This window comes from Triplophysa rosa, linkage group LG9 (assembly GCF_024868665.1).
Source record: "Triplophysa rosa linkage group LG9, Trosa_1v2, whole genome shotgun sequence".
Classification (NCBI taxonomy): Eukaryota; Metazoa; Chordata; class Actinopteri; order Cypriniformes; family Nemacheilidae; genus Triplophysa; species Triplophysa rosa.
In genome coordinates this window covers 8,543,730-8,687,908 of record NC_079898.1, presented here as the reverse complement: position 1 = coordinate 8,687,908, position 144,179 = coordinate 8,543,730, and the positions used below count along the sequence as shown (strand labels likewise).

Here is a 144,179-nt window from a genome sequence, read left to right as displayed (position 1 = left end):
CTCATGAATATTTATATTTCATATCAAGATATTGCTTGTAGGCCTATCTTGTATTCCTTATATATTACTTGTCATATTCCATTATTAGTTTTACTCTCGTTTTGGTGAATAAATACACAATGAAAAGTTTGTTTATTAGTTATGTGAGGCAAAAGAAGTTTGAAACATCAAGCGGATCAAACCTAAAATGCTCAGCTCTGTTTCTGTTTGCAAATTGCAGGCTGCTTATTGAATCAATAAAGATAAGTGTAATATTATATGAGTGCACTGCACATTACCGTACCGGGCACTTCAGATTTAATCTTACTACGTCTAAGAACAAATGGTGCAGACAATTAAATACAGATACTGTATAGATTAGTGTTTAATTGTCTATTAGTTGAATGAAAGCCAGACGTTCTGAGCTTCACTATGGACAGCATCACATGTTTGCCTCGTCGAAAAAAGCAACACTAAAATTCACTAGGCCAAGCTTGGTGAAACACATTCATCCAAGATGGCTTTGAGTTAGAAAGTGATAGGATTACGTAAAGTGGTTTATGTCTATATCTGTTTCATATTCATTTCTACTGTACATCAACTAATATGTCCATGTCCTTCAGGCAACCTCTCTGTATATGTGACTGTGTTGTGTAAATAGGTCAGACCAGGACGTCCTTCATCTCCGCACAGATGTACACACATACGTATTTCTGCCTTTAATAATAAGGAATCCTGTGCCAGTCCAATGTGAGATGGCAACATAAAAGCAGACGATTGTACCGACACCACCACAGTGGAACTGATGATGGTACATCAATAATTCAGATCTCCCTCTGTCCCCGACTACAACATCCTCTTGGGTCAAACCCATGTCATATACTGTCCTGCACACCTGCCATATTAGGAACATTAAAGGGACCATGCTGGACATCTATTGATATTCAACAGAACTATTCTGGACTCTTTCTTTATTGACATAGTATACTACTCATTGATAAAGCATTCTATTACTGATTTACTGCACTTGACTGAACTTGAGACATCTGGACAGGGCACGCAGGAAAGAGTTGATGTTTGACAGGTGTCAACACAAAAGTGACAGTCACTTACAGAAGAATGAAGATTTGTTTTGTTTGTGTGTCTACAGGTTTGACTCAACCTTTATAGACGAGTGCCATATTAAATAAAGTGAAACTGTTTTGGTGATCACTGTTTGAAATGCTCATAAATCAAACAAATTAGTCAACATATTTCTTTTAGAATTAGAACAGGGCATCATCACAAGGGATGCATGAAACTGGAAAAAACTGGCATTGCCACACAGTTTTTCGTGTGAGACACTGTTAAAAATATAGGTGCTTCACGATGCCATAGAAGAAACTTTTTTGTAGAAAGATATGGTTCTTCAAAGAACCTTTGACTGAATGGTTCTTTGTGGAACAAAAGAGGTTCTTCTATGGTATCGCAGTGAAGAACCTTTTAAACAAAGGGTACACTCTTAAAAATAAAGGTGCTTAAAAGGTTCTTCACAGCGATGCCGTAGAAGAACCATTTTTGGTTCCACAAAGAACCATCCAGTCAAAGGTTCTTTAATGAACTATCTCTTTCTTACATTTTTATAATCTGAAGAATCTTTTTTCGCCACAAAAAACCTTTCGTTAAACAGAAAAGTTCTTCAGATGTTAAAGGTTCTTTATGGAACCAAAAGTTTCTTCTATGGCATCGCTGTGAAGAACCTTTTAAGCACCTTTATTTTTAAGATCTTCTAACTCTATGCTTCCCCTTTCATCAACTTTCATCATATGATTGCGAGACCTTTTATTGTTAATTAACTGTAGTTTCTTGGTGTCAACATTTGTTTGTATGATTGTTCCCTCTGATTGTTTGGTGTATTATGTTTGCCAATTGCTTGTATTACTTTGTAAAGTGACCTTGGGTTCTTGAAAGGCGCTATAAAAAATAAACATATATTATTATTATTATTATTTTAAAGCACATTTTTTAAGAGTGTATGCCATATGAAAAATACAGAATGACTTCACCAGATAATCAATTTTTGAAAAATGTTTTGTGGGGAACTGCATCCTCATGAACAATAAAAAGCTCAGTTTCAATTTGTGCCTTGCATGTCTTGTACAACTAATAATACTAAACTCTGTGTGCCCAAGAACTCATAAGTCTGAGTAAATTACATCATATAAAACAAATATAATGCTATTTTATCTTTTGAAAATAAAGTTAAATATATATATACTATATTATGTGCGTTCTGTGACTATTGCGGATTGCATTGCAACGTCTATTCTAATAAATACATTGTGCAGCCACAAATCATCACGGTCATATCTTTAACAGTCTAAAAGATTAACCTGATGATTACAACAGCCTTTTTTTACTTCACACTGAACCAGTACATTGTAAACATTGAAACGTGCAGCTGGTACCTTCTAACAGACCTGACTACAAATCAGTTTCATCACTGTAACCTAATATTCCCAAGGACGCATCAGTAATATTGAATAGCATTTGTGATCAGCCAGTTTGGTAATACTCTTTCAGGTTAACCTGACAAAACATGTATACCTTATCTGTCTCACCATGTGGCATCAGGTTATCACATGGTAGCAATAATGACGGCTTTGCAGCTGCAGAAATATTTATGACAGGCAGCAAAAGCTCGTTCGCCGTCTCCATGCAACATGGGTTATCTGAGCATTCATCTGAGGCCTGGCTTTACTGCAGAAATGATGCAGGTGGCATCAGAGCAAGAGGAAAGCAACACACACACACACACCTGCTGCTTGAGCAAGACCCCAGTGATGTCAAGAACACTGAAGGGGAGATGTGTGCTGCTCACACTGCAGTATGTTGTCGTTTCTATAGTGGAGAGTGAATGTGTGCATTTATTGATTAAACATTAGACATGTTTAAAAACAACGAACATTACCCAGTCCTCGAAGTGTTTGCTGACGTTTTGCAGCAATTCCTCGAACTGAATGGTGCAGTTGGCCACGAAGTCGTCGTAGCCAATCGGCGCGTCGTGAAACACCGACAGCTCGATCTTCCGGCCGTCGTGCACCTCCGTCACAAACTCGTCGTGCCAGGCGGGACTGTTCGTCCTCTGTTTGGTCGAGGTCTGACCCACGCGAAAATCGTCCACGTTGAGGGCGATGTACGTGTCCAGCAGAAAGGTCTGCGTCTTGGGTCCGACGGCGTGTCTGAGGGACCAGGCTGTGGGCTTCAGGTCCAGAGCCTCGCAGATCTTAATCTTCAACAGACCGTTAAAAACCACCATGGCGTTACGATGTCAGCCACTTTTCCGACAATATTCCACTGGTTAATACTTCAACTGGTGTATCTCAACGTCCACGACTGGTTTTTGTCCTTATGAAACCACTTTAAATGCCCTTCTTCTAAGCATGCGATGTGTATTTTCTACTAGGAGATCCAAGCCGAAAGGGAGTGGGTGATCTGTGAACACCCTACATGTGATCTCTCCAAACACCCCTGGCGAGATAAGTTGGTCAGATGCAGCATTCCACACCTCAAAATATGCCAGAAATAAAAGCTTGATGTCCTGAGAGCGATCAGCGATCCTCTCTCATGTTCCCTCTTATGGCTGGAGCACGGGATGCGTCTGTCCAGCCAGATCTCCTCCGCGAGGAAAGTTATCCGACTTCACATTCAATCCAGACAGGAGAGCGGCTGTTTTTAAAGGTTCCGCACTCTTTCGCTTCTCACGGGATCCGTCTGTATACTCGGTTCCCTTCGGACCTGCCTCTTTTTCTCCCGACTGTGTGTGTCTGAAGGTTGCTGCAGGAAATGCGCAAAACACGTCAGTGGGTGAGAGCGGAGAGGGCTGAGTGCGCGTGCGGCACGGGAGCGGCACCGTACCCGCTATGTGCTCAAGCATCATCCACAACACGGCTGCTTTTTGCATTAAGCGTGTGTGAATACAAAGCGAGGATCATTACTCCTGGCCCAAATTATGCAATGCAGACGGAGTCGGGTCTATCTTCATGCACAGACAAGGAGCGGATAACTACATGATTTCGTTTCATTTATTATTTTTCATCATATGCACAACTTATTTAACAGATGCGCAAAATGGGGCGTCTTTTTTTTCACTTTTCAAATGTTCTTTTTGTTCATTTTCTACGGATGTTGACAATGCAGTGCCGTGATATGTCATCAGAAAAAAAAGATATTTGACGTTGACCTCATGTGACTCGGGTCTCTGTATTGACAGTGGCGCACCCAAGGGCCGCGGCGCCCCCCCAAAAAGTCACTGGACCCCCATTGCCCCCCAACCAGAATGAGATTTTTAAATAATTTTATTTTTATATTAGAATAGTAGTAGTAATATTTATTAATCATAATACTAGTAAAAACTTCACATGTTCCCAGTAGTATTAATGGCAATGTCAAAACTCTTAACCATTAGATTCAGGCGTAATACATTTTTTGAAATATGTCTCCCAAAGATTTGTACTGGCCCCTTTGTGCCACCCCATAAAAAAAATCCTGGGGCGCCACTATGTATTGAACGACTGCATATAGGAATGTATAATATATTGTTGCCATGTTTAATTACAATATTTAATGTAAACTTGCTGACGGTGCATTTTATATTTTTACATTTTATATAAATGCAAAAGAAATAAAGAAAGGAATAGAAAATATATGAACAAAATAATATAAAACATTGTTAAAATGTATTCATTATAATAATGCATTAACAAAATTATTTGTTAATTTTGTGAAAGTGTTAATGTGTCACATCAGAGGTCTGAAGACAACACAACTCGAGCACGTTGTCGCGCAGGGTCACCTATTATCATTAACCTGACAAAAGCGCCATCCTGTGGATGGAATTTCCATTACAGCCCCTATGATACATCCAGGTTTAGATACTGTAGCTATATTAACAAAAAACGCAAAACGTGCTATAAATTATTGAATGTGTTTTGCGTATTGTTATTTAATGTTTAAATGTTATAAAATATCTTTTGAAAAACCACAAACAATGTATTAAACTTGGTTGCATCCATGTTACACTTTCTATTAGATTGCTTAAGGCAAATGAACATTTGATTTAGGAACCTTTAGGTTTTTTGCTAGGGACAATATAAGAAAACAATTCAAACTTGCATCATAATCATTCAACTGTATCATTCAGCTCTTATTGCAAGCCAGTAGATGGCAGTGTCCAGAAGTCTTTGGCTGACCTCTAACTATTTTTTAGCCTGCCTTATTACAAAAACTTAATTACATCATCATTATAGCCCAACATGTTTTTTTATTGATTCAAATGATTGTATCACGTCACCGTTCAGTTCATGGACGTGCATGTGACTACTTACTATATTTTTATGCCACACTATTTGCTAAATTCACATCACAACACAACAGCTGTCTTCAGTTTTAGGGAATGTAATTATTAATCCATTACTAATTATTGAGCTTCTTTACTGTAACAGAAAAATATTGTATTTATTTATTGGCAAACACACCAAAGCAAAAATGAATTGAAATAAGATGTTGAGTACTTGGTGTATTTAAAATGAGTACAGTCTTTGTAAATATGTAAATGCTAAAGAAAGGCTCTACTTTATTAAATAGAGAAAACTCTCTATTTAATGCATTCAGCACACAGGCTATAATTTATTTGCTCTTTCTGAGCTCTTTGTCCTTTTGTTTCAGCCACAATAATTAGATGAGTGATGTCTGCTACAGGATGAATGGCGATCTTGTTTCGACACTGGGACATTTCCCTGGGGCTCATTCTCAGCCTGCAACGACATTGGTCAAAGATGTTCTAGCTTACACTATATGGCCTCACATGAGTCTATCATGCGGTGTGACTCCAAATGATGACATCACCAGTAGGAGGAAAATGAATGCCCCTTTGAGACATTGATAGTGGATGGTTTATGAGTGTGTAGGCTCAGTGTAGCAAGAATAGAAGTGGCCATTTAGGGCTCTTTGAGGGTCTTGAAGCTTACTTCATTCCACCCCCAAAATGCCAGCATCCATGTTAGTGCAGTGAAATCGGCAAGTTGCAGAAATTTCACGGACAACACTTCTTTGTTTGGACATAAATAGACACATGAAAGGCCACGATGAACAAACTTAAACTCCAGGACAAGAATCATTTGCAGTACATGTGATCTTATGTCACAATCATTTGTGTGGATCAGTTTGTATTTGAAAGTATTTTAAAATACTATCATCACTAAATCAACACATTTGCAAAGATGCATCAAACTACATGTATGAAGTGAACAAATAACGTTGTGTACAGAGCAAAAACAAACATTTAATTACATACTATTACTATTTATATTGAATCTATAATATACATTTTTTCTTCATTTTTCTACATTTTTGCTGTCACACCATATGAGACACATTTACACATCTACCCATATATGGTATAGTCTATACCTGTAAGCCAAGATAATTTCTTTCTTTCTTAATGCTGAGTCAGCAGTATATTTATTATTAGCTTTTATATGCATTTTTAAATGAGTATTTACATATATACATATTTGATATTTATATGGATATATGTATAAATATTTTTTTAATTGTAATTTATGAACGTGTGAACATTATAAATCAAGCTAATATGCTATAAAACATGGTTTGTTGTATGTAATATATACAATTGTGTACAGTATAGTACTGTAAACTAATTGACATTATGGATCACCCTCCTATTGATAAGATAAACACGCGCACGCACGCACGCACACACCGTTAAAGGCAACAGATGGCTACTTTGTTTGATTGAATATAATCATTAATCATTCATCTCTTGGCACTCACGCATTATCTCGAATCTCCACGTTTTCAGGGTGGCAACCGAGGCAACGCTCTCTCAACCTGCGCTCTCATTGGACGAGTACGACGCCCGTCACTCCCCCGATCCGTCGGAAGTGCGTTCTCGTTCTGCGTCTCCATGCACTCCGCCAGTCACAACCCGCCTGCGATTTCGCATTGTCGGCCTCTTCTTCACGCCTTTGAACTGGTGCGCAAAGCGGGCTGTCGAGAAGACGTACGGGTTCGCACGGGAGCGAGGCGGCATATATATATGGCCTTGGATTATGTTGCCGTTCCGAGTGATGTGGGATTCAACTCTGCCTCTGCTTTATAAAAACCAGCCTCAGGAATGAGCCGATATGCTTTCTTACTTGCATTTCATTCGCCGAGACTGAGCGTATGAGGAACAGCTAGTTTAACACCGTTTAAAAGCCATCTTTTGTAGACAAAAGACGGCTGCGAAGTAATAGTCAAAAATTCAAGAGGTGAGTACGCCCGTTTGCCTCGTCCTCTTTACGGGGTGTAATGCGGTTTGCTTTGCATATTTTAACACGCTTTATTTTGTGCCGATTTTACGCGTTTGGGTAAAGCCGCCAGCCCGTGAACTCACGGGATTTAATGTAACGGAACGCGAGCGATGTCACAATGTTTCCCCTCTGCGAACGGTACAATGTAACATTCCAACATCCTCGCTCTCCTCTCCACGCTGCTAAGATCACTCACGCGTTGCGGAAAGTTTAGCCTGCTCGGCCCATAAAATGCTCTTGAAACGTCAATTCATCCAATAACATCAGATATTCAGCTTTGCACGCACGAATGTATGCTTTTGTAATTAGCGTGTAAGCATGTTTTGGACAGTTATGCAATGCATGAGTGTAATTTACTGTCGAGAACTGTTTGCGTGGGCAGCGTGCATTATGTTACATTACATTTGCGAGACGTTGCCGTGCATAATTTGTGCCGATTATTAAATCCACTTCAGAGCAGTCAGATGGTTTGCTTTCTTATGGGCAGCATGTGGTTTGTTGACAGCTGATATCACTCGGGTCCTATATGCTGTCTAGTTTATATACGTCATATATTTACGTTTGCCACATTTTATTTCAGTACGTTTAGAGATGGAAAAGTGCATTTGGGTTTTGCAGTAACACACATTTTTTAAATTGTACATGTGTATTCAATCCGATTTTAAGTATTTGACACTTTCCTTGATGTTGACTGAAAGAAATGGAAAAAGTCAAATGTGTGTCTGCACATGTGTGGCTTTCAGAATCAACTGTACATTATCTCAGTTGTTAGTCGTGTTAGTTACAACTCCCTTACAAAAGATTTAACTATTATACAGCTATAAATTATTTCTTTTTCATATCTCGGCTAAACTCTGAAAGTGAGATTACACAATTAACCTTTCTTTGGTTGATTTTTTTCTTTCGAAAAAGAACACACTTCCGGCCCTAAATGTTGTCCAAAAGCCAGGCCACTCATCTGGACCCCATGAGAATAGGCGTGTCTAACCGAGTGAAACTGCGAAGGATATTTTCGGAGTAATATGGACCTGCTTAGCTGTCGTAGACTAACTTTATAATCCTTTTACAGTTCTTCTCTTTTGTGTGTACCTCTGCGTTTGACAACTCTTTTTATATAATGAGCAGGATTTTTATGAAATATTTCAACATTTGCCGATGGCCTAAATTTCTCATCATTTTTCTATAATCTGGTTTGCATTTCAGGATGTGGACTAAAATAGCTTGAATAAGCCATCTTATAAAATAATTACAGCAGCATTGTCTTTTGGTGTAAACGTATATAACACTAATCAAAATACATTTGGGTTGCGTTCATTTTTACCATCCATTTTAACTGCTCACATCTGTGCCTTTTAGACATCTCTACACCAACCATAAGGGTTTTCCTTTATATGCTCCCCATTTTCTTTAGGTAAATTCTCTCCCTTTATCCTTTTCTCAGTGTTGTGTTCACATACCACGGCTTCACTTTCCACACATTGCTGTCTATTTAACAGTCATGTGTAGCCTATTGAGAAAGAATCTTCATGAATGTATGCATATATAGACATTATCATAAAACGAAATACACATGTTTTTTTATATCCTCAAAAGTGGTAGGGTAATGGCGTGTGTATATTTTACAAGGTAAGCAATCGCTTAAGCATGGATTTTCGGGGCTGTCTGTAAATTCCACATGGCCCTTCCATCCAATCGTCCCTCTCCATTGTGCCTCATGAGGAGACGGTTATATAGAGGACCTTGGTGCTGCTCTTTTTGGACAGTTTCCACCCTCTCTGATGGTCTTGTGGACTGAGCCCAGTTGAGGAGGACATGGGCTGTATGAGTTGACTTATCTTATAACAGTCAATCACGCACATCTCTTAGTCTGACACTTCATTTATGCCCTCTCTACGTGACCCACACCGTTGGTGCCTTTTTGTGAGAGAGCTATAGAGGAGTTTCACATCCCACACTGCTGGTCCGATAATGATGTGCTTAAGCTCTAGCCTGGACTACTCATTGTGGGTAATTCTAGGGAACTCTCATGCCTTTCTGCACTTTATCATCGGCGAGAGAGCAGTTTTTAAGAGATGACAGACTATCACGATGTAACTGTCTAATTAGGAGTTTTTGAGGAGAACTTTCACAAGGCAAACATTCACAAAAAGTTAACCGAGGTAAATCCAGCCATTCTGACCATTCCACATCTTTGCCCTCATTTACTGGCAGAAAAGGAAACTATGTTTTTATGCACTAACTTGTGTTGGCGATATTTTGCTGTCTTGAGTAATTCTTGGGAATCGATCGTGCTTTACCAGTTAAGCTACAGGAAAGCTTTCAGGACAAAAATACTTACTTAAAACATTCTGCTTTACGTAAGGAATGTTCACAGATAAATGCCTCTCATTACATTCTTTCTTGAAATCCAAAGCCGTAGGTTTTTTTGAAAGTGATTTGCATAGTCAAGGAAAAAAATGCCAACTTGCATGGAAAAAAGAGGCTGATGCATCTGATACTGCGGTACATTAGAGATGTGTCTGGAGGCGAGAACGGTGGAGTTCGAAAGAGGAGCGTGAGAAATATAAGTATCCATGTCACATCATATCCAGTGTATATCTGTTATGTGAACAGTGCTGCGAGCACAATTCATGCTATTTTAAGTCCCACGATAACCAGTTTGTAAATGTGTTTGACTGAGATCAACATCTTAGTGCATGAACACTTTAGCTTGCATAGTTGTGGTTGGGGTGAGACTGAATAATTGGATGGCTTAAAACACTTGTGCATGGAGTGCTGGATAGGGTTCAGTCCAAAACCCTATCTCAGTGTGTCAGTGTTTCTTAAGTCTTATGTAACTCACTTCCCAGCATCCCACATGCCTTCCATGACATTTTCAAAGTCATTTAATGCTTCTCGAAAGCTTAACACATACAGAGTAATGAAGATTGGTTAGCTCGAGGACTGCAAGACATTATTTCTGTTAACACAGGCAGGTAAACTTGTAAGATCATTTTTAATTTATGTGCTACTGTATTTCTGGATATACTGTAGGTGTAAGTTTTATGATGGTTTGTGCATTGGCTTTGCTGGTTTGGTCTTTCTTAAAGGGGTCATTTGACACGGCTGAAACGAATATTATTGCACCGATTGACCGGCCAGAGACCGGAATCGGCCGATTTTTAGTGTGACTGGCCGGTCAGTCTCATGTCTTGCCGATTCCAAGCCGATCTTCTGTTGCCCGTGATGCGGGCAAGAACGTCACAGCCGTCAGTACACTCAAAGCAGCAAGTAAACATGTAAACGTGCGCGCGCACAGCCTGTCTTTCACGGCTCGTTTATAGTCGCATGTGGGTCCACCAGACCGCGAGTCTCTGCTGACTGACGCGCATCTCTCATGTCAGCTGACTGCACGCGCGTGCACACGCATCATGTACTGTACAGACTGTAGTTCATCTCTCGCTGCTCCGTCTACATGGGGTGTGTATGCTAACAGTGATGCTAAACTCTGACACATGCTAAACTCATGTTCACTCTGTGTAAAACAAACATAAATTCCACTCAACCTGATTCCTTGTCTTACGTTAAAACTGTGGTTATTTCACTTAGGTAAAATGACATTCAACATGACTTCTACTTGTTTTTAAAAATTGAAAATATAAAAAAATGAATAAATCAACCAATATATGTGATATATATCTGATTGAGTTCTTTACTAACACAAAAAACTGCAAATACATATACATCTTTAGAGTAGAATTCACTCATAAGATTTTAAACTTTTTTATTGAAGTTGCAGCAAAAATCAACCCACTTCTTTTAATCCTACAGACCCAAGATAAAGACTATTTATTTTACATTTCAGAAAAAATGAAATAAAACAATGTTAGTTTCATAAACGGAAACAGACGAGAATAAAGTATTTTTTTATTTTTTATTTTTTATTATTATTTTATTGTTATCTTAGACTTTTGTGAGATGAGTACAAAAATGAAAAGGGTAAATTAAGTGACATGTTTAGTTATATTTTATTATTTGTACTTCTTTTCAGTCACAGAGTTCTTCAATTTAAGAGTTGTTTGGGAAAGAGAAGATTCTGTAATTTAATGCAGCTTGGAGAACTGCATTTAGGGAAATTTGGGGAAATTGTAATGTTCAATCATTTATGTAATGAAAATAAAAAAATGTGCATTGAAGAAAAGTTAATATGGTTTTATATACAGTATACTGTCAATTATAGTTTGTGGATAGAAAATCGGAATCGGCAGGTTTCACTTATAATAAAATCGGAAACCAGAATCGGCAATGAAAATTACATGTAAAACAAACCATAATATTTAGAGATGCACCGATTGCAATGTAATGTGTATACACGATTTAAGGTTAAAAAATTTATTTTCCACATACCGTGCATGTTTTGTATCTCCTCTTTGCCCCGCCTCTCTGAAACCCTCAGACTTTTAACAAAGCTCATGGCTCTGAAAAGCGAGGTGTGCTATGATTGGCCAGTTAACCAGTGCGTAGTGATTGGTGGAATACTGCAAGCGTGTGATGGAAATGTAAAGCCTCTTACCATATTTGGAACATCATGTTCCAAAGCAATTGTACTGACAGGTACGCCCACCTTACTTGCGTATACATTTGGGCGGTCTTAGTCAAATCATACCACGAACTGACTTAGATTTGTGGGGGTGTGGTTACACGAGGCGTTTCAGGCAGGTCTGGGTGAGCATTCGCTTTTAGATAGAATGCATCTTTTGTTCCGACACTTTCATTTGTGCAATTTTACGTGTCTAATACATGCATGGGCAACTTATAACACACCAAAGATACAGAAAAACACGTATTTGCGCCATATGACCCCTTTAAATCATAGAGTAGAGGTATTGTTCCAAGGTTCTTTCTGTTGTAAATGTCAAGTGGCCACACATTTATTTTTCTTTGTTTCCAAACATCTTAATTTATGAGAGATAATAAGAAACATTTAGACATTATTATTGTAATGCATTTTATCATCATGTGGTCATTTTGATCCAATTTAATTAATTTTATCATAAGGTAGTTACAAATGGGTCATCATACAGTAGTGCACAAAAGTCTTAAGGCACATTAGTTGTTTTACCTCAAAAATGTGTTTTTGATGATGTGTTTATTGCCTTAGCGTGCCATTTTTAATATCGATACAGATTTTCATACATGAAAAGAAATTAAACAAATTCTCTGTTAGAACAAGGAATCTTGCAGCAGATGGTATAGCCCACACAGAGATCTGATCCATCACAGAGTCAGTTTGGGATTACATGAAGAGAGAGAATAAACTGAGACAACGTAAATCCATAAGAACTGTAGCAAGATGCTTAGAGAAAACACCTGGAAACTCTGTGCATGCTACAACATATTGAATAACTTTTCATACTGAAATCTCACTTTTTTTTGTTACTAAATAAAATACTGTAGTGCCTGTTCTAACTTCTTTCCACTGATGATCAGTGTAGTGTACTGTGCATATAATTTTGTATTTATAAACACAAAAACATACACATAACATGATTTATTTATATTTACCAATAATTTAGATTTTATATAAATGTTTATTGTTTTTTGTATTATATTTTTCTTAAATATGTGCATGTATAAGTATGTGTTTAAAAATACAAAATTAATATGCTCAGTACACAGACGATCTGTTTAATTTAATTTAATTTTTGTTTTTCTGAGCAAAAATAAATATCCTACATTTTTCCCTGATTTACAGAAGACGCCCACTAAGATGTCATTCAGTTTAACAATCTTGTCAGGCATATTTACAACAAAAATCAATTAATGACATATTAAAGACTAATTACTTTCACCCCAAATGCTAATTAGTTGTAATTTTCCATTTTTTAAAATTTGCCTATTTGTCAATAAGAATTTTTTACTCATTTAAAGCACAATAAAATGTAATATGCTCCCTTATTCTTTTATATATTGTAATATGTACAAGTCTGAATAAGCATGTTGTTTGAATTTGTACATAAATATTGTTACACTGAATGACAGTTATTTCAACCAAATTTTGACATTTTATTCTCCAAAAACTTTTACTTACATTTAACGTGCTTTCTATGGACATAAAATCACTTTTGTAATTTTTTTTTGATAGGGACATCTTAACGTTTTTGACCCATGTACTCAGTTCTTATTATGGCAAGATATGTGCGTGATCTCCTGGTGGCCTCAAATTTGCATAATTTGTGCAGCTCAACCACAGTAAAAAAAGCAAGATCAGCACTTTCTCTAAACGGGAACAGAAAGGGCAAAAAAAACCCTCACAGACAGGCTCCCTCTTTAGGTCTGTCTACACAGTCTGTGTGCACCAACACAACACCCCCCCCATCCCCCCTCCAATCACCTCCACCACACCCACCCACCCCCCGTTCACGATACCGTCTTTTTTGTAACTCTCTGCTATGTGATTTAACATGTGTCTGTGTATGTCTGCTGCCATGACAGTGAAAGTTCTTGGTACAGGCTCAGTAATACAGTACATACCAGTAGATCAGCTGGGAGCAGATCTCTCGGTTCATTTATAGCCATGGCCTTGTGTTCTTGCATGTCTGCCTGGCAACTCTGTGCTAACTGTACCTTGTACTTCAATGTCTACACCTAGGATTCAAAATCAAGCCTAGAAGTAATTTTGTATTTTGAAAATTTGTTAACAAAGAAATTAGCAAATTAGTGATAAACACCACTGTAAAAAAAGCTCGCCTTGCTTTCATTAAAGCACCTAGAATGCTCTTCGGAAGACAAAAACACAAAAGACATACTAAATGCAATGTATTGTTATGCAGATTTTCATTAAACTAACTGTATTCAATTGCAAACATTCTTTTAATATATGTGCAAGTTGTAATATGTGTAACATGTCCATTTTGAGCTTAACATATTCACACACTATATTCCTATCAGAATAGTGTTTTCATTATAATTTACACATCTGCACTGCATTGGAGCTTGTATCCGTGAAATATATTTTAATCACTAATTCTTTGTGTCTGTTTTCCTAACAGGTCTATGGAGAAAGTTGGCAAGATGTGGGGTAACCTCAGGAATCGATGCCAAGCTCTCTTCCACACCGATGGCTCCGAGTCCAATTTGTGTAGCCAGGATGTCAATCGTGTCCTCTGTGTGGTAGACTCAAGAGGAGGAACACGTGCAAGTGAACCCAGTGGAACTAGGTCTTCCACCCCCTCACGAAGCTTGTCACCTCTCCCAGTGGCAACTGGAGGTCGCCGAGGCCATAACTGTGTTGCAGATTTTCCCCAGATAGTTGAAATCTCTATTGACAAAGACAGCGAGGATGCACGGAGGGGCCCTCATGTGCGTAGGGACTCCTACTCTCGTCATGCTCCCTGGGGAGGTAAAAAGAAGCATTCATGCTCAAATAAAACGCAAAGTTCACTTGAGGCTGACAGGCGAACAGGGCGCTCAAGAGGAAGTACGGCCAGGAGGGATCGTCGCTATGGGATTAGCTCCATCCAAGAGAATAATGATTCTGTAGGAGCTGGCAGCAGTGGGCGCAGCCTTAGTGCCCGTTCCTTGCACCAGCGACTTAAAGATACTGTAGGCCTGTGTCTTCCCTTGCCCACACACCACCGCTCTCAATCTGCGAGAGGTCCGGTGTCTTCCAAACGTAAGATCCACCTGACTGAACTGATGTTAGAAACGTGCCCTTTCCCACCTGGTTCTGATTTGGCCAACAAGTGGCACCTTATCAAGCAGCATACGGCACCGGTCAGCCCTCATTCATCAACTGCTCTTTTGGATGCATTTGATTCAGCACATCCCTCCCCGGAGGATGAGGAAGAGAAACTCCGTGAGCGACGCAGGCTTAGCATAGAGGAAGGAGTGGACCCTCCTCCGAATGCGCAAATCCATACACTGGAGGCGACTTCACAGAGCTCTTCTGTCTATAAACTGGGACCAAAGATGGCTCCTGGTGTTGGCGAAGGAATTGTGGAGGGCAGGAGTATGGGAACAGTCTCTTCTATTTCTGGGGGCTTGTCCGGGATTGCCGCACAGGTTGCTGCGAGTATGGCGACGCCAGCCCACTCTGTCGACTGTGATTCCGAGGAGGACTCAACAACCCTCTGCTTACAGACAAGGAGACCCAAACAGAGGCACGCCTCTGGGGATGCTCATTGCTCCAGACAGCAGGGGCCTTGGAAGGTCCACACGCAGATAGACTACATCCATTGTTTGGTGCCTGATCTACAGGCCATAACCGCACTTCCCTGTTATTGGGGAGTGATGGACCGGTACCAAGCAGAAGCGCTGCTGGATGGACGGCCAGAAGGCACTTTCTTGCTGCGTGACTCTGCCCAGGAGGACTACCTGTTTTCTGTCAGTTTTCGACGCTACAATCGTTCGCTGCACGCACGCATTGAACAATGGAATCACAACTTTAGCTTTGATGCGCACGACCCTTGTGTCTTCCACTCTACCACTGTTACAGGCCTACTGGAGCACTACAAAGACCCCAGTGCCTGTATGTTCTTTGAGCCCCTTCTCACGGCTCCCCTACATAGGACCTTCCCCTTTAGCCTTCAGCATCTGGCACGAGCCGCCATCTGCAGACACACCACCTATGATGGCATTGGTGCCCTGCCGCTGCCGCCAACCATGCAAGACTTCCTCAAGGAGTATCACTACAAACAGAAAGTACGGGTGCGCTGGCTGGAAAGAGAGCCACCACTCAAGGTCAAATGAGGTCTGGCTTTGGGCATGACCGAGGCAGATGTAGTGTAGGCAGGATCCCTGCTGCCAGAAAAGTGTGGCTCGTATTATCCATCATACAGCTGGCTTAAGACACGCAGCATTGGAGGATGTTATGAACTCACACCAATATTTTTGTTAATACTACACATGGAATCCATAAGTATGATGCAAAGCAGCAGTACATGTTATCAGGCTAGCTTATGTGCTTAAGTCTTGAGCATTGCTCTTTATGCTCCCTGCTTTTTATTTTCTAGTGTTTTCACTATTTTGAGCAGTATAAAAAAGCATTACATTAAATAGACTCCTGCTTGTTTAGCAAATCTACATAAGCTTAGTCCAGTGTTAAAATATATTCAACTAATTTGTGGAACTCTTCATACCTTGAAATAACGGCTAGTCTGTAAAACCTGATGTTAAATATCTAGATGCATTAACTGTATATTTGCTAAGTCATTGCTAATTTGTCAGCAATACCTTCTCGATACTTCAGCCTCCTGCACGTGTCGGGTTCCCTGAGGCAGCACTTGTTAAGCACTGTGTACATGGACAGGGTCACAGTTAGACACACACCTCCCAGCACGAAGCATGTTTTATTTTTAAAATGGTGGCAGACAGAAGTGAAAGGCATAATTGCATAAAGAGGAGGGAGCAGTTACGCGTAAAAAGCTACCATTTACTCTCACGCAGTAACCACAGAGAGTGGGCACACAGGCGCAGAGTACCATGTGCCATATGATAGAGAGGGTGTTATTTAAAACTAGGACCTCGTGAAGTGTCATATCCCAGCATTACCCTAGTTTTTAACAATCTATTTTACTATTGTCTATTTTTATCGGTGACAGTCGAAAATGGCACTTTAATTGTTGTCTGTATACCGCACAAAGACATATAGACTTAAGTGCATACGTATAAATGGATTATATTGTGTCTATCTTTTTATGGACCTTAAGCATTAGACGTCAGTTTTAACCCCTCGTTCTCCTATATTCTCAGCACGAGTCACCCAAAGTAGATGTCGGTTGGGAAGTATCTCTTACCGAGCCTGCGCATACGGTATGGCTTTATTTAAGCCAACATGGCTACATATGCAACCACCTAAAGTGGACAGAGATAGTAATCTTAAACATGTACAGATTCCCTGATTGTTTTCACTTTAGATATAGTTCAGACACAGACAGATGCCATCGCTGTGTATATATTTAATGTTTGTTGGATTGATGTCCGGTTCTGTCGTTACGTCTGGTTGGTTCCACCTGATGATGTTGCACTTTCAATCATTGTGAAGCAGCTATGCTTTCCTTGTCAAAATTATGTGCACTAATGATTGAGATTCCCTGAACACTGTAAAAAAAACTTTTTTTTAAAACTTTTGTAAATCTTTGGCCTTAATAACAAAACCTTTCGATTGAGGCCAACAAAATCATGCTTGTATAAAATCAGAGGTTTGGCATTGCACTGGTGTGCTCTTGAAGTCCAGTCAGATGTCAGCCAGTGCAGAAAAGTTGCATAATGTGTGTACCATGGGACAGTTTGCAGTATTAGGGTGTTTGGTGATCAGCGACCAAAGGTGTGCATCTTAGGTTATTGTGCATGAATAATCGTCCTCCATGACATTTGGTTATTTGAGCACAATGCCTCATGTATCGTGTCCCGAGTCGCACTTGTTTTTAAAGCCATTTATTTTAGCTGCAATTAAATACGTTTTCAGAACCTGTCTGGGATCTTGCTGAAAGGAAGTCATTTTGTTAGTCTTTGGGCTTTTTTCTCTAATTTTCCATTTGAACAACCTGACTGAAAACTCAACACATCCACCTTTACATTTCTTCCAATGTGTACACTGTACGCTCTGTGTACAGTTTTATATTATGTCAACTTTGAACTGGTACATGTCAGATGATGTCATTTTAAGACTTTAGCAGGAATACTACATTTCTCATTGAGTTTCTAGAAAGCTCGTCACTAAAGCACTTGGTCACAGCTTCAAAGCCTCAAGTCATTTTAAATAAAAAAAATTACAGGGGCCTCAAAAATGGATTGACAACTTAAAAACACGCAGTGTTACTTCCATTGGATTAGATAACAAAATGTCAAAGCAAGTGATCCTTAGCTGGTCACGAGCTGGTTTAATCTGATCCTTAGCTGGTCATGAGTTTAGGACCAGCACATGACCAGCTCAAACCAGCTACCTTGCTTCAAAACATATCTAACCAGCATATGCTGGATTTTCAACAGGGTTTTAAGGGGAACATGAATAACACTACTCAAAAATCATTAACACAGGACTGCAGGCACATTACACCAATATTGAGACATTGACAAAGCTTCCAGGATGCATTTATGAAAGAAAGCGAGCATCATTTTTGAGGTCCGTTAAACGCTTCCTCACCAAACCCATTGCATTTACACTCAAACTGTGTTTTAAAACACCGTGGAAGTCATTTGGGACTCTTTTTGCTACTACACAGTGAGCGCGTCTCTCCTGGCAGAGTTACGCCCTGCCTTACACGCACTAATCACAGGCTAAATTTAATATGTTAGCCTCTAAATTTACCACCTGCTAAAAGGACCACTCTGTGTTTCCTAATGCTGTGAAAATAGTGAAGTGCTCCAGTTTTTCCTCTTCCTCCCCGTTCTGACCACATCCTCATCATCACTCACTTTTCTGGATATGTAGAGCTGAAAGCAGAAAGCCGGTTGTTTGTCTAGTCTGCATGCTACGCTAAAGTTAGCATTAGCATAGGGCTAAAACACACAGTGCTCCATTGAGCAAGATTGAATGCTACAGAAACGGTGCCGTCGTGTATGAAACCGCAGCTGCTATTTAGTTAATAGTTGAGAGAATGTATCGCGAGGGAAATGACACACCAAACTTAATCCAACACAGTGTTCTTCAGTCACTCAGGCAAGGTTTATTGCATTTAAAATAAGGGACATAAAATCGCAACAGTCAGTCTGCAGAAGGCAACAAAGATGCCAGTGAGGAGTCTTATGAGACTTCTGTGAACTGCGTCTTGTGCTTACGGCCGGGGGACGTTTTTTCTTGGCTTTTAATAGTTAACAAGTGGACAATTGTGAAACAGCTTCTCTATACAGAGGAGTCTGGTGTGTTTTGCCCTTTTCCCCATGGGAAATGTCTTATGTCAGCCACTGTAGCACATACTGACCATGTCAAGTAGACCCTGCTTGCAATTTATGCGGTGAAATGTTGCTTGACACATACTCAAATGTACTTGCACGCATACTGAAATGTACCCACAGTTGTTAAATGTCGAATTTGTTGCCCCTATGATTACAAACAGTATTGTCTTGAATTTGACTTTGTGTTTAAGTTAGAGTGAGTTATATAATGCACTATATGCCCCTGAATGGGGCAGGGCAGTAAATGATCTTGAATTTACTAATCCTGTTTAGTACTCTCACAGCTTTCTTTTAGTGCCAATGTGTAAACCTCTGGGGCTTTATTTATGTAATCATCCTTAATGTTAACACAAAATATTCTCTGAAATGTTCCAACAAGCAATTAAGACGTATATGCATGTTTGCGAATCATTAAAAAACCCACAAGCACTCCACTATCTATAAATATATGTAACGGGACAAAATTAAATTCATGTAAATATGGCGAAATTTGTTCGTTGTACATGTAGAAATGATTAGATGTGTGCTTTATAAATAAGGTCCCAGATCTTTCTGACTTTGGTGTCAAAATTTGTGGGGTTGAGTAATATTTTTATGCAAGCAGAGTAGCATTTAACAAGATTATTATTTTTACATAAATCATATCTAATACACAGTGAGTGTGATGTAACCATGGTGGCAATCATACGCCACTTTAATGCTAAACGTGCACGCTTGTAGCAGTAGGTTACTGTATGTGTGTGGTGGCTGTGCTGACAGGGCTTGATGATGACAGGGGCTAATGGTTGTCATTTTGCCTTATACGTTATGACCAATCACAACAGCCTTCCCAGCTGCCACAGGCTAACCCATATCTAATCATACAAGTATCACCAAATATTCTTCTCTGTTCCTTTTCATCATATTGTCTCTTAAAGAACTAATGTCTCGATGGAAGAGTATGTAGAAAACCAAGATGTTCACATTTTAGTTTTGGTGTTTTTGTTTGTCTTGTATGCCTATTTTCTTTGTTTTTCTTCGCATAACCTGTTCATTGTTACAGCCAATGCACTTGTAGTTGTCACTCTTGGTGCTTTGTGAATGCTTCATTGTCTTAATATTATTAATAAAAAAATATTGAGTGTATACCGTGCTGTAAATGGATATCTGTTAGATTTGTTAATGTCACATACAGTATCTCAACTAACAATAAGGTTTTGAGATTTTATTTTGCTGTTTACATTTTGCCAAAACCACACTGTAAAAAACAACTATAGCATTACTTTTTTGTGTAAATTTGCGCATAGTTTGCAAAAAGTTTTTAAAGTAAATTGTACTTATTTTTTGCACACAAATTTGCAAATAAAGTAAATCTACTTTGTTTTTTTACAATGTATTAGGCTATTTACAGAGCTTATCAAATGTCCCACAACTGGTCAACTTGAATTGTATTTTCTGATTGTTATAATTCCATAGTTCAGGAGATTTTTCAGAGTTCTCAAAAGTCTCAGTTGTGTTTCATTCAAGTGACAAATGAAAAGAAAAAAAAATGTTAAAAAAAGTTAAAATACACAAGGAGTATTAAGATTTACAATTATTGTTCTTTATAGAGATAACATATTCAGCATTTGAGTAAATTTGATGAGAAATATTTCAGTTCATAATTACATTTTATTGAAATCCGATCTCAGTTTGTGACAATGATTTATTCATTCAATTTTATTTATATAGCGATTTTCACAATGTGCATTGTTCCAAAGCAGCTTTACAGGAGAAAGTAAGAAAAACAGAAAACCACAGAGAGGGTAAAACACAGCACAGTGCATGGTGTTTATAGAACAAGCAAGATCATTCTAGTAAATAATATCTAATAAATGCAGTCTCCAGGTGAGCAAGCCAACACTGCCCTGTGGCGAGGAACCCAAACTCCAATGATAAATAAATGGAGAAAAAAAAACCTCGGGAGAAACCAGGCTCAGCCGGGAGGGCCAGGTCTCCTCTGACGTGTCACTGAATAAATGTTTATGAAGAATAGGGAGAGCTTATTAGTTGGTAGTTTTGATCGATATCAGACAACAGAGCAATGTTACAAGCAGAGAAATTAGTAATGGCATAATGTAACTGAGTGCAGCTATAACTTCACTGCTGTCATGTGATGTAAATTTAGCATTAAATACTAAGTATTATAAATTTAGCATTAATGTGACAAGTAGTCCGTCTCTGCTCTTGGGTGGTGATGGAATTGCCTGAGATGGAGCTGGGATGGTCAGTCAGTCCGCAGGAGGATGGCACGGGATGTTCAGATGGAGCTGGTGTAATCTCTAGTTAGGGAGAGGCATATGACGTTCATCTGTGCTGGCGTAATCTCTCCCTACCTCGGGATGGGCGTCCTGAGGCGGGGGAGGAGGGCAGAAAGAGAATAATTAGTGTAGCTGCTGTTCATTAATTAATTAATTTATTTATTTAGCATATTTTGCATTAAGTGAATGCTTGGCTGAAAAGATGTGTCTTTAATCTAGATTTAAATCGGGAGAGTGTGTCTGACCCTCGAATAGTATCGGGAAGGCTATTCCAGAGTTTAGGTGCTTACATATGAGGAAGCTCCGCCCCCTTTGGTGGATTTAGTTATTCTAGGTGTTATCAAAAGTCTGGAGTTTTGAGATCTTAGAGAGCGTGATGGGTTGTAGTGTGGTAGAAGCTCTGTTATGTAGGTAGGGGCTAAACTGTTTAAGTCTTTATAAGTGACTAAAAGAACTTTAAAGTCAATACGATGCTTAATGGGTAACCAGTGAAGGGTTAATAACATTGGGGTTATGTGATCATATTTTCTGGACCTGGTTAGAACTCTGGCAGCTGCATTCTGAACTAACTGTAGTTTGTTTATTGATGCTGCAGGACAACCACTAAGCAGTGCATTACAGTAGTCAAGTCTTGAGGTCACAAATGCATGAATAAGCTTCTCTGCGTCAGCAACACATAAAATATTTTGTATTTTGGCAACATTTCTAAGGTGGAAGAAGGCTGTTTTGTGACATTTGAGATGTGATTTTTAAATGACAGGTTGCTGTCTAATATAACGCCTAGGTCTGTAACTGTATTTGTTGGAGTAACAGTGCAGCCCTCAATTTGCAGGTTATAATCCGAAATATTCTGCTCACGTGTCTTTGGTCCGATAAGTAATATTTCTGTTTTATTGGAATTTGAAAGAAGGAAATTACAAGTCATCCAATGTTTTATAGCTTCAATGCACTTATCAATTTGGACAGCTGGAAGGAATCATCTAGTCTTGATGAGATATATAGCTGAGTATCATCTGCATAACAGTGGAAGCTAATTCCATGTTTTCTAATAATGTTTCCAAGGGGCAGCATGTATATGCAGAATAGCAAGGGTCCTAAAACCGATCCCTGAGGTAATCCATAATTTACTTGCGTTAGATTTGATGATTCCCCATTTAAATGGACAAATTGATGTCGGTCTGATAAGTAAGATCTGAACCATTGTAGTGCCTGTCCCTGAATACCGGTATAATTGTGTAAGCGATCTAGAAGTATTTTATGGTCTACAGTATCGAACGCAGCACTAAGGTCAAGCAGGACTAGGAGTAAGATGTTACCTTTATCTGATGCTATAAGCAGGTCGTTTGTCATTTTAACGAGTGCGTTTTCAGTGCTATTATGTGATCTAAAGCCTGACTAAAATATTTCGTGCATGTCATTATTTTGTAAGAAAGAGCACAACTGAGTGGACACTACTTTTTCTAGTATTTTATACAGGTTATAAATGGGCTCAATTGCAACGGGTAATAACTCTTTTAATAATTTAGTTGGTATGGGGTCTAATAAGCAAGTTGTAGGTTTAGATGTTGCAATAAGTTTAATTAAATCTTCCTGTTTTATAGGTGAAAAACACTGTAGCCTTTCTTTTGGGGCGATGGTTGGTACTAATTCATAGGACAGACATGGAGGTTGAGTTTTTATTATTTTGTCTCGTATGTTTTCGATTTTCTTTGTAAAAAAATGAGTGAATTCATTGCTACCAAGGTGCGGCAGAATACCCAGGTCAGGTGATGTCTGTTTATTTCTTAATTTAGCAACTGTACTAAATAAAAGCCTTGGATTGTTTTTGTTAGTTTCTATGAGGTTTCGGAGGTGCTCAGCCTTTGCTGCTATTAGTGCCTTTTTATAACAGTTTGCACTCTCTTTCCAAGCAATTTTAAAGACCTCTAATTGAGTTTGTTTCCATTTACGCTCCAGTTTACATGTTTCTCTTTTAAGGGCGCGAGTGGTGCTATTGTACCATGGTGCTATGTTTTTCTCTAGGTATGGGAGAAAAAATCGATTCACATATGATTATTGCTAGCGATTCGAATCGATTCACAAATTTCAAAAATATTTTTTTTAAACGTTACTAAATATAAAAACCTGACGTCTTTGGTGCAAATAAGGCAGAAGTCAACTGCAAGAGCGGTGCAGCACCCGGACCTTTTACAGAGTGCCCACCTCACGCACAAACACAGCGGAGCATACTGGAGCAGTAGAGAAAGAGAGAAAACCAAATACATTTTCAGCCCTATAGGTCTAAAGTGAGTGAAAGTGAAAGTGACCTATTAGTCAGATATGACCCATAGTCAGATGTGACCCATACCCGAAATGTGACCTCTGCATTTAACCCATCCAGAGAGTAGTGAACACAAGCACAGCAAGTGCATGTGACTAAACTGCAAGATAAACGAAGTACATTTTTAGGATGGTCTTTCTCTGCATCTGCTCTGTACAGTGAGTTAGCGGCAGGGAGAAACAGCGCATTCAATTTACTACACCGCAGCTGACTTGTCAGTAAGTGCAAAATAGAATTGCCCATAACCTGTCACTGTTCAGACTTAAGAACATGAACAAACTTCTGTAAATATGCACCGTTTGTTAGCCAGACGGATGCACTGGGTGCTCTGCACGGGACGGGACTAATACACTAATATTGGTAAAACAACCGCTCCTTCAATGTACGTGTGTATGATGATTTTGTCATACGATGTGGCAGAGTTGAAATTTACTTGTACTTTTAAGCCTTGATTTAGTAAATCATTAGAGTAAACTCAACTTAAAGATTTTAAGTTTATTTCATTCAGTCAGTTTGCTAACGTTAGCAAACGTTAACGTTATACACATTATGGTAACAGAACTCATTAATCTTCAGATAAGGAGCAGGACAATAAAACAAAAAACGTTTTAAAGTGCACTAAATAACGTTTGAAAAAGTGGAAAATCTTATGTGTTAGATTTTAATGTCATTCAATAAGATTCTTGCCCCGTCACTATCATAGCAGAAATTATTGTTTCAGCTCATGCACATGAGCTCCACTGTGATTTGGCCTGGAGGTCAGCCGTATTATTTGTCCTTTTGAAATGAAATATAAATAGCATGCAGGTTATCGGTTACACATCACCCACCCAAAGCTCATGAATAATTGAGCGTATCTTTTGGATACGCAGAACTGAGTGGAAGAAAAGAAGGCATTTATATTTACTTTATTGAAAATTATATAATTCATCGCTCAAGCGATGCTGGACCATCAGTGAAACCCAATCTGGAAAACAACACACTCTCAAATTCTGCTCTTTGTAGCAAGCTGTGTGTACAGATTGAATTCTAACCAGCGCGCTCAGTTTATTCAAATTTTTTCTTTGATGAAAGCAAGCTGGTCAATGGGTGAATGAAAAGCATTCCTGGTTATTCTATTCTAGAGTCTTTCATTAGGTTGCAGAGACATTTCCAACTCTGCTCACGTTTTCCATAGCCGGCGTAGCTCAGGAGCACCAAGCCCTCCCTAAGGAACAGTACTCCCAAAATGAGTTCAGACTTTCTTTTGTGTAATACAAAGGGGGCATGTGGCAGACTTTTTAAAATAATAAAAAGTAAAGGAGGACTGGGAATGTAAAGCTCCAAAATGTAAAAAAACCCCACCATAAATGCAATCAATGCAATATGTATCTTGTATTCAATTTTCATTAACAATCTTCTCAATTTATTGAGCTGCTTCTACGAGCATCAAGCATCTTATTTGTAAATGCACTCAGACTGATTTTGTGAGTTAAATGTATCAAGATGCATTTCAAAAGACTGTTTTGTTCAATTGACCATTGCTACTTTTCTCAAATCTTTGCATGCAAGGAGAACATTTCTGTAAATAATGACTTAACTTTCCAGCTGTTCTGCATAATTCAATTGCATGGTTTTAGTAGACGTGGAATAGTACTGCTGATTTGAAAGAACATGACACATGCACTTTTCTCATACCTCACATCTCCACACATCATCCATAAGCGATGCAGTATGATAGAGAGGCGGAAAAAGCTGCCGTCTGCCACTATGGACAGCCTCCAAGTCTGTGGCGGCAAAGTAAATGATGACCTCTCACTCACCTCTGCCTGCCAAATACACACACACACACATGCACAGGCTCCCATCCATCTTTCATACCCATCCCTAGATAGTATTTTACACCCAGTGTGGATGGCGGCCGTCAAGCGTGCATGAGGGGCCTAAATCGGCCTCCTGTACACCAGGCTGGCAATCACAGCCAAGAAAAACAGCCATCACTATCACACTGTCATCTGGAGAAACCAGCCTTGCCTCTACAGCGGATTAACCACAAGCTCATGAAAACATGATGACTGTACCATGTATCTGCAAGATTAAACCGCCTGATACAGGAGGCGTGTTTAAGTCCTTTTGGCACAATTTGGCTCCCCACTTAAAATGTCAGCTGGCACATTGCCTTTGCCAGTCAACTGTATGTGGGAAAACGTGAAAGAGAGCCACAAATATGCAGCACACAATGTACGGTTAAATAAAAACGATCAAGTAAATTTAACTGACAAATGACAATGTGAACTCATGAAATAGATTTAAGTGGGATTTTGTTTAACCAAAGGCTTTTAGCTATTTGATTTTGTGACACTAGTGACACAGTAACATGTTTTATAATCCAAAATGAAGGTTCATGTATTTTCATGGGCATCTGTATGTTATTCAAATTTCTTCATAATAAGGTCTGAATGTTATAACTTTATTGACCTAATTATAATTCATATATAATATACTTATATACTATATATATATATATATAAGTATACTTTCCATTTCAGGTGATATAACAAATCTTTTTAAACACCCCACCATAAAGAACCTAGCTTCATTCTGCCATGTCGCACCTGCTTTTCACAGGGAGTGTTTCCATAAGTTTGATTAACGTTATCTTAAGGTTCTTTCAAAGTTGTCTTGCAGTAATATCAAATGAACATTTTATTAGCATTTTATGTCATGGCTAAACATTCTACAAACATTACAAAAACACAAATTATTCTTGCATTATAGTAGAAATAACTATTTCAGAACTTTCATGAATGGAAATGTCAGCAAAATGTTTTAAGAACATACGGTACGTGATCCTTTCTGTGAAACCCAGCTACGGTTTCATCAGACGCACACGCCTGGCCCGAAGTTAACTTCCGCTCGATGTTCGGTTATTATATAACAATTTATTTTATATTTAATGTATATTTATATTAATTTGTATTAATATTTGATTGTATATTCATTGTATTAAATTAAAACTTCTCAACAGTTATTAATTCTTTAAGTTTGGGCCACATCATGTTTGTTTATGTTGAACAACGCTGAAACCATCTAAAGTCAGTCAATTTTTTTGTGATTTTCTACATAAAATTATCCTACATAATGTAAAGAACATTATCTGAAAACATAACTTTGATATCACCTACATTGACAGAGTAAGGTAATGCCAAAGATTGAAATCAACCTTTAGCAAACCCTACGTCAGTTAAATGAATTAATTTCATTAATTATATCATAAATGAAAATGTGAGTACAGTATCTGGAAAATCTATTATGGTATCTATCATTTAGATTACTCCTAATCTCAGAGTTTAGAACTTTATACTTTACAGACAGGGTGACATATACAGTATGTTTGATAGCTGGGAATGAATTCTCAATGAAGTCCTGTGAAATAGTCAATTTAATTAATTAATTATTTAATTATTCAATTATGATAGTTGCAAACTTAGTTTTCATGCCTATTTTAGGTTTTGTTCAACTTGACCTTAGAAGACGTTCCTGAATCCATTGCATTCCACTATTTTCCATACCGTTTTCCAACCCAATGTTTTATCTTTTTCCAATTTTTCAACCTTTTGTCATCCCTGCTTACACTCAAACTGGCAACAGAACAATATGCTCTGCCCTCTTTCGTTCCATTATCTCATTCTGCCATAATTCATAGAGGTTATGTCCCACCAAATATCTGTGTTCAATTTACCTCAAGCTGAAATCACGCTAAACTTTCCACAAGCCCAATGTCAGAAAAGCAGATTTGCTTCAGTCTGTTTTATCATTGAGATCAGCATCTGCTTCATGTCATGACAATGTCTCAACGTGTCTCTTCTCTCTCATTGGCCCCTTTCCACCCTTACGTCGCGGTCAGACTTGACTTTGAGCATGCGAAATTCATTCGGACGGTGCTGCGAAAATGGGCGCGAGCGATTCCTCCATCTTTTACATTTCTGCACCGAGAGGTCACGCTGTGACCTTTTGATCTTCTATTGGTCTCACGCACTCACGTGACGCGAATTCGCAGGTCAGAGTTCACCAAACTAGAACTTTTCTATGCAGCGAAATTTGAAATATCTTTGGACAGGCTTGCGTTTCCGGTCCGTATGTATGGAAGTCAATGGAACGAAAAGTAAAGTATGACCGTGGCTTTATTCAGTACTTCTGGTTCCTCACTGTAGTGCATCATTGTTGTTTGGCTGGCCTTACTGTAAACCCCAGGACTGGGGGCTCTGGTCTCTTTCACCTGCCTGCCTGCAAGGCTGAAACCAGCTCTGGAAAGTTTTCCTCAGTCTTAATCCTGGTATAGTTATTCCACTCTATGTACTTGTTTATGAAGTCCTGACAAAATCCTTCCTCTCTCTCTCTCTCCCCATCACTTCCTCTCTTTCCCTGTGGGCCTTGACTAACTGAGATTTAATTTCAGCTCTCCTGCCTAAAGGAGATTCTAGCCTTCAGTAAAGTTAGTAATGGAGTTGTTTTGAGAACCCATTGTGTTTTGCAGGCTTATAAAGTTTAAAGACCCCATGAAATTAAAATGAGTGTTTTTTGCTTTAAGTCCATCAGTCTATTATAGCTTTGAAGCCATCTTATTGCTAGTGTACAATTGTTGTCAAAATTAACTTGGTGATACATTTCAAATGTACAGTCTTTCTTTGTCATGCCACGGGGAAGGCAGAACCCAAATGCAGGCAGTAGGTGAGGGAAAAACTATGATTTGAATAAATAAACACAAAGCAACAACCCAAGAGGGGGTGAAACAACACTGGCAGGGATACAATAGAACACAGACTCAACAGAAACAATACACTGGACTGGACTAAACTAACATAACATAACACTAGAAACATATTGACTAGACTAGACCAGACCAGACTAGACTTGACTTGACTTGACTTAGACTACGAGCAAAAACAAGACGCAACGTCTTGTAACCGGACACAATAGGAAACTCCTTGAAACAAGACACAGTAATAAACTTCTTGAGACAGGAAAAAATAAAGAACAAGCACAGGACAGAAAACACAAGGGCATTAAATGAGGGACCAAATCAAGGAGGGCACAGGTGAAGGGCATGAAACCATTACAAGATAATTCACGAGGTAACGAGAGGGCGGGGACATAGACGAGACCGGAGAGCTCGTAGCATGCCGAACCTAGTGATGCCTACGAGCTTCCACACAGAACACATGGTACTGTCATGATCCTGCCCCAGGACTAGAAAAACCTGACAAGAGGAGGCAGAACCATGACATTCTTTTCTGGGAAAATCATTGATGACACATCTTGCACTGCATAGATTTTCATTCAATGAGAATGTTCCTTCTCGTAATACCACATAAAAAAGTCAGCAATGTTTTCCAAGCTTCTTGTTGAGGAGGGACTTAATAAACTTTTAGATATGTGTTATTCCTGTTGGTGGAGTCTGTTTTATGGTAACAGTACCTTATGGATCCAGTACCTCCTTGCATGAGTATACAGTAATGCAGAAGTCACGTGGCTATCCTGATTTTGCCAAGTGGTTGATGTCCTTAGGGCAACATCATGTTGACCCTGGGACAACATTTAAATCAACCAATCAGATTTCAGAAATAAGTTTACAGTTTATTTTAAGTTTAATCTTACAACCAGGATTAGGTGCTTCTAGACCATTGTTTTTCACTTATCATTTCCCTCTGATTTTAGGGGTAAGTTATGGTTAGGGTTAGGGTTTGGTGTGGGTTTAGGTTTTATTTATAAAAATGTTGTCCTTAGGTCAACATAATATGTTGCCCCGAGGACATCAACACTTTGGCAAAATCAGGTCGAGCGAAGTCACGTGGTGTCTTTGGTAAAGCTTACATTTTATTCAAGCCTGAACATTAGGTTTATGTCTCTTATATGACCGATATAAAATGACCTCAGACATTTCTCTGAAATATATCTTTGAGAAGATCAGTATAGGCTCTGAACGTGTTCGTGCAATACAGTGTAGTCGCTCTTGTGGCAAAAATATGGAGTTGGATTATTATAAACCTTAAAATGGAAGCGTGTGGTTCCTGAGGTGAAGCTCTCACAGCCACATTGTGGACCACAGTTACCCGTGTTGTGGAGATGACTTAACCTTCTGCAGGAAATGTTTATACCCTCATTAGATTTTAGATCCAGACACATACAATCCACCGTGCCAAGTTAAACTGTTGCGAGAGTGAATTTTGATCAAGTGTTACGGCACTGGCCACAGTTGACATAATGTAATTCATAAAACCCTCGCTTGCTCATTTTACTGCCTTCATTAACATGTGCAATCACGCTGTAAATCACAAAGTTATTTGAAAATGTTATGTTTGTATAGCTTTTCATTCCTCTTCTTTGGCTGCCCGGCGTAATATCTGAAGCGAATGGAACAGCTTCACCAGCCACATAGTATTTGATAAAACACTGGATACACGATTAAACCTCAGGAACTTCTGGACAATTTCAGTTTTAAAAGGCAAACATGAGCAACGACACCATGGGCAATTTGATACTCAAGGTTTGGTGCAGACCTTCCCAGAGTTCCTTTCTTTTGGTGTGAATGCGGTTTTCTGAACTTGGGTGTGCACCAATTTCAAAACGAAAAACTGCACTGTTAAAAAAAACAGCATTGCTTTTCACAGGTATATATAGGTTGTATATAAGTTATAGATGTACAGGCTTAAGCAAAAATAAAAAAAACAATGAGTCTAATTCACTAAGCATGCATACGCAAAATTTGTGCGTGTGTACGAACAAATCATGATTCACTAAAACTTTTGTACTAAAATTTATTCTAAATATAAGAAAAAAGATAGGAACAGCTGGAAGCACTTGTACGCAAAAATCACCAGTGTCTCTCTGTCTCTCTCTCTCTAAGACAAAATGACAAAATGTATGTTATAGTTATATACTTTAAAAATATATATATAATTATGCTTGGATGTATATTTAATTTTACAATTATTTCATCATATACAGTGAAAGAGTAAGAAAAACTGCGTTAGACAATAGCTGAGGCGAGGTTTCACGGAATAACAGCACTTTTACAGCCGGCTAACAAGAACTCTGTAAACTGCGTGTCTGTATAAAAGGTGTTTGATTGTGTATGAACTGATTTTGAGGACTGCTCACATGGAATTACTTGCGAGAGCGCGTCTGTAGACAGTGTCACATGGGGTTGCCTGGAGTATCTTTGACTTAAGTGACGACAGGTGCTAAAGGAAAGGTTAGGTGGAAAGTCCTAATATGGAGATGAACTGGTTGTGTTTTATGCAAATGACTAAACTCGTGCACATGGCCGCTCATTTAGAACACTCCAAATTCACTTACTGTACATTAGGACGAGGTTGTCATGATCGGGACAAGGAGAGAACCCAAGCGCAGGCAGCTTTACATGAAAACATTGATTTATTTAAATAAAACACAAAACACAAAACAAAGACCCATGAGAGGGTAAAACAACAAAACAGGGGAATATAATAACAGGGACAAAACAGGAACGTAGACTTACTAACCTAAACTAATAAAACACTTGACAAAACTACACTGACTAAACAATATCTTACAGGACACAATGCAGGAACAGGACAGGAAGCCTTGAACAGACACGGAACAAAACAAACTTGCACAGGACAGAAAACACAAGGGCATAATAAAGGGGACCAAATCAAGAGAGGAACAGGTGCGGGGCATGAAATCACTAACAATCAATAATGAGGAATCGAGAGGGCGGGGACATAGACGAGACCCGAGAGAGCACGTGGTACACCATAGCAAGCAAAACCACATCTCTCTCACACTAAACACGTGGGTTTGTCATGATTCTGCCACAAGACTCAGAAACTATGACCAGAAAAGGCAGAATCATGACAGAGGTTTAGAACAAATTAATGTGCATACGTACATTGTGAAGTAGGTGGAAAGTTTTCATGAGAAGTTCAAATGTGTGTATAAATACGAAAAATCTACGCAATTATTAGTGAATGAGACCCATTGACTGCTTTTGTATTGTAGTAACAAACCTTACTGCTTGGATGTCATAAGACTTATCGACTTAAGTTGTTTGTGTCAAGGCTAAATTTTGCAAGTAACAGCAGGGGAAGCTTTGCTGTCAGATACCGTTCCCCCTGTGTTCCATTAGATAGAAAATTCACATTTGTCTCATTTTAACACTGCTGACTTTGAACACCACAACAAGTAGGTTTCTAGAGTTTCAGCCTTATACTGTATCACTAAAATTGTTTCATGAAGGGGCAGTTGTGGCCTAATGGTTAGAGAGTCGGACTCATGACCAGAAGGTTGCCGGTTCGATTCCCAGGGCTGGCGGGTAACAACTGAGGTGCCCTTGAGCAAGGCACCTTACCCCTACTTGCTCCCCGGGTGCTGCAGTGATAGCTGCCCACTGCTCCGGGGGTACGTGTGTTCACTACTCTCTGGATGGGTTAAATGCAGAGGTCACATTTCGTTGCCTTGTACATGTGCAATGACAATAAATTGAATCTAAATCTAAAAAAAATCTAAAAAAAATAAAAAAATTCTAAAAAATGAAAGCATGAGAACGTATTCTGCCAACTAAGAATGTTGCTGTCAGATAAGGTTCCCCTGTGTTCAATAAGAAAAGAGGAGGACAGGACTCAAACCAATGACTTGCCCATCATAATCCCAAAGCACAATAATTTTGCCATGTTAGAGCAGGGGGAACATTATCTGACGGCTGAGAATTTTGCTGTCAGATACCATTCCCCCTGTGTTCCATAAGAGAGAAAGTTCATACTTGTCTCACATTTATACTTCTGACTTTCAACCCAACAAGAAGTACATTCTCAGAGTTTCAGGCTGATATCACATTTTTCCATCAAAGCAAGAGCACGTATTGTGACAACTAAGAATGTTGCTGTCAGATAAGGTTCCCCTGTTCTATGAGAAACAAAATAAATTGAAGCAAGACTCAATCCAATGACCTGCCCATCAGAAACCCAAAGCACTAACCACTACACCATTGGATGGACCTTCCTGAACCTGAAGGCGTCATGCCCATTCAAACAGATTTTTGAACAGTCAGTTTTGCATGCAACATCCAAATAACGAGTTAGGCATCTATTAATCAGTTGCGCGATTCTATAGAAAGAAACTGTATCAGTTATGTGCTGCACCCTCATCATCTTTTGGACATTTTCGCCACATTTCGCCACTTAACATTTATCAATCCGGATACAGAAGCAACAGTGCTGGCTAATGATGCTAATCAGCATCTGCGCGCGATCAGGAGCTCGGCTCACGGAAACACCCGCATTCCCGAAACCATAACAAGATTTTCAGGCTCGTTCTACGCTAGCATGCGCCGTCGTTTAGGCAAAGCATTTGTCACCCACTTTCATTTAGACCCCGCGACCAAACGCTGGTGCAAGAACTGGACCCATGAAATGGGTTTTTGACTTAAAGCGGCACTGCCCAAACCAATCCGTGTATGTCAGAAACTACTGTGAGAACATGCTGCCTCGTATGCTTTTAAATGGCTCGTTGATTTAGTCGGCACAGTCAAACACACCTCTTGGCAGTTGGCATGCAGGTAGCACTGTTTAAAGTGAATAACTTTTATGTTACAGTATCAACACTTCAATTTCATGGTGCAAAGACTGACAATACTCTTAAAGAAAATACATTTTCCTCTAAATTAACTATCAATAATTTATAAAATCAATAAATAGAGTGGTATATTAGTTAAAATAATATATTAAATAATACATAATACATAAAGAGTTGACACTTTTCATTATGTAATATATTGCATTATATATATTTGTTTCAAGTTGAGTAACAACTTTTTATTACTGAACTCGGACAAAACGGAAGTGTTACTTATTGGACCGAAAACTGCTATAAGTAACAACCAAGAATACTGTTTAACTATTGACGGATGTTCCATAAAACCCTCGTCGTCAGCAAAGAATCTTGGCGTTCTATTCGATAGTAATCTGTCATTTGAGAGCCACGTCGCCAACACCTGTAAAATTGCGTTTTTCCATTTTAAGAATATATCTAAACTACGTCATATGCTGTCAATCTCAGATGCAGAGAAGTTAATTCATGCATTCATGACATCAAGACTAGATTACTGTAATGCACTGTTAGGTGGTTGCCCTGCAGGCTTATTACAAAAACTCCAATTGGTCCAAAACGCGGCAGCTCGAGTTCTTACACGTACAAAAAAGTATGAACATATTAGCCCGGTTCTGTCAACCTTGCACTGGTTACCTATAAAGCATCGCGTTAACTTTAAAATCTTGCTTATTACCTATAAAGCCTTACATGGTTTAGCTCCTCAGTACTTGAATGAACTCCTTTTGTATTACAGTCCTTCACGTGCATTACGCTCTCAGGCGTCCTGTCAGTTGGTAATACCTAGAATTTCAAAATCAAGTGCAGGTGGTAGATCCTTTTCCTATCTAGCGCCTAAACTTTGGAATAGTCTTCCCTGCACTGTCCGGGAGGCAGACACACTCTGTCAGTTTAAATCTAGACTAAAGACGCATCTTTTTAATCTTGCATACACTACTCTTCCATAATATAAATCTTCTGAGGGTTTAGGCTGCATTAGTTAGATCAACCGGAACCAAAAACACAACTGATGTACTTGTTGCATCAAAGAGTACAGAACAGTACTCTACTCTCAGCCAGTCTTGTCTCATTGTTCCAAGGTTACCACAGCGAGCAGGATGCAGTTCATGGCCTGACCTGATGGTAGAGCGGAGAATGGGAAGTGGGGACCTGACAAGAGCTGAGATGATAGAGCTGGATAAAGAAGGACGCGGTCTCTTGACATGTCTTCACCACAAAACTTCAAATGCTATTAGATTATTAATGATAATCTTAAACTATAATTTATTTTATTATTAAGTTTATTTATTTTATTTAGCCTTGTTGTGCAAGCTCTCTGGAGCTTGTGCAGAGGCAGCAGCTTTTGCCAGAGGGGAACTGGAATCCCCTGGTTGGGCCTGGGTTCTCCTGAGGTTTTTTTTCTCGATTAGAGTTTTGGGTTCCTCGCCACCGTTTGCATACTGTTTTTGCACTATCTGCCTGACCGGGGGGGCTGCTTTAGAATTTTAAAGTTTTACTTAATTAATATTGCATATAGGAATTTATTATCTGTTATATTTGACCTGTGCTTCTCTCTCCTTTATCCTAAATGTGTGCTCTCACTGAGCGTGTGTGTGTGTGCGTACTTGTCTGTGTACGTACGTGTGTGTGTTGTGTGTGTGTGTGTGTGCGTGCGTATCCGTGTGTGTGTGTGTGTGTGTCTCTGTGTCTGTGTGTGTTGGTGCTTGTTGTGTGTGTGGAGTGTTTTGTGTGTGGGTGTGTCTGTCTTCTGTGTTTTCAACCTTTTCTTGTTTTTGCAGGTACAACTTTGATTGTTTTGCTTGTAGTCAATGTGTCTCATGTGCAGCTGCTTTGTAACAATGAAAATTGTAAAAGCGCTATATAAATAAAGTTGAGTTGAGTTGAGTTCATAATAGAAGGAATTTTATAATCGACAATAGATTTGAATTAAAGGCAGTTTAACAAAGGGTAACTAATTGATTCATTTTTTTTTTTGCTTTTACTTTTGTGCTCTATGTTCATTTGTATGCAAACAATAACTCTTTTACTACTAGCACAAAATTGCATACAAGATATTTGTTCTCAAAATACACCAGACTTTACCTTAAAATGTACATAATGTTTTTTACAATCAGATGGTTTGTGCGATGTTTTGAATACGCTTAAGAGATGTTCTCAATAACTTTGCTTTAAATGTATGTATTTGTACGTACAGGACATGTTTCTGTGTGTTGTGCACACTGTGCCCCCTTCAAAAAAATAGGTGCATGATGCCCCTGCTGAAGCTCATATTATTCAGGTTGCCGTCTATAAACACACTGACGAAATTTTTGCTTTGAAAGATGCTTGACACCACCATGATAATAGCTGACCCGGTCCTTACACCAACACCAACATTATAAACATGCTTGCCAGAATGCAAATGCATGCTTGCGTAGCTAGAAGCATTTATGTTCATGTGCTCGAGTACACACATTTGTTAGAACTCTTTCTCTCTAAGCAGTCTTGATCGGTGAGATTGTAGCTCTGAAGAAAGAGGAATCCTTCTGTGGCTTTCTCTCCCTCTGCTCTTTCCCAGAAAGATGAATCAGAGAGGGGTGACCGCTGAGTGGCCGAGGATCCTTTCATCCCACTCTTAAATCTTCCTGCGAGCTGAAGGGGGTCCAGGACTGCACCATCTCAGCTCCCCCCGCAGGGGATAGAGCTGTTTAGAGAGTCTTGGCCCTGGATTTAAACACTAGAGAGAAGATCGAATTCACACTGTGATCATACCAGCAACTTATTTACAAGATGGATTAAATGTTCGTGTTTGTTTGAAAATGACAAAAGATTTTTAATTGATTTCATTAGTGTTATAGCCACAGTCCAGCGGTTAGTGCACATTCCTCAACAAATTGTGAGTGACACAAATAAATTGGGCTGGTGACGTTTCCAAAAGGCCAGATTGAAATCTTTGTAACTTAAAAAAAAAACATTGAATACAAAAAAACAATAAGTACCTTTCCCTAAAAAAAGCATTCACTGACTGTTTATCTAACACAATCTCACGGCAAAAGCGTAACTATTATTTCGGCTAATTCGTATGATCTCATTCGAACATTTTAGTACGATTTTGCTTTCGCACCAGTGACGTTAGGGTTATGGGTGGGGCTTCAGTATTGCTTTTTTCTAGTAATCGTACATTTTGATACGATTCACAACGTATGAATTCATACGAATAAGCCACCTCGTAAAATAGAGATCATAGAGATTGGTTTATCTTATACAGTACATCTATCTATAATGTTCAGTAGTGGACGAATGTGATGTTCGGGTGGGCATTGTTATAAAATGTTTGTTTATATTATCCCCTCAGGTTAGAATAAACCATCAAAATATGAGATGGAAAAACAAAGAAATGGACAAAACATTGAGCTTTTTGACAAAAGGCAACCTGTATTACAGGGAATATAGTTTTTTAAATACAGAAAAAAAACATTGACTAGTTTCATCAGCTTTAAACATTTGTTGACCCTCTCGTGGAGTAACAGTTTGTAGTCGTTTTTCTGGACCGTAGACTGTAAAAACTGTTGTGTGACCGAACACATTTCGGTGTCTGGTTAACACATTTTGTGTTACTTTTAACTTAACCTTGTGTTATTTCTTTTATTTACTGAACACAAATTCAACACAAAATGACTTGTTAAAAAAACAAAATTAAATAACACAAAAATGTGTTATTATTCAACACATGCTTTTTAAGAGTGCAAGCCTCCTAAAACTCTTCTCAGTCACAGCTGAGCTTCAGTTTACCCTTGAAGCAAACTATGAAACACGTATTTCCTTTTTGGTACACTGTAAAAAATTGTAATTTCACAGAATTTTTTAAATATGATAAAAATCCACAGAGAAAAAAAGACAGCAAATTTACAAAAGAAACATGTTATTTTACGTGAGAAAACTGTTGTTTTACGATATTTACTTTTTTGTTGTTTTTTTACTGTGTACATCTTTAATAATATATTTAAATACATTTCTAATTTTTAAAGTTGAACATCACTTTTCTAATCACAATCACATTTAACATCTGCATTGGAAGTACATACAGTTTAACATTATTTGCTCTTTAAAAAAATGTCTCATGTAACATTCATATTTGGGTTATTAATTCTTTAATCTCTTAGTCTAATAGATGCATAAATTCTCATTCAAATGAGGTTGAAGTTGTGTTTTTTCTCTTAATCTGCACGGATAGGGAACAGCTTTCTCTGTGAGTTGGGTGGATGGATTCCTGGTAATGATGATTAATACTTTACACTCCATATTACATCCAGATCTGCCTGCAAGACACAAACAGAGAACAGTCCATAACACTGGTCTAACTGTGCCCATACCCTACTGTACTGATACAAATAACAAAAATCACATCAATTTCACCAGCACCATGATAGCGAGGACCGGGATAGCAAACGTCACACGACACCCGCCGCAGGAAATGACCAAACCCTGCGAGCAGCTAAAAATAAAGGCTCGTTGTTCGAGGAGAATAGGACCAGGAAGGCAGCAAAGTACAGCAAATATTATTCCTATTCAACCACTGCTTGACCATAGCACTGATTGAGTGGAAGGAGAAAAAAGAACATGGGATTGAGAAGGGCGAGGAGGACTCGTATAAGAGCTCCAAAACATAGTAAGAGGCGACATAAAGCAAGCAATGCATGGGTTATTTTTTGGGGAGATGTCCCAAATCCTTTTCAACAAGATACATGGATAAAGTGAGAGAAATATTGATTATAAAAAGATTATGAATTCAGTAAATCTAGACAAAATAAATAAAAATGGACTTTTTACCCAATATTTGTGTGCGCATAGCAGTGATTCCAGAAAGGTGCATTCCAGACGAGTCTCTTAGGAAGTTTTATGTTAAAATACACTTTGAAAAGCAGCTGCCTATGTAGGCAGTAGGCAGTGAGGCAGCTCGCCAGGTTTCAGAACAGACCCATAGAGAGCTGGAAACCTGACAAAACAAACTATGAGAAAAAAGAAGGGGGAGTGAGAGGAATAGTTAGGAAGCAAGTGAAATAAAGAAGAGAGAGAGAGAGAGAGAGAGAGAGAGAGAGAGAGAGAGAGAGAGAGAGAGCATGAGCCGCCTCGTTCACGTTGACTTAGCTGAAGAGGCTGTAAGCCCTCAAAACCTGGTGAGCAGCAACACTAATAAAAGTCTTTACTCGGGAGAGCAGTGAAACGTGGCCTCTGGTCTCTGTCAGTTTGTTTTTTCTCTCTCTCTTTGGTCACATTCCCTTTTGTCAGAGAAGAGAACAAAAAACCCGGAGTCGTAATGTTGGCACGGGACCTGCGTCATGGCCCCCTCTCCCCCTCACCTCCCTTCCTCTCTGGCAAGCGCGCGGCAGCCTGGCACGGTGCTGAGCGCGGCCAAGAATGAAGCGCCTCGTCGCCTCACGCGATGTGGTGCGCTGAAATTTCCTCCAGTAAAAGACTGATCGGGAAGACACTCATAAAAAAATGCATGTGCAAAGTGAGAGTGCCAGACCCGCCAGCGGGGGGAAGGGAGGGGCGTACACCGAGGGGAGTCTGAAAAACAAAACCGATGAGTCAAATCAGAATCGACTGGTTGCCGTGTCGTTGCTCTTTCACGTTTCCATTTCTCATTATTCCCTCCCTGCTTTTCTCAAACCCTGTTTTCATTTAAGTTGTGGCAAAGCTCCCTCTCGCTGTATGTGTTTCCCAAACCGAGAGCTATTTCCTGATTCCCTCTCTCTTTTATATTATTAGTCCACAGTCTTGCTTTATTTTTTCGCGGCTTCCTCGGTTCTGGCCGTTCTTATTTTAGAATGTCATGACCCCCATAGGTTCTTTGTGGATTGGCATGGGTCTGCCAAGGGCAAAGTTCAGTGATGATTTGGCAGATGGCGGCAGAGAGAGAGAGAGAGCTGCCAGGGCAGTTCTAGTTCATTGAGAGTCACATACATGCTGGTTATCTTCACAAGTACCCACAATCCTTAAACAACTACTTAGTAACTGTTGCTACTAAAATCTAAACAACAAGAATTGCATCATTTGTTGACTATTTTGATATTAGAAGAGAAGATTGGTCTTTTTGTGGACACGGATATGGATATAAATGTATATCTTGCTGTATAAATGGATACCTGTTTATTGTAGTGTTTTGTGTTCTGGGTCATGGTTGTTAAAAGTCACAATAGGTCCCATTATTATCCATAAGAAAATTATTTTTACATTTATAAATAAACTTTCAGATAAAGTATCAAAACGACATCCCATCAGTTGTGTTGTGAATTCTATACGTGCACGTTTGTGTTTATTGGGTGTCTATGTAAACATGCCATTCAGTGTTATGTAATTGACGTAGGACAGTGCTTTAGTGTATGTGCGCATTTGTGTTTTGGGCTTTAGATACATAGATGTCTGCTAATGTCTGCAGGTTATTATATTAATCTAATCTCAAATCTATTGTACTGACAAACTTCCTAGGTTATGAGGTTAGTTCACTTTGTAACTTATTGTATTGTTGATCACCTGCTATAAAATAAGAGCTGGTCTGTTTTTACACTGCACTTGCTGGAAGACCTGCTGACGGAATACTCCAGAGCTGTTTCATTTTGTTTATATTTTCTGACTGAACGACTGAACAGAAACTACCTCAGATGCACACAAATGTATGTGGTTGTATACTGCAAATTAAAGGCTATGAAACTTCTGATGACTCTACTCTCTGACTGGAGTTCTGTGGCGGTCAATAACATCCAAAACTGGCATTCATTGGGGCAATCCCCAACAAGTTGGCTAATCCATGGGTTCATGTACTATATGTTGTTTTATGTCAGGTTTGGTCTCAGTTTAAAGGTCTTTGCACATAGTCTTTTCGCAAACGTTTTTTCGTATTCGTTATCCTAAAATTAGTCACGCACAGAAACCTTGCACACTGAGCCGTATTGCGTATGAATTAATCTGTTGCGAAAAAAATCGCACAATAATACAGCCTGACCCTGCATTCGCTCTGCCTCTCTCCTTATCTCTCCTGTCATCCCTTGCGTCTCTCCATTGACAGTACCTCACGGCTGTCCTCACTCTCTCTGCCAGCATTTTTCTTGCATCCCTGTCAACACTCTCGTTTTTCACACCCATCTGCCGCCATCCATCCAGTTTTTTATTTCTCCCGAGAAACTCCAGTATTTCAGTTTCTCCCGTGAACACGATCATGAACGGACCAATGGTACCAAGCGGGTCTCCCGGATTTTGGTAATGTTGACCAAATGTTGATGTATGGTCTTCTTGCATTTGGCACCGTGGCTAGAAAATCAGTACATACTATCCTGTTATCAAGCTGTTCAGCAATCATCTGCTCATCTGCCACTTTGTAATCGCACTTTGTTTCTCATACAGTACTTTGTGCTGCGAGACGAAATGGACTCAGACGCCATCCTGGATTTTGTCTCTGAATTGTCAAAACACCTCTCAAAATGTTTGCTACGGATGCGAAAAAGGCAGAAAACTCGACCCAGGTCCGAATTTTTTATGACGGACGAAAATATCGGAGGCAGTGTGTAAATGTGATTGACACGATGTGAGGTCGTATTTATTTTTTAACGTGCGAAAAATTTCGGACTCAACGTGCAATGACCTTTCGTCTGGATGTTCAGAAACCTCAAACTGTCCAGTGTGTCTAAAATTTTTTAAACACTTAATGGAACAGTTCACCCAAAAATAAAAATTCTGTCATCATTTACTCACCCTCGAGTTGTTCCAAATCTGTATACATTTCTTTGTTCTGATGAACACAGAGAAAGATATTTGGAAGAATGCTTAAAACCCAATACTTGACAGACAAATGAAAGAAAAAAACTAACCCTCTCTCTTTCTCTCAACAGGTATTGGTCTGGCTTTTGTTGAAACTAGTAACTTGTATTAGCACCTATTGTATTATTACTCCTGTATGACATTGCTCCCTGATCTCTCTGTAAGTCGCTTTGGATAAAAGCGTCTGCTAAATGACTAAAGGTAAATGTAAATGTTACATTTACATTTACATTTAGTCATTTAGCAGATGCTTTTATCCAATTACAAGTTGGGTAAACAATGGAAGCAATTGGGTCAACATTAGGAAAACAAAAGCATAAGTGCAATAAAACATGTCTCACAAAGCCTACTACAGTGTACAGAGCTAATTTTTTAAATATATATATAGATAGAGTAGAAAAGATATAGAAGTCAGAACTGATCGGTCAGGTGCTGAAGGAAGAGATGTGTTTTCATCTGATTCTTAAAGATGGCCACAGAATCTGCTGGTCTTGTAGCAGCAGACAGATCATTCCACAAATGTGGAACTGATCCAGAGAAGGTTTGTGAGAGCGATTTTTTACCTTTTTGGGATGGCACCACAAGACGTTGTTCGTTTGCAGAGCATAAGGATATGGCGGGTACATAAGTCTGCATTAGTGAATGAAGATAAGGGGGTGTCAAACCAGTGGTGGTCTTGTAGGCCAGGAGCAGAGTCTTGAATTTGATGCAAATGACTATAGGGAGCCAATGTAACTTAATGAAGAGAGGGGTGACGTGTGCTCTCTTCGGTTCATTGAAGACCACTCTTGCCTCTGCATTCTGGATCATCTGTAGAGGTTTTGTTGTGCAAGCAGGAAGTCCAGCTAGAAGCGCATTGCAATAGTCCAGTCTGGACAGAACAAGAGCCTGGACAAGGACCTGCGTAGCATGCTCGGATAGGAAAGGTCTAATTTTCCTGATATTGTAGAGGATGAATCTACAGGACCGAGTGGTGCTGGCAACCTGATCTGTGAAGTTTAGCTGATCATTGATCACCACTCCCAGGTTTCTGGCCGTTCTGGAAGATGTGATGATTGATGAGCCCAGTTGAATGGAGAAGTTGTGATGGAGCTTAGGGTCAGATGGGATTACAAGCGGTTCTGTTTTAGCAAGGTTCAGCTGCAGGTGATGGTCCTTCATCCAGAGCGACATGTCACTCAGGCATGCTGAATGACAGAGCCAAGGGATGTCATGTATACAGAAAAGAGCAACGGCCCAAGCACTGAGCCCTGAGGCACCCCTGTATCGAGATGTTGGGACTCAGAGACCTCACCTCTCCAGGATACTCTAAATGACCTACCTGAGAGGTAAGACTTGAACCATTGTAGCACCATTCCGGAGACGCCCATAGCCTTGAGGGTCGACAGGAGGATGTGGTGGTTAACGGTGTCAAAGGTGGCAGATAGATCCGGTAGGATGAGTACAGATGAGTTCGAGGCGGCTCTTGCCAGTCTCAGGGCTTCAATGACAGAGAGCAGCGCAGTCTCAGTGGAATGACTGCTTTTGAAACCTGACTGGTTGCTGTCCAGGAGTTGTTCTGCGTGAGAAAGGATGAGAGCTGGTTACATACAACACGCTCAAGAGTTTTAGCAATGAAGGGGAGGAGAGATACCGGTCTGTAGTTATCTAACAGTACAGGATTAAGAGTGGGTTTCTTCAGTAGTGGGGTAATACGGGCTTCTTTGAAGACTGCAGGAAATGTACCAGTGGTGAGAGACGAGTTGATAATGTGGGTCAGAGCAGGAACAACCGATGGAGAGATGGCCTGGAGGAGATGAGTGGGGATGGGATCTAGCGGGCAGGTCGTTGGATGGTTCAAAGACATGACCTTGGAAACATCATCTTCAGATAGGAAGGAGAAAGAGCATGTGTCGGGGATTTGGGCGTGATCAAGAGGCGGCGGCGCAGAGAACTGACTGCTGATGGTGGTAGTTTTCTTTCCAAAGAAAAATGCAAAATCATCAGCTGTTAAGTCCGATGCAGGTGAGGGGGAAGGCGGGCAAAAAAGTGTTTTTAAAGAGAGTACGAGAGTCAGGCGAGTTGTTGATTTTAGCATGGTAGTACTGAGTTTTCGCAAAGGAGACATCAGCAGAGAAATAAGAGAGGAGAGACTGATAGAGACCGAGGTCAGCGGGTTCTTTAGATTTGCGCCACTTTCTCTCAGCAGACCTGAGCGTGGCGTGATGCTTGCGGAGAACATCAAATAACCAGGGGGCAGAAGGGGATGCACAAGATGGCCTAGATGTAAGGGGGCATAAGCTGTCTAAGCAGGAGGTAAGTGTGGAGCAAAGAGTGTCGGTGGCGGTGTTAGTATCCAAGAGAGAGAGCTGTTCGGAGGGAGGGAGCATGGCGGAGACCGCAGCGGATAAGCGGGAGGGAGAGAGTGTACGTAGGTTGCGTCAGAATGTGACCAGTGGGGAGGCATGTGTAGTGTCTGGGGAAGTTAGGTCGAGATTGATGATGAAATGATCCGACATGTGCAGCGGGGTGACCTGGGAGTAATGAGTCGAGCAGTGGCATGTGTAGATAAGATCTAGTTGATTACCAGAATTATGGTTTGCTGAAGTGGGAACTCGCTTGAGGTCAAACGACGTAGTCAGTTTGTTGAAGTTGGCAGCCTGTGGTTTTTCAAGGTGGATGTTGAAGTCTCCAAGTACCACCAGAGGAGTACCATCCTCGGGGAAGGATGACAGAAGCTTTCCAATTCCTCCAAGAAGTGTCCAAGCTGACCTGGGGGATGATAGATAACCACAACATGAGTTTTAACAGGGTGGATTACAGTAACAGCATGCGACTCGAATGAGATGTTGTCAAATGAGGGTGCCAGCTGTTTAAATTTCCAGTCATTGGGGATAAGTAGACCGGTTCCTCCACCCCTCCCTGATATGCGTGGGCTGTGGGAGAAATTGTAGTTATTGGAGAGGGCAGCCGGTGTGGCACTGTCCTCTCGCTTGATCCAGGTTTCAGTAAGTGCTAAAAGAGAAAGACCAGAATGTTTAGCAATAGCTGTGATGAAATCTGCTTTGTTTACAGCAGATTGGCAGTTCCATAAACCAATGGGAAATGTAATTGAGGTAGTTGTGGCCGCTGAAAGAGTGCACAGATTATTAACATTGCGTTGCTTTCTACGTGATACAGGAGATTTACGAGTTGTAGTGACAGTGGAAATTTGAAAATCCATGGTCAAAAGCGGAGAAACAAGGAATATACAAAACAAATGACAAGAAGAGAATAAATAAAGTGCAATAGTTGAAGTGCAAAAACGTAATACTCAAGTGTCTTGTCGGTGTCCTTGCTCGGTGGAGTCGCACAGGTAGAGTCGATGGTATTTACGCTCTTCGGTCTTCACGCAGTGAGGGCTGCACGCGACCGCTGCATGCGGTGGTTAATCGCACTTAAATACCCTTTTAATCACGCTATTTAATTCAGCAGGACACGCCTTCAAAATCTCACAATAACAAGCGAAACCAGCACGAGAACAAACGCGTCTTCGACACGTGACACGGCGGTAGTAAACAAAGCAACGACACTGCATTTAAACTCAATAAGACCAAATTAATCAATTACACTTACGTGCTTCTGTTGGCTTCTGCTGCAATATGCTTGGTAAATGTAAATAACCAGACAGTTCTTGGCCACCATTGACTACCATGGTAGGAAAAATTACATTGGTAGTCAAAAGTGCCACAGAACTGTTCGCTTTCCTACATTCTTTAAAATATCTTATTTTGATACAACAGAACAAAGAAATGTATAAAGCAATTTTTCCTACTATGGTATAGTCAATGGTGGCCAAGAACTGTTTGGTTACAAGCATTCTTCCAAATATATTTCTCTGTGTTCATCAGAACAAAGAAATGTATACAGATTTGGAACAGTTTGAGGTTGAGTAAATAAAGACAGATGTTTTCTTTTTGGTTGAACTGTTCCTTTAATACAATTAATGCAGCATTAAGTCGGGTGCCTGGCTTTTTACAGCCATTCAGCTGTTGGATTCAAATCTTCAAATGTATCTAATGTGGTCATGTTCATATCTGTGGTCTATGATTGTGTATAACGTGTCTCTTACCTTCAGTTGATATATGTTTGTGTGGCTAAGTGTGAATGTCCTGCTACTTGCATCAGCCGTGGGGGTGTGGTTGTTGCGGTTTGCATGATGGGAAATCTGCACAACAATGAGACATTTTCCTAATTAATCCTGCAAGCAATAAGTATCCACATCGACACGTTCTCCCTCTCTCTCTCTCTCTCTCACACACACACACACACACACACACGCACACACACACACACACACACACACGCACACACACACAGACACACAGTAAGCGTACACAAACACACTCACTCACCGCAGTGTGGGCTGTGCTGTGTGGCTGCAGTTTAAAATGGCAGACTGTCACGCCATACTCCGCTCCTCTGGGCTGATTTCACTCTTACGTACCGAGGGGTTTTGAGGGTGGATGAAATTATGTCTTATGCTTTTTACGCCAAATGAACTTTCTCTGTGGGGAATGTGTAAAATAAGCCCCGTCTCGCACACACATTAAGCTGCGCATCTGTGCTCGAATGAGCAAATGCGAAACATGCATCCAATGCAGGGTATGATTCGCTCGGCCTGTTTTCATGTACTTGTAATAAAGCAAGCAAGAGATTTACAACAGTGTTTGATAGTGCGTATGTTCATTAATGTGTGTGTATTTTTGTGTGTGTGTGGCCGTGCTTGTTCGTGCTTCGGGCTATGATGTGAGTCATGACAAGAAAATAAAATGTCCAAACAAGCTGGAACAGTGAAACAAACCGGGACGACCCGCAGATCCCACACCAAACAGCACTGCTACTCATTTTTACTAGCTGACCACATGGCTGAAAAAAATTGGTCTACATTTTCAGACTGGTTTATGCTGGTTAGTACTGGTTTGGTGCTGTTCTGGTGTTCTAGGCATGGGCAGGGGTGGGCTGAGCCCACCTAACTAAACGTCTTTCTTGCCCACCCAATAAGAATAAAAAATAACACCAAAAATTGCTGTATTTTCTATTGGCTGAAAGCATCATTACTCTTCACTCACAGAGCGGATTTAGTTTGTAACAGAGAAGCATGCTACATGTTACAGGTGGAAGCAAAGGAATTTTAGGCACACTGCACGTATGTATAATTAAGTGTGCAGTAAAATCAGATTCATTTATTATAACGGGAGTTTTTGCAGACTTATTTTGTGCTATTATTTGCGTGCAATATATAGGCTAGGTTTTAACCTATTGACCGTCACTGATGACTGAAAGTTCCATCTTCCGAAGCTCCAGCTTCAGATATAAATCTGTCTCTCTCCATCTCAAACACCCCAATTCACGCTGCAGGTAGTAGCAAAACACTGTGCAAAAGAGTTAAGTTTAGGCACGCTCATAAAGAGAGAGAGTACATGAGATAAGTCAAAACAAACAATGGCATGCCTCTCTCTACACAAAACATGAGGCTCTGCCATGATCCTGCCACAAGACCAAGAAAGACATGACATGATGAGGCAGAATCATGGCATGTTGTCAGAAGTTCTCCGAAATAAACAAAAACGATCATTTTACCAAAACACATTCTTATCAGAAAAAGGAAAATACTTTTGAAATGTCTCTTAATTTTTTCTGCGGCTATATACTGTATGTGTGGTTGGGGTATATGCCCACCCAGGATATCTGCTAGCCCACCCTTCTGCACCTGGCAGGACCCGTGCCCGGCTACTGGAGAATTCCATGTAAGGGGACCCGCAGTGTATGTAGATAGAAATAGCTCATTCTAAGATATTAAAAACATAACGTTTCATTATGTAAGGGCTTTATACACCTCTGAAGACATAGTTATGTATAATATATTACATTTCTGTCAATAGATCCTGCAAAAAATTACACACTGGACCTTACATGGAAGAAGCTTATGGTTCATAATGGTATTTTAATGTAAGTAAAGTAGTCCAAAGGGTCCATTAAAGAGTCCAAATTCGCTTGAATGAAAAACAAACAAACAGAAAAATCGTTTTAGTGAACTTTTAAGGATTCAAAGTGAAGACCGGAGAGTGTCTGTGTGAAAAATGTAGGGCATAACCAAGCTTTTTGTCGTCTGTTTGGGTCATGATACACAGACATGGAAAAGCCCGGGACTGTTCCATTGCACCAGGTGGGGTTACAGAAGTGACGCAGTATTGAGGTTCTGACATTTACCTTAGTTAGTGGTGCTTGTTAAGCCAAACATCACTATTACTGTTGCTCATTCTTGGTTAAAACTCCCCCTAGCCCTAAGTAACAACATTTGGTGTGTAACTGCTCCACCTTGTTTGTGCTACAGACATAAATAAAACCTCAAATTATGCTGTTTATTGAAAAAAGGGATGGTTCGGTCAAAAAATTTTATTCTGTCATTATTTGCTCTGCCTCATGTCATTCCAAAACTGTATGACTTTCTTCATTCTGTGTGACACAAATTAAGATATCACCTCCTTAAAGTCACCGTGAAATGGAAGTTGCGATTGACTTCTTTTCTGTATCGTGACGTGTATACGAGTGAAACAGCTTCTGAAATTAATTCAATTCAATTTTATTTATATAGCGATTTTCACAATGTGCATTGTTCCAAAGCAGCTTTACAGGAGAAAGTAAGAAAAACAGAAAACCACAGAGAGGGTAAAACACAGCACAGTGCATGGTGTTTATAGAACAAGCAAGATCATTCTAGTAAATAATATCTAATAAATGCAGTCTCCAGGTGAGCAAGCCAACACTGCCCTGTGGCGAGGAAACCAAACTCCAATGATAAATAAATGGAGAAAAAAAAACCTCGGGAGAAACCAGGCTCAGCCGGGAGGGCCAGGTCTCCTCTGACGTGTCACTGAATAAATGTTTATGAAGAATAGGGAGAGCTTATTAGTTGGTAGTTTTGATCGATATCAGACAACAGAGCAATGTTACAAGCAGAGAAATTAGTAATGGCATAATGTAACTGAGTGCAGCTATAACTTCACTGCTGTCATGTGATGTAAGTTTAGCATTAAATACTAAGTATTATAAATTTAGCATTAATGTGACAAGTAGTCCGTCTCTGCTCTTGGGTGGTGATGGAATTGCCTGAGATGGAGCTGGGATGGTCAGTCAGTCCGCAGGAGGATGGCACGGGATGTTCAGATGGAGCTGGTGTAATCTCTAGTTAGGGAGAGGCATATGACGTTCATCTGTGCTGGCGTAATCTCTCCCTACCTCGGGATGGGCGTCCTGAGGCGGGGGAGGAGGGCAGAAAGAGAATAATTAGTGTAGCTGCTGTTCATTAATTAATTAATTTATTTAGCATATTTTGCATTAAGTGAATGCTTGGCTGAAAAGATGTGTCTTTAATCTAGATTTAAATCGGGAGAGTGTGTCTGACCCTCGAATAGTATCGGGAAGGCTATTCCAGAGTTTAGGTGCTACGTATGAGGAAGCTCCGCCCCCTTTGGTGGATTTAGTTATTCTAGGTGTTATCAAAAGTCTGGAGTTTTGAGATCTTAGAGAGCGTGATGGGTTGTAGTGTGGTAGAAGCTCTGTTATGTAGGTAGGGGCTAAACTGTTTAAGTCTTTATAAGTGACTAAAAGAACTTTAAAGTCAATACGATACTTAATGGGTAACCAGTGAAGGGTTGATAACATTGGGGTTATGTGATCGTATTTTCTGGACCTGGTTAGAACTCTGGCAACTGCATTCTGAACTAACTGTAGTTTGTTTATTGATGCTGCAGGACAACCACTAAGCAGTGCATTACAGTAGTCAAGTCTTGATGTCACAAATACATGAATAAGCTTCTCTGCGTCAGCAACACATAAAATATTTTGTAATTTGGCAACATTTCTAAGGTGGAAGAAGGCTGTTTTGTGACATTTGAGATGTGATTTCCAAACGACAGGTTGCTGTCTAATATAACGCCTAGGTCTTTAACTGTATTTGTTGGAGTAACAGTGCAGCCCTCAATTTGCAGGTTATAATCCGAAATATTCTGTTTATGTGCCTTTGGTCGGATAAGTAATATTTCTGAAAAAATTGGAAAAAAATGTAGGGCGGGGCTTTATTTCGCCCTTCCCGTTTTGATTGGTTTGTTGCAAGTTGGGCTTGGAGGGGAGGGCTAAACATGCCTGGCCATTGGACAGTCAGTTTAGTCCATACCTCTTTTTTGTTGCCTACATCATGTGGTGAAGAGTTGTTGTTGTTGAGAGGGGGAGAAGAGCATAATGTTTTTAATTAAAGATTTCAAGTGTAAATGAATAAAAAAAAATAATGGTGATAAATCCTTTATAATAATCACTACAACACTGTGTAAAACACTTTTTTCCTATTTAATTTCATGGTGACTTTAAAACAAGGGTGAGTAAAAATGCAATAATTTTTATTTTGAGGTGACCTATCCCTTTAAGCTTTTCATTTGGCTTACAATAAAACAGGTGTAAAAGATCACATAAACTTTCACTTTAGGAGGAACCCAAGCCACATCAAGGGACGAGAATATCTCTGATACTTGTGGGTGGTCTCTGATGACTCGGACCACTAACCAACCACACAGAAAACCCCTCCAATGTGCTAAAAAACACTCAGAACACATTTTAAACCGCATAGCAACGCCCTGGCAACCACCCAGAACCAAGGCGGGGACTTTGGTAAACACTGTTAACATTTTATGCACAAATGTTAAAACTACTTTACTATCCCTCCCTTTCTCTCCCCCGTTTTATTTCGGAAAATGTCAGAAAACGAGCCCGAGCTGGCGTGGCTTGCGCAAATTGTAGGCAAGTTTGTCTGGCTGGGTAAATTTGCAGAGGTGTTGTCTGAATGCCTGCGAGCGACAGCGCGGTGTCCCATTTCTTGCAGCTCTTTCTGAGATCCACTGAAACCACCTGCGTCTCCCCTCACTCGCCAGACAGACACGGAGATACACTTCAGAGGTCAAGACCACTGGGAAGGGTTAAAATTCCACCGTCCCACTCGCCTTTCACGTCCCAGACACAAGAGTTTGCACATCACTAGCGAAACCTCTGCAGACTATACATCTGCTTTCCCTCTCGCGCCTGGAGAAGTGTATACTGTGTGGGAGGGGGAACGGCAGACAGCTGGATAATTGCCTGGGTTGCTGCACTGGGAGCAGCTTTATAGGCTAATAAAGCCCTCCTTTATAGATATAAACCTGTTTATTATCGCCCCGGTCTCCATTGATAAAACTTTCTCTTTCACCTTTCACACGAGCATGGGTTCTCATACACACACAGTTGGAAACGTCTGGAAAGAAATATACTGCTAAATGCATGTTGACAAGACGCAAATGTGTCTGATGCAGTTTCAACATCTCTGTCTGATCATTGACGTGTTTCATGAAGACCATGCGTGTGAGACTGCACGAAAATGACATTTTTAAGAAACCGCAGAAACAACTGTAATCAGTTAGGGTGAGTCAATCTCTATTGAGTTAACAATGCACTGAATCATTTTTTGTTTAGTTTTTGCTGGCCAATACTGCAGTGGTTTTGGATGTTATATAGTGACACCTATTGGCGTGGATGTGGTGTCACGCAAAGCAAAGGTTTTGGGTTACCAAAGCCACAGCAGTAATTATGTGTATTTGTTGATTGTAAGTAATTCATTCCTCAACAAAATGCGTTGTAATAGTTACAGAGTAGAATTTGACTAGTCATTTCACCTCAACATGAAGGACATTCTTCAATTTAATTTTATTATTTTTATTCAGTTCAAGTATATTTTAAGTATGTATAATAGTATGTACACTGATATCAGTGTGCTAGTTGTATACTTGTAAGTGTACTATTTTAAAGGGGGATTGAACAGTGTTTCATGCATTCTGCCTTCTCATGCTTAACATGGTCAACTTGTCAAAAAACGAGTTGGACGTATGACGTAGTATTTCTGTGCTCGATACACTTCCCCAAGGTTCGTATAGGTTTCGGAAAGTTTTTTTCTGAACATGAAATTCCCTTACATAACAACTTTTCTTAGTCCCTTATTGGGCAATTCTCCTGGGAAAGCACGCCCACGCGTCAACCAGCGAGAGCGGGAGAAAGAGCACGCCACACGTCAACCAGCGAGAGCGGGAGAAAGAGCACGCCCACACGTCAACCAGCGAGAGCGGGAGAAAGAGCACGCCACACGTCAACCAGCGAGAGCGGGAGAAAGAGCACGCCCACACGTCAACCAGCGAGAGCGGGAGAAAGAGCACGCCACACGTCAACCAGCGAGAGCGGGAGAAAGAGCACGCCCACACGTCAACCAGCGAGAGCGGGAGAAAGAGCACGCCACACGTCAACCAGCGAGAGCGGGAGAAAGAGCACGCCCACACGTCAACCAGCGAGAGCGGGAGAAAGAGCACGCCACACGTCAACCAGCGAGAGCGGGAGAAAGAGCACGCCCACACGTCAACCAGCGAGAGCGGGAGAAAGAGCACGCCACACGTCAACCAGCGAGAGCGGGAGAAAGAGCACGCCCACACGTCAACCAGCGAGAGCGGGAGAAAGAGCACGCCACACGTCAACCAGCGAGAGCGGGAGAAAGAGCACGCCCACACGTCAACCAGCGAGAGCGGGAGAAAGAGCACGCCACACGTCAACCAGCGAGAGCGGGAGAAAGAGCACGCCCACACGTCAACCAGCGAGAGCGGGAGAAAGAGCACGCCACACGTCAACCAGCGAGAGCGGGAGAAAGAGCACGCCCACACGTCAACCAGCGAGAGCGGGAGAAAGAGCACGCCCACACGTCTACCAGCGAGAGCGGGAGAAAGAGCACGCCCACACGTCAACCAGCGAGAGCGGGAGAAAGAGCACGCCCACACGTCAACCAGCGAGAGCGGGAGAAAGATCACGCCCACACGTCAACCAGCGAGAACGGGAGAAAGATCACGCCCACACGTGGCAAGTGAAACTGAGTCATATGTTTGTATTTTGTTGGCAATTGTCGCGTGCATGCAAAAAACACAAACTTATAGTGAATCAACAGTTATTCATGGGGTAATGCGATGATGCATTGTGTGCTAGTGCTTTAGTTAGAAATAATCGTACAGCTGTATGTCATGGTTCTGCCCCACCTTGTCTTGCTTTTCTTGACCTAGTGGCAGAACCATGATAGAACCTCTTGTTTTATGTGGAGAGAGTCAGTTTTGGCATTCCATATACTCCCTCTCTCTGGTGTGGCGTCTCTGTTCCCGCCCTTTCGTCTCGTTATTGCTTGTTAATTAGTTCATGTCCCGCACCTGTCCCCTTCTTGATTTAGTCCCCTTTATATAGTCCTCATGTTTCATTGTCCTGTGCTGGTGTATTACGTTGTGTATGGTTTCGTCGAGTGCCTTTCGTCTGCCATGTGCGCTGTGTTCCTGTTGTCTGTGAAAACCCCTGTCAAGTAGAGTTTAGTAAGACTTTAGTTTAGCTTTTGTCCAGTGTTGTTTATTTTAGTATAGTCTTAGTTAGTCTACGTCCTGTCTGCTTCCTGTTATCTTGTTTTCTTGTTTATATCCCCATCGTGGGTGTTTGCTTTGTCTTTTTGTCTTGTGAATAAAGTGTTTTGTTAACCCTGTCTCTGCCTGCCTGCATTTGGGTTCTCGCCACGTATTCCGTGACAGAATACACCAGCCAACGACGGACCCAGCAGACAGAGGGATCTCGGCGGGAGGGGTTGATGCTGCCGGGCTCCCCTCCAGGGTCGAAGCCGCCGGACTCCCTTCCAGGGTCGAGGCTGCCGGACTCCCTTCCAGAGTCGGGACCGCCAGACTCCCTTCCGGGGTCGAGACTGCCGGAACCCCGTCCAGGATCGAGACCGTCGGGCTCCCTTCCAGGGTTGAGGTCGACGGGTTGCCCTCCAGGGTCGAGACTGCCGGTGTCCTGTTCCCGCCACGGATCCCTGCCGGCATCCCAGCTGGTACCCAGGCCTGTTGAAGTCTACCGCTTGTCTTGTCTGTTTCTGTCCTTGTTTGCTGCCCAGCTGCCAGAGAGCACTGCCCAGCTGTCGGAGAACCCTACCCTGCCGCCAGAGAGCGCTGCCCAGCCACCGACTTCCCCCCCCCATCTCGTCGACATCCAGGCCTGCCCAGCCGGTGATAGCCGGCCTCCCAGTCGGCCATCTAGCCGGCGCCATGTCCAGTCCAGCCGGCCGTCCAGTCGGCGCCATGTCCTGTCCAGCCGGCCATCCAGCCGGCGCCATGTATTGTCCAGCCGGCCTTCCAGCCGGCGCCATGTGCTGTCTAGCCGGCCTTCCAGCCGGCGCCATGTCTTTGTTTGGACTTTTTTTTTCTATGTATCACGTTTTTGGTCATGTTTGTATAGTTATATATATATATATACGGAGTTAGCTTTCACTGTTATGCTGATGATACTCAACTTTATATTTCCTCGAAGCCTCATGAAACACAGCAGTTCCATCGAATAATGGAATGCATAGTCGATATAAAAAACTGGATGAGTAACAACTTTTTATTACTGAACTCGGACAAAACGGAAGTGTTACTTATTGGACCGAAAACTGCTATAAGTAACAACCAAGAATACTGTTTAACTATTGACGGATGTTCCATAAAACCCTCGTCGTCAGCAAAGAATCTTGGCGTTCTATTCGATAGTAATCTGTCATTTGAGAGCCACGTCGCCAACACCTGTAAAATTGCGTTTTTCCATCTTAAGAATATATCTAAACTACGTCATATGCTGTCATCTCAGATGCAGAGAAGTTAATTCATGCATTCATGACATCAAGACTAGATTACTGTAATGCACTGTTAGGTGGTTGCCCTGCAGGCTTATTACAAAAACTCCAATTGGTCCAAAACGCGGCAGCTCGAGTTCTTACACGTACAAAAAAGTATGAACATATTAGCCCGGTTCTGTCAACCTTGCACTGGTTACCTATAAAGCATCGCGTTAACTTTAAAATCTTGCTTATTACCTATAAAGCCTTACATGGTTTAGCTCCTCAGTACTTGAATGAACTCCTTTTGTATTACAGTCCTTCACGTGCATTACGCTCTCAGGCGTCCTGTCAGTTGGTAATACCTAGAATTTCAAAATCAAGTGCAGGTGGTAGATCCTTTTCCTATCTAGCGCCTAAACTTTGGAATAGTCTTCCCTGCACTGTCCGGGAGGCAGACACACTCTGTCAGTTTAAATCTAGACTAAAGACGCATCTTTTTAATCTTGCATACACTACTCTTCCATAATATAAATCTTCAGAGGGTTTAGGCTGCATTAGTTAGATCAACCGGAACCAAAAACACAACTGATGTACTTGTTGCATCAAAGAGTACAGAACAGTACTCTACTCTCAGCCAGTCTTGTCTCATTGTTCCAAGGTTACCACAGCGAGCAGGATGCAGTTCATGGCCTGACCTGATGGTAGAGCGGAGAATGGGAAGTGGGGACCTGACAAGAGCTGAGATGATAGAGCTGGATAAAGAAGGACGCGGTCTCTTGACATGTCTTCACCACAAAACTTCAAATGCTATTAGATTATTAATGATAATCTTAAACTATAATTTATTTTATTATTAAGTTTATTTATTTTATTTAGCCTTGTTGTGCAAGTTCTCTGGAGCTTGTGCAGAGGCAGCAGCTTTTGCCAGAGGGGAACTGGAATCCCCTGGTTGGGCCTGGGTTCTCCTGAGGTTTTTTTTCTCGATTAGAGTTTTGGGTTCCTCGCCACCGTTTGCATACTGTTTTTGCACTATCTGCCTGACCGGGGGGGCTGCTTTAGAATTTTAAAGTTTTACTTAATTAATATTGCATATAGGAATTTATTATCTGTTATATTTGACCTGTGCTTCTCTCTCCTTTATCCTAAATGTGTGCTCTCACTGAGCGTGTGTGTGTGTGCGTACTTGTCTGTGTCGTACGTGTGTGTGTGTGTGTGTGTGTGTGTGCGTGCGCATCCGTGTGTGTGTGTGTGTCTCTGTGTCTGTGTGTGTTGGTGCGTGTGCTGTTGTGTGTGTGGAGTGTTTTGTGTGTGGGTTGTCTGTCTTCTGTGTTTTCAACCTTTTCTTGTTTTTGCAGGTACAACTTTGATTGTTTTGCTTGTAGTCAATGTGTCTCATGTACAGCTGCTTTGTAACAATGAAAATTGTAAAAGCGCTATATAAATAAAGTTGAGTTGAGTTGAGTTGCATACGGTGTAAACGAGGGGTAAGGCTTCGGTTGAAAACGGCAGGTGTTAGGCATGCAGAGGAATTTTAAATTTGAGTGAGCGTGGAGTGATTTCACCGGAGCAGGATGAAATTGTAGGTGAGCGCGGAGCGGTCTTGTGCGATTTTGAGCGGTGGAGCGAACACCCACGTGGTTCTCACTGCTCAGCTCCGCTCACATGCTCTGACTGCCACACAAGTCAATAAAGAGACAAAAAACAATCACCTCGTTTTTTCAAAAAACAAAAAATTTAAGTATCCAATGCCTGTTGACTTTTCCCAGATGTGGCAGATCAGTTTTGTTATTTATTTGTATAGCTATTCTTGCACTTTAGCAAACACAGCAAAATGTGGAGAGCATGACTATTAGGTGAGTGGACAGAGGCAAATAGCGAATTAACACATGTACTCTGTGTCATGGTTCTGCCCCACCTTGTCTTGCTTTTCTTGACCTAGTGGCAGAACCATGATAGAACCTCTTGTTTTATGTGGAGAGTGACGTTTTGTCCCTGTTGGTCTTCCACTCTCCGGTGTGGCGTCTCTGTTCCCGCCCTTTCGTCTCCTCGTTATTGTTTGTTAATTAGTTCATGCCCCGCACCTGCTTCCTCTTGATTTGTCCCCTTTATAAGGTCCCTGTGTTTTCTGTCCTGTGCTGGATCATTGTTCTGTTGCGTTGTGTTTGTGTCATGTGGGTGAGTTACTGTTCTGTAGTTAGCTTATTGTGGTTATAGCAAGTGTTGTTATTATTTCTAGTCTAGTTAGTCCCTGTCCTTGTTGCTATGTTTTGTTATGTTCCCCCACGTGGGTCTTTGTTTTGTATTTTTAGATATAATTAAAGTCTGTCTTGTTAACCCCTTACCCGTTGTCTGCACTTGGGTCCTCTGTCCATGTATCCTTGTCTCCGTGTCTCACAATCGTGACATACTGCATGTATACTTCTACATTTTCTTTAAGTGAACTTATTCATACTTTAGTTTACTTTTTAGATATAATTTATATATTCCACTGTATAAAAACTTGTTTATGAGGCAGTTATTAAAACTGTGATAAAAGTATTAAATATTCTCTCAATCAAACGAGTAAACACAAGCCAAGTGTTAATACTTCATTATGCTTTTAAATATTAAACAGATGAGTTCAAATATATTTAGATATTTCTGTCAGTATAATTCAAGTACACAAGCATTATTTTAAGCATATTTTAGTTTAAAGAAATATACGAATAGTAATTAACTTTTTTTGAAAAGGCTGTCTTGCATAATGTTGGGTAAACTGCTTTTTCTAACCCATAGATATGACTGATATGAGTCATCGTCTCATGACAGTGTAACTTATTTTGAATATATATTTTTAAAGTACTGCTTTAAACCTTAAACTGCCTTTTCAACAGTTTTTCTTGTATATAACATGTTTTCTGAAATAAGAGGAACTGCATTGTGCTAGCAGCCAAGATCATGGGTTCAACTTTTGTGCATTCACTTTGGATAAAACCAATCTGCCAAACAAGTAAAAATGATTGCTTCAAATCAATAAATTGTGATTTATATAAATGTATATTTAAATATAGTTCACAATTACATTATGCATAAAAATACATATACTGTATATTACTCATATTTCCAAAATATGTACATGTGTGTTTGTGTAAATAAATATGCACAGACACCACACACGCATATCACACTACATAACACATATAAACACAAAAAATGTATTTTGAAATCAATGAATCACGAATAATCAGTTTGACAACACAAAAAAGTAAAAATGCATGAAAAAATGTAGTGACAACTTGATTTTATCTATAAGAAATTAATTTGATCATGAAAAGTGAACATTACAGTCATTATTTAGCCAGGGGGTTGCATGAAAAAGAATTCAATTATGAGTTGAAAGGAAAGTTGTTCAGATGAGAATTCATATTATAATATAATAAAAGGTATTCGCAATTGCATAGATAAACAGTACTCATTAAGAAAATAATTAGGGTTGATGTGGGAAAAATAGTGAGAAGCCATAGCTGTTACCTTACTAAAGGGAAAATAGATCAATCTTTGTTCCCATCACATTATTGTATGTGTGTGTGCGCACACATGCAGGCATATGCAGGCCACCAAGCAGGACAGAGTGTTGGGTTACATTCCTTCCATATGGGCGGAGGTCTGACCAGGCAGGTCACTCCTGGTTCAATCCCAGCAAACCGGGAGGTCCTACCATCTTCAATAGATGCAATTTAGTGTGTACATGCATTCTGGTATGTTTGTGAATGTGAACAACTCTATGAATGTGAGTCTACAGTCTATAGTTGCAGTTAAATTGAGAACCTCCTCCCTGTTCTGTATTGGGTTTAGTCTGCGTCAGAATTCCTCAAACTTTTGGAAATTCCGAAAGGTCTTGGGGGGCAGGCTAGCCGCAGCGTTCCGGGTCTACGCAGAGTTTGGCTGGTCCCCTTGATTCTTCAGTGCTGGGAACGGGCCCTCGGGCTGACCCTGCCTACTCATACACACCCATCTGCTTCCTTTCTGTCGGAGACTGAAGCACTCGAAAACACTCACAGACGTCAGCCATTACTAAAGTCATTCTGCAGTAATTGTAAAGTGCTCATGAATATAACCCAGCTAACAGGGCATATTCTCAGACTAACGTTCGCTCAAAGTTGACAAAAAACCCATTGTTGCATTGCTAACATCTTAGAAAAATGTTGTTTTTCTTACATTGTTAGTGGAATGTTTAAAAACGTTCAGAAGTAACGTTTTCATAACGAATTGGAAATGTTTTCAAAACATTCTTCGAACATTAGCTTAAAAGGCAATTTGGAAATATCTACAATGCATTTGAGTTTCACAACAAACCAGTACAGTGAGTTTCATAAAAATAAGGGCTGTGTCGAATTTTGGTGTTCACATTAAACTTGAACAAACTTCTCCGTCGGCTTATAGATTTAGATAGATGGATTATAACGTTTTATGCTTGGCACAAATGAAGCGGAGAACATAACCTGATGAGCTCCATTCAGCTGTGATCTATGGTGTTGGCAGCAGCAACTGTTCGATGTTGGTCATTAATTCACAGGGAATCGGCTGGAAGCAGATGCTGGAATGAGTTACTCGAGAAGAATCTGCTGGTTTTGTGCAGGCCAGGTCACACACATTCATTATACTTTGAATGACCTCAAGTACAAATCAAAAAGATAAGAGTGGCTAAAGAATAAGATGAGTGAATAGCATGTGAACCAAACTTTTCTTTTCCCCAAATTGACTAAATAATTTTAACCGCAGGATAGAATAGGCAGATCCTGGCAGCCCGGGTCTCATTGACTGTAGAGTCTCTTAAGCCCACTAAAGTCACCCACTGGCAAACATGACAGTTGTGCTTTCCATATAGCTCTATAGACCTTCTCTATGGTGATGCAGAACATATAAGAGTCATTAAAATGACAGGAACATTAAAGGGGTAGTTCACCCAAAAATGAACATTCTGTCATTATTTACTCAAGTTTTTCCAAACTTGTATAAATTTCTTGTTTGGTTGAACACAAAGAAAGAGATTTGGAAGAACGTTAGCAATTGAGATTTCTGGGGCAGCGCTGACTACCATAGTAGAACGGATGATTCTTTTTGTAGAACGCATTTAGAAGAATTTAGGAAAACAAACAGTTCTGGGGCACCTTTGACAACCATTTTAATGGAAGTCAGTGGTGCCCCATAAATCTCAGTTGCTAACATTCTTTCAAGTATCTTTCTTTGTGTTCAGCCGAACAAAGAAATGTACACAGGTTTGGAACAACTTGAGGTTGAGTAATTCATAACAGACCAACTTTTCTGTGTGGGTTATCTCTTTGTCAGTGAGGGTTTCCTCTGGGTTTCTCCCACAGTCCATAGACATGCAGATGAGTTGGAGTCTACGAAACCATTTGGTGTGTGAATATGTCTGTGGGTGCCCTGTGATGGACTGGTCATCTATCGAGGGTGTACCCTGTCTATGGCCCAAGATGCTGGGATAGGCTCCAAGAGAGTTTGGAGGATGGATTGATGTTCTGTAAGTGTGGTCAGACTTTATCCTCTTGTGTTTTCTTCTTCTGTTTTCACTCCCCCTGGTGTTAAAAGCAGCCTATTACATTTTTTCTTGCAATTCCAAGCTACATCATTTTACAAAATGTTACTTGTTAAGATGCAAAGGAACATTTTTACAGCATTATGTCAACAGAACTATATGTGACCCTGGATCACAAAACCAGTCTTAAGTAGCACGGGAACATTTTTAGTAAAAGACAAAAATACATTGTGTGGGTCAAAATGATCAATTTTTCTTTTATGCCAAAAATCATTAGGATATTAAGTAAAGATCATGTTCCATGAAGATATTTTGTAAATTTCCTACCTTAAATATATAAAAACTTTATTTTTGTGAGTGGATGGTCTGCCACAGTGCCCCTGATAAAGAACTTCAAAGGCGATTTTCTCAATATTTAGATTTTTTTGCACTCTCAGATTCCTGAGATTTAAATGGTTGTATCTGAGCCAGATATTGTCCTATTCTGACAACTCATATATCTATAGAAAGTTTATTTATTCAGCTTTCAGAATATGTAAAAATCTCAATTTTGAAAAATTGACCCATAAGACTGGTTTTGTTGTCCAGGGTCACATATACTAAATACTTTTTTCATTGCACTAAGGTAGCACGTAGATGTTTTGTTGGGCTTCAGCATCACTGCGAATGGCGAGAGGTGTGACTTCCCTGTGATGTCACACAGCATAAATGTGAAAAAGCAAAGCTCAGTCAGGACGGAGGTCAAACCTGAAACCCGTCTGAAGCCCGGAGAGAGTTTGCGATGGACACTGCCAAACCTCAGCCACAGTTTACTGAAACTTACTCTGAAGTCACAGTCAGTTCAAGCGCAGGTAAGATTTTTATATTTCCGAGGCCTATCGAAATATTGCTTTTACACCTGTTCTTATTCATTATGTTGATAATACCTAAAAATAAAAAAATATGTCATCATTTATGCACCCTAATGTTATTCAAAACCTTTATTTCTTCTGCAAAACACAAAAGAAGATATTTTGATAAATGTCTCAGTGGTTTTGAATCTGTTCAATGGAAGTCAATGGGGGCCAAATGCTGTTTGTTACCAACATTCTTCAAAATATTTTCATTTGTGTTCTTCAGAAGTCAAACAGGTTTGAAATGACATGAGGGTGAATGAATGATGAAAACCTTTCGTTTTTGGGTGAACAATCCCTAGCGATGTCCTAAAATTGAGAAAACAATAAACATATCAAACATGAATTTATTTGCTTTTTCTTTTTTTTTACCAATTTGTATTTAGTATTTTGTAGAATGTGTGAATAAATGCTGATAGTCTCTCACAAATGTTGCATTTTAAAGTCTGAATTATACAATTAACAAAGCGAAAACGTTGTTAAAGGGATACTTTACCCAAAAATGAAAATTCTGTCATCATTTACTCACCTTCGAGTTGTTCCAAATCTGTATAAATTTCTTAGTTCTGAAGAACACAGAGAAAGATATTTGGAATAATGCTTATAACCAAACAGATTTCACCCCCCATTGACTTTATCATTTTTTGTTTGTTTGTTCTGTTGAACACAAAAGAAGACATTTTGAAGAATGTTGGACAGCAAACTGTTCTGGGGCACTTTTGACCACCATTGCATTTTTTCCTACTATAGTCAATGGTGAGCAAAATCTGTCTGATTGTAAACATTCTTCCAAATATCTTTCTCTGTGTTCATCGGAACAAAGACATTTACAGTATACAGATTAGGAACAACTCAAAGGTGAGTAAACGATGACAGAATTTTCATTTTTGGGTGAAGTATCCCTTTAAGGTGACATATTTTAGTTTTCGTTAGACATGACAAAAGCTCATTTCAGGTAAGGATCATAAGCTTCCTCTCTTCACCCCCCACACTAACATTGTGAATAGCTCCTGAAACCAAGTCCCACAATTTGACAAATTAGTCACTTTTTTAGCCATTGTCTGTCCAAAGCTCAACATAATCCTTAGGGTCTTGGCATGTCTCTCTCTCACGATATTAAGTTTAGGCGGCAAAGCCTTCTGTCTTTTGAGTTCCTGGACCATTGTTTGGAAGCATTGAGTCTCTTAATTCCTTCGTCTTTAGCGAACATCATTCGAAAGATGTGAACTTAGTCACCATCTCAGAGGTGTCAATGGATGATGTAACTCGCGCTGTCAATAGGAAATGACTTGTAACCAGAGAGACCTTGTTTATAAAACTCTTTCAGTGAGGAACATCTAGGAATGACAAAGAGGTCTATTCAGAATGAATTTACAATTTTACTTCATTGGAAGCAGATGTTCAGAATCGTCCAAGGAAAGATTCAGGGACATCGGAGAACGACAGGGGTGGAGGTGGACGAGCAAGAACATACCCCTCGCCGTCCCGTAGACGACACAGAACGACCTTCAGCAGTGAACAACTGGAACAGCTGGAATTAGTTTTCAGACAGAACCACTATCCTGATATCTACTACAGAGAAGAGCTGGCAAGAGCAACCAAACTCAATGAGGCTCGCATTCAGGTAACAAGGACTCGTAATGAATTTTGAAATCTCAATGACAGATCATTTTATTTTAAGAACCCTCCAGACACCGGTAAAAACAAATTACAACAATAAAATATTTACATGATTTATTTCATAAGACTACACACCTACTTTTAAATGCTTGCTAACGGAAAAAAAAGATGCTTTTTAGATCCAGATGGTGGGGTTATTTCATCTACCAGCGGGGGATAAATGACCAGACTAACCAGCCAAACCTTGACCCCCTTCTTAGATCCCTTTTGCTGACTCAAGGCTAGTGCAACCTGCCAGCTTTTCTCTCCCTGCAGGTCTGGTTCCAGAACCGCCGTGCCAAGCAGCGGAAGCAGGATCGAATCACCCAGAAAGCACTGCCAGTTGGCATGGTGCCGGGACGCAGGCCTCTCTTTGGCAGCGTCTGCGTGTCTTCCTCTGCCGTGGGACGGCAGTACCAGTGCCCTCATTCCCTGCCACACATACCTCGATTCTCCTCAGTGCTGCCCCCTGGAGGATATCCAACATATCCATCTGCCAACACTCATTTCTCCTGTTCTCCTGGCCCTGCTCCACAGGCCAGCAGACAGCCTGATGACTGGTTCAACCAACTGCGTAACATAGGACCATCCACCGGTCTGCCTCCCGCTTCAATGCTTTCTCTGGCTTCTGTATCTGGACTGGAAACGACTAGTCACTGGAACTAAAGAGAGTAGAGAGAAGAAAAAGAAAACAGCAGCGGAAAAAATGAAGAGACCATTTCAAAGACCATTTTCATATTTTCTGAAGCCACTATATAGGTATGTGTCTAGGTAAAATTATTATTTGTGTTTTCATTTGTGAAATTCTCCCAATTTTTAAATGAAAATATTGTTTTTATTTGCATTTATGTGCACAAAATGAAAACTGGAGAAACAGGTCAAAATAACAGAAAATACGTTCTGTACTTTTTCCAACCTCAAATGCTGTTCATATTCACTTAAGCAATACAACAGTAATATTTGTACATGTATTTAGGAAAAAGTAAAAAAAAAATTTTACGTGACAACCTGGATTTTTATCCATTTTCATATGTATTGTCATGCTGTCAGTCTTTCACATTGCTGATGGATGACTTTATGTCACTCCTGAGGTTTGATTTGGTTGAAATTCAACAGACACTGGACTGAAATAACTACAATACATCTAGAAATGCTGATTAAACTAACATTTGGAAAGCTCTCTTCATTTATTTCCGCAGCTGTATGTCTGGCGCTTTTGTGAGATTCTGACTATTCCGCAGGAGAACATTTTTGTATATTCCGTTTTGTACTAGAAGCTACAGAAGAGTAAAAAAAGTTTCAATTTTGTAAGATTGACATTTTCTTTATTATAGCTACAAACACACACATTGTTTTTCAGTTATTGCTGTATTGACCTGGACAAAATAATAAAATTTATATAGATTTCCCTTCTAAATCAAAAAGCATTGCATCTCTTCAGTACATTGAGCAACTCATTCACACAGTGCTTTAAGGACAATTGCAAACACCAAAACCAATGTACAATGGAGCATGTGTACAGCCTCAATTACATTTCTGTTCAAAGTCATCATCAAGTCACAACTTTGGTAGAAATAAATGAACAATTGTGTATGTTAAAGAAAAGATGTAGATATTTTACGACACAGTATGATTTTATGATACAGTATGACACAAATAGTCACAATGTTTACATTCAGTCTCTATAAGAAAAACTATTCTTGTCTTTACAAAGACATTCTTATTTCTGCATTAGAAATTGTTATAGCAACTTATCAATGAACCTAAATAGATAATTAAAACATTGCAATGGGCATTGATTACAATAATAATTCTGTCCTTTTGTACGTCTAAAATCAAGCAAAGTAACATTTAGGGATGCTCCGATACCATTTTTTAAAGACCAAGGAATTACAAGTAACAATATTTATTTCTGGTACTCGCCGATACCGATGCCTGTATTTTTTTGTAAGGTGCCAATTTTCCAAGCACAACACACTGAAACTAATAACTCTGCCTCAAAACTCATTATGAAAAAAAGACAATTTTATGTGCTTGTCACAAACTTTCAAAGCACACATTTCAGTCAGTTCGGTGAGGTATCGGTCTTTGGTATCGGTGTATCTATACGAGTACGAGAACATGAGCTTGGTATCGGTGCATCCCTAGTAACATTCAGATCACAAAAATAGTTAATGTGCTTTGGACTGACAGTACAAACAGGCACTCGGCAAAGTTATTGGTAAAACTGGTAGATGTTATAAACTCTCCATGTAAAGTGCTCTTATTAAGCATTTTATTCTATCATTATGTGTGTTAAATCCCATTTTCTGCTCAAAACAAGGAAAGCTGTTGGAAAAGTGAAAGGAAAGTTGATGGTTTCTTTTTCCATACACTGAAGGTGAATGATAGCTTTCTGTTTAACACCTCTTGTGAAAGTAATGTGGGTTTAAACCTTTAACAAAAATCCCAGCTCATTTTAAATTGAAGTCAGTTTTCTAATCCCAGTAAAACTGATTTTCAGAAAAAAACAAGCTGTCAATCATCTCCCACTTTTGCTTTATATAGCCATCTGCTGTCACTGCAAAGCATTTATTCAGTAACAACAGTAACAACATCATATACGGTTGTTTACAGTGGATTAATTTGGCAGTTTATGCATCACATTCTGACAAGAGATGTACAGATGGGTGGGTGCAACACTAAAAATATTGTACGGATTGCAAAAACCCACACATCTCATGCCACATGACCCTCACCATTTAATTCTACACATTTTATACTTGTTATTAACGGAACATGAATATACTGTTCCTGTGAAATGGCACACACATGGATGGATGTGCATCTGTACATCAGAGGTATTCTGCATTCACAGTGTGGCAGTGCATTCCGTCTTCATTTATTCCAAAGACCTCGCGAACTCTGCATAGTCAATGTAGCCATCATTGTTTTTGTCATCATCTCTGAGGACATCATCAATGAGGTTGATGAGATCCTCTTCCTTCATTGGCTGGCCATCCTCTCCTCTTTCCTATAAAAGTATAAAAAATACAAATGATAGTGAAAAATGTTAAATCTGTTGTCACAGCTGTGATGATTTTATTAGTAATAAGAATGAATAGGTGGGTCCAAATGTGTCCGTTTGTGTACAAAGCATAAAGTCCACTCAGAGGTGATTAAAACAACACACCTCCTTATGCACATGGGTAATGGCAGTAGCTAGCTCAAGTCCGTCCAACAGATTGTTGCCATCATAGTCATGCATCTTAAAGTAGTGAAGCTGCAGTTCTTGAGGTGTCATGTCAGACTCTGGCTTTTCAATCACTCCTTCTAAGTGCTCCATGATGTGACTGGAATGAAAAAGAATTAGCGATAGACTGATATATTGGCCAAGCTTGTTAATCTTACAACATTTATCCAATTTGAGATTATCAGTATTGACCGATAACTGACCACATTGACTTTGAAGGATATTACACAAATTGTCTATTCTTAAACATTTTGGTCAATTTTGAGTTCGTTACATGTATACTATACATTGTACATGAAAGTTGTGCATCGTAGTGAATATAGAAAATGACTGACTCTTTATCCTGAACCATGTTCCTGTCCAGTCGGGTAATTGGTGGGTGCACTTGGTTGGATCCAGCTGGTTCTGCATGTTGTCCACCATGCGTCCAAACAGACAACATGAAGCTGGACCAGAGCAGGAACCAGCCCCATAATCTCAGATGTCTTCCCTGAAATCTCATTACACTGAAATTACAGTTAAACATGAACAATAGAATGACTGACAGATCCCATTCAGTATAGCATATGGTTGGTTTTATATGGACAAGCCTATACGTACCATACGCTGTAAGAATCATAACCAAATATAAAACAATGAATGTATATAATGAAAAAGTCCACATCTGTGGATATACAGACAACATGAATATAATCTGGTGTTATTGATGATTGGGCTAATGCCTGACATCTGGATGAACTTGAACAAACATGCAGACGTCAAAAGACATCGAAAAGAGGAACAATGACAAAACTGTTGGCATAAAAGGTGAAATATAACCACGGTTTAAAGCTGTAAGTTATATGAATATTTATGAATATTATACCATTACTGTCGGTTCAGTTAGACGTTTAGAGCAAAGATACCCAAACCCAAGCTAGATAAGTAAGTTAACGTTAAGTTTGAGTAATACGAATGAAAAACACACATTCTGCAACAATAAAACAACATCGTGCAAAATTGCTCACCAGCTATGAAACAAAATTGATGGGTCAATAGTCGTACTGTTTGCTCAGACACAGTTCAGTTATGATGAACTCCTGCTGGTGTTTACTCAGCGCCGCTGTTTCTGACCGCGTTCGCTTGCCGTAGCTGCCTTTCACCTCATGGACACGACAGCTAAATCCTGATTGGACGCCACAGTTTTCATTGGAGCTGCCGTTGTTTGCCTTATTAAAATTGTATGTATTTTATTTTGATATATTTAATGAAAACATACACAACGCAGCTATACGTTATAAAAGTACACAAATATGAAATAAATCAAAATCACAATGAATTTTGAGATATTCTGCAACAACAACCGTGTCCACGTAAGATTATTTAACGTAAACACAAAAGCACCAGAAGGGTATCAGCGCATAGAAATGTACATTTTAACGCATGAAATAAAAAGGCTGGACACGACAGCTGAATGCTGATTGGATTTGTGTAATGCGTCAGAGTCTAGTGCACTAATCCACACGTGCAGTCTACAGCATGAATGAGCGCAGTTTCAGTGATGAAGATGATGGTTTCATGTCGTCCAGTTAATACTTCGCCGAGATCAGCTGCATGGAAAACCTCTGCAGAGACGATGACAGGGCCAACTCTTTTTTTCGACGGCTGGAGGTTCAGTTTACAGTGTTTTGCGCTGTGAATGTCATAGAAATGTGAGGATAGCAAGTAGATTTGCTCGTGATGCTTCCTAGTAACTATAGCATTTAGTAGCGTATGTACAGTAGTTTAGTAAAGTATATTAGGAATGGGAGGATCATTTTTGTGTGTATTTCGACTATGAATGCCATTATTTATTCTATTATTCGTTGTTTTATATATTACCCCCTAAATTCTTACTTTAAACAATATATCCCAGAATTTAGCAAAACGACACTTTACCTACTTCATCTTTTTTTCGTGTTTCTCGGGCTCTACGTAAGTCGTCCACTAGATGGCACTATTATCTCATCAGGTTATCCAGCACAGGTTGTTCGAAGCTCATTTTAATGTCATTTGCATTCTGTGTCAGATGTTTGCATGGATTTAGTCTGTATTTTACTAGTTTTACATAAACAGACTCAAGAATAGGCCTCATCCCTGACTCTATGTCGGCAGTGCACGGCATGATCTAGTTATTTAATTAAATAAAGCCCTTCCAATAGTTAACCAGATTTAATTGGTTAAATAAATTAGTGGAAGGATTTCAGGGTAATAAGACATAAGGGTCAAGGGCAGTGCGTTACTTCAGAATAAAGCATTTGTGCTGAATTTAAGCACATTACTAGCGACCCACATGTGTTGCAACCAAAATAAATGTTTGTCATGCACAAAGACCATCCAACTTTTATAATAATTCGTTTTTAAATCAGAATCAGAATCAGAATCAGAAGAGCTTTATTGCCAAGTGTGCTTGCACACACAAGGAATTTTCTTTGGTGTTGGAAGCTTCTAGTACAGACATTTAACACAATGACAATACAATATAATACGATTTACAGTCTAAAAGATTCTAAATTGTGCATATATAAAATAAAGACTATTTTACAGAAAATGGGGGATAATAACATATAAGAGACATCATTATCATTATGTCTGTTTGGAATTAATTCCACACAGACATTCTGTGTTTTACAAAATACCGACCATGCTAACACCACAACACATAGGCTATATACAAAGACCACTGTCATTACTAGAATGCAAAAACGTACAAGATCCTGAACACGTACGACATTGTTTAAAGAAGATCCCATGTTAATGTGTTACAGCTGTGACAGTGATTATAGTTTTTTCTTTTTGGTATTTTGGGAGAAACTTTGGACACTGGTTGTAGTCATTTTTTCCACCTTTGAAGTACTTTTGAAGTAACAAAGGAAATACAGTACTGTGGCACATATGTGATAATCATTCAGCATGGTATACATCAAGGTATCATGATAATATTGTCGACACCATCAGAACCATTGCATTATGTATTTGAAAGCCCACAGCTTTTTAAGGGCTTGACAGTCATTTAATGGGCACCAAACAACCTAATGAGAAAAAACACAGTGCTCCATTATGTTATGGAAAACGTGGAAAAGTCAGGGAATAATAGGCTATAAATTAGGGTTTATAGCATGTCTGTAAATGAAAACGAATAACTGCTCAAATCTAACCCTAAAGTCTCAAAAATGTCTATCGTGTTTTCATCATGGTGAAAATAAAAGTCTTTATTTTACCGTATGATCCACCATGAACTCCTTGAAAAGTCATGCACATTCTTCTGTCAAAAGATGTGGGATCTCTGAGTGCACTGATATGCTACATTCCTAAAAGTTGTGTAATTGAATGAATCACAATGAAAGAAAACACTGAAGGTGAAAGGTAATTATTAACAGGAATTATCGATATTTGTCGAGACAAAGCCTCCCAATGTTTTACCGCGTGTGTGTAATATAACTTTGCACATGCTCAGTGAGTTTTCCGTTGACAGTCGGCAGTCACTCCTCTGGTGTCGGTGGAGCGCGGGCACGGGCACGGGCACGGGCACAGGCACAGGGACGCGGCCGGGATGACAGCGCGCCTCTCGTTCTCTCAGTACCGCATTGAGGCGGAGGTCGAGCGCTGCCGTGCGGAGTGTCAGTGGGATAAAATACCGGCTTTAGTGGAGCAGCTCACTGTTGCGCGGGTGCACGAGGATGGTAAGTGAGAAGAGACCCAGCACTGATGAGCGTGTGTCTGTTCCGCGTGAACTTTGCACCTTTCTGTTAAACTTACAGTAGCTCATGTTTTTGAGTGCGAACTGATACTGGTCAAAAACCTCACGTGCACTTTTCAAACGTCACTTTTTGTTATAGATTGATTTGATAGGGCACTCTTTGATTTATAAGAGAGTACGTTTGAATCACTTTAGTAAGCTGTAGAACAGTGTGTGTAAACTTCGTTACTCATGTGGATCAGATGGGAATGCACACACACCCTTAAGATAATACAGGTAGACGCTTCTACTTAAAGGGATAGAGTCATTATTTACTCTCATGACTGTATTTCATTTTACAGTGACAGTGATTTGCAGCAACACAGTGTTAGAAAATATGTCATTTTTCATAGCAGAGTTGAGCTTTATGCAAATGCACTGCAACGCAGTGTGGGATTGCAGACAGTGAACTCATGTGATACACCTGTTAAAATTTGTTAGACTCCGCGCTTTCATTGCTGCCAATGTCAAAGCTGAAAAAGTGCCATAAAGTAGTTTATTTTATTTGTGTGCTACATTCTTTCTCTTGAAGCCACGTGATAAATTTAGGTTGCTATTCAATAAAAAAACGTTTCTTCCACCCATCTGGTGGGATAATGCAGGAAACTACACACAGACTTTTGTTTTTTTGTTCAACGTATTGAAATAAGTGTCCATGTAAAATGGATTTTCAATGAATATTGACTTTTATATTGAAATTTTAAACTGGAAATATTAAAAAAATTCAGTCTGTTCCTCACACAACACATCAAATGGCCTTAAAAGACTTATAGACCACTTTTATACTTCTTTTTGTCTCCATCGTATGTTTTAGTGGTATGGACAAAAGAAGCTTGGAGATGAATGATGGCAGAATTTTTTTATCTCTTTAACACCTGACTGATTCCTCTCTCCTTACCACTATTCTCGCGTAATAGTGAACTTAACGCCCGCCCAAGAAGCCATATGACTGACAGGTAAAGCAACCAATCACGTTTCGTTTTGTGCCGCGTCATGTTTAGAGGCGTGGAAATGTCCCCTCAGTAACAGGCCGGTGTACATTCACCAACGTGTCAGAAGTTAACAAAATTATTACAAGTTTTTTCCGTGAACCTCGCATACTTTTAAGAATTAAGCGTTTAGTCAATCGTGATGAATTCTTATAGCAACTGTTGTAAACACGACTGCTTACTCCTTCGATCAGACGGCTTTGTGTTGTTTCCAGGCAGACCGTTAAAGAACGCTACACGCACGTCTCCCGGAAATCCTGTGAAATTCAACCAATCAGATGACGACTTTAAACGTGCTGAAGTGTTTCCAGAAAAGTGTGCCTTATGCATCAGATTATTTTTTTATTATTATTATTAAACATTAACATGTCACCTTATGCATCAGACGTTTAGCCAACGGTGCTTGAGAGTGACGTCTGAGGCTGAGACTACATTACCACCAACAGTGTCAACATGGTTAAGGTGACGCACGGCGTAATCTGTCCCATTCCTGTTGTTATAACAAAAACTCAATCTAGGACATTAGGATCTAGGATCTAACACATGGCACTCCCAGGGAGTGTGTCCACCTCTGTCCAAATCAGATGTCTGACCGAGCAAGTCTGGTTTCGCCACCGTAAACGGACACTAATTTCCCCATGGGAAACAAATATTACTCATTACGATGGCCAACGAACTTTGCATTCTGTTTGTTTCACAATTGCCTTTTGTTGGACTTTTAAATGATACACTGCAGCGAAATTTTGTCTTTTATATGGATTCATAGCAAAACACATGCCTGGATTCAGTGGGGAGTGAGAGGTCAGACCAAACAGGAAACACCTCATCCAAAGTGTTTGTACAAAATATGCATGAGGCGAATAGCATGACTTAACAACCTTCTTGTCGGACCGTACATTTGAGCCAAGACAAACACCACAACCAGATCAAATGCTGTTGTATATCAGCATGCAATCTCAGCTCAAGCCATTCCGTCGTGATAAAGTCCAAAATATTCCCAACAACACACTGTTCCAGATATGATTCTGGTCTTCTGGCTTCTTATTATTATAAAGGAGCACAGTGATGATACACTGTCATAATCTTTGCAGATTCTCTACTCTTTCTTCAAATTTAACCCACATTGTCTCTTGTCACATTGTCTGTCTGTAGATGATTACAGGACACTGCTGTTGGCAGAAGCTCTGCTGGAGGAGTGTCTGCTGGAGAACGTGACCCTGCTGAAGAATTCTACTCCTCTGACAGAACATTCACAGCCCAAGCTAGCTCAAGCCAAAGCTCACCTCGACAGCATCCTCTGCAAGGGACGTCTGGAGGTCTGGGACCGTTTCTACATCTAGCCTATGTTTCTAAGGCTCAGCGCAGCGTTTTGGGAATTTAATTGAATGTTGTCAGCAACTGAAAATCCATTTTATAGAATAATGCAATTGGTCGTTCTCTGAGCCCCGCCTTAAAGGGATACTTCACCCAAAAATGAAAATTCTGTCATCATTTACTCACCTTCGAGTTGTTCCAAATATGTATAAATGTCTTTGTTCTGAACACAGAGAAAGATATTTGGAAGAATGCTTATAACCAAACAGATCTTGCCCCCCATGACTGAAGGATGCTTAAGTCGTTTTTTGTGACTTACGGTTTTCTACATAAAATCTTGCTACATAACGTAAAGAACAGTCTGTAAAAAAGAGAATCTTGATCTTTGATATCGAGGCCATGTCGAAGAAATGTGGAATTAATGATTAAAATCAAACTTTGATTTATTTCACAGACGATGTCTAACTATTGTTAGAGAAATACCGGATGTTTTTTCTTAAACAGCATTCATATAAGCATAAGCATTCACTGTATTTTTTTTTCACTGGTCCCCTATAGCCGAGATACCTGAACGAAGCTCTGCTCCTGTTGGCTAAGGTGCACTATGTGCAGGGCAGCTACAGGGATGCCCAGGGCATGTGTGCCAGAGCGGGAGTTGATGATTTCACCCGACAGGAGCAGCCTCTCTATAAGCTGCGAATGCTTGCAGAGGCGTTTGTCATCAAAGGTATGAAACGTTCAGAAATCAATAATGTCTCATTAATCCTGCAATGCATGTAACATTTAATATGGCTTTTATCTTGTGTCATTTGTTTCTCACTGTGCTCGTTGTAGCGCAGCATGAAGGATATTAAATTACTACAATGACAATTAGTCTTGTGTTCAAATTTTGCTATTGCTAAATTGCTTTGTATTCAAAGTTATATTTGAGTTTAAAGAAAATGTTCTTATATGGTAAGAGTCTATGTGTTTACAGTGTGACATCATTTCCATCACTCCATTCCATTCAGTCTTGCCTCAGGCTTGTTTATATTGGATTCAACACCAAGCTACAAGTGGACAGGTTTTGAAAGAACTTGTAGCTATAGTATGAATAACTTACTATTCATATGTACATCCACTGAGAAGTGTGTGTGGGCAGGCGTGTGTTTATATATATCAGATCATGGAACAGACTGTAACCAGAAAGTTTTGCGTCATTGTCTACAGGAAGCTTCTATATACAGTATATCTGTAGTTATAATTTAAGAGAATGTTTCACTTATTGTGTGCCGATGCTTTTTCATTCTTTTCTATAACCAAGATTGTTTTTAGACCCCAGACTCTCTCTTGTATGTATCCCCCATCAAATGTTCAGATACACTGGAAATAAATAATAATATCTTTCGGCTAATATTAGGATACAGGGCCCACATGTCAGTCCCAAGAGACACTTGCCAGGCAGAGCTTGTGGCAGATGTTCTGTTCTTACAGACATTTCATAAGTCATGAGAACAGATTACAGTGCCTCATGCAGGAATGACTGGTCACCACTACAAGACCCAAACCAAATATCTGTCTGTCTGTCTGTCCATCTGATTTCTCGGACATGCGGAAATTGCACAGAAACATTTATTTATTTTGATTTAAATTTGTTTTGATGGCTTTTTGCAGGGAATATTGCATATTATATCCCACTGACTCACTGAATCCAGTTTCAACCTGTTCATTTTTATAAATGTAGAAAGGTGGAAGCTGTGTGGTTCCCATTTCTCTGTTTAGTTCCTTAAATTTGTATAGAACTAGTGAATTCTGGGTAAATCTATTGCTGCCTTGACGTGCTCTCGGCCATTTGATAATTCCCACTTCTGATGTCATGATTCCGAGCTGGTTGTGTACAGGTGCTTTGTTGTCCTTCCTGTTAGCCATTACAAATAATAAATATAATTTCTTTATATTACTATTTTCTGGCCAAAGCAGAACTCCTTATTCCAGACAAAGTATACATGGAAAGTCCCTTCTAATGTCCCAATTAATCCCATTTTATCTGTATGATGTCTGTTTAACACTCATTTGCGGTTTCAGATCTCAATACATTTGCCTAAGCAGTTGTACTGTCAGAATAGCATTGTTTTATGTGTTCTGCCTGTCTTGTCTCATTGTTACTGATGCTTAAATGGTTTACAATCAAAAGAAACTGTGACATTCAACTAAACACATTGAACTCTGTTATGTCCAGGTTTGTCTTTGGACCATCAGCGTGTGTCCGGTGCTTCCCGTATTAGACTGTCTGGGAGAGATGAGGAATGCCTGACCTGTTACCTCATGGCCTGCGATGCGGCGCTGTTGTACCTGCAAGAGCTGGACAAGGTGTGTGATTATTATTATAAAACACCATTTACAGAATGTTATAAAATGGCTTGTTTTGTTCCTGGATGCTGATTGATCAATAGTGGTCCAGACATACTACAGTATATTATAGTACAAGCTTAAAATGTTTACCTAGATACTGTATATATCAGTCTTAGGTGTTTGTTGGTCAGAGACTATATCTTATATATTTTTAAAGGTACTTATAATATTTGTTGTTAATATATAATGCTATATAGTGAGTACCGTATTTATGATGTAGTATACGCCTCTTAAACCATATTACTCACTTCATAGTTCTTGTTCATGTGCTGTTCCTGGTCACAAAACATCATACTGTGTGTTTACTGTGTTAGACTGTAACCACGCCCAGCTCCAAAACAACTAAAAGCGGCTCATCGGTCCCTCCCTTGGATGTGGACCCAGGCTTCTTCCTTCAAGCAGCCCTTCAGAGTGCATACTTGTCACTGCTGAGCAAAGGGTAAATAAATAGATCAGACTCTATACCCACAATCCTCTGCGCTTCTGTGCTTTTATTGTATCAACCATATACAGTAGGCTACACATAAATACGGCATTTGTCAAACAGCTACAGGTAATCTATATATTGATTTGTGGTGAATAAATGACCCCTTGCGTAAACACACAGCTGGTTATCTTGTGTCAACCTAATGTGTGTGAGTTTGTGTGTGTGTGTGTGCTAATAATGTCCAGCAGGTGTCAGCGTTTCAATATAGGTGAGGTGATGAGGTCTTGCGTTCTTAGGATATCAGTGTTATACTTAATACAGAAATCAAGGAGTGCTAGTTGTTATCATTCAGATATTTGACATTGACTGTGTTCAGAACAGCTTGCATATTTTCTGTGGTCAATTTACAGTTCTGTTCTGTTAATCCATTCATCATATTTTTCTTTTGTTGTCCCACGATCATTTCTCATCGCACAATCACTTCTGCTTGTGTGTTTGTGTGTTAAGACACTTGGCTCAGGGAACACATCAGCTCCGGAGGGTCATGAGGGTTGTGGAGAGTCGGGGGTCTCAAAGTTTTAGGAAGGTGAGACCTTCTAAAGTCACATGGAAAGACAGCCTCTTTTTTCTACTCTTTTTTTTATTGGTACCTGATTTATGATACCTTATAGTGAAGAGACTAAGAGATGTCTTAGTTGTTATTCTTTTATTTTTTCTCTGTAGGTGTATTTGTATTGTCAACATTTTCTACCAGAAACAGTCATGACCATTTCCATTCTTTCTTTTCCTTTCTTTCTTAACTCTTGTTTATACTCGCGCACCACGAATCTCCGATGACAGCACACGTGTCTCCCAAACCTGACTTTGTGTTTATACTTGATGCACTCGCCATTGTGCTATTTTGTGAAATGACAGAGGACGACCCAGAGTTAATAAAGCCTAATCAACTAGCTGTCTGGTATTTGTAGTAAAACCAAGTAACCAAAAATGTACTATTGTCTCAGTACAGAAATCATATTTTAACCATGATGTTTATTGTAAAACTATGGTAATGCAAATGACAATCCACCTAAAAACAGAGAAATATATTTGGAAGAATATCTTTCTCTGTGTTCAAGCAAACAAAGACATTTATACAGATTTGAAACAACTAGAGAGTGAGTAATTCATGACAGAATTTTTCATTTTTGGGTGAAGTATCCCTTTAAACAGGCAGTTTTTTGCTGCTGTGCCTTTAAGACGTTTGTGTAAACACTCTATTCAAATGAGCAACAGTGCTTTTCTGTGTGTTTGCTTTCAGATCTCGTATAGTTTTAACTGCCCTGTCCTTTAATACCAACTTCTCTCATTGCAAAACCACAATATATAGTATATTGTAAACATGTCTTTCAGACTGTTAATGTGTGTCTGAAATGACCAAGGACCTTGTTAATGATAAATTTCAGTAAGTCTTATGTAGAATTATTCATAGCGTTATGCAAAGCAGCAGTCGCTTGCTCAGGAGAAGCACAAATCTGTCATACACCAACTGGAGAAAAACTATCCAACCTGCTTCCTGCAAATTGCCTCGGTCACTGGGCATGTGTTGTCCCAGATTTATAATGTCAAGATTTCAATAGAGTAATTTACTGTATGTTTTCATTCACGTGTATTTTGAAACACACAGAAGTTTGTCTGTTGTGTTGTTCAGACAGTAGCACGCAGACTTGCAGAAGTGTTGTTGACTTCGATGAGTGAAGATGCTTGCTGGGATCCGCTGACGCCCCCACCACCCGCCTGGCTGGACAGAGAGGGAGCCACACACCCTAAAGATGCCATGTACCCCTCCTCCAGACCTCCACAGACCTACAGCACTGAGGGGTCAGGCTCTGTCATCTCTGTCTGTACATTCTCCGTCTCGTTCTCTCTGCTGATAAAAACATCAATGTTTCTGGTGATCAGAAATGAAGATTTGTCTCGATTAGAATTAAGTTAATAATGATATTATAATATTGACGTTTAAGATGATAAGATTTTGGTAATGCCACCAGCAATTTAAAACCCCAAATTAGCCGAGCACTGAGAGAGAGAAACGGAGACAAAGAGCAATAAACAAGAAGGCCTGGTTTAATATTCAGGACACGCTGGAACACTGCGCTGTGAATAAAACATACTGTAACTGTACCTGTGTGTCTGCAGATGCCCAGCAGAGAGGAAAAATACAAGAGAAGAATAGAGATAGAGCGATTTGAATGTGACACTGAATCAATCTGCAGAACACACATGATAATGGATGGAGCCAACATCCCAGATGGATGGAGCGGTTCCAGTACAGCTCGGTACCAAACTGTATCTGGATTGTAAATGATGACAAACGTTAGAATAATGATGGATAAAGAGAGACCAAATAGAAATAAAATACTAATAAAAGCTTTCGTCGAAATAGAAAACAAACAAAGTCCATTGAGCTCGGTTACAGAGTGACGTGTAACAAGAGACTGTCACACACACACAAACCTGTGACATGTTTCCTGTTTCTGTGTTCACCGTGCAGAAGTTTCTGTCCACAGGACGTGGTTGAAGAGGCGGTACTTCTGCTTCTCATCACAGAATCTATGGTGAGAATCTGCTGCATGTTCCTCACATTCACGCTTTAGGTTTAACTACGCTGTGTTGTTTAATGTGACATCTCTCCTTTGTAGATGCTGAGTAAAAACGGTTAAACAATTGTATATAAAAGAGCAGTTCTGCTATCTGCTCAATGTACATTCTGTCATTATTCCCTCAGCATTGTGTCAAACCTGTACGCGCTAGTGCTAAGGTCATTGCCTTTGCTGATCAATCGTGTAGCCTGAATGCACTGTAAGTTGCTTTGGATGAAAAGTGTGTTTGTTTTGTGGTTTGCAAAAGGAGGAATTTGAAATAATGTGTGCGAACCGATCTCCAAAGTTCATTTTAGTTCCTCGAATCCTAAAGTGCTCTCTTTCGCCCCCTAAAGGCCAGTGGTGAGGCAGTGATCAGTCTCACACCAGAGCATCAGGAGGAGAGACTGAGCAGCATACAGGATGCCACCTCTGTGTATGACCTGCTGAGCATCGGTATGGCCAGAAGGGGGCAGTACGCCATGCTGTCGCAGGTGAGATGCTGTCTCGACCGTCTTTCTTTCGTTCTCTTAAACCCGTGCCCCTCTTGTCCCCATCCTCAAGGGTATTTCGGTAGTAAAGGATTTGCGTGCCGGTGAGCATTTTAAAGATCATCTGAATCCAGTCTGCTGGTTTACAATCTCTACTTATTTCTACTGAATGTGTGTGATTTCACTGACAGCCCACATAACACAACCTGCAGCGCCCGGTGTACTGCTATCAACACATGCTTGCGTGCGTGCTGCAGGAACTTCTGTTCTGTGAACACAGTGACAATGTTCAATTCGTCAATTTATTTGGTGTCAAATTTAGACCCAATTTCCCACGCATTTACCATGATACGATGTGTAAAGAATATACACGATCCCCTATTTATGCTGAAAATAACAAGGCCTTTCCATGAAAATTTCTAGTTGTGCCAAGTAATGTCATCTATTTATTACAGTGTGTGTCCGTTGTTTTGTTGAAGGTCGATTCATTTACTCGAAAACACAAAATGATGTGTGTGAGTGATTGTTTGTTATCAGTGTTTGGAGCGGGCCATGAAGTTCTCCTATAATGAGTTTCATCTTTGGTACCAGCTCGGCTTGTCTTTGATGGCAAGTGGGAAGGTGAGTCACCTGTACTGTTGTCACAAAGTTACACATCCATTTGACACTTGTTATATTGATTGTATTTTAGTGTTATATTGAAGACGCAGAGGGGTTTGTCCCAATGAATTTTGTGTTTGATGGTTAAAAGACATTTGTAACATCTTCTGGGCTCTCATTGGCCAGTTGGGCCATAGATGTGCGTATATGAATTTGTAGCCTATCTGGTTTTATTGAATTTACTGGATAAAGACATATCAAAATATTGCCGTGTTTGTGCAATGTTGGTTTGTGGCATATGTGCTTGTATATATGAAAAGCTTATTGATGATACGTGTTTTAAACAGAATGAAGGGGCTGTGTCTGTGCTTAAAGAGTGCGCTTCAATGAGACCAGAGGACCCCACACCACCTCTGTTAGCGGCTAAAGTGTGCATCAATCATCTGCATTGGGTGAGCCAAAGATCCAGACATGCAGCAAATATAATCCACTTTTCTTTCCAGACAAAAATGTCAATGCAATGTTATATATCAAAGATAATCTATTAACATTCCAAGAGGTCCCGTCTGTCTAAATTTCCTTCCCAGCCAACATCTGACCAATCATAAGTTACGCCGTTTCATAAGCTATAAAATAAAATAAGCAACGTACATTGCAAGAATACATATTGTAAATTGTCAAGTAATGAATTCTGAATAGAGATTGCTCAGGGATTGCTGCGTTGTATGTGCCCAAATAACTAAAAAAAGTTGCCATAAGTCACGATTTGACAAGCAGAAATTTGTGACATTTAAACCAAAGGCACCTTGTTTATAATTTTACATGCAAAATTGTAAAATTCTAGTATCATTATTATCTAATTACATTAAATTAAAGGGGTCATATGACACGGCTAAAACGAAAATTATGGTTTGTTTTAGATGTAACACAATGTGTATACACGATTTAAGGTTCAAAAACGCTGTATTTTACACATACCGTGCATGTTTGTATCACCTCTTTGCTCCGCCTCTCTGAAACGCGCAGATTTTTTACAAAGCTCATCGCTCTGAAAAGTGAGGTGTGCTATGATTGGCCAGTTAACCAGTGCGTAGTGATTGGTCGAATACTGCAAGCGTGTGAGGGAAATGTAACGCCTCTTAACATATTTGGAACATCAGGTTCCAAAGCAATTGTACTGACAGGTACGCCCACCTTACTTGTGTATACATTTGGGCGGTCTTAGTCAAATCATACCATGAACTGACGTTGATTTGTGGGGGTGTGGTTACACGAGGCGTTTCAGCAGGTCTGGGTGAGCATTTGCTTTTAGATAGAATGCATCTTTTGTTCCCACACTTTCATTTTTGCAATTTTACGTGTCTAATACATGCATGGGCAACTTATAACACAGCAAAGACACAGAAAAACACCTATTCGCGCCATATGACCCCTTTAAAATGTTGTTTATTTTTTTCTGGGAACTGGATGGAATCAGTTTTGGTGACCTTACTAACATTCCCAGCTTATTCAGTACTGATGACACATAATGTAATGTCAATAGCAATCAAACATGTCATGTATCAGGTTTCACACACACACTGCAGCGCTGTCGTGTTTGAAGTTGACCGAGATTAAGGCACATTTGTTGACAGAGCAGTGCTGAATACAGACAGCACACAGTAAGAGGCTTATAGCACAATAGAGGCCTATAGCCACAGAAACCTAAAGTGCAGACTGCATTAATGCCAGACATCCCATCATCCCGCTGTGACACTGCAAACCTGCTCCTTATATTAGAACGGGTCATGTGAGGACTTGACCTTGATGCTAATTCACGTCAGCATGTTCGGCATTTCCCTTGTTGAATTTTCAGAAAACAGAAGTCAGTTTTGGTCCTACATACGAACCAAATGTAATGCAGTGTTTGTATGGAAAAGATTTGTTGCAATTAAGTTTTAACCTTACTTTTGCAACCTTAAGTTTTCAAACCAGATAAGTAAAGGAAAAGCTCATCCAAAAATGTGAAATTCTGTCATTATTTACTCATTTCAAACCTGTGTGACTTTATTACTTACATAGAAGACAAAACTAAGATGTTTATACATGAAGAATATAATGCTCTAAAATTGATTTAATAGTGTAAATATGTGTGTGTATGTCAGCTGGAGGATGCCGTGTCTCTGGCAGGACGTGTGGTTGCTTTAGGAGAGCGTGCTGGTGAATCTCTTCCTCGAGCTCATCTCACCATAGGCCTGTGTCGCAGTCTGCAGACCTCCGATGGTAGGCTCAGCCTCACTGGTGTTTAAAGGGATACTCCACCCAAAAAAGAAAAATCTGTCATCGATTACTCACCCTCAAGTTGTTCAAAATCTGTATAAATTTCTTTGTTCTGTTGAACACAAAGAAAGATATTTGGAAAAATTGCCATTTCTGGGACATCATTGACTACCATAGTAGGAAAAATTAAAATGGTAGTCAGAGGTGCCCCAAAACCGTTTGCTTTCCTAAATTCTTCAAAATATCTCATTTTGTGTTAAACAGAAGAAAAAAGATTACAATTATTGTTTCTACTATGGTAGTCAGTGGTGCCCCAGAAATCTCAGTTGCTAACATTCTTCCAAATATCTTTCTTTGCGTTCAACCGAACAGGCTTGGAACAACTTGAGGGTGAGTAAATGGTGACAGAATTTTGGGTGAACTATCCCTTAAGACCACTATCATCCTTAGAAGTGAGAATATTATAAAAGCCCTCCAGCTGTCCTTTATGCGAGAGATGAATCTGTTTTAATTGTATGTTTACAGCCACGCTGAAAGCCGATCGGGACGAATTTAACAGAAGAGCACTGCAGTCACTACGAAAGTACGTTCGTTGTTAACCTCATTCATTGGTGTACCCACATTTCACTTTTTTAAGGATTTTAATTGACCCTTTATTTAGCTCCACCTAAAATATAATATTGACCAATCCTACTATAGCAATGATTGCCATTTGCTAATAGCCTTAAAGGGATACTTCACCCAAAAATGAAAATTCTGTCATCATTTACTCACCTTCGAGTTCTTCCAAATCTATAAATTACTTTGTTCTGATGAACACGGAGAAAGATATTTGGAAGAATGCTTATCTTCAGATCCTGATTGTGTTTTTGACTGCAGAGCGCATGCGCTGGATCCTCAGGACCCACAGATTTCCTTCTACCTCGCTCTGCAGCTCGCTCTGGTCCGACAGGTCAGCAGAATAACACACACTCACTCACTCCCTACAGTCAAGAGATCAGATCTGTCTGTACAGTCAGCGTGGCAACTTTTCTAATTACATAAATATATCAATTTAATAAAATACAAAAATAGAAATTGTGCAGAATCTTTTCATTTTACGTCATACGGTTTTTCTAAACTTTTTATTTCCAGGTGTAAATGGGATGTCTCTGTCTGATCTCTATTGTTGTGAGCTCTCTCTCTTTGTGTCTGTGGCAGGTTTCAGAGGCGATGGAGCCATTGCAGTCCGCTCTGAATGTACACAGTGATGATCTTCACTCTCTACACCTGCTGACTTTACTACTCAGTGCCCAGAAACACTACCAACACGCCTTGGACACACTTAAACTCGCCCTTAACCAACACCCGGACAACTTTAAGTATGCATCTTTAAGTGTTAATGTGTGTGTCTGCACATCTCAAAATAAGTGCTTAAATCAAGAGTGCAAGGCGACCCTTATATATTTATTTAATCCTGATATGGTATCTAGATAGAGGTTGCCTGATACTGTGTATTAGGATGTATACAACTGAAATGAACATTTAATTTAGACGGCATTAAAGGGATACTTCACCCAAAAATTCTGTCATCATTTACTCACCTTCGAGTTGTTCCAAATCTGTATGAATTTCTTTGTTCTGATGAACATAGAGAAAGATATTTGGAAGAATGCTTATAACCAGACAGATCTTGCCCCCTTTGACTACCATAGTAGGAAAAAATGCAATGGTAGTGTCCCAGAACAAAAAAAATGATAGTCATTTTTTCTACTATGGGAGTCAATGGGGGGCAAAATCTGTCTGGTCAAGAGCATTCTTCCAAATATCTTTCTCTGTGTTCATCAGAACAAAGAAATTCATACAGATTTGGAACAACTCGAAGGTGAGTAAATGATGACAGAATTTTCATTTTTGAGTGAAGTATCCCTTTAACACATGACTCATCACCGTGTGGGGTCAGTATTGCACCATAGTATTGAATTGAAAGGACGAGAGAAGGAGAGAAAGATCATGTCTCAAAGTGACACACAGGAGCATGTCAAGGGCTCAGCCTCTCACACACAAACACACTGTACACACACTTAATCTCGCCGAAACACCATACTTCATTCCAAGAATCACACCCTTGAAGAATCACAACTGTTTGTTATCATACATGGCAAGCGTAAGAAAACAGGAGTATAAATAGTGTGTCGCTGTAGCTTCGCTCTGCTTGTGTTGTTTACACACACACCCACACATACCTTCACATTCATCTGGCATCACCTCAACACCATCCAGCACACACAGATGTCCACCCACTCAGTAAATCTTTAGAGAGGGACGCATTAGCAAAAAATGTCCCCAGACATGTAGCCACATGTCAAACGGCCAGATGGAGAAATAGGGTTGCATACCAGCAGCCGACCGATATGGGTTTGTCAAGAGAGGAGATATCAGCAAACTGTGTTACAGTATAGCCAATGTAACATTATATAGCCAATGTTTTTGTAGCTCAATTGATCGAGCATTAGTATGCCATTCAGGGGCGTCACTAGACCCCTTTTACTGGGGGTAACTTTTACCCCTTTTTATTAATAGCCCCTGTAGATGGACATCCGAATTTGTTTGTGCAAAGCAGGGAAATGGAAGCAGAAAGGACATGATGAATTCGAGGGAGGTAAACAAACTACTGTACATCCCCAGCCAGTCAGGTCTCAGACATTAGAGGAAAATGTCTCAGGAAAACCTTTATCAAGTCTTTAAAATTGCATTTTTGCTCTAGTTTAGGACATTACATAAAAGTTGGCAGTAACTATGGCTGAGATAACTATGTGCTGTTATAGGCAGTAAAGTTTAATGCAGTACAGTTGGTTCAAAAAATGAACCAGCTTTGTTTAGACTTTAGAAAATATTGTTTTTTAAAGATAATATATGTTCTTTATATTAGTTGGAGTCACATTTCCCAGTAATGTTGCACTGTAGGAATCGTGGTTTAAGCAAGGGAAGTTTGTATAGTGCATTGTGTTGCACATTTCTTGCACACAGCAGGTTTTTAAGAAAAAAGGTGATAGAAAAAGTAATGGGGGCCTGTGCCCCAGTAGAGCTTTAGGTCTAGCAACGCCCCTGATTCCAATCCCAGGAAACATACTCACATACACATAAAATGTATCGTTTCAATGCCTTGGAAGTCACTTTGGCTAAAAATGCAAGCCAAATGTTAATGTTGATCATTTACTTTATAATCGGCCATTATAATATAAATGATACTGTATAACACTGTACTGTATAATATACAATAGAAGAAAGTTGGTAACCAAACAACGGTGGTACCCATTCACTTCTATTGTATGGACACAAATCCAATGCAAGTGGAAGGGGGCCAGGTAACAACATTCTTCAAAATATCTTCTTTTGTGTTCTGCAGAAGAAAGTCATACAGATTTGAAATGACAAGAGGATGAGTAAATGATGACGGATTTTTTTATTTTTGAGTGAACTATCACTTTAAGGTATAATCAGTATGTGTGCACCCTTGGAATCACATTGCTTGAAAATCACAAACAGCCTACAGTTAAACCTATGAGCCATATTAGTGTAAGATTTGTTTATAAGCTTTGTGTCACTTTAACACACAGCCTCTTGTGTTTTATTACTTTTTATTATATACTGTTGGTTATTGCATGTTTTGATATGTTGGCTTGGCAAGTTGGCGGTTTCACAACAAAATACCTTGTAGACACACTATCCGTTTCTGTGGACAGTTTATTAATAACTGGTGTGTCTCTTTGTGTTTAGTCTGCTTTTTACTAAAGTGAAGCTGGAAGAGGCTTTATTCGGCCCGGCAGTTGCTTTACAGACCTGCGCGGAGATGCTGGAGCTGTGGCAGAGCCGCTATGACTTCACTCGACTCAGGTGATGCTTTCTGTATGTGAGGGGCTGTTTTTATGAGTTTCAGGTATGTGTGTCTGTCTCCTAGATGTTGTGATTTAATGTGCTTTGTTGTCCGTTCCAGTGAAGAAGATGACAACAGCAGTATACCCCCAGATCCGGGCCCTTTGAGCAGGAAACCCAGCGGCCTCCACCTCACGCTTCCAGACTTCCAGGAGACAGAAACCGGTGTGTATCAGCGTGTGGTGTGAGTGTGTGCGATTGCATGTGATTGTGTAACTGAGACGTGTGTCATGTGACGTCAGGGTCTCAGAGCGCTCCTTCTCTGGCTGTGTCCCGTCTGGAGAAGGCCATGTCTGAGGTGTCAATCCATAGCTCCACCCACAGGCAGGGCCCCGCCTACATTTGGAACACTCTGGAGCGCATCTGGCTGCAAGCAGGTACGCTTGAATTTCCTGAGCCAATCACAGCACAGGTTTGAGCTTGTTAAGAGATAAAGTTGCAATACAAGAGTAATTTGCTGTTGTATTTGATATTATAAGAAAAAAAAATGTATCACAATACATAGCTCCATATATTGTGCAGTAGCATCAACATAAACCAGCATTTTACAACCCAGATTTTACTTTTGTAACTTGACATATTTCAAAGTGAAATATCAGGTTATTATATTTTAATGAAAGATTACAAAGATTTTCTATGTGGAATAACACAAACATGCACAGTCAGACCAGGAATGTGAATTTAGAAAAAAAATGGGGTCAATTTTGATTCAAGTAATACATACGGGACGTTGTTAAAGCACTGTGCAGATGTTTTTTTTTAGCGTTATTTATACGCTGCTCCGCATGAAGTGCGTTTCCCAGGGATCTTATAGTGGGTGTTTGTGCCCTCTTGTTCCCATTCCCAGCATTCCTCTGGCATGGGCTCATTTCCTGTCTAAAATGGGACACATCCTGGTTCTGGACAAATGAGAGAATGTGAGAACACAGGCAGATCTGTCCATTGACATAAGATTATGGCTGTGTAACACTTTTGTTTTTGCCCCCATTTTTCATGAGCTGAACTCAAAGATCTAAGACTTTTTCTATGTACACAAAAGGCCTATTTCTCTCAAATATTGTTCACAAATCTGTCGAAATGTGTGTTAGTGAGCACTTTTCCTTTGCCGAGCTGATTAGACAGCATGATTATTGCACAGGTGTGCCTTAGGCTGGCCACAATAAAAGGCCACTCTAAAATGTGCAGTTTTACTGTATTGGGGTGTTCGCGGGGGTCCGAAAACCAGTCAGTATCTGGTGTGAACACCATTTACCTCACGCAGTGCAACACATCTCCTTCGCACAGAGTTGATGAGGTTGTTGATTGTGGCCTGTGGAATGTTGGTCCACTCCTCTTCAATGGCTGTGCAGATATTGGCAGGAACTGGAACACGCTGTCGTATACGCCGATTCAGAGCATCCCAAAAATGCTCAATGGGTGACATGTCCGGTGAGTATGCTGGCCATGCAAGAACTGGGATGTTTTCAGCTTCCAAGAATTGTGTACAGATCCTTGCAACATGGGGATGTGCATTATCATGCTGCAACATGAGGTGATGGTCGTGGATGAATAACACAGCAATGGGCCTCAGGATCTCCTCACGGTAACTCTGTGCATTCAAAATGCCATCAATAAAATGCACCTGTGTTCGTTGTCCATAACATACGCCTGCCCATACCATAACCGACGACGAGCATGCAGATGAGCTTCCCTGAGACGGTTTCTGACAGTTTGTGCAGAAATTCTTTGGTTATGCAAACCGATTGTTGCAGCAGCTGTCTGGGTGGCTAGTCTCAGACGATCTTGGAGGTGAAGATGCTGGATGTGGAGGTCCTGGGCTGGTGTGGTTACACGTGGTATGCGGTTGTGAGGCCGGTTGGATGTACTGCCAAATTCTCTGAAACGCCTTTGGAGACGGCTTATGGTAGAGAAATGAACATTCAATTCACGGGCAACAGCTCTGGTGGACATTCCTGCAGTCAGCATGCCAATTGCACACTTCCTCAAAAGTTGCGACATCTGTGGCATTGTGCTGTGTGATAAAACTTTTATTGTGGCCAGCCTAAGGCACACCTGTGCAATAATCATGCTGTCTAATCAGCATCTTGATATGCCACACCTGTGAGGTGGATGGATTATCTCGGCAAAGGAGAAGTGCTCACTAACACAGATTTAGACAGATTTGTGAACAATATTTGAGAGAAATAGGCCTTTTGTATACATAGAAAAAGTCATAGATCTTTGAGTTCAGCTCATGAAAAATGGGGGCAATAACAAAAGTGTTGCGTTATAATTTTGGTCAGTGTAGTAAGCAGTGTTCGAATTGTGTCAAGGCTCTTGGGGGGTCCCCTAACCAGCCCCCCCCCCCAAAAAAAACGGTGGGGCTGCCAATACAAGCATCAATCACATGATAGTTTGGATCACAGTAATTTGACCACATTACATGCATAAATGTCCTTAAAATGTTGATAATCCAATAAAGGAGATCCACACGAGAGAGAGATTGAAAGATACATTTCATGTTTTTTTTGCAGTGACCATGCTATCGATCTTGCTGTTGTTTTTTTTATTTTGCATTGTACAATTTTTATTCACAAAAACAAATTTCTTAAGGTTTTGCCTAGGTTTGATGTCTTTCTTGCTGAGATTTTGCTCATTGTAAAATCTCTTAAACTTATTGATAGCAATAAGAATAAACAGTTTTTCCAAATTTATGATAACATTTTTCTTACTAATTGAGATTTTCCTTTCCTTTTATTTTCCTTTATTTATTAATTTATTTTCTTGTCCTTTGATTCTTGTTCTTTATATTATTGTCATGAAGTGCTGTTCCCTTTTTTTGGAATATTATTAAAAAAATCCTAGGATGCGTCAAAAGTCAATAGTGGCTGTCTGTACAGTGCCAAACCAGCCAGTCACTGTATGCAGAAGCGTAAAGGCGTTTTAAACGTGATTCATCTCCTGGTAATGTAGAACAAGTATATAAAAACAATCCATATGAACCAATGCAGAATACGAAAAACTAAAGCAGAAGCATCGTCAAAGTCGGAGCTCATGTTTGCAGAATCTCTGGGGAATGCGAAAGAGGGAAAGAGAAGTTCTTTGGGAAAAGCATGCGTTTTGCAGAAGTAGGCGTTGTTCTTCGGGAGAGCAAAAGGTTTAAAATATTTTCGCTCCCTTTCCTATTTTTCCACCACCAGTATGTCCCTTTAGTGGCTCAGTACTGCGTCGCATCTGTTTTAACAATGTGACATAACATCGTACTTAAAGAAAGACTTGCATATCAAAATTATAGTAACGGTTAAGTTTTAAGATAAACGCTTTGAATATGGGAGGATCCGCACGATGCCAGTGTCACCAGCGCGACATCTCTGACTGTCTTCATTGAACACTGTGTGGCGTGGTTGAGCATGCATGGATTTTTCAGATAAAAATAAAATTTTAATTTGCGTCTTATGAACTTTGGACAAATAACAGACACTAGTGTTTTGTTTTAGCCGTAATAATCTGACAAAAAAAATCTAGTTTTAATGAAAAACCAGGGGACCCCCAAGTTCATTATTTTAGACTTTATAAGGGGTCCCTTAAGGCTTATGAGGGGACCGGGACCGCCCCGGGCCCCCCCTCAGTTCAAACCCTGATAGTAAGGGCCTAGTGACAGCAGACCAACATCCTTAAAATGTATTTTTTACATCATCTGTCATTTTGTTTAGTTGACAGATGTGATTTGTTAAACAAACATCTATAATGGGTAGTTTGTATTTCTGCAGTGCAAACCAGCAACACCAACATCATAGATTTTATTTTCAGGAAATGTGTGAACTGATAAATATACACTGTAAGTCAATTTGGATTGAAGCGTACTACAAACGAATAAAAGCACATTTAAATGCGTAATTAAAGAATTACAGTTGAATTTCCAGAAAGAAGTACCAGCACATGAAAGACACAACATCACAGCTTGACTGGGAGATTTATAAACTAAAATCTTAAATGAATAATATAAGGTTTATAAAATCTTAACATTTGTAATACACATAAGGATAATACACTTTTACTAGTGTAATAGCTGACTAAATTGTCCTACAACACACAGCAGGCAGAAGTTAATGGGATGTCATTTTTTGGGCTGTGTTGGGTCCTAAATGCCAGAGTTGAGGACCTGAGCGTACACAGCGCTCCACACATGGCCTTATTTAGCCATGACGATGAATATCCCTCTGTGTGTGAGAGAGATTTTAAAGGGAGGGGAGACACTGTGTGTTTGCGATCACAGTTTTGTCATTTTATAAAACGCGCACAGAAGAAAATACCTTATTTTCCTGATTCTCCAGGTTGGTGCATAGTTTGCCTAAAATGATGTAACGTGTTTATATTCACCCCTTTACTCAAAGAGAGTATAAATGACGTGGCAATGAATACGTCATTGTGAGTGTTGATGTTGCAGATGGCTGTCACAGGCGTGATGTCGAGACGTTTTATAAAGATGAATCGTCACACACGAATGATACCAATATCACAGAAAGAAGATATTAAACAAAGACTGTTGTAACTGCAGTACTAGATTTTGTTTTGTGATGTCACAAAAAAATAGTCATAACGTCAGAATTAGGTTTGTGATGTCACAAAAAGCAGACGTTATTTCTGATGTTACTGTGACATCACAGAAACGATTCTGATATCAGAATCACGATCGCCAAAGTAACAGCCAAACATTGTCTGTGATGTTTTTTTGATGCTTTTAAGATGTCACAGTGATGTCAACATCAAAATGGTTTGATTGTGTGATGTCACAAAAAATAGTCATCACATCAGAATTAGGTTTGTGATGTCACAAAAAGCGGACGTTATTTCTGATGTTACTGTGACATCACAGAAACGACTCTGACATCAGCATCATGATCGCCAATCGTTGTCTGTGATGTTTTTGTGATGTTTGTAAGACGTCACAGTGATGGTTTGTAACTGACGCAACTGAATGTGCTTTGTGATGTCATGGGGCACACAGGGGAGTTGTTCATCGCAGACGGCAGGAGGAAAGAAGATCAGTTCTGTGTGCAGGAGGCAGGAACTCTCTTCCCCACCTCACATTCAGTTCTGTTGCTGAAGGGCCATCTGGCTGAGCTCAGAGGCAACGACACAGAGGCCAAGACCCTGTACGATGAAGCAATCGCCATCAACCCTAGAGGACATCGCATACTGCTGCATCTAGTGAGTGACACACACATTCACAGACATACCTACATCAGAATGTAGTTGCAGGAAAACGGCATCAACCATGCTTAATTCTACATGCAGGCCAATGCAAAACACTGTCCATTCATTTGTTCCATTTCCTCTAGCACCGTCTGACTTTAAATACACATTTTTTTCTAAAATACTGTTATTTGAATAAAATTAACCCACACATGTTCATTCTAATACAAAAGTATATTGAATACACAAATAAAATAAATGAAACCAGAAGCAAATCATGCAATAAATAGGACAGTGTTTCCTTAAACATTTAAAATGCGCATTGCCCCATCAGTCCAAAAAAAGAAAATGTATTTTCAGCAAGCAAGAAACTAAATATTCTAAAATATTAAATATATCTTTACTGGACACAGCTCACACAATGAGAGACTCGACCACAGACTGTCCATCACAACCACACACCTTTTAACGTTTTTGTACTATACATACTCAACAATTTGTACAAGGGACATCTAAAATACAGCATAAAAATGTGATGTATTTGTCACCGGCGGTTGGTTTAATGATGCTTGAGCCGTGGCATATGCACATACATGTGTGTGTGTAGAAAGGCAGAGTAGTGTGTGAGCTAACATTAGATCTGCCTCCACTCTCTTCTTTCATTGTGACTGCATAATGTCAGGCCCTTCATTACTCATCTTCACTGGAGTAAGTGGAGTGAAGCTAGGCCATTTTCTCCCTATATTTGGCCAATCAGAGAACGGTTGCCTGCTATTTTCGGACAAAAGACGTACACTATCAATTCCCAGAGCTGATGAGAACTAATTCTGAGCTGAGATGGTGATGCCCTGCATAGTCCACACACTTCATGAGGACATCACAACACGCTGTCACTACGTCCTTAGTCACCGTGAGATCAAAACTAAAAAACTGCATGGTTTACTTTATTATAAATAATTGATCTGTATGGGCTTATGCGCCCTCATAATCTTTAATCGAAAACATTAACCTCTCCTTCCCCTTCAAACAATATGTCTTCTCTGCTTGACATATGTCTCGTCAATGGGGTGGGATTATGTTGACTGTCCAATGGTCAGGCTTCCAATTTACACAATAAAAAAGAATGAAGCCAGAAGCCATTTTACTCAGATATACATCCCAATATTGAAAGAAACACTGCTGGCATGTTTTGGCATGATGTTAGCATGTTTTAGCATTAGCATGATGCTAGCATTAGCATGTTTTCGTGTGATGTTAACATGATTATAGCATATTTTTACATTATGCTAGCATGATTTAGCATGATGCTCTATGGTCTGTAAGCTGTTTACTGTGTATTGCTAACCTGTTCTAGCTTGTTACTAGGGTATTTTGGCTAGTTGCTAGGCGTTTTTAACAGTTGTAACTTAAAATAAGGATTTGAGGAGTTACAAGTTACATCTTTGAAATGTCAGTTTGACATAAGGTAGCCTGCAATTTTATGTTTCAAACAGAGATGGAGATAGAGACGCAACAAATATGGAATATAGCTTTAATTGTGATGCTGATCAGATTCTTATTACTGCAATACAGCATTTAGTCAAACCTGGCACAAGACGTCATGTTCCTTTTTTGGTGATCTGTTTCTTTAAATGAGGAGACCTACAGTATTGTGGTAGTGTACAGTAGTGTTCAAAGCAGCTGGATGGGTATTTCTGTTTTGGGGATCTCAGCCGAGTCGCATCCGACTCAGTGTAAGTTTCTGATATTGCATCAAGTGGGTTGAGTCATCACACTCACTCACACACACACACACACACACACACACGCACACACGCACACACACGCACACACACACACACACACACACACGTGATTTGCCTGTACGTGGTTTTTTCATATCTCTAATTCTCTTCTGTGTTTCTATGGCACTCTTTTTTGCTCTCTACCATTGGCCTGTTGGTTGATTAGATAATGCAAATACATTATTTATAACACTTCACTCCTTCTCAGGGGTTTATGGGATGCCTAGCAACCAGTCAACTGTATGAGAGAGCTGATAATGGCAAACAGAATGAGTGCTAGGGCCTTTTCATGCAGGACGCTGCAAGCGTTTCCTCATAAGGCAAGTCATGAATGTGTTAGGACATGTTTCGCTTTATATTTTAGTAAACCACCTAAGCCGTTTCATTCGGCCGCGATGGGGGCCGTACTCATCCTCATCCTCAACATATTATTCCCATTAAAATCAATACATTTTTAGCATTAACTCTATAGTGAAGCCATGTCTTTATGCATCTAATCGGAAATGAACTAAACACAAGAGCCACTGGAGAAAGCAAAGGGAAGAAAATAAATAAAATGAGTCTATCCCTGTGCGATATTTAATTTGTGTATAAATGAATAATGTAGTCAGCCATGTTTGCTCAATGTGAGTATTCTGTATCTAGTAGCCGGCACTTTCTCATGTAAACTAAGCTGATCCCACATGGATCAGATGAGTATGCCATTGGATTAGCAGGGTTCAGGTAGAGGTCTGCGCCGGGTCATGACCCCACACCAAGACTTCATTTGGCACCTCTGCCACCATCAGCAGCTATCAGTACAGTACGTGCCATTGAGCCGTTTAATCCTCCCGTTTCCTAGACTGCAATAGAGTCCATTTACATTTTACAAATCTGTGTTTGTGTTTTCTTTTCTGCTCTTAAGCCTTCCAGGTATTAGGCTCCTGTCAGGGTTTTCAGCAGCTGTGTTTCAAATGCTGCGCTCACTCGTAGATCTCATTTCCCTTCTTACTTTTCTCTCTCCCCAGTGAAATCATTGAAGTGTCTGAATATTAAACAGACAAGTGCCGCTCACTGTTTGTGTGTGTGTGTGTGTGTGTGCGTGTGCGTGTGCGTGTGCGCGCGCATGCGTGTGTGCGTGTGTGTGTGTGTGTGTGTGTGTGCTGATAGAGGAGACCATGAAATGTAAATGAAATGTGATACCTTTACAATACATAAAACAAATTAAATTATTTCAAAGATTAATATTAAAAACATGTTTGGTCTATATTCTAGATAGTGAAAGACTGCCATTTTATACGTACTGTATATAACTGATCAATTCTAATGTAATAATTTGATTAAATAGTAATTTCGTCCATTTTAGGCAAGGTAGCTCGAAGCTAATAGACAGAGCTTCACTGTTTTAAATCTGACCGGGAAAATGTTTTGTTTCTTTAAATATTAAAGAGAGTGAGAAAAGCAGAAAATAAAGGTAGAAGAATTAGATTGGATCAGAGATGGTAATTCATACAGAATGTAGTATAGGTAATAATGGTTTATAAGTAAAGAGAGAGAGAAGCCAGCATTGCTCACTATATTTCAGCCCACTTTAAATAAACAGACAACACAAGACACACCTGCCTGATTCAACTCAGCCTACAACAGCCTTTTGATTATATTCAGTATCTGTTTTCAATATTTATGTATACAGTATTTGCTCTGGGTTTTAGGGGTTGTTTCTATTACTTAGAGGACATTTTATTTAAACAAACAAACGTGTCACCTAAGTGGATTTAAAATATTTTAATGTAAATGTTTAAAATAATGTAAAAGTTAAAAATATAGAGTAAGTACATACATTAGTATATATTTTTACAAAAATATTTTAAAATGTGAAAATGCCACATGGAGATGAAAATTCAATAAAACATTGTTTAACTGAACTGAACTGAACAAAGAACTGATTCAGAGAATTAACCTAAAATTTGTAATGCTTTTTTAATGAAGTTTAAATTAGAGATGCTTTTAAAGGTCCAGTGTATGAAATTTAGCAGTATCTAGTGGTCGGATTTGCAAATTGCAAATCCGACCGGGAGGGCTGGGGAGTAACAAAATACATGTAACTTGGTTACGTATTTAAAATACAAAATTTGAGTAACTGCATTTCATTACAGTTACTTTTAAGTGGGTGGTAATCAAATTACAGTTACATCCGAAAAGTATTTTAGATTACTTGGAATTTTAATGTCATTTATTTCATTTAAACATTAATATAAACTGAAAGAGGCAATTAATGTAAACAGCAATGTGTGATTCTCTAACTCTGACAATCTGCAAAAGAATTATAAAAAGCAGTTATGCTCATAAGTTTCATACTCCTTGCGAATATGCAAAATTTGAATCATTTTAACAAAATAAGAGGGATCTGGGTTCATAGAAATTGCATGTCCTGAATATGTGTGATAGTTGTTTGTGAGTTTCTTGTTTAAGTCGTTTTTAGGTAATTGCGACTTTTTATCTCACAATTCTGACTTTTTCTCACAATTGTGAGTTTATAACTCATAATTCTGACTTTTTTTCTTAGAATTGTGGACTATGATGTCTAATAAGGGAAAACTGTAAAACTGATATTGTTTGAAATAATAAGCAGAGGAATGCCAAGTCCTCTGTTTGATGATCCCTTTGTTTTATGCACCTTATTAGTATTCTAAAATGTGACGAGGGAGGCGTGACGAGAGCCGTGGGAGATACGAGGCCGGTGGCGCCCAGCTGACGCTCATTATCAATCGCATCACCGGCCTCGCTTGCTCCTCCCACGGCTCTCGTCACGCCTCCCTCGTCACGTAAAGTATTTAGATTAAGTTACAAAACTGGTGTAATCTAACGAAATACGTTACAGATTACTTTTTAAAGCATGTATTTTGTAATCTGTAGTGAAAAGGAACCTCCCAGCCCTGCCAACCGCTCACTCCACCCCTCTCTTTCAAAGCACTACGGTGACTGACACAGGACTAAGATGTCGTCACGTATTTATACGATAACGTATTTATGAAACGCGCTCTGTAGAGCAGTTTGTCCGTTTAGGGCTACTGTAGAAACAACATGGTGAATTCCATGCAAGGGGACCCGCGGTGTATGTAGATAGAAATAGCTAATTCTAAGACAATAAAAACATAACGCTTCATTATGTAAGGTCTTTTTGTAGTTATGTATATTATATTGCATTTCTGTCAATAGATCCTCCAAAATATTACACACAGCACCTTTAAATGCATAATGTTTTTAAATCAGTTACATCTCTGAAAAAAGTTTTTTGGACTAAAAATAGAAAGAAGAAATGTCATTTCAAGTTGATTCACTTTACACATACAAGCACGCTTGATTTGCCCTGCAAACATTTGTGGTTCAAAAAAGAAGAGTTTGTTTGAAATACACACTAATTTAGAACACACATACTTAATTTCTCTCCCTCACATCATGTCTACAGGGGAAGTTGTTGGTGCGTACGGGCCGGGTGGGTCTCGGGGAGAAGGTTCTGAGGGATGCCATACAGGTCCAGAACATGGCACACGAGGCCTGGAGCAGCCTGGGGGAGGCACTGCAGAGCAGAGGCAGTTCACAAGCTCCAGACTGCTTCCTTACAGCACTAGAGCTGGAGTCCAGCTGCCCCATTCGACCCTTCACTATCATCCCACGAGAACTCTGACATCACATCATATACACAATCACTTCATGTTTCGTGTTGTTTCTAACACACATTGCACCCAAAAAGTGCCTCTCTTGTGATCAAAACACATGAACACTTCAAATTATGCTGATGCAAAGACTGAACACATTTTCTTATAACTTCCTTGCAAGATGTAATTTTGTTGTTATGCTGCATTCTCTTGTTTCTCAGGGACAACATTCTGTAATATTCCAGTGACTAGCTTGAATCTTTCTTTGACTATTTATGTACCCAGCGATCGACTGCACTATGCTGGTTAAAGATGGTTCTTTTAACAATGATTGTGAAATCGTCTCCGTGTCATTGTTTTCTTTTGCATTCCGTATCAGTACCGGCCCTGTAGCTCAGATGTTTGAAGATCTTATGTAATATTTCCAGTGCTGTTGGTCTTCTTTCTCTGGGGCGGCTGTGGTTGCCTAGCAGCCGGGCCATGTTTGAGTTTCTGGGGAGGCTGTTGGATCTTCAGCATGTGGGTCTAAAGCCTCATGGAAAACAGCGCTGTGCTATTTTAGCCGGTTTGTGTGAGATGCTGGGATCAAGATGTTAATTAGGGATAGCAGAGCATTGAGCTGCTTTATGTAAGTGTTATACAGTAAGTGGGATTCTTGTTTACTTGCACTATACATGCCCACATGTTCTCCTGGCACAAAGGAACACGTTTCTCTCTGGCGTCTTACAATTATATTGTTTCCAACAGGTCTTTCTGCTCGATCTCCATTACTTCAGCTGATTTGCTGCCATATTATATGATGAAATATGGGATGAAAATGACTGATAACAGGTGTATGTTGTGAGTGTTGAAAGAAAAGCTTACACAAAATGTGTTGTCTTTAACTAGACACAGAGATGTGTCTGTTATATGTTAAAGGAACAGTTTACCCAAAGATAAAAATTCTGTATTTACTCACCTTCGAGTTGTTCCTAATCTGTATAAAAGTCTTTAATAAACACAGAAAGATATTTGGACTTGTAACCAAACAGTTCTAGGCCACCATTGACAACCATTGGAAAAGTTGCTTTACAAATGTGTTTGTTCTGTTGGTAACACTTTACATTAAGGTACCATTTATAAAGCATTTATAAATGTGTTCATTAATGATTAATAAGTCGTTTACAAATGCATTATGAAGCAGTTATAACTGCATGAATGAAAAGAGGGATTCTAACAAAATACCTGCCAAATAGTGAGCCATTTATAAAGAGCTCACATGTTATAAATGCTTAATAAATGTATTTATTGATTATTTATTTTACTCGAATGCAGATTCATGTTGATCTTGATGTTGTTTGCAATATAGGCTGTCGGACTGGACACTATAGGGTGTTGTTTATTTTTCTTATACCTGCTCACTATTTGGCAGGTATTTCGTTAGAATCCCCCTTTATATTCATGCAGTTATAACTGCTTTATAATGCATTCGTAAATGACTTATTAATCATTAATGAACACATTTATAAATGCTTCATAAAGGGTACCTTAATGTAAAGTGTTACCTTTCTGTTAAACATAAAAGAAAACATTTTGAAGAATGTAAAGCAAACCGTTCTGGGGCACTTTTGACTACCATTGTCATTTTTCCTACTATGGTAGTCAATGGTGGCCAAGAACTGTTTGGTTACAAGCATTCGTCCAAAAACAACTAGAGAATAAGTAATTCATGACAGAATTTTCCTATTTGGGTGAACTATCCCTTTAAGGTCAGATTGTGTTGTTTAGACCGCATGCAGGTCATTACTTAAGTGTTTGTTGTGTTCATTTGTTTATTCATATGAATGGATTATGTACTGAAACAAAGCAATCTCCATTCTGAGAGTTCTCATGTTTCTCTCTGTTGTGTACCTGACTGTGTGTTAGTGTGATCCAGGCCTCGGGGTGGCTCTCTGATTACTCACAGGTGGCAGATCAGCCCCTCTGCTCTCCATCAGACCGAGGCAGAAACCAGGAGTCGTGGGAGGTCAGGTGTCCTGACTGAGTTACAGCTCTGACAGCTGGCTGCCCAGCGATTTATAGACGTGTTTGTTTTTTGATGAGAACCGTGGAAAGATATGATGCGAGCAAATTACACAAAAATGCTTGGTGTGTACAGAAAAACAAAAATGCAGCCTGAAGCAAACCCAATGACATTGATGTGCGTATGTTGTTGATGTTCTATGACCTTGAATGCATTGAAAGTCACTGTTAAAGATAAATTCTCTCATAATTTACCTGCCTTCATGCCATGTGTATGACTTTCTTGAGCTAAACACAAACTAATAATTGAATATTCAAAATATTTGGGGAAAAAAGAAAATACGTCAATATTGTCCAGTATTAACCTGTATGTAACCTTGAATCAACCCGCATCAGAACAGAAAAAGCGCCTCCATTGCCTCTGGTGGACACTTTAACAGAATTAAAACAATAGTTTGGCACAGAAACAAAATGATGACATGACCCCTTTAAATACCTCAAATTTAGTTTATTGGTGAATACCTACTCTTACACGAGTTGCAAGGTGACCTTCACAATTGGCGTGCTAGACCATTTGTTGTTCTCAATCGAACAAAAATAAGCCAAATCACAACTGGCGCTGTTCATATTTCACAAACAATAGTTCATCTCAAACTGGCCTCATCCCAGCCCATCCTCTTTAAAGCATTATGAGTCATATAATAGACCTGTGATGTAGTACCAACACCTGTCCATTGCAATGTAAAATGATACCAGGCCTCCAGCCCCTTTTGTCTTCACTGATATTAAGTCTGAACATGACCCCGTTAAAAACGACTCGCGTGATTGGTCGAAGCTCTAAATCAGTCACCTGACTGCACACTAATGCACACATGCTATTTTGGGAAGAATGAAAATTTTAAGAATGGATTTTAGCTGTGTAAAAACACTTCCGTACTGATCTTGGGTAAGCGCGTACTCGTTATGTATTGACTTTGTGCTGTTGACAATGATTTTGATTCTCTTTTAAAGGGTTACTTCACCCAAAAAAGTCATTTTTTACTCACCCACATGAAGTTCTACACTTTTCAAGACCTTCCAGTGTCTTCGGAACTCAAATTAAGATATTTTTGATAACATCCAAGAGATTCCAAGCCTCCTCATAGACATCTTAGTTTCACTGTCAAGGTCCAAAAAAGTAGTAAAGACATGGAAACTAAAATGGCTAATTCACATAATTTTGGTTAATAAATCGTTTTAAATATGATCTGTTTTTTTCCAGAAATTCAGTTGTTTGATGTCCTGCCTATTATTTATTATGATTTTATATACATTGGGTATAGAAAATATTGGGTTATTTCAACCCAGCATTGGGTCGAAAATGGACAAACCCAACTGTTGGGTTACATTAACCCAGAATATGGTTATATTTGACCCAGCAATGGGTTAATAAAACAACCTAGCATACGTTCATTTATAACCCAAAGGATGGGTTTGTCCATTTTTGACCGAATGCATGGGTTGAAGTAACCCAACAATGAAAATTTGCTGAACCATGAAAGGCAACCCAACGTGTTAATAAATCAATTTTAATCATATATTTTTAATAATACATTTATTACAATAAATTTATTTAACATTAAGTTATTTTCGACCTATTCCATTATAAACATAGAAACAATTAACCTGCTAATTCTCAATATGATTAACTTCTGCAAATTCTGTGATGACCTCTGAAAGGGGTCAAGCTGGTTGTTGTGTGGGTGTGACATTGACCTCTTTGTTCAGACTGAATGAGTTATGTGAGAGTCATCAGAAAGCTTTGTTCACTATATGGGCGGCCATGCTGCAGCAAGCTCATGACATGCCAGAGATACCATACCTGTGACATCTAGTCACAAGATTGAAGCTGAGCTCAGAAATTCAGTAGAAATGTCTTATCTTTAAAAGTTATTAGTTACTCGGAGGATCTGGATTGCAAACTGATTGTGACCTGCAGATATTCATGCAATAATAAGGAAATAAACATTAATCTGTAAATCAGATTTTTGTAATGCATACTTACTATTTTTATTGGGAAACAATGTGTATATGAATATGAAATCTATTTATTTAGGCAAATATTAATATAGGCCATTCATTTTAATACATTTAATAAATCAGATTATGTAAATGTTAATTTTTATTCAATTGACAGCCCAGCAGGACTACATACAGGTGAATCGTTTTAATGGTAAAGTTCATGGTATGTTGCGATAGAGGAGGTCATGGTCCCAGTGCACTTTGACCCCAAAGGTCAGCCGTTGACCCTTGTGCCACGTCGGCTCATATACACCAGGTCCTGGAGTTCCCTTTGACAAACAAACAAACAAACACCATTTTAGACAAAACAATGACTGAAACTATAAATGTAAAGTGTTTATTTTAGATCGGTTTATATCACTCACAGTGTGTGCACTGTACAGTCGGGGAAGTGTTGATCTGAAGCAGGAAGTGACTGCAGTGCCTGTGCTTGGTCTCGGGTTGTATTGTCCCGGCGCAGGACCCTCCTTCTGCATCCATCAATGCCAATGAAATCAAAATGCCATATTATTTTCTCTTACCAGAATGAAAGGTAAACTATTCCTTTAAGATCTGACTAAAGGATAGGATTTCTCCAATCACTCAGCACCCCCTATAAAAAATAGACCATCAATCTACAAACATAGATATATTTGTATGCCTTCGAAAACACGGTTGAGATGAAGACCTTCACTGCTCAACACATGAGAAGCTGTCTGCTACCATTACATGCTATTTGATTCCACCGGCGAGCTCACTGGATCCAGCTGGTTGAACTGTGCTAACTGTGGTCACGGGGAACCTGCTTCCAGATGAGGTCAACTTCCGATGGGTTTCAGAGGCATCAGGCCACTGCGTCTCTACAGCCAGCTCAACATTCCCCCGGATAAAAGCAGATAGCTGTGCCATACTACACGTGTCTGTAGAGGCACTGAGCTGTTATTTCATTAAGGGTGTCAATCCAGATTCAACAGCCCTCAAACCAGAATAAATCACAAATCTTTTTGCACTATTTTATATTTTTCATTTGTATAATAAAATGAAATGAAGAGTATAGAGTAAGACATGAAGAGTTTGTTTGCAGCAGATGATTTCTTTTTTTTATGTTTTTTTTTGGGCATTCCAAGTAATGTCAATTAAACTGCAGTGGGGTTGTTTTAATTAAGTAATAATAACACAAAAATACAGCTAACTAACACAATAAAACACTATAAAAACATGTTATATGTTTTTGCAAAAAAACCCTCTTCATATGTATCTGTATCCTATATACATTTTATTTTCAAGAATAAAACAATTAAGAGACCACTCCAAAAAAAACTATTTATAGGTGCATGTTCAAGTGAAATAATATGTTTTGTTTTATTCAACTAGTTACAAAATTTCTTCCAAATTCCAAATGAAAATATTGTTTTTATTTCCATTTACTTAATTTAATTTAAATGGGACAGTTGCATTGATTTTTTTCACTTCAATGCATCTTTGCATTTTTTTCATGTCATTTCTACTCATAATCATCTATGGCCAAAACAAATTTGTGAGGCAATCGGGTATTATTACTGTGGCTATGCTTATAGCGACAGGTGCGAGTTTAAATGGTAGTAGGTTCTGTTTACACTCAGTGAAAATAGCAGCTTTTTCTTAGCAATATGCTATTTACACTAACCAGAAATAGCTTTATTTTCTTTGGATTAGGTAGAAATAGTAGTTAGATGCTATTTACTTATAAATAGTGGCAGATAACGTTACTATTTGCACCTCAGTATTGTTGTGCATTAAACAGTGTAAATCGTTATATTTATTAAAATGATTAAAATGATGGCAACTTATTGAAGTATTAAAGCCCTACACCCCTAACCTACCCTAAACCTAAACTTTATGAATAAAAATGAATTTTAAGTCTTAAATCAATTTTATTGAAAACAAATGCCTTTATGATCTGTAAGGTAATAGAAAAAGGTAAAAGAGCATTTAGCGAGAGGTGGATTAAAGCCCCGGTCTCCTGTGCCAAGCCACACAGACTCTACACCTTACGCCACTGGACTCGCTGTTTGAAACAGTGTCGTTCTTACACTTTCTCTATTCCAATCACAAATTGGTGGGCGGAGCTAGTGCAAATAGTCTCTGCCAACAAGGTGAGCTATTTGTACTCAGTGTAAATAGACACTCCGTATTACTATTATCCTCTTAAAAACACATCCGAGACATCTCCGTCGAGTCTCCTGGAGTATGAAAGATCAACCCCTGAGCAATAAAAGTTGCCCATCTGCTGTTGATCTGTCATCTTCGGATTAAGCTTGAGGTTTCCTCGCTACTTAACCTCTGACACAACGCTTGTCTTACACGAGACGACACGCACTCAAAACCGCACAAGGCCCTAACGTTCATCCTAATGAGACCCAGAGGATGCTTTATCATCCTCAGTGTTCTGTCAACAGCAGACAGCTGCCAGCAGAGCTCAGATAACCAGCCAGCACCAGCATGCTCGCACCACGACTCACGAGGTGTAAAACCAGTGATGCGCATGAACGTCGCTCTCAGGAGCTTAAACGCTTTACCAAACATTCTCAAGCATTAGCAAAAGCTACTGTTATGTACACATAGAGAGAGGCTTTTTCACATTGTAAGAGGACACTCACAGGGAGAAAACTGACTCTCTGGACCACTGAACGGAACATCACATGTCTGCAATAAGAGATGAGTGACATTAGAGAAGTGAATATAATGCACAGAACAGAGAGTCAACATGAGGGCTTATACAGAGTACAACAATAAAGACTTTTCTGTTGGTCCAGTCCAGCTGGTTTAGATTGCTTAAATAATGAAATGACACTTTTTAAAATGTAATTTTGTCTTTGGAAAAAAAGAAAAGGTGACTATTAAAACACGGAAAGAAGTGCCCTGAAATGTGCCACTGTACCTATAAAACCTAACAATCTTTTAAGCAATATTATCAGTTCTTCTTTATTATTACGGGTATGCATTTAGCAGATTTTACCAAAATTCAACCAAAATGCACAATATTCGGCTGGTAGGACAAGTGACAATCCTATAACACTGGTCCCGGGGCCTCATTTATAAAATGTGCGTATGCACAGATTTGCGTACGCAAAAATCCACAGCAGCATTCATATTTATAAAAAAGGTCTTTGACGTGGAAAAGTGCTTAGCGTCAGGGTCTGAGCAGACGTGCACACTTTTGCTTGTCGCTGCAGGTTTTGGAAATATAAGTCATGCTTGCTGCTTGTATAGGATTTGGACGTTGACAGGTGCTCTATCATTGACATTAATTAGACATCAATAAAAGGCAGAGATCTGAAACTGTTCAGCTGCGCGCAATTTCACGATCATTTACGATTTATACGCCTTTTCTCAATTCCAAGAACGCAAACAACGGACTTGTGTTCTTGTGGAGACCGGTCTTGCGAGGCAGCCTCGGAAGAACGAACTTGGATGGACGCGCCGCAGTGACTTCTGGGACTTCAACTGGATTCCGTAGGCGGGCAAGGCTGCATAAGATGCATCCTTAATATCGAGAAAACATCTGGGCACTTTCATGCGTTCTCTGTTCTTGAGCATTGGATCCGGACTTGGATCGGAAGAGCGAGAACACGAGGACACAAGACCGCTGAAGAACGCATATTGAGAAACGGCCTACAGATTTCACATCTGATAGAGAGGCCTCTGTGCGTAGGCAACGTTCGTTCTATGACTCACACGTACGCACTTCGAGAAATGATCGTAAAATCTAATTTAGGATGCTTTTTTATAAATGAGGCCCCTGGACCCAGTTAAGTTTTAACAACTAGTCTCGAAGACTGTTAGGACTAGTCTTACTTTTCATATTTCAATTAGCCCAATCTACCATTTTATTTAACTGATTTAAAGAAGTTATGAGCAGTCTTGAAGAGAAAATATGAGATGACTAACTACTAAGACTAGTCTAAGCAGTCTATGCAACTGGCCCCTGGTGTCTTTCAAGTCCTGCACTAAAGTAAATGACTGAGAGCAATTCTTTGAAGTTGTGAAGCGAGAATGATAAATCATCACAGATAGCAGTGTGCCATGTTCTCAGAGCAGCGTGTGAAAGCGTGCTGAGGCTGGACACTCACTCACTTGCATGGGGATTTGGTGACGGGCTTCTCAGTAACATCATAATGACCAGGTGAAAGCCGAATATCCTGCATTAAATCAATGGTCATTTAAAACAATTAAGAATTTACATTTTGTTTTCTAATGCAGTGATATACATTCTGAAGTTTGATTTGAGCATCCGAATTGAGTTTGAAACAAAGGTTTGGGAGGAGCACATGACGCATATACTCTGTTAAGTGCCTGATTAAAATGTTTCATTCTTAATAGCTTTGGATCGGGCATTTTAAATGGCTTCCCCATTTGTTAGATTGACCTCATGATGCTGGTGTTCTCCAGTTGGGGAAGTTATAGCTAAACTCAATAAACTCAGGATTTGCGCAGCTTGTGTGATGGCATATTGGACAGACTTACTTTGTCCCTGATCCCCAAAGTGTAGTTATCAGGTCTGGGGCAGTTTTTGAAAGAGTAAGTGGCCTGGTGCCGGAGAGCCTCATTGGTCGAGTCGGTGAAGTTATACGCCCCAGGCAATAACACATCCCCTCTACGCACACACATCATGAGGGTATCCCTCCGCCCGGTGCTTTTGAAACCATACGTATTAGTCACAGGGTTGAGACCCATTTCCTCAATGAAGTCTCGGATGTGGTAAGTGCCAGGAATGGGAGAGTTCTGATGGGAGATAAGGAGACCAAAGCTTCTCATTACACCAAAATGATCTTGTTCTTGTGTGAACTCTTGATGTGTTTGCCATAAATGGTGACTATTTTAATTGTTGCATTAAAAAAATCCCCTTGGCTGAAATATCTCATACCTTAATAGTGTTTCTCCACCAACCACTTCTAACAGCATACACATCTTTGTCATGATTCTGAAAAACAATGTATGGCGTTTGTATTACTCACTGCAAGGCGTTCTTTGTCTTCATTAATGTGCAAATGATAAATGACTAGTAAAATAACAAATCACAATTAATAATCATTTTTAAATAAAAATGCATGTGGCACATTTTTAGAAATCGTATCGTGTAACGTATAATAAAAGCACAATTTGTATAACAAATTCCTAAAATTATTCTTAAAGTTTAACAGGAAAATAATATTCTTTCATCATTTGCACGTCATTCCAAACCTGTTTAACTTTCTTTCTTTTGAACAAATCAAAAGATTATACTTGGAAGAATGTTGGTAACCAAAAACCGTTGACCCCAATGACTTTCGTTGTACGGACACAAAACTACTGAGACATTTCTCAAAATATCTTCTTTTGTGTTCTACTGAAGAAGGAGTAACGTACAGGTTTTGAACAACATGAGGGTGAATAAAGGATGATCGAATTTTCAATTTTGGGTAAACTATCCCTTTAAAGCATACATGTAATCATGAGGACATAAAAAAAGAGTTGTGTCATTTTCGTTATGCATTAAATGTCACAATTGTCACAAAGCTTTTTGCATGGAGTTTTTTAATGTACAACCCTTTTAGAGCAGTAAATGTGGAAAAACTCACCCTGTCTACACCCTTTCCTTTAGGTAATGTTTTCTCTCTTCCTGTGGTCATAGTTCTGTTGTTCACCTGTTTGACTCCTGTAACAGACACCTCAACGACAGGACGCGTTGCTTAGATACTAATACTGTTTAACTATTAATCAAGAGCACTGGATAAATGTGTTTACCCTCTTGTTTGCTCTCTTAAATTTGGTCTCCGGCTATTAAATGATACAAAAACAGCAGATTGTGAGTTTTATCATAATGTCATGACACAACATAGATACAAGCGTACAATAAATTTACACATGACATTGTTATAACCTCAAAAAAGAAAAATGACAAGATGTTTTTAATAGTTTCTCAACATAGAGCAAATTGAACATTTTCTTAAAGGATTAGTTCGCCCAAAAATAAAAATGATCTCATCATTTATTCACTCTCATCTCATTCCAAACCTGTATATCGCTGCTGTCCTTCTGAAACCTCTCCATATTTTGTGATTTTTCTTTTTTACAAAACATTATTAGTCACCCTTCATGTTTGTCACTGGGTTTTGCAAATCTAACCAATAAAAAAGTATTAAAAGTGCTCGTTCTCTTTGACAGAACGGTATTTAATCATTTAAAAAGTACAGTGTTTTATCCATTTCCTGAAAAACAGCGACGCTATGACTCTTCTACAGAACACAAAAGGGGTCAATCGGGGCCAATATTGTTTCTAATGTTCTTCAGAATACCATGTTTCAGAACACCAGAGTCATACAGGCTTGGAATAACATGTAAATAAACTTTTAGTCTGAATTACATGCTTCCCGTGAGAAAGACCATACGTGTGCACTTAAATATCTTTTTTTTTTTAATGAAGACTTTCTAATGAAATTCTTCAGATAAACCTATAAAGTCTGTTGTTTTGTATCGTTTATATCTACTTGATTTCTTTTACAAAGAAAGTCAGAAAGGTCTCATGAGCTTTGTGGGGTGCTGAAACAATAAAAACAGTTATAACTTGTGTTTCCTGTATGTAAAAACAGATAAAGACTCGCTCAGTTGTGTCCGTTTTGGGTCATTGAGCAGAGCAGCATCTCTCTGTGGGAGTTTAGAGTAGAATGATCTGCTCTGTTGCTAGGTTACAGGAACACATGCTTCTAACAAGCACCTGAAGGGCCCAGTGTTTACTGCTTGTTAAACCTGCTGTGCACCGGTGCGCTTGAAAACTGAGAATAACCCAGCCGTGCTTCATTGTTTTTTCTGCTCATTGTAAAACTCTCTTGGAAAAGCTTGCCTCAATTTGAAGTGGGCCTTTAAATGAGCCCTGTATTAATTAAAGCTTTTTTCCTCTAACATAGAATAATCCACGTATTACATCACAGCCAACTAATCTGGTACATCGCTATAACACATCTACGATATGAAAAAGGATGATGTTTACAACTGTTGTCATTCAGGAGTACTTTAATGAGCTTTTTAGACATGGATGCCTTGGCCAATCCTATCCCGTGAACACACATAGTAATTTGACCAGTTGACGAACAGTATAGTGATTTATACATGAATAATTTCAATTATTATAATAAATATTGTAAACATCTTGGTTAACAAAAATAGTGCACTGAAAATCAAAATTAGTGCACTGAAAATCAGCTTTGGTATGGATAATGAATACCATAACAGCTTTTAAAAATGTATGGGGCTGACACATATTTTTCAAACAAAGAAACTTTTCATTATGGGTAAATAGTAAATTTTATTTGAAAACAAATATACAACTTGGAATGGACTATCTGAGGCATGACAATGCCATTAAGTGGCTTAAAAAAAAGAAAAGTAAAAAGAAAACTACCGTGAATAAGTGAATAAAACATTAAAAAGCATTGTAAGATTCAAACAAGTTCTTGGTATAGAACAGCAGATACAAAAGAGTTTATGTACGAGTATCTTGAAGATACACCAGTGTCTTTTCTTTTTTTTGCAGTAGTGCAATGCTGAGAAATTTCATATATATATATACACATTTCTATATATATATTATATACTTTGTCCATAGTCCATGCAGAGTTACGCCTCTACATTGTTGCCATGCCAACGTCGGTGCCAAGAGACAACCAGCTGGCAGGGATCCACTCTTGCGACGCACGAGGGGGTCTGACAGACGTGACGTGTGCATTTGTACACGCCACAGCCCCCTCTTCGCGGCAACAAGCACCTGATCGTGTAACCGTACCGCCACCTCAAAAACACGATGACAGCAAAAGAAAGGGACATGAGGACTGAAGATCCTATGCAGTTTACATGCAGTTCCTTTGGACAGCCGGGAGGAGGGAGGGGAGGGGACTTAACATTTTACAGATTCAATTAAACAGAAAAAAAAGGCAAATTATTTATAGAAGAGAGAGGATCTGTACAAGGCCTTCATTTCGCCGTCATCATCTGTACAAATTCTGTAACGAAAGAGAACGTATTAGTCCATTTTTGAACGTCTGCAGCTCATTTGATTTACGAGAGGATAATACAGCAGAACACAGTCCTAACTAGACACAATTCAATGCAAACGGAAACTTGAGTCCCAACCTATCCGTGACAATGAATTCTCAAATCTAATTGGTCCAAAAATCCCACTTCACTTCTGTATTTTTACACACCAGATTCATTCGGATTGGTTTCGATTTCATCAGTTCCACTGGTTAGCCCCGCCCACTGTAAAATCTTGGCCAAAACCAACCCCCCCCCATAACTGCACATTTGACGTCAAACATGTACTGACGGGTTGTAATAGTCATGTCACCACATTTTTCACTTCAATCTTCAAACCCAAAATACTTGTGGGTGGAAGAGTTGACGTTGCAGGATTTTTCTTCAGAAGAATTCTAAATCCAATTTTCAGCAACACGGAAACAAAAACAATGGGCTCACCTTCGTAGTTAACTTGACCGTCTCCATCAATGTCAGCTTCTCTGATCATCTCATCGACCTCCTCGTCGGTCAACTTCTCTCCGAGGTTTGTCATAACGTGACGCAATTCGGCTGCACTGATGTATCCGTTGCCATCCTAAAGCACAAGATGTCCCGTGTCAGAGGCCGCACAAGACATTATGTCTGGAACTAGTTTGTCATTCTGGAACCGCACTACTTCACCTTATCAAAGACACGGAATGCTTCTCTGATCTCCTCCTCGCTGTCGGTGTCTTTCATCTTTCTTGCCATCATGGTCAGAAACTCTGGAAAGTCTATCGTGCCATTACCTACAGACAGACAAAGTGTTAACGGATGCTCAGCTTCTCGGATCACTTTGTTATGTACATATGCAAGCATTCTTACCATCAGCATCCACCTCGTTGATCATGTCTTGCAGCTCAGCCTCTGTTGGATTCTGTCCGAGCGAGCGCATGACAGTGCCCAACTCTTTGGTTGTGATGGTGCCATCACCGTCCTTGTCAAAGAGTGAGAAAGCCTCTTTGAATTCTGCATAGAAGGACAAATGAAAAAGGACATTGTGTTAGTGGAAACTCACGAAAGAAAAAAATAAATAAGGGAACACAAAAACCAGTGGGGTGAGTTCCAAGGAAAAGCCGAATGTACTTTTGTCGAATTTCGCTTTGACAACAGACAAATACAGAAAACATTTTTACATATTCAAATATAAACCCAAAAGATCAAGAACAAATCAACATTTCAAGTGATTACTGAGTGGACCCCATTTACATTCCAAATGGATATAAAAGCTTTTATAATCTTATCTTTATTTTTAATTTGATTAAAAAAAATGTAATTAGTTTTTACGCCTCTATGCTACTTTCCTCTGCAGCTAATGTCTCAAATGGCTTTCACTTTCTACAATCCCATCAATTGCAGATCAATAAAATCATATTGACTTGAATGAATGAAGCAGACACCCTCCCCATCCTTCCAAAACACATTTAACAAAAAATGACAGCAAAGATGAAAGGCGATCACACTGAATACCAAACAAAAACAAACTCAAAAGGCTATGAAAACAAACCCTTTCCAAGATAAACGAGACCTCCTTTTTTATGCAAAATCAACGCTTACTACAACGCCTTTTCCCCCCCTCACACGGATGAAACCTTACACTACTCGTATGCAAACCGTCAACTCCGAGACACCGTCTCTATGGAGATCCTGCCCTGTGACCTCATTTGGTTCCTATGGAGACAGGCCACCGGGACCTAGTGAGCCATATAGAGATCCGCTGCCTGACCCCATTGAGCCGATATAGAATCTAGCCTCCATAACACGGAAACATTGCCGTGACCTCACACGATCTCCAGGGAAACACTCTTCGTCTCGCTGGATAAACCGCCGTGACCTCACTGTCACTACGGATACAGACCACAATAACCTATATGGTTTCATTGATGTTTTGTTTGAGGCCCTTTCGTGTAAATTATGGAAGCATTATGATAGACATTAGTCAAAAACTAGGAATAAGGAGGCGAGGTTTAAACAAACCACCCTTACGAAGTCTTATAAAAATGATGAAACGGCAAAAATCAAGAAGTGTTGGACGCAAAACTAACACTCCTGCAGGCCACATAAGTTGAATATATTAAAAGCAACTACACGCATCTATTGTTTACATGTATTTATAAAACTAAAAATGAAAACATTCTTATTTTAGTAAACCAACACATGTGTGTTTATTTAAGCAAGTGTATGAGGTTATCGCGGCAGTGAAACAACCATATTACGACTCCGAGCCAGAACATCCCGTCCACAAATGAACAAAAATAAAAGCTCTTTATTTTTCATGTCATAAATAGGGTTGGGTATCGTTTGAATTTTATCGATTTCGATTCTTCGATCGATTCCCAGTCTCGATTCCACAGTTGAAGGAAAACATTTAGATATCAACATGTATGGTCATTTAGCCGGCTTATTGACTGGTTTGCAAAAAATATTTATTTATGAGCATCGTTTTGTGTATATATGCATAGCAACCATGTTTTGTCTGATTTATTAAAATTTGTATAACCATAGTTTAACTACACCATGGTGAAACTCTATGGTACTCTATGGTTTATTGGTGTGCTTTACTGCAAATACTATAGTTAAACTATGCTTACTGTAGTAAAAATATGGTTAATTTTCATAAGGGCCTTTATTGAGATATCAAGTTAACATGTACATTTCTGAAAATATGCACACAGGAATTGATAAGAGAAATTTAAATGTAAAGTATTCGATTCCGATCCGTTTACTAACCTTTCGATTCCGAATTGGAATTGATTTTCGATTCCCAACCCTAGTCATAAATGACAACCATGGTGGGTTGAGGTGAATGATGGAGATGTTTAGTCTAACAGGGGACACACCCTTGTCCCTCTGCCTGCAGTTACTAACTCCGTCCAACAAGGACGGGTGTGTTCACTGAAACTACACCTAGACTCACAAATTAGTCATCGTCCTGCCCAGTTTTGCTCGCTTTTCCCCACCACAACCGGTCCATTCATTCGGGGAACGCGTCCCAACCCTGTCTCACGGCTCGCCATAAATGGAAATAATATAAATCCACAGAGAGAGAGAGAGAGGGAGGCGGAGAACAGGGAAAAACTACGGGAATCCACACCACCGGCCACGTGCCAATGAACAGGAGAGGTAGAAAAGTCTTACCGGCGATCTGCTCTTCTGTCAGCTGGTCAGCCTGCGGAGGAGAAAGAAAACGCATTTTAAACAGAGATGTAACCACATTACAGGAATGAGGGGAGGGGCCTATATGGGCACCACTGAAAACCTCGTATCATCGTGTCCCCCATAATGTCTATGGTGTATTTAAACCCCGAGTATCGTAAGGAATATGATGAGCTCCGGGTAACAGTAGACAAGAAGCGAATACGGCAGCTTAACGTTAAATGTACAAGGTGGCGCAGTCCACTCATAAAAATCGTTGTGCTACTTTATTTCAAAATATTAAATGAATGCAATTATACTGCGGACGTCAAATGCTTTCCGAACCAGAGCCGGCGCATATGCAGTAATGCGTCATAGTTGCATGCGAATTATATTTGCAATGATTTTACTGCAACGCGATTTTTTATATGTTGCACTGCATATGATTACTGTCAGAACACAACACATCTTCTATGAATTCACATTTTCATATATGTAATTACAGACCATGCATGTATAAACAAGCTGCGCATTCAAAGAGAAAAGACGCATGATCTTAAATTCAGTCAATGCATATGAATGAACTGTAACGTTACGCCGACTGTAATGCGCATCACTTAGTATGTCATAGTTATAATAAGTGCGCACTACGTAAAATACTTGCCGTTTATACAAGATAGTAAAAACTCACCATGGCGCGGTTCTAGCAGATGTAACGTATGTCCACACGGTAACTACAGTCCGCAGCTGGCAAACAAACAGGATGCGATCATACACGGCTTGACGCGCCTTTAATGGTCGCCAACAAACTCCGCCCCCCGCTCGCTGTCCATCCGCCAACGCGCTTCCTTCCCTATCAGAAACGATCGTCAAATATCACACTACCGAAGGGTGTGAGCGCACAATACAGCGCGCCGAATCTAGTTTACGACAGCGATTTATTTAAATCGCGAATATGTGCGAGATTCACAAAAGTGGGTAGTTTTGCGGTGGAACTAGTTCACTCGCGGAGTCATACATTCTGCTAAAGTGTAATCCGCCTTTCGCAGCGCTGTACGTTACGGGCAGGAGCGGCGGCTCGTGATTGGTCCGTTTGTAGCCGCAATGCGTCACTCGCTGAGATCCGAACAGACCTGCATTCCGGTCAGACTCACTGGCTCACTCACTTCAATTGAGGAGTGCGTTTCGTCAGAAGAACATCTGAGACTTCCGTTTGAGATTTGTATGAAATGTAGTGATGATTATGCCTCTAAAGTAATGAAACTGAATAAATGATGGGTTTCATTACGTCCATGTTGAGTGGCAAGCAATGGTGGACAGGTGTGCACGAGCGTTATCTGTAATATAATGCCGCGAGTCAATCAAATCAAACCAATGGCAGTCCCAACATTGCTCTGTTAAAAGGATTTGGACGTTAGTTATGGAGCGCAGTCCACTTAATTTCTCCATCAGATTGATTTGGCAAGCCCGGCCTGCTGCAAGCTTAGCACAAAGTCCCTCTGCAACGTTACGCATCCTCAGCAGACACTCAACAGCAAGAATAATGTCTTTTAAGCATAGGCAATTAAAAACCCCTCTGACAATTCAGGTCCGTACGATACTGTACATGAATCAAAATTCTACTTTGATGCAGTGTACCGTACGATTATGGAGACATCAGGCATCCCACCCACTGTATTGACTGGGCAATGCCATATTTAATGTGATGTGAAGGGAAGTATCAATCTAAACATGTTTACTGAAGTCAACTAGACGGATCCATAGCTTCTCGTAACATGTTCCGGGCATATGACTGACAGTCGTGTGTGTGTGTGCTCCCGGCCTGTCATGTGCTGAGACAGGCTCATCCAGGGATATCTCAGATGTGACATAAGGAGCAGCCGGCTTGTGGGCACACACACAGTTCATCCTCAGGCCTGCTTGTCCTCACTGAATGCATGGGAGTATCTAATGGCCTGTTTCTCTATGCTTGGCTGCTTGGCTCTCTTTTTTTCTTTTTCCCACTGGCCACCTGTCTATACTGGACTTGCAGGTGGGAGCGAGTGGAAACTGTGTGGGTATCGGTTTGGTTTGTTATGAACGCAATTTCCTAACCAGATCGCCACCAACACGTGCTCATTGTGAAAAGGCTCCCACATGTGTATATTTGCTCTGCGTCAGAGATTAGACATTGATTTTAACAGGGATGGTGCGTCGGAAGGACAGAAAGGTCAAAGGTTTGGGAATGTTTCGTCATGTGAAGAGAACATGTCAAATTTCACTGACCAATAAAAATGTCAAGAGAGGCCAGTTGCAAATCCGGTTTGTTGACCACACCTATCCATTTGTGTTCTCTCTAGCGTTTAAGCGCTCCGAAACTCTGTGTACAGAAATGGATGCGCACATTCATACACAAACAAGAGGCGTATAAACCACACCCATCCATACGTGCAAACATATAGCCGCATGCACTGAATGCTTCCCAGTCCTGACGTGTCCGTACCAGTAACTGTTTCAGTGTCCGCTTGGCATTCAGCATCACCTGCTGACCTAATCCTTAACACAGTGGCGTCTATTCATTCAAATCAGCTTTTCCACACTGGGGTGGCAATTCATGGAAGATTATGCAACTCAAGAAACATGATAAAGGTTCTCTCTATGTTAATCACATGAGGGAGATAAGCTTGATTCAGTGCATGAATGGATGGTCTTGAAGAGTGAACAAACATGTTTGTGACGACGGCTACGTGGTAACACCTTCTGTATATGGTGAAGATGTTCTTGTTGAATGTAAAGATCTTCTCTATTAGTAACAATAAAAATAGTTTCCCCCTGTAAATGACACACCAGGATCTTGTTTCAGGCCAGAGATGGCCATGAAGTAGAGTTTAAAGAGAAAATGACCAAGTGGAACATGTCTGTAATGTAATTTGAATCGTTTATTGCTATAGCAGAGGGCTCTTTGTCTTCAGCCAACCGGATCTCTCACTGGAATTCGTAACTATTTTACGAGGTGATTTTTTTAGTATGAACTTGTATGTAGTGAATCGTACAAAAATGTACGATTATTAGAAAAAATCAATACCCCTAACCCCACCCCAAAGCCTAACGTCACTGGCACGAAAGCAAATCCTACGGAAATGTACCAATAAGATCGTACAAATACAATCGGATTAGCCACATCGTAAAATAGTTAGGTTTTTGCAGTGAGCTTGTGTTGCTACAGCCTACGTAAGCAGCTAGCTAAAGAGAGAATAGAGAACCTCATGTGTGCCAGAGTCCAGTATATAAAAAAACAGTAATATTCCGGCAACTGGGGCGCCAGGAAAAACATCTTTTGTCAAGTACATTTTTATGTTATTTTACGCCAAAACTTGTAAACTCATTTCTGTAATTTAACATTTCGAATTCTGTAAAATAACACATTAAAAGTTTTTACAGTGTACAATCACCCAGTTTTTTATGTTAGCATGTTGCTAAGCTAATCATTCGGTAAACATAAAAATACATACTACACTAGGTAATACTGGATAAAATGTTTCATTAGACCAAGCTTTTTTAATCAATACTTTTCATTATTAAATTAGATGTATTTATTTATTTATTATTGTCAAAATACCAGTTTACAAAACTGTGCCATTTATTAATCTTTGTTCACGTTGCCTTATGACTATTATAAATGGTTTTATTACAGTCAATTTGTAATATTTTTATTGATATTGATTAACATTTGTATAATTATGGTTTTACTACGAATATCGTTGCTGAAAAAAAACTATAGAACCCAGCCCAAAACACAATAGAAAATGTATTGGATTTAATGGTTATAATGGGAATGTCAGGATATGGCAGAAGAACCCAAGCGCAGGCAGGCAGTGAAGGGGTTAACAGATACTTTTATTAAATGATAGACAAAACAGAAACAAAAACACCCACAATGGGGGAAACGAAACTGATATACATATATAAAACAAGAGACTTCCCACGAGGGGGCAAAATGAAAACAAGACAAATAAACTAAACACAAAGACACGGCCAAACGTCTTAAATCATACGAGGCACAAAACTCACAAAACACGAACAGGAACAGGAACACGGGCAAGAGCACGACCACGATACAGGAACACACAGTACAGGCACCAAACACATACAATGCACGAGCACAAGACAAAGAAACAAGAGGGTATTTATAGGAAACACAAACGAGGGATAACGACATGGGGCAGGTGTGAGACATTAAACACTCAGGGAAAGATTACGAGGAAACGAGAGGAATGGGACCAATGACAAGACACTGGAGAGAACGTATATTATTGTCAAACGGACAACAATATGTTTCTCTCCACACATAACCTAAGGACTCTGCCCCGATCCCACCACACGACTAGAATTTCATAAACAAGACGGTGGGACCGTGACAGAGCCCCCCCCCTTAATGAACACCCCCAGGTGTTCACCAAGGGGTGACAACGACAGACAGATGGGAGACAGACAGGACAAGGCAAAACAAAGAAAACAAAATCAAGGGCAACATGACAAGACAACAACAGGACTGGGTGGGACATCAAAATAACAAACATGGGAGGGGGGGGGGGACCAAACAAGGGCCCATAGGGGGCAGTCCATGGGGTGGGGAGAAGTACTCCAGTCCCCGGCTGCGCTCGAGGGCGGTCGGAGTCCTGGGGGTAGACAGTCTTGGCCCTGGGAGTTTCCCAGGGGCGGCTTGGCTGCCGGACTAGGGACCGGCTGGAAGGCCGGCTGGCAGGACTTGACGCCGGCTGGGAGGCCGGCTGGACAGGGCTTGAGCCGGCTGGAAGGCCGGCTGGACAGGGCTTGACGCCGGCTGGAAGGCCGGCTGGACAGGGCTTGACGCCGGCTGGAAGGCCGGCTGGACAGGGCTTGACGCCGGCTGGAAGGCCGGCTGGACAGGGCTTGACGCCGGCTGGAAGGCCGGCTGGACAGGGCTTGACGCCGGCTGGAAGGCCGGCTGGACAGGGCTTGACGCCGGCTGGAAGGCCGGCTGGACAGGGCTTGACGCCGGCTGGAAGGCCGGCTGGACAGGGCTTGACGCCGGCTGGAAGGCCGGCTGGACAGGGCTTGACGCCGGCTGGAAGGCCGGCTGGACAGGGCTTGACGCCGGCTGGAAGGCCGGCTGGACAGGGCTTGACCCGGCTGGAAGGCCGGCTGGATCACCGGACTGGACGCCGGCTGGAAGCCGGCTGGATCACCGGACTGGACGCCGGCTGGATCACCGGACTGGACGCCGGCTGGATCACCGGACTGGACGCCGGCTGGATCACCGGACTGGACGCCGGCTGGATCACCGGACTGGACGCCGGCTGGATCACCGGACTGGACGCCGGCTGGATCACCGGACTGGACGCGGCTGACACCGGACTGGACGCCGGCTGGCACCGACTGGAAGCCGGCTGGACAGGCTGACGCCGGCTGGATCACCGGACTGGACGCCGGCTGGATCACCGGACTGGACGCCGGCTGGATCACCGGACTGGACGCCGGCTGGATCACCGGACTGGACGCCGGCTGGATCACCGGACTGGACGCCGGCTGGATCACCGGACTGGACGCCGGCTGGATCACCGGACGGACCGGGCTGGACCACTGCGCTGGACCGGCTGGACGCCGGCTGGATCACCGGACTGGACGCCGGCTGGACCGGACTGGACGCCGGCTGGATCACCGGACTGGACGCCGGCTGGATCACCGGACTGGACGCCGGCTGGATCACCGGACTGGACACAGGGCTGGACACAAGACTGGACACAAGGACTGGACACACAGACTAGACAAAAGACTGGACACAAGACTAGACACAGGACTGGACACAAGACTGACACAGGGACTGGACACAAGACTGGACGCCGGCTGCACCGGACTGGATGCCGGCTGCACCGGACTGGACGCTCCTCCGCTGCCCTCTCCCTCCTCCTCCGGTCAATCGGGCCCGTGGCCGACTTAGCCGGGCCCGTGGGGACCGGAGGGAGTTCCGCATCGGAGGAGACCGCAGACGTCATCCCCGGGTCACACCTCCCCCACTCGCCACAGGCACCGCCAGGAGAACCGGGGACCGTGGAGCTCCAGCCGAAGGGTACTGAGTCCCCCCGGGCAGCGGCAGCCAGGACGAGGCCCTCCGGAGTAGTCGACCGTGGGGCGAGGGCTCCGAGTGGAACCTCACCCTCGGGACCGTCCCGGTTGGCCACGAACCTCACCATGTCCGCGAACCCAAGGGGAGCCAGCAGCCTCTTCTCCGACGGGGCGAGGCGCTGAGTGAGGCAGCAGTTGAAGATCGCCTTCAACTCTGCCTCGCCAAACACAGACGCCCTCGCCACCGTCGAGAATGCCCCGGCGAACTCCCGGTTCCCGTAACTCCCCTGACGGAACCCCAGCAGCAAGTGGGCTTGGGCGGCCCGCGAGGACGACGCCGTGCCGTCCATATTCCTGCCCGCTGGGTTCTGTGTGGGCTCGTGCATTCTGTCACGGATGTGGCAGGAAGAACCCAAGCGCAGGCAGGCGGTGAAGGGGTTAACACAAGACTTTATTTTACTAACAAAAAACAGAACCAAAAACACCCACAATGGGGAAAAACTAAACTAAGAAAATATATATATAGATAAAACAAAAACTTCCCACGAGGGGGCACGACAAAACAAGGTCAAAAAATGATAAGAATAACATAATAACAAAATACAAACACTAGACGGGGAACAGGATCAGGAACAAGACACGAGACTGGGTAAGCAACATACGTACGAGGCACAAGGCATACATGGAACGAACACAGTACACAATACACGAGCACAGGACAAAGAAACAAGAGGGTATTTATAGGAAACACAAAAGAGGGATAACGACATGGGGCAGGTGTGAGACATTAAACACTCAGGGAAAGATTACGAGGAAACGAGAGGAATGGGACCAATGACAAGACACTGGAGAGAACGTATATTATTGTCAAACGGACAACAATATGTTTCTCTCCACACATAACCTAAGGACTCTGCCCCGATCCCACCACACGACTAGAATTTCATAAACAAGACGGTGGGACCGTGACAGGGAATTGTATTGGTTTTAATGGAAACTACAATGGTGTCTACTGTCATGTGATGGATTCTTTTGGTGGGATGTTATACATTTATTGGAATAATGCCTAAAACACATTACAAAAATAACTTTTGTAATGGCTTGAATGGAAAACGCTAACGGTAATGGTATTTTAATGGAAACCATTAGAATTTCTGTGATGGCTTCTATTGGGGTTTTATTGTTTTTTTTTCAGCAGGTAAGGTTAAACTATGATTACTGTGGGAAACCCATGGTTTAACTAGCTTAACTTGCTTTTGTTTCTAGTAAAACCATGGTTCATTTTTGTAAGGGACTGTAAAAGGATAGAAGATCATGATCTTGTGGAAGTAAAATTAGACAATGCTTCACTGTGAATATAGTCACGGCTGAGTGGTTGGCAGGTAATCCACGGTTTGTTGCATTTATCAACACATCTTCCTTGACTATTCAATATACAGAGCTTGCCAACGTGTCCAAAGTCCAAGAAAGTGATGATGAATGAAAAAAGTTATTTGGTTTGTATAGCTCTAAAGCACAATTGTCATGAAAGAGCCAATTGTGGGCGTTAAGAATTCCAATCGCATGCTATTTTCAGTTATTGAGGCGATATGCGATGAGCATGTTTGATCGTAAACCTGCATGACGTGTTTTGCCCTACAATAGTAATGGGTGCATGAGCAATGGTATGATATGTGGGCTGAAGTGTGAAAGCAAAGCGTTTGTGTATACTGTATGTTTCTCCAAATGTGATCTTTTCCTGAAATGACTCACTGTTCCTTGCGTTTCAAGTGGATTTTTCAGCTCACTGCTTGGCTTTTTAAGGAAAGGTGACCTTATCTACAACCATGCATTCCAGATCTGAATGTGCAACAAAAGAATCCTTCTCTCATACCTGGAGAGTTTCAAGTCAAGTCAACGCAAGCCTTTACAGGGTCGAGCATTCAGAAGCCATTTTTACAGGAAAATATTTCTGCAGGACGATTTTTCCTGCATCTTAGTTTCATACGCTGTTGGAGTCCTTATCAAAGAGCTTATGGGTGTGGATACTCTCAGGCCAAAGCAGGTGTCTGGGTGTAGATGTCCTCCTGTGTAACTAGAGGTTGTGTCATCTTTAATTTATAAAGTCTAACAATGCTGGAGGGGGTAGAGTTGGTTTTCAGGCCTGTGTTAAGGTTCACCTTCAAAATGAAAATTCTGTCATCATTTACATGCCCTCTTGTCATTTCAATGAGTTTTCTTTCTTCTGCACAACACAAAAGAAGATATTTTGAAAAATGTTGGTAACAGAACAGCCCAGCCCCCCATTCACTTCCATTGTAAGCAATGCAAATAAATGGGGGGGGGTTAACAACATTCTTCAAAATACCTTCTTTTGTGTTGTGTGGAAACGACAAGAGGGAGTGTAAATGATGACAGAATTTTCATTTTGAATGTGAACTATTCCTTAAACTCTTTGGAGTCAAACAGTGATAGAACCGTAAAAGTACCACCAGTAAAGATTTACAGCCAGATGTTGTTGTAATTATACGGTTTCCTAACTGCTCTGGTACATTTAGAAGGAAAAGCTGGACTCAGCATTACTCCAAGTCGAACTCTGGATTAAACTGTTTGCAAAAAAGCAAGTGAAGGCTTTGCAGAAATGACGTAATAGGGGAGATAAGGCCTTTGCAGAATAGAAATAGGGGAGATAAGGCCGGAGCATGATAGTGCCTCACATCCTAAACTTTATAGTTTTATAACTGGGAGATAAATTTCAGAGTGCAGAGTCCAATGGCACAAGAGAATCCAATGGCCCTTTCTGCTTTACTATTAGGACAGAAGCTCTTAATATTATCACTTTTGGTATTTAGATGATATGACCTGATACCTGTAAATGATGTCAATACTGAGGTAAAAAAGTGTAGACAAGACATTTTTTCAATACAAAAAGTGAAAGAAGCCAGTTGTTGTGGAAAATACCTTGTTGAGGCAGGTGTGTTCTTGTGTATTGTTGATTTTGCATTACACTTCTGAGGACAATGCAACACAAATACACATTTGCATGTGAAAGACCATCCCACATCATGAATATAAAAAAAGCTTTAAAGGGGTCATATGACACGGCTAAAACGAACATTATGGTTTGTTTTAGATGTAACACAATGTGTATACACGATTTAAGGTTCAAAAACGCTGTATTTTCCACATACCGTGCATGTTTGTATCGCCTCTTTGCCCCGCGTCTCTGAAACACGCAGATTTTTAACAAAGCTCATGGCTCTGAAAAGTGAGGTGTGCTATGATTGGCCAGTTAACCAGTGCGTAGTGATTGGTGGAATACTGCAAGCGTGTGGGGGAAATGTAACGCTTCTTACCATATTTGGAACATCAGGTTCCAAAGCAATTGTGCTGACAGGTACGCCCACCTTACTTGTGTATACATTTGTGCAGTCTTAGTCAAATCATACCACGAACTGAGGTAGATTTGTGGGGGTGTGGTTACACGAGGCGTTTCAGGCAGGTCTGGGTGAGCATTCGCTTTTAGATAGAATGCATCTTTTGTTCCCACACTTTCATTTTTGCAATTTTACGTTTCTAATACATGCATGGGCAACTTACTGTATAACTCACCACAGAAAAACATTCGTGCCATATGACCCCTTTAAAGCTGAAGCCTCTAGAGTTAAATACATGGTTTAATATGCTTTAAACAGATAGTTTAGAGAAAAGAAGATATTTGGAGAAATATCTCAGTAGCTTTGTCAATACAGTGGAAGTCAATGAGGGCCAGTGTTGTTTGGTTACCAACAGTCTTCAAAATATCTTCTTTTGTGTTCTGCAGAAGAAAGAAAGTCAAACAAGTTTGGAATGACAAGAGGGTGCATAAATGATGAAAGAATTTTCATTTTTGGGTGAACTATCCCTTTAAAGACTGTATATAGTGCAGATGGATTTTCCCAGAAAAGTGCACTGTAGAGCAATCAAATTATTGCTGAAGCTCTTTAAGCTGTTTGTTTGGGCATCCCGACTAACATGATTTAGCACTGACTCAACAAATGGAGGACATTCTGGCAAATCTGTTTTAAAACAATGGCTAAATTCAAAAACAGAAGTAAGAGTCCCTGTGCCCTACTCACTTCGAAGGATAGATCCCTTGAACTGGGAACTTGGAACACACTTGAAAAAGGAAGTAAGACAAACAATGTCACTTTCTCTTTATCTGAAACAACTCTTTGTGTGGCGTACCCCATCTCGCAGGGCCATGCAAGCCCAAAGAATTGTTTTGGATTTTGCCTACTAAGTTTTGCCAGACATGTAAAAAAAGTGAAAGGCATGACTTAAAATAGTATAAATAAAAGTGAATAATAGGGGCTGATAGGACAAAAATAATGAAAAGGTTTATGAGCACAATTAGTGCAGGACAGGTTAGGAGGAGAGAGTGATCGGGATGTTAGAGAGAAGTGAGGCAGGATGGGGTGGGGTAAACAGAACATGGAGCCACTGGCCTGCCCTTGACCCCCTCTCCCTGTGTGGGCCTTCCTCTGCAATGCACAACTCTGATGATCTCATCTTGCAGGGGCCATCACACACACAGACACGCACACACTTCATCCTGTACTGAGAGGTGCAGGTGTCTTCCTGTTGCCCCTAATGATTGACTGCCCCACGACACAACAGCACACTGCTGCCACCTAGTGGTGAAATACACATCCTACAACTTCACTAACCGATCACATCCTCGACCATTTCGAGGACCAATGAGATTTCTCTCATTTAAAACATAGAACAAGTTCTAAATTAAGTTTTGGATTGTAAAACTTATTGAATTGTCTGTTTAACTTAAAGTAATAGTGTAAATAAATGGCAAAACGCCTTGCATTAAGTTAAAAAAGAATTCAATGTAAACTATCACTAAGGCTGTAAGACTTTTGACTTTTGACACACTGACTCATACCTTAAAAATGTTGACCCAATTTAGAAGACATTTTGGTTTACAAACAGCTTCCATTTTGGGTCCTGATGTCTCTAACTGCTTATTTCCACCATCTTACATGGACTCTGCTTTTTGTATTTGGGAGGAGAGGGGCATTAGGCTTCTAAAAGATTTATATTATTTGGATAATACTTTATGCTCTTGAAGAGCTTGAATGACTTTTCGATTTACCTAGATCTCAATTTTTTAGATTCTTACAGATTAGGAGCTTCATCAAGAAGGTTTTTGTCTCCTTTCCAGAAATACCCCACACCTCTCCAATTGAGTATGTTTTTTATTTGAACCCTCATAACAGTGGACTCATTTCAAGAATATATATCATAACATCTATTGATCCACAAAACCTGGATCATATTCGTAAAGCCTGGCAAAATGATTTGGGCAGGGAATGTACTGAGGGAGAAAGGGAAGATGCTTTAAATCAGGTTCATTCTTCCTCGCCTTGTGCGAGGCATGGCTTAATTCAATTTAAGGTCCTTAGGCTTCATTGGCTAGACCAAACTAGCCAAGATTTACCCAAATGTCAGTCCTATATGATAAGTGCTCAGTAAAGAACTCAGTAAAGATGCTCATTCTGTTATTGCATTCACTACACTCATAGCAAGGCGTTTAATATTGTTTCACTGGAAAAGGGCAGAACCTCCAACACAAGGAAGCAACGTCTTACATTCAGTTGGAAAAGATTAAATACAATACTCGAGGTTCGAAACGCAAGTTTCAAGACATATGGTCGCCTTTTATTAAATATTTTTAAGAGCTCCATTGCCTTTAAGATGTGATAATCGAACTCAACCTCTTCGTCTTTCCATATCTAACTACTAAAACTACTAATTGTAGTTCCTTTATTATGTTATCTTTATCGGTAATCTGAAAGTATGTGCCTGGGACTTTTCCTATTATTTCATTCATACATATACTCCTTTGTTTTCTTTTCGCCTATAATTAAGGGTATACCTCTGGAACCTCCTTACTTTTGTTTATTGCCATACTCAGCTGTTGTCAAGTCTCTCACGTTAATGTCAATTTATGGACTGAACAAACATGGGACACTGGATTCCTGCACTTTTCAAATTCTACAATTTCTATTATGTGTACATATATAGAACCTGTTTATGTAATTAATTTTTTATTAATTTTTATTTTTCCTTGATGCCGTGTTTTTTTTGGGTCGTTTATTACAGTTTATACCATGGTCTTTTTGAATACTGGATTCTGATTGGCTGGAAGGTGTGCATTAAAACCCTTTAATGGGTACGGGCACGGGTAGCTCCAGTAAGTTTGATTACATTTGAAATTTAACTGACAAAATCACTGTAATTTTCACCTGTTTCACATCAATAAGAGATTTAACTTGGCAGATGACCATAGTATAAGCGGGATAATCCACAGCTAGCCGTGCGTTAAAGGATTTTAATGCACTTCGCTTCGCGTCAGGTGTCTTGGCCTCCACGTCGTGCATTAAAACCCTTTAACGCACGGCTAGCTGTGAAATATCCCTTACTTAAATGTGAAAACCTAATAAAGAAAATATTTAAGAAAGGGGCTGTCTAATATATAAAAAACATACTTTATTAGAGGAAAGCATGACTGGGTGTAAAAACATGATAATCATTATAAACATTCATCAATGTTTAAAGAGATGATCCACCTATATACCTTTCTTTATCCTACAAAACAAAAAATAAGATATTTTGAAAAATGCTGGTAACCAAATAATTTTGGTAAGCTACCCATTGACTTGCATTGGTTTTGTGGCCATACAATAGAAGTGAACGGGTGCCACCGTTAGGTTACCAACATTCTTCAAAATATCTTCCTTTGTGTTCTGCAGAAGAAAGAAAGTCATACAGGTTTGAAATGATATGAGGGTGAGTAAATGATGACATAATTTTCATTTTGGAGTGAACTATCGCTTAAGGTCTTTTGAAGGGTTGATGATGCACTTATATATGATGTTAGTTACAGCTGACAATCATTTCCAAGTTACAATATTCCCAGAGTTTTTCATAAAAAAGGAAGCCTGTTTTGTAACAATAACTTATAAATATAATAACATATTATTCCTCATTCCTCATATATTATAATTCAAGCAAAACGCAATCATTTAGCAGGGCTCAGTCAATCTCTGTTTAACATAAATAATATATCATTCATTATGTCATGTTCTAATTTTTAAAACACATTATAATATACAACTGCACTGATGCTAGGTGAACCAGACAGCTGGATGGCAAATGTTATCGGTAGTGACGCATGTGTTGGATAGTGAGGTTGTCAAGTATACGCGGGCTGCAGTGGGTGAAGTATTGCAGGGCGGGGTCATCGAAGTTAAATGGAGGGTGGAACTTCTCCTGAACGTACTCGGGCAGCAGGTGAGGAATACTTGAATAAGAAAGAGATTTGCATGTATCAATCCTTCACTTTAAAACCGTATACGTGTAGTTGAGATGAATAGCACACTTACTCCCCAGTGACAGTTTTCTTGCGTGAGCAGCAGAAGCAGGCGAGAGCGGCCAGAAGCAGCAGCAGCAGGAGCGGGATGCCAATGCCCAGAACCAGTCCCAAAATTAAAGACTTCTTATCCTCCACAGACTGAGCGTTTGTTAGGTCTGTACGGTTAATACCGCTCCAATCTCAATGTGAGGAGAACACAACAACGTGCATGGTTTAATGTGGTTTCAAAACTGGGATCTCTGTGTGACACTTTTGACCGTGTCTTACCTAATATACACGACTGTATTTCCTTCAGATCTGTGCCATTGCACACACACCTGTAGCCGCCGTAGGTGTTGACACACTGGGCAGGTTTGGAACACACAGCCTCATTTGTCTTGCATTCGTCAAGGTCTGAAATAAAAATAAAAACAAGAGAAGACGCAGAGATATGGTTATGAAAGAGGCTCTGACAAATATTAAAAACACTTAACTCAAATATGACATTTCTGTCATTTACTCTCATCTTCCTAAATAAGATTTGAAGATCAGTCTTTGTCATAGCTTAGTATGTTGTTGGTTACATAAAACTTAGTGAATTTATAGATTTTTTTCCTTTTGAGAAACTTGTCAAGTCATGGGAATTGTTTAGTGTACAGTGCACTACTTTTTCACAAAACATGCTATCAAATGTAAAAAACAAAGCAAACATATAGTTTTCTTACCCTCCACATAGGCTGAACGGATGCCGTAGTACTGACTGACTCTGGTAAGATAGTCCATGACATACCAGTGTGGAGTGTCACTAGACACATTAATCCTGTACTCATTCAGACCGCCTGCTGTTACTGGATCAGGAGATGAAACTCTGGCATTGTAGAACTTGTTCTGGAAGCCCATAGACAGCATTTCTTCGAGCTGTTCAGATGCAGAGTTGAAGCTTATCTCAGGTCATGGCATCAATGAAATGACGTTTTGTGTCAGAAACACACGCACACACTGACCTGATTCAGTCCCTGTTCAGACTTTTGATCTTTCCAGCCCATAGACACATTAAACACATTCCAGCCTAAAGAAAGACACAGCTTGTGGTCTCTTCTGAGATTTTAAGTATTAGGTATTATTAAAAACACTTAAATAATCAGTCTTACCTGTGGGATTAGCAGACTCTCCTAAAAAGGTTCAAAACATAGTTATAGAATATAGTAAATATACAGAAACTACACTGTCAAACTTTTTTTTGCCAGTAACGCACTGTAGATTTACGTTATACCTTATCTAGTTCTCATAATTTCTTTCATAAAACAAGACTAAATATCTTAGGTCACTTTTCTTGTTATGTAAATGTACAGTATCGTAATTTAAGAAGTTTTAAATAGTTTTACTAGAAAACAAGACAAAAATGTGTAGGAAGAATGTCATTTTTAGATGTGTTGCTGTGCTAATGTCAGTAATGAGACCAGTCTCTTCTTGCTCATTTTGAAGTGTTTTAATTGTAATTAAAGTAAAGTTTAATTCAAATTGAAAACAGTACTATAGGAAAGTATTAATGAAATCTACAGTAAATTACTGGGATACCTGCTGCAAAAATACAGCAAAGTTTTACAGTGTAGATTACTACAGTGTAGTGTACAACTTAAATAACAAACAAACAAAAAATAATTTAGCCTAATAGATCAATCAAAGATTGCAAAGAATTTTTTATAAAATAGTCAGATCTGGCCCTTGATTCTGATTGGTTGAGCCGAGTTCTAAGCCTGGGTACCCCAGGGCTCAGTTCTTGGACCGCTGCTCTTCTCCATATACACAACGTCCCTAGGCTCTGTCATACGGAAATATGGCTTTTCCTATCACTGCTATGCAGATGACACACAGCTCGGCACCCCCATATCTTCACTCGCTAATTCAGACTTATGTACCTACCCGATCCCTGCGCTCTGCAATCGAACAATGTCTTGTGGTGCCGTCCCACAAAGGGAAAAAGTCACTCTCACGCACTTTCTCCGGATGTGTTCCACGACTCTGGAACGATCTCCCTCTTGACACAAGATCAGCGGATTCTGTAGCGGTCTTTAAGAATCGGCTAAAAACACATCTCTTCCATCAACATCTGACCCATTAGTACAGTCTTCTACTTCTTTTCTACTTTCCAACCCAAAAAAAATTCTTAGCTTCGTATACTGTGATAGGATGACTGAGACCAGTTGTACTGCAACTATGCATTGTTGTCCTTTTGTTGCACAAATTGCTTCTACTGTTTTTCCCCTACTTTGTACGTAGCTTTGGATAAAAGCGTCTGCTAAATGACTAAATGTAAATGTTATAAAATACCAGGATTTATAACAGCTGACCGCATTACATAGCCCAAATATCATTTTATTTACTTCATTTTATGAAACCTTATTGTTGTTGTTTTTTAAATATCTTGGTCATTGGTGGCTAAGGAAAACATACAGTGAAACATACATATGACCAGAGAAAATCTGCTGAATTTCTTAATTTCATAAGGAAGGTTTTAAACATAGTAAAATGTGTCTACATGTACGAACACATATCAAAAAAGAAAAAGTGTGTACTCAGAGGAAAATTCAAAGGGTTTAAGGCATGTCACTCACCGCAGCCATCAGAGTCTCTGGTTTTCTGATAGCGGCACGAGCAGCGCACTGATCCCGGTGTGTTCATACATTCATACTTGGCGTTGGGACATGCCGAGGGGTCCAAACACTCATTTATATCTGCATGTAAAAGGATGTGTGAGTGCTTGATCACACGTGCGACCCAGAGAGTGTGTGTGTGTGTGTGTAGTGCACATCTTTGGGTCATACCTGTGCACTCTTTACCGCTTCCTGTGTAGCCAGGCTTGCATTTGCATGTGTAGTTGTAGCCGGTGCTGGTGCAATCTGCCATCTCATGACAGGGGAAGGGAAATGGAGGAAGGCAGAAGTCTGCGGGATGGTGTTTGACACAAAACTTTGATTAAAGAAGAACTGCTGCAGATCTCAAATTTGAGCCATTGTAAAACACACACATACTAAAGAAAAGATTTATTGACGTGTAAAAAAAAGCAAGTACTGACCATTTTCAAAGCACTTGTATCCTGGTTTGTCCTGATAGACGGTTGGAAAAGGACACTGGCCACATGTGAAACTGTCCGGTTCCTTCTGTCTAAAGCACTCAACTCCAGGAAAACAGGGTTTGCCTTTACACACATCTGTTTTATCGCCACAGTACTTGCCACTGAAACCTTCAGGACACAGACATCCTACAACCTACAAATACAGAACAAACATTATGTCAACTGTATCTGTTGATGTAAAAAAAAAACTTTGGTTAGCTCTATAATCCAAATGATACAGTTACAGATGCGGTATACCTGAAACTTGCCCTGTAGATAGTTCTCCACCACACTGTTATATTGACAACTTCCTCCATTCAAACAGTTACAGAGCTGAAGGACGGGGCTGATCATAGTGCTCGATGTCTGATCGCTCACTTGAATGGTCAGATTTACTGGCTGTATACTCTGAGGGGTCCATACCAGAACTCCATCACCTTCAGGAGAGAAAGAAACCATCATGCTTTTACTCAGGAATAACGGAAGACAATCTGTAGGTAGGGTTTTATAACAGTAGTGTGCATATAGTGTGATATAGAAGTGTGAGTAAATCTCACCGCTGCCTATGGTGGCTCGTGGAGGACGTGGTAAGGCCAAAGAGAAGGTGATCTGGTCTCTGTTTGGATCCTGGGCCTTAACCTGCACTCTGACCGTAGTATCGATCTTACACTTGATCACAGTTGGCTCTGTCACAATGGGCGGCATATTCCCTGTAGAGTAACAGTAGGGGAAAGCAACCACTGAAATAAAAGATTTTTGTGTGGTTGTTCTCTAATAGCTCAAAGGACCTAATGGTGCCCTTAACTCCTTAACTGGTGCAGCCCTTTTTGAGCCTGCACACTAAAATGGCTGTAACTCATGAATTCTTTGGAATATAGACCTACGGTTGGTCTCCTTTGAAAGAAGATAATTAGCAGATTATTGCTGGAAAAAGAAATCACAAAAAAATGTAAATTATTTTGTTATGTTTATTGTAATAAAAAAAACACTTGGGTCCAGATCCTTTAGTTATGCCGCTCTACACCTTTGGAACTCATTACCCCAAGACGTTCGGGAAAGTGAAAATCTTTCCACTTTTAGATCTCGTCTTAAAACTTACCTGTTTAGGCAGGCTTTTCGATGATTATATCACTTGTTTAGGGTTATTTATGGTCTTAATGGTTATGTTTTGTTTTATTTATTTAAATGTTTACTTTTGTAAGCTTGTTTATGATTACTTTGATTTATGTCGGTTAGATCATATGTTGTATTAATGGTTTTATGGATTGTTGTTCTATTCATTGTACGGTGTCCTTGAGTGTCTAGTAAGAAATAAAATAATAATAAATAAAATAATAATAAATAAAAGGTTTATGTTTTTCTTTTATAAAAAAAATACGGATTAACCCCAAAATTTTCATTAGTTAAAGTCCCAAGGGTCACCACGTTTTGTATCAAGTTTGGTCTTGATACACCCAATTTTGATGTGTCTGTGAGTTTTTTTAGCTGATCTACCACCAAACTCCACTAGGGGCCCCATAGGCTTCCATTGGTTTTAACACTAAACCTGAAATTTGATCACAGATGCTTTTTTCACTTTTTTTACTTTTCCAATTACCAGACACAATGAAAAAATACAAAAGCACAAGAACATGTAAACAAAACAGGAAATTTGTATGAAACTATATTTTTGATGCACACTCATTTATGAATCAATTATCATTAATGAATCAATTACTCTTCCTACATAAATTATTCTATAAAACACTGATCAAATGTGTTTTCTAGAGTTTTAGACCTTTCCAATGATATAATGTTTGTCATGATAAGATAAGAATTCACCTGCAAAGTATTGAAGTAAATGTAAGCGTTACGTTGACAGTACTTATTTTTAATACACACTCTTGTCATTTATGAATCAATTACACTTCCTACATACTTATTTTATAAAACACTGATGAAAAATGTATTCTAGAGTCTCAGACCTTTCGAACAATATACTGTATAGTTAGTCATGATTAGATCAGAATTCCCACCAAAATTTGGATGCAAATGTGGGTGTCCCGTATATGACACTGTGACGATTGAAAGGACATAAAAAAGTAAGCACGCTCTTTAAAAAAAAGAAACAATCACTCTTCCTACATACATTATTCTATAAAACTGTGAAGAAATATGTTTTCTAGAGACTTAAACCTTTCCAACGATATAAGGTTTGTCACAATAAGATAAGAATTCGCTTGCCAAATCTTAAAGTAAATCAGCTGTCCAGTATACGGGATGGCGCAAGTTTTTAAGCATCAACTTTGTCTCAGATTAAAATGAGACAATTGTTATTGAGACAGTACAGTAAGATTGGATAACTATACTATACAATTATGGTTGATGGCATAGTATGGGTAATCTTTCCTATGGATTAAAGGTACTGTACATTTTTTGAAGTGATAGATTACCTCAAAATGATTTTTTTTCATCATTCACCCACCCTCATGTCATTCTAAACCTACATGACTTACAGGACACAAAAGACGATATTTTGAAGAATGTTGGTAACCAAACATCACTGGACCCCACTGACTTTGCTGGACAAACAGAGTCCTTAAAGGGACAGTGCACCCAAAAATGTATTCACCCTCATGTCTTTTGAAGAATGTTGTAAACCAAACAATAATGGCCCCCATTGACTTCCATTGAACGGACACAAAACCACTGAGACATTTCTCAAAATATCTTCTTTTGCATTCCACAGAAGAAAGAGTCATATAGGTTTTAAACAACACAAGGGTGAATAAATGAGGACATCAATTTCATTTTTGGGTGAACTGTGACTTTAAAGAAATAGTTGTGTACTGAATGAATGTCAGGTGGTGTGGCAAGTATGTAATAACAGTTACAGTCTAACCGTAAATCTGTGTCCTGGTGCGAAGGTGCTGCTGGTCCTCCAGAGCCTCCTGGCCGAGCTTTGTGTTGCCTGTGGCCAGGATGTCATGCACACACTGAATGCTGCTCTGGCAGGTCTGACTGTGTCTGGCCAGCACGTCTGGACTCACTGAGGACAGCAGCTCTTCTGTTGTGATGGGATTGAATGGGATCACCGGAGGCTGTGAGAACAGAAGGCTCTCTGGAGCAGGTACAGCCCCTGTGGCACAAACAAGAAAACAACCAATAAACACCATGTAGTAAAAAGCAAATAATATGTTCTAATGGTTACATCACAGAATAGAGATTGACTCACATGACTGTCCAAATGGAATCAGGCTCTGTTCAGAAGGAGTAGTGTTATTCACAGAGGGCAGCAGACGTCCATTGGAAAGCAGAAAGTCATCTGTCCTGTTGGAGCTCCAGTGGGCCAGCAAACCCAGTGTACGGTTGTAGAAGCGTTGAGGGACCTCCACCAGAGCGGCCAGCCTGCCTGCGTCATCCCTCCACACGGCCACGTTCAGACCCTCGGTGTACACCACCGCACATCGACTCTTAGTGATACAGCGCACTGCAAAGCCCTGCTCGCCTACATGCACTACTCCTGTCCAAACAGCAGAGGGTGCCAGGTTAAAACTAACAAATTAGGTTTTATCAATTGTTTTACTGTTTATAAGCTCTATGAAAGGGGTGACAACTTTGAAGAAGCTAAAATGTAAGATTCTTACCTACAAACACAGGTACGACCACATCATTGACAAGGATCTTAAGCCCATCTCCAGACTCAGCACAACGCCACTCCACCTTTTGCAGAAATCATTACCTTTATGACATGATGATTTATGCACAAAATGTCTGTTTGAAATGTCAGACTTACCTTTCCAACACCCTGATAGAAGGCAGCTAATCTCACTAGAGCAGGCACTCGCTTGGGCTGCCCACCGGTCACCAGAGGAGCCGTCTCTCCCTGCAGGGTGAAGATATTTGACCCTGTGCTGGAGGACAGACGCACTATGACAAACTCCCCTAAACCTTTGAAGGTATATTCACTGCCGTCAAAAGTGACGAAGTGAAGACTTCCGTATGCCAAACCTGTGCGAAAGAAGAAAGTACAAGATGGACTTTTCCAAAGCTGGCTTTTTGTCAACGTAATTCATACAAAACAAAGACAAAATCATTTAAAAAATTGTTGTTTCTTATACACTCACTGTAAAAAAAATTCTGTAAAAAAATGAAATTTTCTGTAAAATATATGCTGTATATATTTTCTGTAAAATTGTAGGATATAAGGATATATATTCAATTGTTTTCCCAATTTTTCTTGTAAATGTGTTGTCTTGTTCTGTATTTTTATAGTTTTTGACTGTATTTCAAAAATAAACTATAAAAAAGAAATCTTGTTTAAAAAAACTGAAATAAACTGTAAAATTGATTTACCCAGTTTTTCTTGTAAATTTGCGGTCTTTTTCTGTAATTTTGTAGTTCTTGACTCTATTTAAAAAAATACATTTAAAAATCCGTTTTTTTTATATTTACGTGGAAAACCTGTAAAATGACAGATTTTTACAGTGCTGTAAAAGTCAACTAGTAAGATTTACTGAATTTTTTAATTTGCGCAAAATCTGCACACAGTTTTTTAAAGTAAATTTTACTTTAAAAAACTGTGTGCAAAAACGGTGTAAAAAAACTAAGTTAATCCTATAGTTGTTTTTTTACAGTGTATAGTGGTCGTATTTGAATGGTTAAGCCATGAGAACGTTTGTTATGAGTTATTCTTGCTATAACTTAAAGTGTTCAAATGTCATTATTTATGGATGCATGAAGTTTAGTGCTTGTGAACCCCTTTAATTTTTGGTGAATTAAAATGAGTAAAAAATAGTAATCAAAAAACGATATAACAAAACAAACAACCAAAATGACAGCAAGACAAACAGAGACCAAGAGTTCTCACCCATGCCCGGCGCTCCTCTGCTCCCAGGTATGTTACTGTCAAAGCTGCTCCAGCTGTACCCTTGGCACCTATCTAGTGGTCTCTTTTCCAAGTATAGACTGCACAGAGGAGATTGAACACAGCACCACTGGAAGGGTGAGAGATCCTTTTCTGAAAACAAAATGAAACCACGAAATTCTTCAACATTTTAGCACTACTTACAGAGTATAAGTGATTACAAAATATCATAAATGAATGATGTAACGTTTTGCTTTACCTATATATTGTTGTGTTCTGTCTTCAGTGAAGTACCGTTCACTGTATCCTGCCAGCAGGGGGCCCTCCGCATCATACACGCATCTCTTTCCAGCCCTTTGTCTGTTGAAGAGAACGGACTGAAAGACACGGCCCCTCCTGCCACCCCATCTAAGATCCCTCAGCTCCCTCACCAACGCCATCTGTTGTGACGGAAGAGTGTCTGGGCCAAAGGCCAAGTCCTCCTGAGCCTGAGAACGGGTACAGGGACACGGTGCCAATCCTAACGCCCACTCTTCAGGATCTGGCTCACTGAAGGCCCAAAGCTGGCACTTTCTCTGAGGATCAGAGCTGGAGTCTGTCGAACCTGTCAGGTCATACACCAGTTGCCCCAGAACGCCCGTGTTACCCGTAACAGTCTGGGGACGATAGCGCCCTCCGGGGCCAAACAGGTTATTTGGTGGCTTTGGAATCTCGTTATGGAAGTTGTCCTTGCCATCAGTGTAGCCTATGAGAGCATCATGATTGGTCCTCTGTCCCGGGCCCCAGTTCATGTCGCTGTAGCGGAGCAAAGCGAAAGATCGCTGACCATCCGTGGTTAGAATACACTGGAAGGTGTTGCTCTGTGGGAACATTGGCATGGCACTATGATGAGCCTGTAGTCGTTGCAAACACATTTCTTATGACTTGTCTAACGATGCCAAACTAGGGCATAGGGTGGAGGGATTGGGTGCTGAGGTGACAGCAACAGTACACCCAGTTCACCATTTTATGGAGTCTGAGGTGTTTGGTTTTCAAGTTTTGTAAGCTGAGAGCAAACCTTTCATCACTGTAACATCCTGACTGAAATAACTTTTCATGTTTATGTTCTCTACTGAAGTGTATCATGTGTCACGTAACTTCACGTTCTCATGGTTTATTTGAAATATGACGTAAGCATGTAAATGTATTCATATTAATTTTGGTTGTGAGCTTGAGATTGCATGTGGTTACATTTCTATTTGTGAAAGTGCATTCAACATTTTGTCAATACAGCATTTAACATTTTTAGACAGACAAATTTTCCAACAACCTCTCCACAAGAAGTTGCATAAGGTATGATTGTTTGTATAATTAAGCACGGCAAGTTCACGCCAAATATTGTATTTTGTTTTAGAGGGTTATAGTAACAATTATCATCTGCTATGAACCTCATCTCTACAGTTTGTCTAACACTCACCTCAGACAGATTGATCTTTTGATGGAAGACAGGTAGAACGTGATCCCATGTGATTTTTACTATCCAGGAGGGAGTGAAGGATGCTTTGCCATTTTGAGCCTCAAATTTGGTAACATCTTGTGCAGTGCGGTTGAATATTATTTCAGCGTAAATGTCAGATAAATCTAACTGATTGTATTCCTGTTGGAGAGAAAGAATGTTATAAATGTATTTATAAGGTGATCACAATACGGTAAATATATGGGTATTATAAACGTGAAAGCATAAAGTAGATGTTTTTCATTTAATTGCAATTGCCAGACACTTTTATTTAAAGCAACTTACATACATTCACTAGAAATCAAACCCAGTTAAATAAAAGCTCAATTGATTGTATAACATCAAAACTAACGATAACATTTTTTTATTTTAATAGTATAATGCAGAGACAACTAAGTTGCCTGATCATCCAAATAAATAAAAAAACAAGATTTTTGAATGACTTTTCAATTTGTATTTCCCTAAGCACTTTGATCAAAGCACTTTTACAAAAATCTGTAGTTTTCATGAAGTTGTTTATTTTATTATTTTACATGTTTATTGCAACATTTACCTGGTATGACAGCTTTCCATCCCCGAGTGCGAGGTCAGCATCATCCCAAAACACTGCCAGCATGGCCAGGTTCTCATTACCTCTGAAACCTCCTGGAAATGGTGCAGGCAGCAACAGTTTCTCATTCTCACTGACTGACTGGAACTGCACCAAGCCATTATCTGAAAACTACAAATGTACTGTGACATCAAGCCTCTATCAACCTTAACTAAATTAAATCGGTGCATTTGAATTGTTAAATCTGCATGCTTACAAACAGACGGTCATATAACATGCCCATAAATGGAAATCCTGTAGGAGGAGTTATATAAGGAGAGTTTCCATCCGGCACTGTCAAGAGCAACACAGCATCACCAGCTTCCTCTCCAAATGGATACAGGTCACTTTCTGTAAAAACATATACAAAATGCACCCTATAATCACATCATCTGCTTTTTCTAAACTACATTAATTTATCTTTTAATTCATTAGTTTCTAAATACATATGTTTCTGAACAAACACTGAACAAGTACTGAATACAATAATAAGTTATAAAATATTATATGAACTTTTAAAGCATCTTCCTACATCTTTTTTACTCTTTCTTTACCTTTCTGTAATGTAACATTGACTGGTGTGTATAAAACAAGAATAAGAAAAAAATGAATGCATGACTATAATACAATGCCCCACCCATCTGTGTCAGCTGTATACAGTGGGTGTCGTCAGCAGGACAATCACAGCTGTAAGACCCTACGAAGTTGGTGCATGTTCTGTTGATATTACACGCATCAGGTGAAAGGCACTCATTCCGGTCTGTGCATCCACTTATTCCACGTCCATTTTCTGCTGCAACATTCCATCCATTACCACATTGGCATTGAAACCCACCAACGGAGTTGTAGCACATGGCAGCAGGGTGGCATCCACCCCTATTGGCCTGACACTCATCTAGATCCACACAAAAAGCCCCTAGTGCAACAAGACCTGCTGCGCACACACATACATAAGACCCAGCGGTGTTGATGCATTGGCTTGACTTGTGGCAACGCGAAGGCAGTAATGAACACTCGTCAATGTCCTTACAGTACGTCCCATTTCCAGAGTAGCCCAAGCGACAGTTGCAAGAGGAAGAGCCAACTGTGTTCCAACATCTTGCCATGGGATGACAAACAGTGTTATTTGCACATTCGTTGATATCAATGCAGATACCATTCTCTTCACGGTGTCCCACAGGACAGGAGCACTGGTATGACCCAGGTTTATTGATGCACACCTGATCGGGACGGCAACTGTTGTTCACCAGGCATTCATTGATATCAGTACACAGTGGGTCTTGAGCCTCAAATCCATACGCACAAGGACACCGGAAAGACCCAACGGAGTTTATACATACAGCGTTGGCAGTGCAGGGTTTCTCCTTTGCCTGACATTCATCAATATCAAGACACTCTGTTCCTTCTGGACGAAAACCCAAGTTACAGTGACATTTATAAGACCCTGGATTGTTGACACATGTAGAGTTAAGTTGGCATATGGATTTATTATTTGATCCTGAACACTCATCTATGTCAAGACACTGGTTGTCATTGCTCCAAAATCCACTGTCACACACACAGTGGAATGAGCCAATTGTGTTAATGCAAGTACCGTTACTGCAAAGTGTCCCTAACTGTGTAGATGAGCACTCATCTATGTCCTCGCATTGGGTACTACTGTTTCCTTTAGGTGAGAATCCAACATCACAAAGGCACTGAAATGCACCAATGATGTTGATACAAACACTGTGGTCTGAACACCAAGAACTGTTCAGGCACTCGTCAACATCTTCACAAGCTGTCTGATTGCCTGTATACCCATCCCAGCATTCACAAAAATACTCTCCAAGTGTATTTTGGCAATTTGAAAAATTGGGACACTGTGCTTTTCCTGCGGCACATTCATCAACATCTAAACACAAAGAGTTATTTGAGTAAAAGAAACCACTGTTACATGGACAATCATACCCTCCCTCTTTGTTATAGCAGGTGCTATAGCTAGGGCAGGTAAAGTTTCCTATACTACACTCATTTATGTCCTCACAGTGTGTACCGTTGTATTGGTACCCCTCCCAGCACTCACAACGAAAAGACCCTTGTGTGTTGAAACAGTGGGAGAACTTTGGGCAAGCGTCTGTTTGCTCACATTCATCTACATCAGAGCAATTTCTCCCATTCCCACGAAACCCATCAATGCAGGAACAATAGTTAGACCCACTGATGTTTTTGCACTCAGCGTGGGTGTTGCAAGCCTTGGTGACATTCTTACAGTCCTCCTCTTTTATACAAGTTCCCACACTGTAGACCAGACCGAGGGTACATGTGCAGGTATATGTTCCAGGCCAGTTCTGGCAGGTCATGTTCTTCTCACATAGTGAAGGTGGCAAACACTCATCCACATCCTCACATGTAATCCCATCACCCTGGTATCCCTTCAAGCATTGACAGTTATAGGAGCCCTCTGTGTTGTTGCACATGGCGAGAACACTGCAGTTATTTGGCAAAGCTGAGTTCTCGTTACATTCATCCACATCTTGGCAGTGAGATCCAGACCCGGTCATGCCAAAAGGACAGGTACACTTGTAGGAGCCAGGGGTGTTCGTGCAGCGGGCAGCTGGGTGGCATCCTCCATTTTGGGATTGGCACTCATTAGTGTCTATAAGTCATCCAAAATGGGACAGGGTCAGGAAAACAACCCTAAAAAACTGAGAAGAGAGTCCTCGAGCAAGCAAATACATGCACAGAGGAAACCTGAATTAAGAAAGGGGCTTACCAGAGCAGTTTTTTCCATCCCCAGAGAAGCCGTTGAGACAGATACACTGGTGACTCCCTATGGTGTTGATACACTGTGCAAACGTGCTACAGTCATTATCTCCAGACTCACATTCATCCAGATCTAAAACAGGGCAAAACGAGTAACAGATGAGAAAGATAAAGGTAAACAATATAATATACAAACTATAAACAGAAAAATGTTAATAGAAAAACTCACTAGCAAAAAAGTACTAAAAGTACCATTGTACCATGATAATACCATGTTTTTGCATGTACCTGTACATTCTGTTCCATTAAGTGCATAACCAACTCTGCATTTGCAGGAATAAGATCCCGGGTTGTTCACACATTCTGTCTCTTTCCTAGGGCAAACATTCTCCTCACACTCATCGATGTCCGAGCAAGTGACTCCATCCCCCTGGAAACCCACATCACACACACACTGAAACCCTGCAGATGAAGCATGACACAGTCCATGCGGGTGGCAGGTAGGATCACACTCAGGACTAGGGGTAACACAAGTGTCGTTGTATGCTATTGTGCCATTTAGACAAGAGCAGACATAGGCTCCAGGGGAGTTGACACACAGAGAGATATCCGGGCAAGTATAATTCGAGAGGACACATTCATCTAAGTCTGTACAGGTGAAGCCATCTCCTGTAAAGCCTTGATTGCATGAGCATGAAAAGTCACCGGGATAGTTGTAACAAAAAGCATGTAGATGGCAAGAACCCTCGATGGCACATTCATTGACATCCTCACACATGACACCGTTTCCCGTGAAGCCCCGTTTGCAGGTACATGTGAACGAGCCTAATGAATTCAAGCATGTGGCATTGTGGTGACAAGGCTGTGTCCTTCCACATTCGTCAATATCGGAGCATTCTGAAACCTCGGTGATCCGACTGAAGCCTGCTTTACACTGGCATGTGTAAGACCCTTCTGTATTTAAACACTGCTCATTGGTGCCACAAGCCTGTTCCGTTATCTGGCATTCATCTATGTCCTGGCAAGTGGTACGATTGACTAGCCGAAACCCTGGGGGGCAGTTGCAGGAGAAAGACCCCACACTGTTAACACACGTTGCTCTGTTTCTGCAGCCCCCATTATCCACAAGACACTCGTTCACATCGGAGCACTGCAACCGACCATCCCCGATGTATCCCACCATACAGCTGCAATTGAAGGTCCCCGGAACATTAATGCAGAGTGCATTTGAGTGGCACTGCCTTCCGAAAGCGCACTCATCCACATCCTTGCAAAAGATACCGTCGCCTTCGAAACCAGTCAGACATGTGCAGCTAAACAAGCCAGGTAAGTTTTCACATGATGCGTGAGGGCTGCAGTGTCCAATTGCACATTCGTCCACATCGAAACACTGGTTTTGACTGTAGTTGTATCCTGGGCCACAGTCACAGAAGAAGGAACCGGGCGTGTTGACGCAGACAGAGTTGGCTGTGCAAATGTTTCCTGTGGCACATTCGTTAACGTCAGTGCACTTCCGTCCATCTCCCAGAAACCCAGATCGACAGGAACATTCGTAGCTTCCGAGCAAATTGATACATACAGCATTGCGGTCACAGTTGTTTTGTCTGTCGCACTCATTGATATCCACACATGCCAAGCCATTTCCCACAAAGCCCTCTGGACAAGTGCAACGATATGAGCCTGGTGTGTTGATACAATTAGCAAATAAGCTGCAGATGTTGGTTTCACATTCGTTGATATCCTCGCATGTCTGTCCGTTGCTTTGGTAGCCGATGTTGCAGATGCAGCTGTAGGTTCCTGGCAAGTTCCGGCAGCCTTTGTATCCGCTGAAAGTGGAGCATACACCAGGACTCTCCGAACACTCATCTATGTCTAGGCAGAGATAATTTCCATTGCCCTTGTAGCCCATGTTGCATGTGCACATGTAAGAGCCAGGGCTGTTGATGCAGGTGGCATTCCAGTGGCAGATTCCCAGCCGAGTGCATTCGTTATTATCAGTGCACTGATAGCCATTTCCGCTGAAGCCCGGTTTGCAAGTGCATTCTCTTCCTCCTTCTCCGTTACTGCAAAATGCGTTGACATGACAACCGCCATTATTAGTGACACACTCGTTAATATCTTGGCATTGGAAACCATCGCCTGAATAACCGCTTTGACAGGAGCAACTATAACTGCCCAGTGTATTAATGCAGCTTGCTTTACTGTGGCAGCTGTGGAAAACCATAGTGCATTCATCAATGTCCTGGCACTGCACACCATTTCCCCTGTACCCCATTAGGCATATGCAGACAAAATTATCATCACGTGTTTTGAGGCATTCTGCATTGGTGTGGCAAATGCTCCCAGAAGCTGCACAGTCATTGAGATCTGCAGCTGTATAGGCAGAATGGAACAGAGATGAGTATAAGGCAGTACTGTATGTGACTTTATTCTGTATTGTTAGACGATAAATCATGCAAGACCGTTCCAGGTTTAACTTACCTGCATTTGTGTACCTGAGCACAGTACAGAAGCACAGCAGGTACAGCAGCAGGCTCCTGCACAAGAGCGACAGAAATTTAGAAACAATGAATTTTGCCAGTAAGTACCCAATACGAAAAAAATTAGAATGTAACCAAATAGTTCTTGGCCACCATTGACTGCTATAGTAGAAAAAAGACAATGGGTGTCAAAAGTGCCCCAGAACTGTTTGCTCTCATACATTCTTCAAGATATCTTCTTTTGTGTTCAACAGAACAAATACATTTTTCCTACTATGGTAGTCAATGGTGGCCAAGAACTGTTTGGTTACAAGCATTCTTCAAAATATCTTTCTCTGTGTTCATCGGACAAAACATTTGATACAGATTTGGAACAACCTGAGGTTGAGAAAATGAGACAGAATTTTCATTTTTGGGTGAACTGTTCCTTTATGTATGAGAAACTAGTTTCACTGTCCATCAATAAAGTTTTATACTGGTTCACCAAGTGTTTGGCTCTATGACATAATTTTCTAGGACTGTTGTTTGGCATCAATTATTTAAAAAACTGTAATTTTACAGAATTTTACAGGTTTATTTTACAGATATTTCGTAAAATACAGTCAAAAAATATTAAATTACAGAAAAAGGATGAAAATTTACAGGGAAAACTGTTATTTTAAGGTTTATTTCTGGCGAACCTGCTGCCAGAAAATTTCTGCATTTTTTTACAGTGTACACATACAGTTGGTAAGTATGAGAACATCATCCTTTATGCTGTTACGACAAGCCATTTTACCCATAACAAAAGCAGAGGGATTATCATTACTGCCCATACTCCATTTCATCAGACAGAACAGTGGGAATGGCTGTGATACAGTATGTCCTACATATATGTTAGTATCTCCAAAACTCTAATAATAAAACCTGGTTAATTGTTCCAAATGAGCGGCAATTGATTTTACGGTAACACCTTTCAATAAGGTTGTATTTGTTAACAAATACAACCTTACAGTAAGTGTCACGGTTTTACTTTATGAAACCATTTTATGTTTTCTTTTATGCCGGCTTAGAGTTCAAAGTTTATTTTCATAGTGTGATGTTGCTTACAGCACAACTTGTGTTGTGTAAATTGTATTGATAAATTGAATTGATGCTCTTCAAGTTCCAGTTAACTGGTATCATAAATTGATAGTGATGCCAAATGAGCCAGGGGCTTCACAAGTTTGGTAACTGAAATCATGGATGCTCTGAATGAAGACAATGATCCCTGATTGGGTTACATGTTACATATAGAATGTGTAAGCCAGATTCATCTATTGTCTGTCTGAAGGAATCTATAGAAAACTGTGAGGTATTGTGCATCTGAATCAAATTACGTGAAAACATCATTAACGACTAACAGGAAAGAACACACTTCCTAACTTTTTAAGGTTGAACATCACCTCCTGATTAAGAATCATGTCTACAGATCCAACTTTACAGTTCCATGATTGTGAATTGATAGTAAATTAAATAAGGTTATGAAATTATGAAGAGTTATTAAGAAAAGGTTTTTAAATAATTCTTATTATTGTTCTTAAAAACCTTCTCCCAATATCAGTATATCAAATCAAATTTTGTCAAAACAATATTCAGACTTAAACATTCAACAGTTTTAAATTGAGGATGTAAATATGGACTTCACAGTATGATTATAGTAAAATGTCTTCAGTTCACATGAAGATGTAAATATGAAGATAAAATATTTAACTATAAATCTAAGTAGATCTTGCTTACAACTTGAAGGCCTGTATGTACAGAATCAACCATTTTGTTGCTGTAGAGCAATAAATAAGAAATTTAATTCCAACCTAAAAAAATAAAGATAATGAATGTAACACTGTACTTACTGCATATCTCACAGACAGCTGGTGAACCTACAAGGATGACATTAGGTCATAGAGAGTGTGTCCCTCTCAGATTTTCCTTCTCTACTAAATTCCAGCTTACCAGCCCGAGTTATAACATTGTCCTTCCTGGTACAAATGATAATGACCCATCTCAGGACCTGAGACATCCAAAACCAGCAGAATAGGGAACACCCATATACATGTATGGTTATGTTTCACTCTTCTAGTAACTGTACTATTCCCTTTGGGCTCCAGGGTGCAATAAAGGCTGAAACAACAAAGAGCCTCATTCAATAGACTGTGTTCTTTCTAAAAGTACCTTTACCCATAAACTTTAGTTTTGTGACGTCTTTAAGAAGACTGGTAAAAAACAGCAACAAAACCAATGTGCGCACGAGTGTTTAAATTATCTGCAAAGTATCTGTAAATCTTATAGTCATCAACAATTCTTCTTGGTAGAATACTATATAAATAGACAAAAAAAACATGTCACATGAGGATAAAGAAATTTGTTCTGACATCACTAATTTTGCTTTTTTTGACATTACTCGGGTAGGGAAATATTCTATAAAACTTTTATAATATGCTTTCAATAGATCACCAAATAGATCAAATCTTTATTTGACTTTATTTTATTTGAATCTTTATTACATTTATGACCGTGTGCTCTTTTGAAAATGTACAGCCGATCTCGAGTTTTTTGATCGCGTTTAACCTGCATTTCACCAGCAGATGTCCTGGAAACACTAAATGGATTTGTGAAGCAGTTGGTTGAGTCAAGCCTTAGAAAGTAAACTAATAAATGAAGAGTTTGGTTCCAAAATAAGATAACTCCGTTTTTTAAATGTTTCAAAAATCATGTTTTTTTATTGTGCATTCCAATTAATATCGATCAATCTGCAATAGATTTGTTTTTATTTGAGCAATAAGAACTCAAAAAACACAACTAACTAACACAATAAAACATGATAACATAATAAAAACATGACTTTTGAATTTTTTTTAAAACGGAGTTATCTCATTTTGGTAACAAACTCTTCAAATGTTTACCAGAAACGACAACCACAAAGTACCACTTATCTGTCTGTAAAATCTGAACTTTAACATGCATGCAATGTTGCCACATGCTCAAGCAAACATGTTAACATTTGAACGTTTCTTGTGCCTTAATGATATGCTGTTCTTTAAGAATTTAGTAAAAACATTTTTCTTCCAAACAACAGTTTTTTACATGGCAGACATCAGAAGGCTGTGAGGAAATTATTGCAAAGAAAGAAATGGCGAGAAACAGTAATATTTAAACCTGATCTTAAAAAAGGAACAAAAGTGGCTCTTGTGTGCCAACGGTATTATTGCAGTTTTTCTCGATTTCTTGAAATTATTCCTCCTTTTCTCGAAACTCTAAACACAAATCCAAAACTTCTCACCCAATTCCCCCAACATCCTATTTTCAGGTCAAAATGAATCATTCAAATGCTGAAAAAGCAAACTTTTCCCCCCCACACACAAGCCCTCAGAAACACTAACACTACAAAATAGTCTTAGACACTGGTGAGATCAATTCAAAACACTGTTACTAAAACCTCTTATTGGGATTCAAGAATAATTTGACAGCTCAGTGTTAATTACAATATACAACATAAAAGAGTGCAGATAGAGCAAAATGCAACAATTTGCTTCAGGGAAAATATTTTCATTACACTACTGTAAACTAATGTTAGATGAAAGTAGATGATCTTTCAAGACAAGAAAAGTAAAAAAAAACATAGAACATTATGAACTGGGTATGCAACACAATACAGTGTACAACTGCATAAATAAATAAATATGGCATCCTCCGCACCTTTGGTCCAATCTAGTAAAAGTATACTATAGCAGTTTCTTGGTTTTCTACAAAAAATTCTCTTTACTGTGAGTAGTGTTCTACAAAAATACAGAACATGTGAAAAAGGCTACAAATACAAATTTGTAAATTTTGCAATCACAAATTTGAGGGTGTACATGTGCTACAGTTTACTGCATACAGAAAAGTGGCATTTTTCTCATATAAAGTTCTGTTAGTGTGTATGTTTACAGTAAGTAGTATAAAGCCCTGTAAACGATTCTAGGATGCAATTTCTAAAGCACTATCACCTGTTCCCTTTCTGTCGGTCTCTCGACGTTGTGTCGAACCGACAGATGGGGTTCGTCCCTGAGAACCAATCGCTTCAGACTACTTAGAAAAGGCCAATGAAAATTGGTGAATGAAATTTGCATGCCGGACTCCGCCCCCGGAAATCTGGGTATAAAAGGGAGACGGCGTGCTTCATTCATTCACCTTTTGTTCTTCGGAGCCTTCGCTTGTGAAGATCAACTCTCGCTACTACTTAGCAACTCCAGATTGCCGGTTCTACGACGTGGTGCAGCAGACGGTCCCTTCCTGAGGTGACTTCCCCTGGGCGTCTAGGCGGTTCCAGAGGTGTTCGAGCTAGCAGATGGTGCCACACCGTCTGCATTCTAAAAGAGCAAATTTCTCCAATGTGGCATGTCCCGCTGTTCTCATGGGTGCAACACACTCATCGAGGAGGGGGACGGACACGAGGTCTGCTTCCAGTACGCTAGGGCAGCCCTTGTGGATACGTCCTGCCCGCACTGCGGGAGGTTGACGATTCAGACGTTGCGTCACGGGTGGCTGTGTACCCACAGGGCTCAGCCACCACATCGTCTGCTTCCCGTTCCGTGACGGCAGGACTAAGGCCCTGCCGCCCGCTACGGCGAGCAGCGAGGGTGATATGAGGATTACTGTGAGCGCTAATCCGTCAGCCACTGGCTCGCGGACCTTTCGCACCTCGTCTTGCTCGTCTGACCATTCCCCATGAGACGGTCTGCCGTCTTATTCCTCAATACGTGATGATGAGATGTCTGTTGCAGCATCGGAGGGTGACTTACTGGCATCAGACTCCGACGATTCCTTGAAGCTCCCACCCTAGGGGGGTCGAGATCAGGAAGAAGCGGACGTTGAAATGTCAGCCATGCTTTCCCGGGCCGCCGGCGTTGGGTTGCAGTGCAGCACTGCCTCTCACAATGCTCGCGGCTGGATACATGGTACCTCGGGTTTGAGAGCGGCTCCATGCCGTACTCGCCCCAGTGCCGTGTGTCCCCGGAAGTGCATGAGGAACTTAGTATGACCTGGAACGCCCCCTTTGGCGCGTGCACGTCAACTAGTTCCATCACCCTTTCTTCCCTCGATGGTGGGGCAGCTAGAGGATACGTCGAGTACCCCTTGGGCTCAACCTAGACTCCCGTCCAAAGCACGTAGGCTTTTCAGCATCCAGGATGTCGAGAGCTTACTCTGCTGCGGGCCAAGCTGTAGCCTCTCTCCCCGCTATGGCCATCCTGAGGCCAAGGCGTTCAGAGAGCTCCACGAGGGTAAGACCGACCCAGCGCTTATGCAGGAACTCCGAGCCGTCACCGACCTCGCTCTACGGGCGACCAACGTGACCGCGCGGGGCCTGGGTCGGGCGATGTCCACACATGTGGTCCAGGAGAGACACCTCTGGCCAAACCCTGCACAGATGGGTTACGAGAAAGTCCGCTTTCTCGACGCACCCATCTCGCAAGGGGGGGCTGTTTGGTGATACTGCCGAGCCACAGTTCTCGACAGGAAAAGGAGCAGACAGAGGATATCAAGCATATCCTCCCCCGGCCCGCCCCCGGCGAG

General features: G+C 40.1%; 8 protein-coding genes across 9 annotated transcripts in view; 3 read left to right on the top strand and 5 right to left on the bottom strand.

Annotated features, from left to right (window-relative positions):
* Nucleotides 1–4,242, bottom strand: part of prkceb (protein kinase C, epsilon b) — an 81,774-nt gene extending 77,532 nt beyond the window's left edge. The window contains exon 1 of the mRNA XM_057341996.1: nt 2,930–4,242. Coding sequence (XP_057197979.1) covers nt 2,930–3,277 — 348 coding nt within the window. The 5' untranslated portion in view covers nt 3,278–4,242. The remainder of the gene's footprint in view (nt 1–2,929) is intronic.
* A 2,607-nt stretch (nt 4,243–6,849) lies between these two features.
* socs5b (suppressor of cytokine signaling 5b) lies at nt 6,850–26,196 on the top strand. The gene is made up of 2 exons (XM_057341997.1): nt 6,850–7,292; nt 14,366–26,196. Exon 2 carries the CDS (start codon nt 14,370–14,372, stop codon nt 16,062–16,064), a length of 1,695 nt encoding a protein of 564 aa, XP_057197980.1. The 5' UTR covers nt 6,850–7,292; nt 14,366–14,369; the 3' UTR covers nt 16,065–26,196.
* Nucleotides 26,197–60,257: 34,061 nt separating this feature from the next.
* prop1 (PROP paired-like homeobox 1) lies at nt 60,258–62,748 on the top strand. Its single transcript, XM_057342890.1, has 3 exons — nt 60,258–60,327; nt 61,767–61,993; nt 62,305–62,748. Exons 1-3 carry the CDS (start codon nt 60,258–60,260, stop codon nt 62,692–62,694), a joined length of 687 nt encoding a protein of 228 aa, XP_057198873.1. The 3' UTR covers nt 62,695–62,748.
* Nucleotides 62,749–63,337: 589 nt separating this feature from the next.
* mcfd2 (multiple coagulation factor deficiency 2, ER cargo receptor complex subunit) lies at nt 63,338–66,401 on the bottom strand. The gene is made up of 4 exons (XM_057342244.1): nt 66,268–66,401; nt 65,596–65,766; nt 65,201–65,360; nt 63,338–65,041 (listed from the first exon to the last, which is right to left on the bottom strand). Exons 2-4 carry the CDS (start codon nt 65,760–65,762, stop codon nt 64,910–64,912), a joined length of 459 nt encoding a protein of 152 aa, XP_057198227.1. The 5' UTR covers nt 65,763–65,766; nt 66,268–66,401; the 3' UTR covers nt 63,338–64,909.
* Nucleotides 66,402–66,625: 224 nt separating this feature from the next.
* ttc7a (tetratricopeptide repeat domain 7A) lies at nt 66,626–96,046 on the top strand. 2 transcript variants are annotated; one of them, XM_057342242.1, is made up of 21 exons: nt 66,626–66,910; nt 68,754–68,961; nt 71,159–71,322; nt 71,879–72,047; nt 73,539–73,669; nt 74,026–74,150; nt 74,646–74,724; nt 75,829–75,998; nt 76,672–76,735; nt 77,116–77,253; nt 77,788–77,871; nt 78,198–78,302; nt 79,995–80,112; nt 80,635–80,692; nt 80,989–81,061; nt 81,310–81,470; nt 83,869–83,985; nt 84,086–84,189; nt 84,267–84,401; nt 89,012–89,214; nt 94,432–96,046. In XM_057342242.1, the coding sequence occupies exons 1-21, from the start codon at nt 66,854–66,856 to the stop codon at nt 94,648–94,650; spliced, it is 2,682 nt and encodes an 893-aa protein (XP_057198225.1). In that variant the 5' UTR covers nt 66,626–66,853; the 3' UTR covers nt 94,651–96,046. The 2 variants fall into 2 exon arrangements, with proteins under 2 accessions (XP_057198225.1, XP_057198226.1); XM_057342243.1 differs by having other exon boundaries at nt 66,628–66,951; nt 94,432–95,785.
* A 2,795-nt stretch (nt 96,047–98,841) lies between these two features.
* stpg4 (sperm-tail PG-rich repeat containing 4) lies at nt 98,842–104,555 on the bottom strand. The gene is made up of 9 exons (XM_057342233.1): nt 104,547–104,555; nt 104,429–104,461; nt 104,263–104,352; nt 103,569–103,625; nt 103,169–103,426; nt 102,779–102,843; nt 101,302–101,347; nt 99,049–99,153; nt 98,842–98,952 (listed from the first exon to the last, which is right to left on the bottom strand). The coding sequence occupies exons 1-9, from the start codon at nt 104,553–104,555 to the stop codon at nt 98,842–98,844; spliced, it is 774 nt and encodes a 257-aa protein (XP_057198216.1).
* Nucleotides 104,556–105,960: 1,405 nt separating this feature from the next.
* Nucleotides 105,961–110,661, bottom strand: calm2a (calmodulin 2a (phosphorylase kinase, delta)). Its single transcript, XM_057342165.1, has 6 exons — nt 110,559–110,661; nt 109,871–109,901; nt 107,558–107,701; nt 107,375–107,481; nt 107,153–107,288; nt 105,961–106,680 (listed from the first exon to the last, which is right to left on the bottom strand). The coding sequence occupies exons 1-6, from the start codon at nt 110,559–110,561 to the stop codon at nt 106,652–106,654; spliced, it is 450 nt and encodes a 149-aa protein (XP_057198148.1). The 5' UTR covers nt 110,562–110,661; the 3' UTR covers nt 105,961–106,651.
* An 11,710-nt stretch (nt 110,662–122,371) lies between these two features.
* Nucleotides 122,372–140,499, bottom strand: si:ch73-105b23.6 (mucin-like protein). Its single transcript, XM_057342801.1, has 24 exons — nt 140,480–140,499; nt 138,610–138,665; nt 136,417–138,501; nt 136,139–136,261; nt 133,601–133,734; nt 133,348–133,515; nt 132,756–132,935; nt 131,559–132,159; nt 131,303–131,452; nt 130,229–130,443; nt 130,080–130,155; nt 129,668–129,955; nt 129,335–129,571; nt 127,011–127,163; nt 126,712–126,890; nt 126,415–126,607; nt 126,164–126,283; nt 125,954–126,073; nt 124,490–124,510; nt 124,343–124,407; nt 124,064–124,256; nt 123,627–123,752; nt 123,370–123,538; nt 122,372–123,287 (listed from the first exon to the last, which is right to left on the bottom strand). Exons 1-24 carry the CDS (start codon nt 140,482–140,484, stop codon nt 123,143–123,145), a joined length of 5,802 nt encoding a protein of 1,933 aa, XP_057198784.1. The 5' UTR covers nt 140,485–140,499; the 3' UTR covers nt 122,372–123,142.
* Between the last annotated feature and the right edge of the window lie 3,680 nt (nt 140,500–144,179).

What these genes read in the sequence shown, in the direction of transcription:
- ttc7a (XM_057342242.1), top strand. Translation starts at nt 66,854, where the DNA reads ATGGAAAACCTCTGCAGAGACGATGACAGGGCCAACTCTTTTTTTCGA. An exon ending in TCTGCAAGGGACGTCTGGAG is followed by an intron (nt 71,323 to 71,878) that starts GTCTGGGACCGT and finishes GGTCCCCTATAG; the next exon opens with CCGAGATACCTGAACGAAGC. An exon ending in GCACTGCAGTCACTACGAAA is followed by an intron (nt 80,693 to 80,988) that starts GTACGTTCGTTG and finishes TTTTGACTGCAG; the next exon opens with AGCGCATGCGCTGGATCCTC.
- socs5b (XM_057341997.1), top strand. Translation starts at nt 14,370, where the DNA reads ATGGAGAAAGTTGGCAAGATGTGGGGTAACCTCAGGAATCGATGCCAA.
- si:ch73-105b23.6 (XM_057342801.1), bottom strand. An exon ending in TAATGGAACAGAATGTACAG is followed by an intron (nt 136,262 to 136,416) that starts GTACATGCAAAA and finishes GCCCTGTTTTAG; the next exon opens with ATCTGGATGAATGTGAGTCT. An exon ending in CTGAACAGGGACTGAATCAG is followed by an intron (nt 124,257 to 124,342) that starts GTCAGTGTGTGC and finishes GCATCTGAACAG; the next exon opens with CTCGAAGAAATGCTGTCTAT.
- prop1 (XM_057342890.1), top strand. Translation starts at nt 60,258, where the DNA reads ATGGACACTGCCAAACCTCAGCCACAGTTTACTGAAACTTACTCTGAA. An exon ending in CACAGTCAGTTCAAGCGCAG is followed by an intron (nt 60,328 to 61,766) that starts GTAAGATTTTTA and finishes CATTGGAAGCAG; the next exon opens with ATGTTCAGAATCGTCCAAGG. An exon ending in TCAATGAGGCTCGCATTCAG is followed by an intron (nt 61,994 to 62,304) that starts GTAACAAGGACT and finishes CTCTCCCTGCAG; the next exon opens with GTCTGGTTCCAGAACCGCCG.
- stpg4 (XM_057342233.1), bottom strand. An exon ending in GGTGGAGAAACACTATTAAG is followed by an intron (nt 103,427 to 103,568) that starts GTATGAGATATT and finishes ATCTCCCATCAG; the next exon opens with AACTCTCCCATTCCTGGCAC. An exon ending in GACTGTACAGTGCACACACT is followed by an intron (nt 98,953 to 99,048) that starts GTGAGTGATATA and finishes TGTTTGTCAAAG; the next exon opens with GGAACTCCAGGACCTGGTGT.
- calm2a (XM_057342165.1), bottom strand. An exon ending in GACAGAAGAGCAGATCGCCG is followed by an intron (nt 107,702 to 109,870) that starts GTAAGACTTTTC and finishes CCTTCTATGCAG; the next exon opens with AATTCAAAGAGGCTTTCTCA. An exon ending in CAACGAGGTGGATGCTGATG is followed by an intron (nt 107,482 to 107,557) that starts GTAAGAATGCTT and finishes GTCTGTCTGTAG; the next exon opens with GTAATGGCACGATAGACTTT.
- mcfd2 (XM_057342244.1), bottom strand. Translation starts at nt 65,762, where the DNA reads ATGAGATTTCAGGGAAGACATCTGAGATTATGGGGCTGGTTCCTGCTC. An exon ending in AACATGGTTCAGGATAAAGA is followed by an intron (nt 65,361 to 65,595) that starts GTCAGTCATTTT and finishes TTTTCATTCCAG; the next exon opens with TCACATCATGGAGCACTTAG. An exon ending in TTACCCATGTGCATAAGGAG is followed by an intron (nt 65,042 to 65,200) that starts GTGTGTTGTTTT and finishes ATACTTTTATAG; the next exon opens with GAAAGAGGAGAGGATGGCCA.